Source organism: Anopheles moucheti, chromosome 2, assembly GCF_943734755.1.
Source record: "Anopheles moucheti chromosome 2, idAnoMoucSN_F20_07, whole genome shotgun sequence".
In the NCBI taxonomy this organism is placed as follows: domain Eukaryota; kingdom Metazoa; phylum Arthropoda; class Insecta; order Diptera; family Culicidae; genus Anopheles; species Anopheles moucheti.
Window position 1 is genome coordinate 81795550 of NC_069140.1, and position 144179 is coordinate 81939728.

The 144179-nt window shown below is 43.9% G+C and overlaps 1 protein-coding gene across 3 annotated transcripts; it reads right to left on the reverse strand.

Annotated features, from left to right (window-relative positions):
• Positions 1-846: 846 nt before the first annotated feature.
• On the reverse strand, positions 847-114843 carry LOC128309419 (dystonin). Of its 3 annotated transcripts, XM_053045799.1 has the most exons (26): positions 114761-114843; positions 108660-110041; positions 101747-101808; positions 81759-81848; positions 81520-81690; positions 60311-60590; positions 58498-59206; positions 58226-58430; positions 57781-58149; positions 56205-57120; positions 54704-55334; positions 54493-54628; positions 26417-26563; positions 18851-26349; positions 16182-18361; positions 15920-16106; positions 14995-15039; positions 14126-14203; positions 13546-13835; positions 13248-13477; positions 13052-13169; positions 7964-8121; positions 4633-4787; positions 4253-4546; positions 3851-3910; positions 847-2855 (listed from the first exon to the last, which is right to left on the reverse strand). In XM_053045799.1, the coding sequence occupies exons 2-26, from the start codon at positions 109168-109170 to the stop codon at positions 2702-2704; spliced, it is 15675 nt and encodes a 5224-aa protein (XP_052901759.1). In that variant the 5' UTR covers positions 109171-110041; positions 114761-114843; the 3' UTR covers positions 847-2701. The 3 variants fall into 3 exon arrangements, with proteins under 3 accessions (XP_052901759.1, XP_052901760.1, XP_052901761.1); XM_053045800.1 differs by lacking the exons at positions 7964-8121; positions 81520-81690; positions 81759-81848; ... (1 more) ...; positions 108660-110041; positions 114761-114843 and adding exons at positions 5258-5433; positions 64634-64798; XM_053045801.1 differs by lacking the exons at positions 81520-81690; positions 81759-81848; positions 101747-101808; positions 108660-110041; positions 114761-114843 and adding an exon at positions 64634-64798.
• Between the last annotated feature and the right edge of the window lie 29336 nt (positions 114844-144179).

The window sequence follows — 144179 nt, forward strand, 5'->3', positions numbered from 1 at the left end:
GAAAAAAGCACAGCAAAAGTTTGATTAATAACTGTTGTTTCGTCTTTATTAATTTTTTTAGAACAGTTTGTCTTGCTGCATATACCTCTTCTCTTCTTCGGGTTCGTTTCCTGGCCGATATTTTCCCTCCATTGTGTATTTTGTTTTCCCTTCTTCTGATCGGTAATCGTTCAAGTTCATTCGCAATGCAAGCGTTCCGCACTGTAGCGTGCTTCATTATTGGTTTCTATTGGAAAAGGGGGCAAAAAAAACGACGGTTCTGTTTGTTTGTGTGTGTTTATAATATTTCAGTGCAAGTATCGTAATGAAGCAAACGCAACCACGAATACTATATCCTATATAGCGCTTACAGTCACAAAAACGGAGAAGATTGTACCGGCACAACTAGAATTGAAACCCGTCGAATGAAGCTCGTGTTATTGCTAGCGGCTACCTCTGCTTCACACATTCACATTCTCCTCATTCTCTTACTGTCTCTCTGTCGCCTCTCTTTCGTTCTCTCTCGCTATCGTTGCCTTAAATTCTGTTATTAATTAGTTACAAGTTACAAATAAGCTAGAGTTAATCGTTAATTAATCATCCCACCCAATAATGCGGGCCGCTTATCATCTCCTTCGGTAATTTCCTCCACTATTTTTTTTTGTCTAACTTTTTTTTCGTTCGTTTTATTAAAAAAACCCTACTCATCTAGAAACTGAACAATGTCGCAAACAAAAAAAACTAAGAGATTATCTACGACTTTAGTTTATTAAATGTTTTGCCTTGCTTGTTTACTGCTGCTTTTTTGTTGTTGTTGTTTCATTCGTTTTATCATTGTTTTACGTGTAGCTTTTTTATTTATAATAATTACAATGGGCAAAAACGTGCGGGGCGTTTGTTTCTTCTCCTTTTTCCTCTATATTTCTTTTTTTCTTTTTTATGTTTTCAGCCCCGAATTTTAGTCTAGCAGGAATTATTGTATTAGCGCAAGAGATGACAACAATACACGTGGTATGTTTAGAAATATATATAATAAAAGAACACAAAAAACACATAAACATGTAGAAGAACCAAAAACAAACAAAAAAAACGAACGAATTGCCAATAACGCGGCTTCTCTCTCATTCTTTACTTCTTATCACTTATCGTTGTTCACTTCCAATCCGAAAAAAAGCGACAAAAAAATAATATTCGAACACGACACGACGGGGGAAGCTATTATTAGGTGTGTGTGTGTGTGTTTTAATTGTTAATTCTTGCGCTATTGATCATCTTTTATATCAAACACCCCCGTTTGTTTCGCTTAGACACTAAATGACTTTTGTTTCTCTTCGTTTGTTTTGTTTTTGAAAGCGTTTTTATCCATTATTCAATTGGCAAAAAACAGTATGCATGTACTTGTCTGCACACAGTAACAACAAACTGACGAATAAAACGATACACACGTGTGTTCAAAAACGTAAAAATGTTTTGTTATAATTGTCGAAAATAACGTGTTGCACTTCCGTTGTCGCACTTTTTCTGTGCGCGCGGTAAGGGTGCCCTTTTAAGAGCTATCGAGATATCTGTCCCGCACGGTAGCCCTTTTTCCCTCAACGTGCTAAAAGAAGTATTTCCCAGCTGTGGGGAGGAAAGCAAAACTGGCGATTTTTCCCTTCCTTAACTTCTTGTCGCATTTTGTTTAATTTTTATGAAAAAAAGCTACCGGCGAAAGAGAACATCTTGTGAATACTTTTCCTTTTTTTTTCTTTCTTCGCACACGCATGGTAGTAGGATGCAGGTGGTTGAATGGAAGGATGTAAAAGCTGGCGATCTTTCACTACCACTCCATCTTCCACCTGGAAACAAACTTTAATTCGTTGTGAGTGACGAATTTCTTGTAGTTGTTGTTTTTTTTAAAGAGGACAAAACAACAAAACACAAAACAAAAACATAAATAGCTTAACAGAACAAAAGCTTGCCTGAAGAAGACAGTGACAATAAATAATATGTTAATTTATATGAAAATTGTAGAACTTAAGAGAACAAAGAAGAAAGTTTAATAAAAAGTGAAGATAAGAAAAAAAAACTCCCCTTTGCTTCGAAAATTATTATAATAATCAACAAAAAAAAACACAAAAGAAAACGCAAGAAAGCCGGCAGATGTAGTTGTGCTTTCTTTTCTTTTGTTTTTGGACTTACTTCATGAAAAAGAACCCGTAATGAAAAAGGGATAAAACTGGCGATTTCTATCCCCTTTCTTACAGCTTTTTTTTTCTAGTTCACACAATTGGTTCATCGAATTCACATTTCTATTCGAGAGTTGTCCGTGATGTTATGTATGATTGGCATTTGGGAGTTTGCTTTCCCTTATCAATCCGCTTTAGGGCGGTATCATTGTTCACTGGTGACAATCAATTCAATTATTTCGCATCCATTCTAATTACATGTTAGAACGTTTTAACCTTTTCCTTGCTTTATCTTACAGTTCCTTTGTTATTGTTCATCCAAATACTTAATTCCTCTCTGTCGCTCTTATGTTGTTGTTTCCCGTTTTTCTTGTCGAAAGTGTTTCGGTATCGGTGTTTCGCTTTTCTTTTTTTAAATGATGGTTCGTTTCGTTTCGCTTACAGCAAGCTTCGATTGGATAGCGAAACCTAACACGCGTTTTTGCTCTTTGCTGGAACACTTTCTGGCACTGGTTGCTCGCTCGCTCACGTAATATCACATAGACAACAACTGCCTACAGCCGGAACGGTGCCCGCTTTTCACTCGGCGTAGTGCCACGGGAATTGCGGCTTTCCGGACGTTGCGGGACGGAGCCGGGCGTGCCCGGTTCTACCGAGGTACGGCGCGGAGTCTGCATACCGGATGGTGTGGATGCACCGCTGGTTTTTCTGTTGCTCGAGTGAATAGGAAAAAAACACACACAATTAGTAAAAGTGTCTTGACAAAAGTGAAAGCGAAAATACGCACAAAAACACACACACACACGTAGTGGAAAAAAAAACTGTTGTGGGTGAAAGAGTAGTAAAAAAGTGAAAACAAATGCAAACAAAACAGTGCAAATTTAGCGCAAAAAGAGTTAGTAAATTGAAAAAAGAAGTAAAATCATGCCGAAAATGAAAGTTATACATTTAAAACAGAAATCATAAACACACAGGATCAAATATATTAACAAAAATTATCACATAAATGATTTAAAAAAGTAGGTAAATCCTATTTTAATTAATAAGACAATAAATAGATTTAAAAAAAATGAGCCAATTTCATAATAAAGTGGAAAAAATAGATAATCATTTAAAAAAGAATCCAATTTGTTGTAAGCGACGTTCATCAAGCGACATTAACACAGAAATCTACAAACTATTCTAAACGGGTGCTATTACTAGTCCCAGATGCGGCTTATTGTAGCAAGCAAATCGAACAAATGGAACATAAAGCCAAGCGCCGTAACGGTCACGGCGAACAACAGGAACAAAAATAAAACGGTTTCAGTGTGTTACATTTACCCCGTCGCTGATGAAGAGTTCGATACATTGGAAGCTTGACGGACGGGAATCCGTGAGCGAGGTTGGCTATAATAAGTGGCCCATTCGGTTGTTGTGGGGGGGGCGGGTGTGGCGCGATTATTTGTACATTTGAATTTTCGTTTGTTTGTTTTACATTAGAAGTAGCGCAGTTAGTTAGTTTCGTGACAGTGAGTGTTGTTTGTTGTGAAAAGAAGAAAATTAAATAGAATAGATATATTAATAGAGGTTGTAAAAGAGGAGAGCTTTTCCGAAGGTGGAAAAGCACCAGTTGTCCCACTCCGGGTATGCATTCTTCCCACATCCATTTGCATATGAGTAGTGCAACATTAGCGGAAGCATTCAACACCGTCGATATTTACCTGCTATTTGGTAATCCTATTAGTGTTGGTATACTGGATGATCGACTCATGCCACCGTTTCTGTTCCACAAAAAGCCATCGGTTAGCGGTGGGATTATATTGGTTTGGTTTTGTAAGCGAGATGCAGTTGTTAGGGTGGTTGCAATATATCGCGAGCAGGCGATGCAATATTTTCCGAACCGAATTGGTGGCAACAATATTTCGAGTGAGTTTGTTGTAGTGTTTAATAATTATGATTATTTTTGCAGGCATTTTTCATTGTTGGGTGTGAGAGAAAAAAAGAGAGAATAAATATAAGTATGTATTAATATGTTTCTCTTGCACATTACACTGTTGAAGGTGCACTGTATCCATTAGAGTTAGAGCGTTTAAATGGAAAAGATAAATGAAAGGCTGCTTTACCTCGTCGGAGCAGGTGATGCTGCACCGGAAGCCGTTCGCGATGACACACCGTTGGTGGTGGTGGTGGTGGTTCCCGTACGACCAGAAACGGATCCAACCGACAGCCGGGATGGCCGCGGTGTCGCCGTTTGCGTGAGCCGGCGGGTTGGAATGCGCGATGGTGTTGCATCGTCTGTGCTGTCCAGCGACAGTGTCGATCCGTGCCGGGACGGTGGTTTCGAACCCGCCCGACTAGCCGGCCGTGAACTGGGTCGCGAATTTGCCCTCGAACCGCCCGGTGTCATCTGAGATCGACTGCAAATAGAAACGTGAGAGAATCATGTTAAAATTGATGGCAAAGATTGTAATGCGAAGAAGGTAAACAAAACACCACAACTTACCTGACTGGCACTGAAGTTTTGCGGCTGGGCGTCTGGAAACGTCCGGGCGTTCCAATTCCGCTCTCGTTATCGCTGAGTGAATCCGGTGTCGATGCGGACAGGGACGAGCGCGATGGTCTCGACATCGAAATCGACTTTGCCGAACGTTCGCGTACCTAAATTGTTCGTTTTGTTTGGCATTCGCGCATTGATAACAAATGACAGAAAATATATTAGTATTTAAGTTCGGTAAAATGTACATCCAGGGGGAATGCTTGCACGAGGGTATGATTGATGGTAAATGAAAAAAAGATTTTCCCCATACAGGCTTGACTTCGGGATTCAGGAGAAAACCTTACAAATGTTTTATTGGGGGAAAATAACAAACAGTGGCGCCACCTAGCCGCCAGATTTTTTAATTCAATGCACAAACCACATTTCAATCTAGATCACTTGCATGAATAACTTCACATGTAGATGGCGCTAATTAACCATCGCAAAGTAACAGGCTTTTGAAAGGGCGGAGAGTACAACACACCGGCGGCAGTAATTATTTTGAACGTAATAAAAACAAATAAAAACACACACACACAGAAACAACGATGCACACCGGAAACAGAAGAACTGGAGAAAACGTTTCACTTACCCAATGCGTCGAGGGATGACAGTGAGGGGCATGCGGACTGAGCGGAGTGGAACGGGAACCGCCACGAATAAAGGCAGTCCCGCTGGAGGTGACGTGCAGCGGGTATGTGCAAGGGAGATTACCCTGCGCACGCAACTGCTCAAAGATTGGCATCAGTTCGGCCAAATGTTCGTCGGCTGGAAAATAAGTTTGGGGGGAGGTACGGATAGTGGGCGATTCGTTGATGAAAATTGCAAAGAAATAACGGGGGCAAATTTTGTTTGGTGTTGGTGTTCCCTAAACTTAACTCGTTCCTTTCCGAAGTCTATAACGGCTTGCGCTACTTTAAACGGTTGTTTAAGCTATTCGTTTTGGTACATTCTTTGTCTCTTCTATTTTAGCTGCCTTCAGCGGTCGGTGGTTGGGGCAAAATTTTAAATACTACTTTTTCTGTAATACTGCCAGACAGTACTCTCGTACTGCATTATGCATCGCGCTTTTGGTTTGAGATAGTTCTGTTTATTAACAACCCACACGTTCAACCCTCTTTAAACGCTCTAAACGGGCAGTTATGCAGTGTGAGAATAGAAAGTTCATACAATGAGTGGACAGAATTTTCGTGCTTTCCACAACAATGCAACGGAAATGGTTTTGAGCATGAGAAGTATTAGAGAGGAATACACACACACATTCGTGCTGCGAAATCTGGTGTTCGATAATGAAACAGTGAAAGCGAAACACACAAATGGACACACGTATGCGCGCGCCAGGGATGATTGATGCAGCCTGTATGTTGTCAGTATCACATATCTCAAAAGATGCACAGTGTGTTAGAGAGTTGGACCCAACATGACGGCGAGCCGTTCTCGCCCGCAATGAAGTACCCACATATATACCCGAGCCAAGGAGGAGATGGGATGACACCCCCCCGAGGATGACGAAACAAAACAAAAACCAAAACAAAAAACAAAAGGTAAAATGTTTCAATAATGCTATGAACGATGCATGACAAAACACGTTTAAACTTATTCGAAAATAGATGAAAACACATGCAGAAAAAAACGAAAAATCAAAGTAAAAAAGGAACAATAACAACACGCATAACATGAGAGAGAGAGAAAAATAATTAATAAAAACAAAACACATTCATGACATTTTCCAAAATACTACAAAACAAAGTAAAATACACATTCATTAAAAGGAGAAACAGAACCAAACGGTACATCATGAAACAGGCAAACAACTTAAAACACATTATCTGCAACACACGCACACACATTCGATAGTAGCACACCGTCCACAATAGGACTGGGCTAATATAAAAAAAACAAATCAGAAAAGAAAAGGATAAAACATCACAGCACAACAGCTATCAAGTACACATCGATTCAACAGTCTGTAACGCTACACGAACAAATCATTTTGTGTACACCGAGGATCAATCAAGCACACATACGTACCTCTTGTCGCGAAATGTTTCGGACACTTGGACGGGGAAAACAGGGCTTGAAAGGTTGGGTGAGCAGGAGGATTTTGGACGGAAGGAAATTCACATTGGTACAAAACCGGATGAGATGATGCTTGGGCGGGTGGAAAACCTTAGAAATCATCTAACATATTGTTTGCTTAACGATGGAGTCGCGGAATAAACTCTTCAATTTCTGCCAAATTTTCATTCCAAATCAATTTTTGGAGAAATGTCATGAAGGCACATTCTAAAATCGCCATTTTAGAAAAAAAAACAAAAATAGTAATTTCATTGTTCAAGCTTCAGGGAGAAAACATTTTAAAACTCAATCCAATTATTGAAGATTATGTTGTTGAGATGTAAAAGAAATACAATTGGCAATACAAGATTATTAAAACCACATTGCGAAGAGAAAACCGTTTGCTACAATCAGTTAGGAAAGAAAGGAAACAATATTGATATTTACACTAGCTGGGTCCGGGACAAAACAACCACTGGTACATTAGTGTTGTCGTCCTGGATTGCCTTATGATACAAATGAGAAGAGCCAAGAACAAAAAACAAAAAAAAAACAAAAACCCACACCGAATTGAGATCCAAGTGTTCCTGATGGTGGTGCAGACTCTCTCGCTAAACTCGCCCGTCCATTTGAGAGATACTATACTATTGTGGCACACAAGTGATCGTGATCTAGAGTGGTATACTATATATTGCGCTCTATAATAGTTTTTTTTTTCAACTACGTAAAACACAAAATTTACACACATCATGGGAAGATGTAAACAGAAGTGTCCGAAAAAAGAACTTCCTTTTCATAAAGATGGGAAAGATAAGAATGGAGAAGAGAATATAGTTGAACAGAGCGTTCAGAGAAGAAAGTGGTCACACCATGGACTACTTAAACGTTTGGAGAAAAAAAGGGAAAGAAACAGATGTCCCGTGTGGGTTTTATATGCAAAGTTGGGAAAGAATATGGAAAATTGAAAAGTCAATACTAAAACACTTACATAACGGTCGCATGACACAAATAGGAATAATGGAATTGAAAAGGATTGTGTAAAACTGTAGCATGATAACAGTTTTTATCTCCACGGGATGTTAAAAAAAAAACAGAGTAAAAGTGAAAGTGAAAAAGTAAAACAACTGAAAAGAGTCAGCCTGATAGAAAGGGGAAAACTGTTTGGGGAAACAATAATGGAATGAAAGAGTGTGTGCGAGGATGATAGAGAGAGAGAGAGATAGAGTTGGGAAATATTTACCTTCACAATAGGACCTTGTGTTGGTATCGGCGAGCTGGTTTGATTCGATCCGGAACCGGCCGAGCCAGACATACGCGGCTTAAAGGCGGCCATCGACTGCGACACACCGTCGGCCAGTATGAACTGCTCACGTAGTTCGATGTTTGTGCGTCCCTTGGCTGTGTGTGGTTTGATTTTTCCATCGTTTTTTTTTGTGTTTCGATTGTTTTCATTTTTTTTTTAATGATTGCAATTGTTCATTTTGTTACGAAGGCAGGTGAATTAATGCGTAATGCGTGAATGGTGAAAGGGGACGTAGGGAGAAAGGTTGTAGGTTTTTATAATGGAGTGTGTGTGTGTGGTGTATGTTGATTTTGATAGAATAAAAAAAAACACGTCGTTAAGATGATACACAGCACCAAAAACACACACACACATTGTTCGTGTTCGATAGGGATGTGTCAATAAGGGTCAGTTTTGAGTTGTATGATGTATATAGTAGGTGTTAAGGTGTCCATGTCAAAAACATCGGTCATAGTGAGGAAGAATTGATATAAATTATGTGGAAGAAATTAAAAACAAAACGCACATTTTTTGGTGGTGGTTTGGTAGAAAAGAAAACAAAGGAAGAAGAAGAAAAGAAATGTCGATTTGTGAAAGATTTTGAAAAGAGTTGAGGGGAATTGAAATTATAGATAAATTTGATCAAATTAAAGGTAACAAACCAAAAAACCGACAAGTAAAACAAAAGAGTAACCCATCACCAAAAAAATAAACATAATTCCATTTAAACATTTTAAGTTGTCAAATAAATGCGAACCAAAACCAAAAAAGTTTTTTTTTGGGAAAAGCAATGGGAACAGGGAAATGATACATTTTGGGAGGGTGGTGGGGAAAAATGGAAGTGTTGAGTACAAAAATAAAACATATGAAAGAAAAAAAACAAACAAATATAAAATGTAATACGCAAACTAAATGATACAAAACAAACGAAATCAAACTATCAAACAACACTGAACTTAATGCTAAAATATATAAAAAAATTGATGAAAAGTGATACACAACACTGCTACATTTGTCTACTTCGCTAGCAGTCTTGATACACGTTTCATCAACTATTACACAACCGTAGTTAAAATACCAAAACCAAACTTAAACATAAAGTATAACTAATCAAACCAAATAGTTTAGATGCGCAATAAATTTAAAAATTATGTGCTTTCCCAATCGGTGACGATCCACGAACATGATGGACCAAACATAAAGGTTGAACATAACTTATAAACCAAACACATGTAAAGTGCCGTATGATTGGTGGTTTTGTTTGGCGTTTGTCCATTCGTTTCGTCACTATTTTGTTCACCATCGAATGCGAACGAGGCCGTACTTTTTTGTGTGTGTTAAAATGCCGTAAAATAATGATGCTTTGTGTAAAAGCAGGGATGAAATTTCATGTTTCGCTTTAAACGGTGGAGAGCTTTCGCGTAACATATTTGTTTCTTTTTTCCAATTTTGTGAACGAGCCGAAGCGAAAATAATACGATAAGAAGGCTCACACGTTTCGTTAAAAAGAACATACTAAATTAAATGTATGCAACGTAAGGTAACAACGGAAAACAAAAGCACATAATTTCTAAGTTTCATAAAACGAAATATAACAAAATACAAACTTAACATACTGGTGCTGTACAATCAATTCGTTTTCTAAATAAATAAGCAAACACCTAAAGATAAAAAAAATCTTAACGCTCTACCACAAATTAAAACTAAACAGAAAAAAATAATCAAACACAACAGCTACGTATACAACCAAGATGAACATAGTAAAACATTACACAATTAAAATGAAAACCAGATGCCAACAGCGATAAACGTAGTTCAATATCCAAATATGTATCCAAAAACATAAAAGTAATCTTACGACACATAACACAATAGAGAAAGAATTGTGACAAATTGTTGGACGGACACTTAAGGACACTTCGGCGATCCCATGGTTAGTAGTTAGTAGTAGCTGTATTAGTGAGCTGAGACTGAAGTTGAAGTTGAGCGATTGATTGATGTGCGAGTTGCGAGGTTGTGATGCAGAATAACGTATTACAAATGAACAGTGTACGATAGATGAGCAACATTGGGTTAAAACGTGTGTATGAAAAGGCAGGTGCATATCGCCAAACGTGGTGTGTGAAACATGTGTGCCAGTCATAGTGGTGGAAGTGATCGGAACAAGTTCGGAAGAAGAAGACAGTGCGACTTAAAGTTGTCAAAACAAAAAATCTAAAACAATCAACACACATTCAAGGTACGGATCACTTTTAACCATTACATTTACGTTGTTAAAAAAGATTGATATTGTATTTAATTGGAAAGTTAACTTTAAAAATATAGAAGCAAATGTTTAAAATGCACAATCAGGATACGATTAAATCAACGGGAATACAAACAGGGTACACTAAGCAAAAGGCATACTTTCTCAACTTTATTTGTTTAGAAGAGCTACAATTATTTATCATCGTATTCGCGTACAAAATCAAATATTAATCAACATTCTCAGTACGAAATTCACGAATTGTAAAAAAAATACCAAAATAGGTTTACCAAAAGGTCTATCAACAATTTTGAAACAACGTAACAAAAATATTTAAAACCAAAAACATTCATATTCTCAACAAAAACAAAACAACAACAAATAAAACCATTACACAACAAAGATATACGAAGAAAACATCGGAATTGTGTAAGCCGAAAATTTAAATGATAATACGACAACGTGATAAGGATAGAAAATCGTATTGAAAAAAAAACACGCACACAATAAACACACAGAGATTGGGTTCAAAATCCTTCGGCCCGGCACAACATAACATTGGATTGAAGAAACAAATTGTTCCACAACGTCGCAGGACCACCTCTGCCGTCCCCCCGGTCTCTGTGAGTGGTGGTGGTCTCCCTTTCAGTGGCCCTTTTCGTTGAGGAAAATGTAACGCGGCCCACCACCGTGGTCGGCGAACTGAAATTTCTTCCTCTGCCACAGCAGCAACTGCCGCAGGCTAAGTAGCTCTGGTTGCTTACACAATGGACAGCAAGCTTCGTGCTGGCGCGGATCGTTCGGGTTCGGTAGTGGTAAAACTAAGGCCACTGTTTTACCAGGGTTATAAACACCATCGAGATCCCCACAAACAAACAAAAAAACACCCAGTTGAACAAAACGTTTTTAATTTTAATCAACCGAGCAATAGAACATAACGGATTAACCAAATCATCAAATGGTATTTTGGAGTACCAAGCGTTTGATACAATGTGGTTTGAAATGAAATTGATCGTACAAACAGTTGGATCCCACGTTTCGCACGGTTCGAAAAGATGGTGGTCCTCCCACCCACGATCGGGGTAAAAATCAGATAAACGATATGGGAATGAAATGTCACCCAGCCGATCCAGAGAGATGATCGATGTGTATATATGTGTGTGTATAATGATGATGATGACGACAGTGTTGATGACGATGATGATGAGTTACCATCGATGATTGTATGCAACGACAATGTATGTACCCATGTGAAGATTGATGCACCGGTGTATGTGTGTGTTTGGTTTTAATGTTGGGTTGATATGCGCAACACACGATAGCGAAATTGCGGACAGAACGGAATTTGTTTTTGGGTTTTTTTTTCAGTTTGTTAACGATTATCGTTTATGTTAGCATTTTAAAAAGAAAGAAAGAAGAAGGAAGAAATTGATTGATTAGTTTGTTAGAAATTACAACGGACAGCAGGCGTACGAAAGACAGCATGATGGTACACGCAACGGCACGCAGAGAACAGCACACGCAGTGAACGGACACGCACACTAAATGGTAGGCAGCACGGGGGTATATGGAGGAAAAAGCAGAGCCGGAACACTGACCGGACAGGGGACGATCGGATTGCAACTTCCGCACAGCAAAGCGATTATGCAACAGTGGGGATGGGAGAATGCATTGCGTAAAGAACAAATTGCGCTGACAGTTGGGTGTGTGATGTGCATTATTTTTAAAAAGAACATCAGTTTGTTTTTCTTTTTTGCGGAATTAAAGCGCTTTCCAAATAACATAAAAGCACAGTGAAGCATAGCCGCTTGCATTGAATCCATAAACCCCTCCCAATCATTTAAAACACCAAGCACTTCACTGGAAAGCATTCTAAGAACGATAGCAACTCGTTAGAACTTGTTAGTTTTTTTGTAGGTTCTTAAACCAAAACAAAGAAGTTAAAGTATCTATAAAGCTCTCGCCCTATATTAGGATACCAAGTATTTGTTAGTGTTTAAAAAGGCATTCATCGAAAAGGAATCTTCACACAGTTGCCAGCAGTATAGAGCAGCATACTCGCATTCGAGGACACTTGGTTTTGCGAAATTGTTATTCAGAAAGAAATAGGCATGCATTTTTTGCTAACAAAATCATCGAAAAAGTGGGTGGTATTGTTAATAAACAGAAATTAGCGCTCAGTTTTGGGGGTACGGTAATTGTTTTTTTGCGTGTTGTTTCCTTAGTGGCAATATTAAGGTGGCCCACCGTATTAAAACTTTGCCCATTTGCACCGAAATTAATAGTCTTTGCTGAGTGTGTGGTAGCAACAACATACCGCGCTACACAGTACTATCACTTCTTTGCGTTATAATCATCTGGGGTTATAATAATCTGGTTTTAATAAATTAAAAAAAGGGAAGTGACGCGCGCGCGCGCGAAAGAGTTATAACAGTTCACCATTATCAAATGCTGTGTTTAGATTGGTATTACAAAACTGTTCACCTAGCAGCAGTCGGCAGGATTAAAGTTAGATTTGGGACTATTGAAAACAATAACAAGGTGAGAGCGTAATGGTTTTGATCCTATCATTGGCAATCTTGTGATGGTTGCATCGTTGCTATCCTAGTTCAACGGCTCATGTATCCTATGCTATGCGCAAACGAAGAAAGCGTAAGTTCGTTGAACGGTTCTTGACATTTGTTTTACCATTTATCTTTACTAAGCTTACTATCGCTACACCTTACACTAACCTAACGAACGGTAACGTAACGTATAGTAAATAGAGAGTTGAGACAAATAGTAGGAAAAACAGTACATACCTCTGCAAGGATCGTTCTTGACCAGGAATTCGTCAAGTGCTACCCATCCACCTCCGACACGCACCATGACTGTGCTTCTCAAAATACGCACCAAGCGTAGCTTCTGAGAGTCACCGAACTGTGCATGGGAAAATGGTAAAACATTCATCAGTATCAAATATCAAGGGACAGTCTGTCTGCTGTCAACAATACTTACCCGATATTTTCCTTCGCCGACCTGGAACACGCGGAACTTCTGCCGACACGTACACAGCATCACCAACCGTTTGACCTCGTCGTGTATCTTGTCCGCTTCAGTCTTCGGTTTGCGGTCCTGCCAGTCGGGTCGTAGCGCCGCAATGAACTCCTGCCAATCGATCAACCCCTCACCGTTGCGATCGAACAGATCGGCCACGGCGCTCATTTCCAATTTGGACGTGTCGAACTCTACGGAAACGGAAGGGGAAAAACAGCAATGAAAGAACCATTCAAACCATTCGAGGGTCCGTGTGTACTTGTGCCAATGATTCCATCGATGAAGACTTCGCGCGGTATCAGCCCGTTGTTGTCCTTGTCCATCTTGCGGAACAGATCGGTCAGGCGCGATTTCTTGTGGTTCATGAACTTGAGGAAACGCTTACGCCACTCCTCCCAGCTGAACTGCCGGACGCGCTCCACATCCTGCAGGTAGAGCATGTGGTCGTGCAGACGGCGCTGACGTTCCCACGCCATCATCCACACGTAGCGCCACTTCTCCCACAGCAGTTTGGCACGTGGTGACCGGAGCTCCGTATCCGCTTGATTGCTACGAGAGAAGAAATTTAAAAAACCAGCTTAGTTAGTGGCGCGCTCTTGCAATGAAAGGTTGATCGTGTGTGGGTGCATTATGATACAAAATGGTGGTGATATGGTAGTGGTTGTTTATGATACAAAAACTCGATATGATCGAAGTTTCTACTTTTACTACTACTCGTTGATGCACGATAACTGATGATGATGATGACTGATCGTGTGTCCACATGAGCTGGTGTTAATGGCCGGGTACCGATAACACGGTGGCGTTCTAAAATGTGGTACAAAACCAAACTACAATACCTTGGCGAAAACCGTGGACCATAATGTGGCAACCGATCACGTTCCGGTGTTTGCGTTTCACGTCCAGGACTCACGCGGCTGCTGGTTTGCGGTAGTAGAAGTAGTAGTGGTGCGGAATATCGTACGAATGTGCGCATGAAGCAATGAAGAGGAATAACGTTTCACGCAATGCAGATTTTATGGTTTTTTACGAAATACATCATTTTTATCAATTGGAGAATCCGATTCGCGTATGCATGTAATGGTGGTACGGGCACGATGATCATGATGATGGTAAGGCCAGGATACATAACGCAATATACACGGAAGGAAACATATACATATACACAGAGCCACACACATTGCGAGCATCGTGGTATGCGGAGCGGTGGCAACGAATTGATACAGATGATAGCGCAACGTATGAACATAAATACAACCACACAGCAACAGTGACCACACAGGCACAGCCGACCGGAATACATGAGAAAAGAAAAAAAAAAAACCAAAACAAAGATATATATAACCAGCATGCACAAACGATCACTACAATATGAACATAATATTAACTCAAACAAACCAAACGACTAACTGCCCAAATGAATGTGAACAAAACAGAACAAAAATGGTGCTAATAGCTATACATGTAATGCTACCATTTCCGTAATAAAACCATGTAAATTGTATTGTTTTTTTATAAATGACACATTCGTAGTTGGTTGTTTTCACATTTGTAGTGGGGTGAGAAAACGTTTAATGATTTACAGTTTATAAAATATCAATGAACAAATGTATAGCCTTTTGAAATATAAACCATTATCACAGTTGAGACTTTGGGACATGATATATGAAAAGTTGGGAAATTATAAGAACCGATAACCAATACACACCTTGTGCGACGTGAATTCAGGCCTTGATCACGCGATCCCTTAAAGCTGCACGTATTGCAAACAGTGACACAATAGAAAGCAAGAAAGAAAGATAACAGACACAAACACACATAATGAAGCATGGCACCGGAACACATAAATGTGATGAAATGATGAGAAAAAAGAATATATGTTTATGAGCATAACTGTAAGACACTCTTATTGGTCGGGAGCATTTCGATTGGTTAGTGATGTAATATAACAAAACATATGTAAGTAAGTATCTCTTGCGAATGGGTAATGGAGTTTAAGAGAATTTTTCTTATAATTGTTTTTTTTTTAATTAAAAGAAAATCTCCAAAACAATCATCCATGTTAAATGTAAACAAAATAAACAAACAAATGATATGAAATAATAAAATAAAAATATCACAAACCTCTGCTTGCGTCCTAAAGTGCCGTAGTCGGGTGAGTGCTCACGTAGATCGGCCTGAGATCCTTTACTGTTATTTGAACAATGGGGGTATGATGTGCGCGAGAGATGTTTTTTTAACGACGGCCGACACAAACGTGAAACAAAAAAATGTTGGGTGAACAACAAAAGTATTAAACAGAAGTTAGAAATGTAATCGAAATGAACAAAACACACATTAACTGCACGTGCGTGCTGGGTAAGTTCATTGATGCTTGTTGTGTGTCGTGAATGTATTAATTGAAACTTAAATTAACACGTATTGCAAAAACAGAAATGAAAGAATAATGTTTAAAACAACACACGCGTTCGAAAAGTCCTATTCTATTCTAATGTGTACAGGATTGGTTAAAATTAATCAAACATAACAAACTGTGAAACACACGAACACACAGGACTCGATTCTTTTGGAATATCTGCCTCACAAACAATGCGATTTTTGTTGGGTTTTAAAAAGGTGTTCGCAATACTTACATTGGTGTCTTCAGTACACCGCGGGAAGGTTTACGTGTTTCTTTGAGGCCTGGTGGTGGTTGCCGTGGTTTGCAAGCACGATCAACCTCACCCTGGCGGCGTGCAGTATTTTCCATGAATTCCTTGTGGTCCGCAATCAGCACCTCCAGTGGTGGAATTTCATCCGGCAGTGGTTCCGCTTCGAGATCTACATAAAGAAGAAAGGGAAACATGATGAGATCGAACGAGGCAAGGTAAAATAATTATCGAAAACAATTCTTACTTAGCAGTGTTGCTTCCAATCCAGCCAACCAAGCCAGCAACTCTTCGATCGAATCGTCCAAATCTTGGAGATCCTTCAAATGCTGCTCCAACTTGGTCTGTCGACTGATGGCCCATTGTGAGATTTCGTCCCAGCGTGACTGTATAATGGAAATCCAGTTCTTGATGATGGGTATCGCATCGGGATGAGCCTTTCCTAGGATACTGTTGGCCAACCCAATCGTATCCTCTTTGTCGTATTCTTTCTCGCGAAGTTCCTTCATGAACTTGGCGTGGATATCGAGCAGATCCTTCGCCTGTGACTCATCATCCGGTGCGGCGGCTGCAAAGCGAAGCTTCTGCTCCGCTTCCGACAGCCACTCGAGCAGCATGTGCACAGACTTGTGTAGTCGTTCCGCTTCCTTCAGGGCTACATCCAATCGGCTCTTGCGCCGGCTGCTCAGATCCTGTACGTCATCCCAGAGTCGTTGCATTTCCTTAAGATTCTTGCTCGTTTCTCGTGACTCGTCGGATCGTTCCAGCTCCAACCCAGTCTTCATCACGCTTTGCATCTGCGCCGAACGTTTGTCCAGGTCGGATTCCAGCTGCCGATGGTGCTCAACAAGCGTAGTTACTGTGTCGAGATCTCCGTGCACCGGTCCATCCTCGGCCAGACGCGCCTTCGTCTTGCGCAACCAATCGAGAAGGGCCTGCAGCGCATCGGCAAACTGTCCGGAGAGCAACAGTGCCTCCTCAAACTTACGCTGTCGCTCAACACTCTTCTGGCATACGCGCTTCCACGAATCCTTCAGTTCGCTCATCATCTTCGACAACACGGGTTCGTCTGATTTCGGTGCACGATCCATCAAACCCTTACCGTTGCGCATCGTGCTATCGTAGAAGCTTTCCTTCGACTGCAAATTGCGCTGGATTTCGCGAAGCTTCTCAAGATGCTTCTTGATTTTCACCGCATCGTTACTCGTTTCCTCGGCCAACGTGTCGAGAGTTTTCTCCGTCTCCTTCAACCAACCGGTCAGCTGCACCCAAGCATCGTGGAACTCACGGGCCTCTTTGTAGCCATGATCGAGCGCACGCGTACGTTCGGCGGCCTTAGCAACTACGCGCTCCCAACGATGTTGTACGGAAACGAGCAGATTCTTGATCAGAATGACGTCCTGCTTTTGGCTGAAGTACTTCAAATGAGTGCCCTTCTTGTCCAGCAGCAACATCGATTCCCGGTGGATGGACACATCCTTTTGCAGCACTTTGTGCTCTTCCATCTGCTGTTGAATCATTTCCAAAACGCGCGACACTGCGGAAGCGCTCGAAAGTTGCTTCTCGGCCTGCGTCAACCATTCGACGAACGCTTGCAGAGCGTCGTGGAATTCGGTTGCTTCTTTGAGTGCAATTTCCAGCTTGATCTTCTTGTCCGAAGCACGCGAAACAACTGCATCCCAACGTTGCTTCAATGTACGAAGCGTATGCTGCAGATTGCTGGCAGATACTTGCAGTTGCGTCTGCTTGCGCACGTACTCTTGTCCCTGAGCGATCAGCGTTTCCACCTTGGCACGGTTTTCTTCCAGCTCGTTGTAAACTTCCATGAATCGTTCGAGCTGCTCGGACGCTGTCTCCGGCAAACCACCAACCGGTTTGCTCGCACTAATCACGGCATCAACGTCACCCAGCCATCCCAGCAGATCCTGAATCTCGGCCGTAAACGCCTGCGCATCACGCAACGATTCCTCCAGCTCGTGCTGGCGGTCGGCTGCCTTTTGCAGCAAATCGCGCCATTGCTTGTTCAGCTGCTGAAGTTTATCCTGCGTAGTGGATGCCTCCAGCGAACCACGATCGTTCTCGATCAACTTGCGTCCCGCATCGTTCAGCGTATCAACCGAACTCTGGTGAGCATGAATGTCATTTGCCAACACCTTCAGCTTCGCAAGCTCCACTTCCAAAAGTTGCGGATCGCCTGGAATCGGTTTCAACTCGTCCAAGTTTGCGTCGGTTTTGTTGATCCACACCAGCAGCTCATTCAACGCATGTTGGAACTGGCCGAGATGTAGCAGGGCATGCTCCAGCTGCTTCTGACGCTCGACCATACCGCGAAGGAGATTCTCCCATCGCCGATTGACCGCGTTCAGTGGCTCACGTATGGCACCGGCCTGCTCGGCGGAAGTACGTTCCGTCAGCTCCACCGCTTGTCTGCAAGTGAACGAACAGTGGATTAATTCCATGGGGCAGTAACAATGGGTTAAACACACACAAAGCGATACTCATGCGATCAGCTAGCTACATTTTTGGGAACATTAAATAATTTATCCAGATGATCAATGTTGCCCTCTTAAGGGATTGGCAATAACATATCGAATGAAGAAACATTTTAAACAATACTGAAGGCAACACTTTTCATCCCCGTGTCCGAATCAAATGCCAATATGGTCCCATTCGGTCTTTTTTCTTTTCAAACATTCCGAGTGGAATAAAGCTGTAAGCTACATAGACATTGCTGATAAAATTAGCAATTGTTAATGCGTATTCAATCTTGCCTGTTTAGAGCTCTATACAAAACCCATCCAATATGACAGCATGAAAACGAGAGAAAAACAATGTTATATCATTCTGTTTCACTACCTTACGCTGCGACGGTAAAGTACGTCTTAAAGTAGGTAATGCATACATGCATCTACTTACCGGTTCAGTGCCTCTACTTCCACCATGTGTGGATCGACGTCGTCCTTGAAGTGCTTCAGCTGTTCGATCTGCTTCTTCACAGCTTCAATGTCCGATCCGAGCGGTCCAAGTTTCTGGAACCGATCTTCAGCACGGGCCAAGAAGTTCAGCAGGTTCTGCAGTGTCTCGTGGAACTCCATTGCCTTCTCCATGGCATCGATAAGGTTCTCCTCGCGCTTAGCATACAGCGCCGTAATGTTGTCCCACGCATGGTCCAAATCCTCGATGTGCTTTTTCACCTCCGGCTTGTCCGGTTCACCGCACAGCGACATGAGATTGCTGCCGGTACGACGCACCTGTTCGACCTCCGGTTTGGTTTGATCGATCTCCTGACGTATTTCCTGCAGTGCAACCTGCTGCTTCTGGATGGCCTGCGGTTGTGCCGCTGGTGGTTCCTGCGTTTGCAGTGCATCCTGCAGTTCCTTCAGCGTCTCCATCACAGCTTGCATTTCCTTCCAGAACTTCTCGGCGACAGCGAGCGTGTCGTTCAGGGCAGCACCCCGTTTCGACGTCGTCTTCTGCAGATCACCCCACAGAGCGTTCAACTTGTCCAGTTTCTTCTTGATATCGCGCACTGCTGGATCGGACTGATTGGTAGCCTTCGAGATGACATCACTAGCGGCACGTTGCACGGCAGCAAATGCTTCCCCACGTTTATCGATGTCCTGTACCAGAGCAACATTTTCGTCGATTTGATCGCGAATCTTGGGCGGATGAGCGGAGATCGGATCGGCCTGGTTGCCCTGTTCGGCCGTGTTCTGAAGCGCACGTAACATTCCTTCCAGCTTGTCCGAGAACTGGCTCGATTCCTGCAGCGCTTGATCGAGCGCGTTTTGACGATCGCGCAGCTCGGTACGAAGGGCAGCATATCTGGCGTTATCGGAGTCCAGAATCTCGCCAATCTTGGCCGCATCGTCATCGGCTACCAGTGCCATCAATGCCTCTCCAGTTTTGTTCAGCTTATCCAGCAGTGGCTTGTGTTCAGCGATCGATTGTGTTAACCGTTCGTTCTTGTCCTGCTGAATAGCGATCTGATCCGGGCGCAATGCTGGCATCGATAGCATCGAGATTTGGTGCTCCATGTCGTTCAACCACGTCGCGAGTCCAGTGTGCGAGTCGGCGAAGTGTTCCGACAGAGGCAAGGCTTGCTCGAGCACCGAAAGACGATTCGAGCACAGTGCAGCCACCGTTTCGACCACCTCCTTTAGATCTTCCAGTTTCTCGCGCAACGCAATCGTGTTGTCATTGGGTTGCGATTCGCGCAGAACCTTCTTGGCCGCTGCTGTAACATCACGCACGCGACCCTTCTGGCTGGAGATATCGTCGTTGATCGAACGGTGCTCTTGTAGCTGCGTTCGGACCAGCTTCGGTGTCATTGCCGGAGGATCCGCATCACGCAGCGTGGCATCCATGTCGCGGAACCATTCCAACAGCTCATCGATGTCGGCCGTTACCTCGTTCGAGCGTTGTTTGCTCAGATGCAAGCGCTCAGCTTTACGTTGAATCTGTTCGACGATTGCCTCAAAGCGACGGTTATCTCTAGTCACGATACCTTCAATTGTCGACGCTCCCTCTCCGGGCGAAATCTGGCAAAGCTGAGGTCCGATCGAGTTCACCTGCTCCAAGAGCGGACGAATATCGGTCAGTTCGGCTTCCAGCCGAGCAATGTCATTCTCGTTAGCATCACCCGTAGCGAGAGAGGATTCAGCAGCCTGCATCCAATTGACCAGGCGCATGTGACTGTCGTGGAATTGTTGCACCAGCGGTAGTGCATCCTGAGCGTGCTTCAGCAGATCTCCACCCTTCGTTGTTAGTTCGCCGTAGCGACGCTGGAGCGAATCGAGCTTATCCTTCAACTGTAAGGCTTCGTCTGAGGAAATGTGCTTCATCAACTCCGAGCCAGCTTCTACCGTCGATTCAACGTTCGGTGAACGGCTAGCAATTTCCTCGTTCAGCACCACCAATGCATCCATCTGTTCGAGCAATTTCTCCGTGTGAACCGGAATGATCTTGAAACGTTGCAGCTTGTTCTCGGTCTTCTCCATCCACGAAACTAGATCCTGATAAGTGAGCACCAGGTGGCGCAATCCCTGTCGAGACTCGTTCAGTATGTGGCCAATGTTTTCGCTAGCCACCACCAAATCCGTGTACCGGTCGGTAGTATTTTTCACCTTTTCGCTCAACGTAACCGCTTCATCGTCACCGACCAGCTCCATCAACTGAGCGGCAATATCGGCCAGCTCGGTAAAGTCGGGTTTCTTCGACAGAATTTCATCGTGCAGCTGTTCATGCTCCCGAATGCGCGCCTGAATCTTCTCCTCATCTGTGGGCACCAATTCCATTGCTTTCACTGCACGTTCTGCGCCATCCAACCACTTCGTCAATGGTATCAGCTGATCCTGGAACTGTTTCGCCACATGCATCGCCTGCTCCAGGTCGTGTGTACGACGCTGGGCAGCATCGGTAAGATCGTCCAAACGACGCATCAACTCCTTGAGCTGCCGTTCGATGGCGGCCTTCTCGGATGCATCACATCCAGCAGCGACTTCCTGGCCGAGCTCGAACAACGAAGCCATCGTTTCTTGCCGATCGGACAACATCTTCATGAGGAACGGTTGGTCCGCAAGTTGTGCTTTCACAACCTTATAGTCAGCTGACGGTGGTTTCTGGTTAGCGACCATCTCTTCCGTGACCTTCAACCACTCCGATAGACCATCGAGCGCTTCTTGGAACTTGCCAGACTGCAACAGACCAACGTCGAGGCGTCGTTCGCGTTCGTTTAGCTTCTCCTTTAGTTCGTTCCAGCGATCGTTGATCTTCTCCAAGTCTTTTTCAAGCGCGGTGGTTGGTACGCCACCCTGAGCTGAGCGAATCAAATCCTGTCCCAAGCGGTTCAGTTCCTCAATCTTGCCCGTTAGTGGATCTACCACGCGTTGACGGAATCGGCGTAAGTCTTCCTGCTGATGGCGAATCTGTTCCAGCTCCGAACTGACTGGCTTCATCTTCTTCAACTGATCGCCTACTTCGCCAAGATCTTCCTGAGTGTGCTGATGCAGGTCGTAGAATTTCTCCAAGGCTTTCAGAGCGCGCTGCAGAGCGTCATCATGGTCGCGGGCGCGATTCTCCAAACGGCCGAGCTGTTTGCGCAGCGTTCCGATCTGGTCACGAGTTTGGGCAGTATCGGGAGCAAAGCCACAGTCCACTAGCTGCTCACCGGCACGCTCCACTTCGCTGACGTGCGACGCTACACGATCGATCTTGTTGAGAATACCGGTAACCTCGTCCAATTGATTCAACACAACCTTAATCTCACGTGCGGGTGGATGCAGCGAATCAACCTGTTGCTCCAGGTCATTCAAATCAACACCAAGCAGTTTCACCTTATCGTTGAACTGTGACACTGCCGTAGCTGCCGATTGCAGCTCACCACACCGATCGTCCAACCGTGCATGAAGATCTTCGATTCGATCCGAAATACCGTCCACTTCCGATTTCAGATGATCAGCATCTCCACCAGCGGCACGCGCTTCTCCCGCAATCTCGCCGGCCAATTTGCGCACCGATTGAAGGGGCTTGCGTAGCGTGGTAGCATCATCCTTGATGGCACGTACCCGTTCCAATAGTTTCGGATCTTTGGCGGCACCGCCCAGTGCGTCGTGCGCTGCAAGACGATCCTCACAGCGACCGACAGCGTGATCGAGATCGCGCAACTCTTCGTTGAAGTCACCCAACCGTTTGGCACATGTTTCCAAGGTTTGTGCACGGGCCAGCAGCTCATTGTTCAACCGCTCCCAGCGATCCTTCATATCCTGAAGCTCCGCTTTGATTGCCTCCTTATCGACGTCGCATGCACCAATGAACGTTTCGCCAAGGGTGCGGCAAGTCTCATATTCTCCAGAGCGCTTCCACACGTCGCTGCGGAAAGTCTGCAGGTCGCGTAACTGCTGATCAAGCTGCTGCTTCTTCAACAGACCAGGTTTGAGCATGGACAGCTTATCCTCTGCACCGCGGAGCCACGACAAGAATGCTTCCGAGGCCGCAGCATGCTTCTTGCAGTGTTCCATGCACGTCTGCAGTCGTGAATGACGATCGACTGCTGCCGAACGAAGTCGGTCCCACTGTTGCGCAATCTTTTCCAAGTCGCGTTGCATAGCGCGATCAGTTGTTTGACCCGGCTTATCCTGCAGGTCACGTCCCTTGTTTAACAGCATAATAACTTCATGCTCCCGACCCATCACTTCGCGATACACGGGTTCGTGCGTATCGATCTGATGTTGCAGCGTTGGTCGGTGTGCCGAAACAAGCAAGCGGTCAGTCAAGTTGCCCAACTCTCCCGACAACCAGCCCAACGTTTTAGCGCAAGTCTCAGCAAACTGGCGTCCGTCGCGTAGTGCCGCATCTGTCTCAGCCTTACGCATATCGAGCTTCTTCTGCAGCGTCTGATACTGCTTACCGACCGCGGATACACGTGCATTCACGTCCGCACGTGACACCGGATCACTCAACACACGGCAAAGCGTTTCGGCAGCTGCTTCCGAATCGGCCAAAAGTGGCCGCTGACCCTCCAGCTGACGCTCGAGGTTCTCGATCTTGCGCAACGTCTCTTGATGGTCACGGTCCGTTGGCAATGAATCGAGATTGTCGCTTATCGTCTGCAATGCCTCGCGCAATCGGTTCAACCCGGCATCAAACTCCTTCGAACTATCCGCAGCAGCACCAAGGCTTTGAGCTCGCTCGTCTAGTCGGGCCACGAGGTCGTCCCATTTCTTCTGAACGTTACGCAGCTTCGTTGAGACGGCCTGTCCTTCGGGTGATGTTTCGCGTAATTGCTCCAACACGGCGCTTCCGACCTCTTGCAAGTGGTTAAGCTGAGGCTGTTGTCCACGGAACTCTTCTCGCAGTACCTGCACTTGCTGCACTTGACTCTGCACCATACGTGGATCCGATGAGATCGGTCCAAGCACGGTCAACATACGTTCCTTCGCGGTCAGCCAAGTGTTTAGGTTGTCATTGGTATCGAGGAAGTCACGCAGATGCTCGGAGAAAGTAATACGATCCTTGCACAGATCGTTCAGGTTCTTCCAGCGATCAGCAACCGCATCCAACTCGGAGCGCAGACGTTCAGCTCCCTGCACGTCCGGTTTACGCTTCAACAGATCCTTCACTTGCGCCTTCGTCGAGTCGAGCAGGCTTTGTCTCTCATACATTTCCTCGAGGATTTTACGAGCCTGCTTGTTACAACGATCGGCTTCCTCTTTGTTTCCGATAACATCACGAGGCACCTGCCGATGGATTTTATCGAGGAAGCCAGCCAGTGTCTTCAGGTTATCCTGATGCTTGCGCACCTCATCGCGCACCGAATCCAACTCGTTTTGGCGATCATTCAGTCGAGCTCCAACCAAACTGTAGCGGTTGTTGATTTCCGTAAGCTGCTGCTGAATCGGAGTCAGATCGGTTAGCTGGAAACCGTCTTGCGACGATCGCCGACTACCAAATCCGCTCGATCCGCTCGCGGGCGATAGGGGTGATGGTCCGCCCTTGGTTGGACTTGGCGAGCGTGCATCTCCCGACAGCCGTCGCATCGGGCTAACGTTCGAACGCTTGATGGGACTGTACACCGAGCGCTTGCGCGTTGGACTGTCCGGACGGATCAACGCATCATACTGTGCACCAAGATCGTTCACACGATCAATGGTTGCACCGTATTCACGATGCTCCTTGACGAGTGGGCGAACTTCCTCAATCTGATATTTGATCGCATCCACATCTACAGCGACCGGTGCGAGATTGTTCGTTCTCGTTTCAATGCTCGAAAGCCACACGAGCACTTGATCCTTCAAATTCTCGTAAGCATGCAACTGTTCGGCCTTCTGCTTTGACAACTTCAACTTCTCATCCAGCTTCGTGTCCATTGTCTTCCAGAGGTTCTCCAGTACCTTCACCAGATCGCGTACTACTCCCGTATCGGTTACGTCGCGCTTAGCGATTAGATCCTTGCCGAGCCGCACAGTACCTTCGTACTGCGGACGTAGATCTTCCTTCAGGCGTGATAATTCCACCATACGCTGGGCAAGTACTTCTGCCGGGAGTGATACAAGTTCGCGTCCTTCTAGCGCATCGTTCAGGGCCGTCAATTCTTGCTCCAGGTTGGACGAATCGTTCAAGAATTTCGATAACTGCGATAGAGTGTCCTCAAGGAATTCACCACGCTTCAGTGCCTTATCGAGTAGCTTCTCGAAGCGTCCGGTTACATCGCTAAGGTTGCTCTCGATGCGCTTAGCAAGACGCGTGTTTGATGGCGTAGCCATCAACTCTTGCGCCGAAAGGGTTACACTTTCCAGACTCGTGCGATGCGATTCCAAATCGTTTAACAGTCCGCGATGTTCGCGCACCTGCTCGTTGAGGCGATCCTTTATCAAGGAAGCTGGACGGTTCTGCAACTTGAATTTCTCTTCCGATTGATTAATCCACACCGCAAGACCATCCAATGCGTCCTGTACACCTTGCGATTGCACCAAAGCGGTATCCAGCAGCTTCGAACGATCGCCAAGCGCTTCCAGCAGTTGGCTGTATTTATCCTTCACCTCTTCTACCGGAATCTCCAGTGCAGACACTTCGGATGGGCTCAACCGGCCGGCCAATGACTTCAGCAGCGCATCTAGACAATGCTGTACGTTATCGAGCAAACGTCCTTGCGACAGGAACTCACTCTGCAGTGCCTTTGTCTGATTCATCTGATCCTGCACGGATTGCGGATCGGCGGCAATTGGATCCGAAAGCACACTGCTCACGCGTGGCTGTACATCACGCAACCAACTGCGCACCTTTTCCAGCGACTCCTGATAGTCCCGTTGACGGTTGCCAAGCCCAGCCAGACGATCCAACAGGGCATTGGCACGGTTCAACAAATCGCGATACTGCGCCGTCACGAGTGAAACCTCCTGACGAATCGGGCTATCCGAGCTGGATATTTGCTCAATGTGCGGCAAACGGTCCGGTAGCGTCGTGCGGAAATCATTCAGCACACCCAAATAGTCCTTGCACTCGTCGACAAACTTCTGCGCCGACATCGTGATGAATCGTAGGTCGGCTTGGTGTGCGATCACGTCACTGTGGAACTCCTTCACCGTGTCCGACTGCGACGGTAAGTTGTTCAAATCGGACAGGGTGCTTTCCTTGTCCTCCAGCGTGCGGCGCGACGACTGCAACCAGCTGGAGAAGGTGTCCAATTCGGTGCGTAGTTTACCGAGCTCATCGCGAGCAGCTCCCAGGCGACGCAACAGTTTGCCGGTACGATCCTGCGCTTTGTCGACACGAGCGCGCAGCTCACGGCCAGACGTCTCGAGAGCGGCTACCTCGGGTGCACTTAGCACATCCCCACCGGTCAGTACAAGCTGACGGACTTGATCCAAGCAGGAAGCAACCGGACGGCTCTGTCCATCGATGTCTTCCTTGATTTGCTGTAAGAAAGGATATGTGCGATTAACAAAATGTCCCAAATACAGTTCAGTCGCACCCATTACTCACCTTCAGCGAGTTGATCTGATTGCGCAGATCGTCGACACGTTCTTTGGGTCCTCCCACAGCGGCAATGTCTTGCTCGACACGAGTTATCCATTCCAGGAGCTTGGCCAGGTGGTCCTCACAGAGAGCGAATTTCTCGATCACTGCTTGCTGTAGTCGATTCGTTCGATGTAAAAGGGAAGGAAAGCAAACACAAAACGAACAGTTAATAAAGCTTTTGAAACGAACACTATCAACACCTGTATGGTTTATCATCGTTTACAAACGAGATTACATGTTATGAATGTACACAAATGCAGTTTTTTTTGTTTCATTACTTTAAAATATGATACACAAAATAGGTATATAAAAATCATCAAACACAAGCCGATAAACAGAAATCAGTTGAAATTGCTGAAATATTAATGATGATGATAATTCACACGGTTCTAGAAAATAAGAAACATACAGCGAGAGAAGATGGAAGAGTATAATATATAGGTAGTACATACAAACGAACCAAACAGAAAACAAAACATAACCAAAGTCATAGTACAAAACAAACACACACACAAGTAGCATATATAAATATAAAAGAACGAATGAGAAGAGGAAAAACAAAACAAACACACCGGCGATAACAAATCATATGCTGGAAAGAGGTGTACATTAGAATGCATGATACATATAACAGGATGGGGTTTGCTTATGAACAATAGGAGTGGAAACACCGGAAGTTCAATGCACAGGTGAAAAAATGTATAGGGATAGGTACAAATCACAATCACACGCAAACGAAAGGAAACAATAACAATCAAACAACAGCAAAAACCAGCCAAACACAATAGAGAACAATGAAGCAATCGGTCTCAAGACGTATTCAGCCAAGAGGTAAAATCCAAGCAATTAGGTCAATAGCAAGTGTTCCAATATGTAGCAAAAAGTTTCCGCTTTAGTGCGGAGTTATTCTTTTTTGTTTTCAAATATCTGATACATGAACGATGTGACAGATAACATGGAACATTAATACTAACGACTACTATCGTAATCCCACACCGCGCTAGTGTATTGGTTAGTGCGACTATCTACGGTGTTGTATACAGCTAGACATTTAGTGTGGAGTGTGTTTAGTGGATTTAGTGGATTCAATTCTTTTCTTCGTGCCAAAGGTGAATATACGGTGGTGTGTTAGTACGCTTTGCTATTATTGTTTGCTCCGCAACGATTAAACTACTTTGCTCGCTCTAAGTAACGGAATATTAACTATTTACAATCCTGAAAAAAATAGAATAGATAAGTTTGATTGTATTACACTTAATCTAAAAGCTACTGTAAAGCAATACGACCAGGTCGCATTGCATCGAGTGTGAACGTAAACTATCTTAAACTATACAAAATTGGAAGAAAAAGTATTGAAGATTTTTGTCGCATATTCGGAAGCAGCGTATTTTGTTCATCCCTACTCTATAAATCATAATGCGTTGAAGCTAGTTCTTGTTTCACAAATAATTGCCTTACTAAAACCTGCTCTTGCTCAAAGCTTTTAGCTTTACTACTGTGTATCAATTTGTTTAACGAATTTTTCGCGAGTTTCCTCTGGTTTCCTAACTGAATCTATTATGGCCCTACTGGACTAAAACATCGTACATACAAAAGCACACACACACACACGCACACACACACATATGGTATTGATTTTGCAGTTTTATAGCTTATCCCTCCCAGGGCACAGCGCATTCGCCTTTCCATTCCGCTTTTGTTCCATGCATGCAAATGTTTGTTGTTTTTTTTGTGTTGTAGGTGTCATCACTCAGCGCAAACAATGCATGTGTGGTTCGATTCGATCGTATTTAATGTTATACACCACGATGTATGTAATGCCGATTGTGTCCAATGATAAGAAGAAGATATTCATGATGATTATGATAGGGTTGCTATAAACTTGTTGACAATCTAGAAACCAACAAGCTACACGGGTGGATGAGTTCGTGTATTTTGGGTGTACGGCTAAGGTTTTGTAATATGTGATCGCTAGGTACGCAAATCAACCGCTCGGGCTGATTGAGGTGTTCAGTTTGAATATTCTATGCAACGAATTCCGCATTCTCTATGAGCAATACTAATCCTTCAAACGCGCAACCCACGTCATTTGGCGGGTGCTGGCACAATGGAAAAGACTACTAAATTCTTTCCGATAAAAAAATAGAACCACCAGCATTGAGACAGTTAAGCAAACAAACAATTTCATACGGCAAAGAATAGACTAACGAAGCAAAGAAAAAAAATAGTACAGTACAGGCTTATGACTATGGATTGTGGCCATGTAATAAGTTATTAGACATTACTTGATACAACAAAGAAGATAAAGTTTCTTTAATTTTTCACTTTGAAAGATACAACCAAACAGAAAATTTAATTAAAACAATATCGAGAAAGGAAAAAGCATTATATTCTATATGATAACCGACATTCTATAAGACACGAAACAAGAATTAGGATATAGGGAACAGTTGAAGAGATTAGTTAGAGAAAGAATAGTTGAATTGTTATTCGCATCAACAGAATGGTTGGTATGTTGAATTTGTATGTAGATACCAGAATTCAGAAAGCCAAAGGTTTAATTTTACAAAATATTTAATTCTAGTAGTTTGTAAGATTCTATTTGTCTCCTTAAGGGATTTGTAAAAAGTACATTAAATATGAAATATAAATATAAATAAATATTGATCAAACGAATTTGTATTAAGCTTAATTTAATTTAGATTGTATTTATTTTGTCTATTTTGACTAAAGTTATTAGTTAATGGCAATCTAGTTTGAGAAATTTATTTGCCTTGCTTAACTTGCTGAAAACTGGTTTATCAACATTCCAAGCTGAACTTATTCATTCAAGCCGAAGCATATAAAAACTGAAAAAATACTGTTTCAGTAACTCAATGAAATTCAAAACAAGCGCCATTCCAAATTTTGAAAATTTTGCATGATTCAAACCGTTGCCATAAAGTGCTATAATTCATTCATTTGAACTTATAACACAGTATGAAAGAATTGTTTAAAATTTCCAATACAAATCTGTTAGAGATAAAGCACAATAACACTTAAAAAAAAAAGATTTTAAGTAACGTTAAACAAAAGAAATAAAAGAAAAAAATCAAGCGAAATTTTACTGTTAAACCGTTCTGTTGGAGATTGAAGTAATCCAAAATGGAAAATAAGAAATGAGATAAGAACAAACATGAGATGAAGGATAACATATGAAAATCCCGTCATAAGTTGGTTTTTTTTATCGATGATATAAAAGAAAACAAAACAACTAAAACAGAAACACGAAACGCCCCACAGCAAGAGCCTAAAAGGGTCAGAGGGAGCGCGCGAAACAGTTTAGGAACGGGGAGACAAGTAAGATTGTGTGAGAGCAGGAAAAACAAAACAGAGGAACGTGCAGCACGGTCACTTACCCGTTGCTCCGCTAGCAATAGATATCCCTTCTCACGTGCCTGCACGAGATCGATCGGTTCGCGATCGTCCCCGTTGTAACGGCCGCGGGTGGCATCGACCAGCCCGCTACTGATGGCGGACGTGAGCGGCACTATTGCACTACCTTTACCAACACTGTCGCGCACGACCGTTGTCGACGGATCGACCAGGCCGGCCTCGATCGTTGCCGTAAGTGTACGGGCCGGTGCCGTATGGTGGAACGGATCGCGGAAGTTGCCCTCGGCTGGCAGATACAGCTGATAGTCGAGCGCTTCGAACAGCCCGAACGAGCGGCGAGGTGTCGTGAGCAGCCCGGACTCGACGGCCGCCTGCAGCGGGACCAGCTTCGAGCTGGCCGTATCGAGTACGTTCGATTTTTCCGGCTCAATCAAACCCTTCCGGAAGGCTTCCGGCAGGTGCAGCAACTTGTGCTTTGCACCGTCCTTCAGTAGCACGGACTCGGGATCGATAAGCCCCTGTACGATGGCGTCGCGGAGTGTGATGGCTGGCGGCAGGTTATCTCGGTCGAGCGGGGTGGTGGATGACGGTGGCAGGAACCGACCTGTCGATAGGTCCAGCAGCTGCAACTCGACGGCCCGATCGAAGCTGAGCGGTTCACGCACGTAAACCACACAATCATTGCCGAACGTGAAGAATAGAAGTTTTGGATCGATGGTAGCACGGGCACTTTCCTGCAGGACACCGTCGTGTAGCGCTTGTCGCAACGGCACAAACAACCCGGTACGTGGATCACGTACCACCGACATTTCGAGCGACAGAAGATCGTGGCGCAACGCATCCTGTAAGCTCATCTCCTTAGGACCCTTGCCAATCGGTGACTCCTGGAGTAGGTTATCAATCGATTCCTTGCGCTCCAAGATTTTGCCCGTAATTGGACGATTAATTGTCACCAGCAGACCCTTGCCGAAAGCCACATCAAAGTTGTACGCACGATCGTTCTTGCGGTCGAGTACTTTACCCTTATCCACGTCTATATCGGCGTGATCCATAGCTGCCCTCAAGGGCTTATCCTGTCCAGTCACCGCGTCCTTGTACACGGTCGTCTCAAAGTCGAGCAAACCGGCGTCAAGCGCTTCCTGCAGATTCAACAAATCGTCCGAGCTCGGATCCACAAATCCACCGGCATCGGCTCTGTACAGACCCATCTTGATGGCTTTCTCTAGCGACAGTAGCTTCTGGTTTGTTACTATTAAACCCCTCCGACGAGCTTCCTGCAGGTCGATCTTCCCATCCGAGAGTATATACGTTCCTGCCTGGGCATCTATAACGCCCTGTTCGATCGCTTCGTCCAAACGCACGTATCGGCCCGTTTTCGCGAGCTTCACTATCGACGCTGCTGGACTAACGATATCCTCCGCGCAAGCTTCTTCTAGCGATATCTGCCTACCGGTAATCGGATGAAGAATCTGTCCAGTCTGGGGACGGTAAAAGCCCATGGCAAGCGTTTCGTAAAGGCCAAAGCCGGCACTTTCAATGTCCACGATCAACCCTAGTGCGAGCGCTTCACTCAGCGGGATAAACACCTCACTGCCCGGTTCCCGGAACACACCTTCCCGGCGATCAATTAACTTCGCCCGACACGCTTCGAACAGGTTGAGCATGGTTTCGTCACGCTCGTTAAAGTAGCAGGGAAGCTGCGGGTTGATGATAAACTTACGCGTTGCTTCCTGCAGCGTTATCTTGCGACCGGTGGACGGCTCTATAAACTTGCCCGTCTTGTCGTCGTAGATGCCCTGATGGATCGCGCGTTGCAGGCTTACCGGTGCCTTCCGATCGTACAGCAAACCGATGTCGAATGCGTGCTTTAGCGTTATCCAACCCTCCCCGTGTTGTACTTTCGAGTTTTCCCCATCGATAAACTGTGTTGCGATGGCTTCGTTCAGATCCAAATCCTTATAGTACCCGGTGGTCGAATCACGCACCTGCACCGAGTGCGGATCGATCAGTTTTCCCGCGATCGCTTGGTCTAGTGTGAGCTTTTTACCCGTCTTCGGTTCGACAAATTTCCCATTGCCCTCCCGATAGATACCCTTGAGCACGGCCTCACTGAGTCCGATCGGTTTGCGGACCTCAACCAGCAAACCGCGGTCAAACGCTTCGCGGAAATCGATCCGCACTCCTTCGTCGTCACGTATCGTTCCGCGACGTACGTCCACGGTGCCGTTCTCGATCGCAAGCTCGAACGGTACAATTTTCCCACCGACGGTCACGATCGTCGACTCCGGGTCTAATAAACCACGGCGTATCGCTCGCTCCGTAGACATCCGCTCCGGTGTAGTGGTACTGCTGAATTGGCCTGACTTGGGATCGTATAGACCGCGGTATACCGCGTCCGGTAGACTGCAGCGTCGCTTCGATGCCACGATCAGTCCCCGATCCATTGCTTCTCCCAGACCCATGCTCAAACCGGATGCCGAATCTACTACCGAACCCGCGCCCGGATCTACCAGCTCACTGCGGATTGCCTCAGCGAGACTGATCACAGTGCCACTCTTTGGATCGCGCACGATTAAATCGTTCGTGGATATTTCACCCTTCGCAATCGCTTGCTCGAGTGTAACAGGAGTGGTGGCATCTTCCAACAACAATTTTCCTGTCGCAGCATCGTAAAAGCCACGCAACAGTGCATCTGCTAGAGAGATCGGTTTCTTGTTGCTAAGCACGTAACCCTTCTGGTAGGCACGGTCCAGCGTGAGCTCTGGCCGTGTTAAAACGCCTCTGACATCATCAACCAAACCACTGGCAATAGCATCCCGACATTTCACCACACTTTCACGGGACTCGTCTCGAATAAGCACACTGTCGATCTCCACCAGCTCGGTGTTGATCGCATCCTTCAGGTTGCTTTCGTCCCCGTTTGCCGGGTTGAGAATTTTACCAGTTGCCGGATTGTAGAACTCGCGGCTTAGCACATCAATCAAGCTGTGCGTTACGTGCTTGGTGTCCATCAGGTTCTTTTCCACCGCCACGTCTAGTGGTACAAGCTCATCGGTGGCAGTGTCCTTTAGCTTGCCCGACTCGGCATCGATCAGTTTCTTGTCTAGCGCATCCTGCAACGGCACAAGCGTATTCTCCTTTGTATCCTTAACGTTGGAGATCTTCGGATCAACAATACCCTTGTCCACGGATTGCTGTACATCGACCATCTCCTCTGTGATCGTGTCGAGTATCAGACCGGACTCGGGATTGTACAAACCCTTGAGCACCGCTGCCTCCAAGGATATTGGTTTTCGCTTACCCTCAAGCATGTAACCCTTAACGTACGCTTCGTTCAGATCGATCTCTTCCTGCGTGTCTTTGTTGAACAGTACGCCAAGCTTCAGGTCGATGATGCCCTTTTCAATTGCTACCGCTAGCGGTACGATCTGTCCATCTGTAGGATCTCTCACAGATAACGAGTCGTTGTCAATGAATCCAGCACGCAACGCTTCTGCGATAGGTATACTCTCATTGTTTTGTATGAACTCACCCGTCTGCGGGTTTATCTGACCAGCGTCAATTACCTCCGCCAGCGTTGGGGACAGATCTTCATCGCCCGCTGGTTCACGCTGCACAATCCAACCACGGCGGCAACATTCGACAAACTTCACCTTCTTGCCCGTCTTATTGTCGAGCATGTGACCTGTGTGCTTGTCGATCAGATGCTTCTTCAAGGCCACATCCAACCGCTCAAAGCGATTTCTTCCGAGATCCTTCACAAATATCGTACTCGCATCGATTAACGCGCCCGCATTGTAGATGAAGTCACGGAACGATACAGGCTCTCCGGTGGTCGGGTCGAGGAAGTAACCCTTCTCTACATCATACACACCCAACTCACCAAGACGCTGTTCGGTAAGTGTGGCGTCCAGCACAAGCGTATCGTCACCTTCTTCACCTTCCACGAACGAAATGCGTTCCTTGGAAAGGACATCGACCACATCGTAAATGCGCACGTTCCCTTTATTCAAACCCTCCTCCACGGTGTAAGGCATCAGCTTGTCGTCTACCATGATGCGGCAGTGCTTGGGATCAATCTTACCCTGCGAAATCGCTTCACCTAAAGTCATTCGTTCTGGGCGCTCTGCTGGACGATCAACGAACGTGACATGACGCTCAGAAGCTTCCGCACCAGAAGTAGAAACTTCATCTCCAGTAGCTGGTTGCTTATCGGACTTCAGTGCATCTACCACTGCTTTTCCAGCGAGCAGAGGCGCACCTACGACAGCCATCAGCCCTAGCTTTGCTACATCCATTATTTTACTACCGGCACCACTGGTTGAAGATGCGTCAGTAGTATTAGGAGCTTCATTAATCTGCTGACTGTTGAACGGTACATCCGTCATTGAGCGTGAAACAGCTTCTCCCATCGAAACACCGGTTGGCACATTGGAGGAATTAGCTATCACAGTATTCGCAATTTCTGAACTACTCTTGGGTTGATCCGACGTACTATTTGATCCTCGCACATTCTCTGAAGGACTTGTGCTTGGTGCTTGATGCGGAGAGCTCTGCCGATCGTCTTTTTCCAATGTTTTCGATGCTACTTCATCTACAATCTCACCGTCAGCTCTTACCGGAGCGTCGGTAACTGATGTGAGTATATCCCCTTCGATGTTAGCAACAGGGGCCTCAATCTTTGAACCAATATCCTTCTCCATTGGGGGAACGACAGGTGCCGTTGTAGGTTGCTGCATAGGAATTGTTTCATCTACTATATCAGTGGACTTTTTGGCATCCTCGACATACACCTGCTGTTTCGGTGTTTGTTGCGATTTTGCAAGCGAATCGCCTGGGTGTGTAGCTTGAGCGAGTTTATTCGAAGTTGCTTCTACCAAAACAGTAGCCGAAGCTTCATCTTCCAGCACTTGTGGCATTTGAGCAACTAGAGAGGCGGATTTTTCTGATTCTAAAAATTGGCCTAATTTGTCTTTTTCTGCTTTCAGTTCTTTCTTTTCTCCTAGCAGTTGGTCTTCCGCGCTTGGAGTTACATTGATATGCTCTTCTGATTGAATAGTCTTCGATGGAGCCATATCTACATCCTGAACAACCGATTGTTCGTTGTTCTTATTGAGTGGATCGAAAACGGCTAACGCCTCTGGCGCTTTCTCCGTTACGAGCTCAACGTCAACTTTAAAGGTACTATCTGACTTATGGGGCTGAGTTCTTTGGCTTACGCCAGGCTCTGCAATCGTGTCCGTTGCGAGATTGACAAATGGAACCGTTGGTTCCTCTATATTTCCTACAACTTCAAATCCTGCAGCACTAGCCGGATCATCCTTTCTCTTTTTCTCGAAAGCTTTCTTTACCGCGCCGGCTATGGCCATACCGCCAAGTACCGGGGCACCAACGACCGCCATAAGTCCAAGTTTTGCAGCATCCTTGATATTGTTTCCAATATTGCTTCCACTGCTTGGAGCGTTCGAACTGGTCGCCACGGACGAAGGTGCAATAGGTCCAGTGTCTTTACGTTCTAGCATCTCAGCAACGAAAGGCTGTGGCACTGGTTTCGTTTCACTAAGTGCCTGCTTTTTGGGCGAATCGGAAGGTGTGCTTTCGGACACTTCCAATTTTCCGATGGCTTTGTGTGACATTTCTGGGGATCGATTGAGCGTTTCCTCGCTTGAAGAGTGCGATCCAATGAAACCACGATCGACGGCGACTGAAATTGACATCACTTCACCAGTAGTGGGATGGATAAAGGTACCTTTCGTTACATCTAACAGTCCGCGAAGTAAAGCCTCATTCAGCCCAATTTTTACCTCTTGCTGCATGTGTTCTTCACGCGTTTCTTCGGGCTTTGATATGATACCCTGCTTGTATGCCTCTTCAACAGACATGATTGCTCCGGTTTGCAAATCTTGCACCTCATTAACAGAGATCAACGCATAGCCGGACTGAATTTCAACCGTCTTTGTCGTGATGGTATGGAATGCTGCCACTGTTTCCTGTACGGATGTAACGGCATGGTTCGCTTGCAGATTTTGAATCAACTTTGGCAGAGGTTTAACGATCAGTTTACCCGAATCGATTGCTTCCCGCAGAGGTATATCTACAACATCAGTCGTACCCTTGAGCGGTGCTCTAAACGTGCATTTAGTCGTATCAATTCGGCCTTGATCGATGGCGGCCAAGAGTGGTACTCCATCCACGTCCGGTGTGTAAGGAGTAGCCATGATGAAATCATTTTTCAACGCTACCTCCAATGCCATCGGTACGCGTGATATTGGATGCGTAACTTCTTTCTTCTCGATGTCTAGCAAACCACGTTCAACAACAACCGGCAGCGACATTCCGATCGGAGGTATCTTAGACTCGTAGTTCGTAGTGTGACACAGTCCTTGATCGATAGCATCAGCAATTTTCATGTCACCAGCCAGTGTGCACCGATCCTCATTAATCAAACCGGCACTGATCGCTTGCTCCAGAGGCATCGAACGCTCATTGATTGTTACTTCAGCGAGAGGATCGACAATTTCACACAACAACGCTTCACGAAGCGTTAGCAATTGTCCAGATTCGGGATGGTATATTCTAGAGTCGGACGGATTCAGTAGACCCTGTGTCTCCAGAGCTGGCAAACTGAGACAACGGGCGATAGGAATAAAGATCATGTTTGTTCCGTGCAAATCAAGCATACCTCTCTGTATCGCTTGATTCAAATTCAGCACATGGCCCCTTTGAGGATCGACAATTCGACCACTCTCGCCATCCAGCAGCCCAGTTTTCAAAACATCGGCAAGCGTAGTGGTAGCATTCGCAAAGAGTGTTGGGTCTTCTAACCTCTTTGCCGTTTCTTGATCAATTATGCCCTGCTCGGCGGCATCCTTCGGTCGAAGAACACATTTGCGCATCTTTTGCAATTTTCTCGGCACCTCTTCGTAGTCTTGTGGGCCAGCCTTTGTGACCACCGTCGTGATACCTTCAGAAGACCGTCTGCTCTCAACGCTCAGCTTCTTCTTCAGCAACGCAGCCCGCTCGGGGCTTGGCAACTGGCTGCGTGTAATTAACCCTCTTTCATAGGCTAACTCTATGGGCATTTCCTCACCCGTAATCGGATCGGTAAACAATTTCAGTGAGTCTAGCGCGCCTGCGGCTGCAACTAATGGAGCACCCGCTACCAACAGTATACCGTTCCGGATCGCTTCGATCATACTAATCGGCCCATTGGCAGTGCGTATTTCACCCGTCTGTTCATCGATAAGGCCACGCTGTATTGCATCCGCAATAGATAGTTTCTCTCCATTTGCATTGCTAGGGTCAACTAGCTGTACCAAACTGGGATCGATTTTGCCACTTGCCACCGCACCCACTATGCTATCCGAGCGTCCCGTTTCGGCGAATATTACCAGCGCCGTACTGGGATCGTAAATAATGCCCGGCGCGAGTTGAAGCGGTTCCGGACTCAGCAGTTCCGGAGTGGGAACAATCTTCACCTCGACCATGCTAGCATTTTTCGCCGAAGAGGTGGAAATTTCCACTCGATCCGGTTGCCCCGTTTGCTTCGTGATCTGTATCGTACGGTTATCGGACCCATCGGAAACCGTCGACGAACCAGGTAGGCACTGTTCAAAGATGATGTACTCCTGGTCTATTGCTTGCCGCATCGTTAGCGGCTCGGCGCCCTTACGCATAGAATATCGTCCCACGGGATCGAGTATCTTCTTGTCCAGCGCTCTATCGATGGTAACGCGACGCTCTGGATTTTTCGGATCGGACACAAATGCCGACTGCCGATTAATGATTTGTAACTTTATGCACTCCTCGAAGCTAACCATTCGATCTGTTCCAGGGATAACAAGCAACCCCGTATCCGGATTCAGCAAGTGACGATCAATTGCTTCGTTTAGCGGCCAGCCATTGGCAGGCAGCTCAAACGTTTGCTTCTCAGCATCTGCCCGTTCAAGATATTCGGTCGTAATGTTAAGACTACGACTGTTTGCACCCTTTATTACCCGCGTTTCAAACTGAACCATCGGAATACCACCTGCGGCAGTAGCTTCCGCGTTGTTGGGCACTGCTTCCGTATCCGGTAGCAGCAACCCATGATTCAGTGCTTGCTGAATTGAGTAAAGATTACCCGTTGCTGGATCGCGATAGGTACGCGTCTGCTCGTCAATCAAACCCTGTCGTACGGCTTCCGTAAACGAAAGCAATACCTGCGGTTGGCTTTCCGGTGTCTCCCCTGTGTGCGTTATAGTGACGTATCGCTTGATCGTCTTGGTAACGGTTTCGGTCGTGAGCGTAATATTGAGCAAACTGATCAAGAGCAATGCTCCTTCCGGTGTGATAAACTTCTGCTCGATTGCCGGTTCGAGTGGAAGAACTCGTCGGGCAGCGTCATGCAGATAGCCCGTTTTTGGATCGATATGATCCCGGCACACTAGTTCCAGTAACGTTAGTTCCCTTCCGGGGGTAGCCACATCCTGTACACCTATTGCACGGTTAAACATCTCGTATACCTCGGGCCTTACCAGCCCTTGACCCACCGCTTCGTCTAGCGTTATTAAAACACCCTTACCACTATCTAACATAAACTGCCCATCCCGCTTGCGCAACACATTCTTGGCGAGTGCCAAATTGAACGATACGAACTCGCCGCTGTGTGGATCCTTAAATCCGTGAATGTTGAAAATTGATCGTATCGAAACGGATGATATAAGACCCCGATCAACCGCTTCCGGAATGGTCATCAGTTCACCTGTTTCGTAATGTTTGTAGCGATTCTCGAACGGAAGTATTATCGCCTGATCCATTGCCTCGGCCAGCGTGAGCAGTTCTGCTCCGCTCGATTTAAACACCGACCGTACATGTTCCCCATCGAGTACACCCAAACTGATCGCCCCGGGAATGTTGACGCGATCGCGACGCGTTGGCGACGCGATACGCTCGTTCTGATCGTACAGCTGCAGATCGCACACGTCCTTTAGCGTGAGCGGTTTGCCGATCAGTTGCCGTTGCCGGGCTTCGGCAAACGTTAGCTTCTCCTTCGTCTGCGGGTTCATGTAGCGACCCGTGCGCGCATTAATGATGCCCTGCTCCAGTGCCTGTGCTACCGTTACCTTGGTGTCATGCTTCGTGTCCACTATTTCGCGCACGTGCGGATCGATCAGCTGCCGCTCGATGGCCGAGTCCAGGCGGAACGTATCGCCAGTGTTACGGTCCGTCACCCAGCCACCGGTATCGACCAAACCCTGCGCCAGCGCATCGGCCAGACAGAGTGTGTGTGGTGCTATCTTGATCGCTTCGCTCCTAACCAAATACCCGCACTCGTACGCTTCAGCCAGCGAAAGCTCCCGGCCCGACGGCGTACGGTATAGCCCACCGCCGCCGGCCGTCGCATCCACCAGGCCCTGCTTGATTGCATCGACAATACTTTTTGCTTCCTTAGTGTTATACTTTACAGCGCGCTGCTGCGACGATGAGGAGGAGGACGCCGCCGCCGCAGCACCACCACTACCACCACCGCCACCATCATCGATCGCTGTTCTACTGTAGCTGCTGCCGCTACGGTGCTGCTCGTTGATGCCTTCGGTCGTTACCTTTATGCGCTTCTCCGTACTCTCGTACGATCCACCGTTCTCGGCCTCGAGAATCTCTTTCTGGATCACCTCCAGCAGGCTCATCGGCCGTCCATCCCGATCGACCGCCGCTCCCGGTCGCAATAGCTTTCCCACCAGCTCCGAATCGATCAGTTTCCGCAGTGCGGCTTCCTCCAGGCTGATGCGCTCACCGGTTGTGCTTACATTGAGCAGCCCGCTGCGTACGTCCAGCACACGCATCCGGATCGCCTCACCGACCGTTAACGTCCGACCGGTGGTCGGATCGATTATACCGGGCGTGTTCAGTATGTTATCGCCACCGATTTCGTCCTCGTCGGGACCATTGTTCGTACCGACCGCTTCGCTCGTGCGCTGAATTCGCTTCAGGCTGCGAATCTCCGTGAACTGCACCGAGGAAGCACCGTTGGTCGGGTAGCTGCCATCGGTGGGCTTTGCTTTCAGGGGCGATCCGTTTTCGCGCGGCTGCGACGCAGTCGTCGGCATGCCAACACCATTGTTATCGATGGTATCGTAGATCAGTTTGTTGTTCGTGATCTTCGTTATCCTGGGAAAGACAGAATAATAACATCAGCACAGCTTTCCAATCAAATCAAATATCTGTAACTTGATACTTACTGCGAAGTGCTATATGTTGAGGTGTAAATGTCCTCCTCGACCTCCTGGTGGCCCTCAGTGCCATTGTTTGTCGGGCGACCGAGATTGAACTCGACCCGATAGGTTCGAAGCGGTTTTTGAAGGCTTTCTGCGTAGCGCTGCATCCGTACGAAAGAAAATACATAACAAATTGTTATTAATAATTTATAAAGTTATAATGGGAAAAAACATGTACAGTAAGCAGCAAGTAGTAAGTTTCTTTAAAATCAATAATTGCTTTACCCGAAATTCGTACGAGAAGTCATACTCGTAAATATGTTCATCGATCTCTCGTAAACGTTTCGTCAGGCTTGACGTGGATGATGCGGACGATGTGGTGGTAGTGGTGGCGGACACAACAGATGCATTGCTGAAGATACCGGAATCTTTCCGTTTGGTTCGGGATTTGGATTTTTTCCCCGTTTTATTATGCTGTTGGTGGCTCATTTTCTTTGCATTTATTGCACGCTCAGTATGAAACCTTTTAACTCACTCTCTCTCGCTCTCTCTCTCTATCTATCCCACGGTGGGAAAATTGTATTCCTTGTATTTTACGCAACGACGTGCACGTTTTCATTCATTAAATCAATCACTAAACGCTCTATTGTACAATAAATTAGAATGTAAGTCTCGATTCAACAGGACTGTGGGCATGATGTTCCCCTCTCGTACGGGGAGGTGTGTAATGTTCCGTCAGAAGCTACAAATCCACCGCGCAAGTGGCCACAAATTCATCCATGCATGTGCATAATCGCCACCATATATCGCGCAACCAATCAAACACGCCAACATCTAAATGGCATTTTAGCACGCCAACGTAAATGAAGCATTTCGTTGCGTTGAAATTGAAAATGGCATAACTAATTTAAACTCAGATAGCGCCACACACGCGGAGCGGCAATTGTTTAAAGTGTAGTTTGTGTGGTAAATTAATTAATTTCTTTTAGTTATAAAACCACTGCGACCCTCAGGCGGTCATAAACTAAATGCTAAAACTTAGCCCTTAAAAGCCGCTTGCTAATGCAGCAATCAAATTTTACGAAAACGGTTATACAATAAAAACAAAACCAATATTGAATGAAAACAACATTGCTCGATGCACATAAAAATACGTCAAACGCCATGCAATCCCGCACTCGCAGTCGCATTTTCTTTTTTTGAAAACAAAAAAACGCGAGTTTATTTTAGGGGGAAGCCACGTTGCCAGCGAAAGTGAAAATATACACCAAACGCAAATACACACGCTTTATTCATCGCCTGACAAAAAAGAGGGTGGTGGCAGCCACATCATCCATGTCCCTCTTTTACCCCGTTGGAGTGCGAGGAAAAAAAATACACACACCCAAATGATGAAGTAATGAAACCATTTTCGCAACCATTACATAATCGTGACGAAAATATTAAACGGTGCGAAAGCATGCGGATAAAATAAATGTTCTGCCGGCACCATCATCGAACGCTGCTGCAGACATTTTCCATTACGCACGGTCAACTGTACGTCAACGACTGGGCGCCTCCATTCTTTGTTTTGCCAAGCAAATCTCGCGATTCCATATGCTTCCTTGGATCCGTTTTGATACACGACAGACATCGTTTCGAAAGTGCTCTTCAGTGTTCAGTGCAACCAATGGAATGGGGCCGCCCACTTGCCGATATTATATCGATTCGTTTATTTGCGGACAAATAATCAATGCCTTCCCACAGACACTTTAAGCAATCTTCTCGCGGACGGTTAATGGGGTTGTGCGTAAATCACAAATCTGCACTTGCTTGAACGGCGTCTGGTGCTTTTCCATAGATTTTCACTGCAACCAACAGCTGCAGTCAATGCACTTATTGCACTTTGATACATCCGCAAACCCCTAAGAGGGCGTTCCACTTCAAATCCAATATAGGACCACGGCTAATGCTTTTCTCGCATCCGTGAGCCGTACGCCCGTACGATGACTGGCTCGATTTGCTCCGGTTCCGGTTTACACGTCGGCATGTGACATGTGGCGTTGCCGATGTCACATTCCGCCGGTAAAAACAGACCAGCGCTTTGCGCTTTGACAGTTCAACACACGAACACCAAAGCAAACGGAACAGCAGTTGCGCCCCGCGAGTGCAAAGAAATCTCTCTTTAATAAAATAAGGGCTTTTATTTTTCTTCGCTTGTTGTGACACAATGGAATTAAAACACACTTCGTGCTCGTGAGTTCCGGAAAAGAGAACAGGCGTATCGGGTGACCCAAATTTAGAGCAATATTGCGATAACGCTCATCATGTTCTCATCGCTGATAGTTGAGCGAAGAGGGTATCATCAGCTGTTAAAGTGAGTTCTGAAAGGGTATGAAGCGTTTCTTCAAGCAAAACTACATTCAAAAATGCTGCAATATAGGCAAATGCAAGGAATATAGCATTTTAAAGTGATGTGAGTGATGATGAGACGAAATTTTGAACTTAGAACTCAATATCGACATGAAAAATCGCTTTTTTATATTTGTGCTTTGGACCAGAAGCTTTATAAATTCGCAATCTTCAAGGAATTTCAAGGTATTTTTTTCTTGTTTGAAAAAAAATCAATCATCTTCTATTCATCCGCTCATTTTATGAAGGACAGCTCTCGTACGGAAATACTTTCCCTATGTTCTGACACGAACTTTAATCACAACACTCACAAGTTACTCACTTTCACTACCCCCTGTGGCGTCACCTGGCGGTGAAACCTATTTTTAACGTGAACCTAATTCGATCATCATCCACAACCGGCTAGTGACGATGATTTCGATCGTTGTTGTACACTCTCCGTTCACGATCAACGATCGACGCTGAGTGGGCAAAGGTTGAACCGTAGTACAAGCGCTACATACATGGCGCCGTTATGTTATGTATCATTGTACGAAAGTCGTCCTCTTTGTGGCATTTTTGGCGCGAAAAAAAAGAGTAACACGCCACCCAGCATGACCTGCCGTGCGGATATGAAGTCATAAACACGTTGCAAATGACAGAGTATACCTTGGGGCACGGCCAGCCAGCCAGCACAACAAAAAGTCCCAAAAACCTGTGGCAATCACCGCCAGCCGTAAGACGATCTCGTGAGAATGTGAGAGCATTTTACGGTTAGGCGCGTTGGCTGACCTCGCCGAAGGGCATCCCATAAACAACCGTGACCGATCGCAGACATTGCATGGTTACCGGGACGTGAAGCCGATAGCCGCTTGGCGAATGCGTCATCACTTGCGGAGGGGTCTCCTCGAGAGCAAGGTCTAAAACGATCGCACACGTACAGCGATGGGTCTTCAGGTTCCTCCTTAACGGACGTTGAAATTTACACAACCGAAACCACTCCACAACTCGAAATGTGATACTTCGGACCAAGATGGCTGTGTAACATCCCCTTTCGGAGGTAAGCAACACTCTGCTCGATGCACAGCGCTCCCCCCAAAAGCAACAATAAAACGCACCAAAGTAAAGTAAAAGCAGAGCCATAACAACCAGACGGAACAGTGAGCGGGCCCGGCGTACTCGTTCAAGTCCGGGTGTGTGTTTCCGTGATAATTGAAATAGCACACAAGCCACCATGTTAGGGGGGTCGTCATATACCGGACCGGAATTGTAGCAAAGCGAAAAGGCAACAGCGCAGCGCCATCGGCATGAAGAGGAGAACGCTGTTAATCCAATTTGTTCTTACGCTTCGCTGACAGTCGCGTTACCGTAGAACGCGAAAAAAATAGGCTGCCGAACAATGTCGGTACGATCGGTGTAAACAAGACAAGAGGCTTTTTTGTGTTTATGGCGGCTTTTTTCCTACATTTTGCTGTACACCGTCGTGTGCGTGTGTAGTAGTAGTCGGCAGAATATTTTCGACTCGACTTTAGCATACCAATGAGGGGGTGTTGTGCCAATCTAAGGCTACAAGCATAATTCCAAGCGGATCTCTTCGTGCAGTAATCTCATGACCATAACCTCAATACGACGACGGAAGATCCACGGAACTCCTGGAACGCTTTATGGCCACTAGACAAACAATCGATCATTGTAATACGCCGACAATAGCTGGGGTTACCGGTGTCAAAGAATCACTTTAATCGTTTGTACGCTGTTTGCGTTTATTATGATTATCATTTTGCGAAATGAATAGACCTTGCGGGGCGTTCTCCTGACCCCATTTGCCGAAGAGTCGGCGGTAACACCGTTTTATCGCCTCAGACGACCCTTTCGTCGAAGAAAGATTATCAGATATCAAAAAGAGGGAAACGATACTGTCACCTTTTTGAAGCAGATGGAGTCATTTTTAATTTGCACTGCACGTGCAACGTTACAAATGACAATGAGATCAGCATTTGTGAGTTATCATCATCATCAACAGCTGCTTCTTCCCGTAGAGACAACACTACGATCGGGCTCGTTAGAACGCGCGAAACAGTGTATTTCCCAGTCGTTATCTCATCAGTGACTACACTCATTAATGCTAAACAGAAAAAATCACAAACTCCAAGCTAAAATTAATCACAAAACTGGAACTCCTCTCACACATTTCACGCTGTGCGTCTTTATAGCTACACTTCACCAGAGTTCCATGTGCTATAATGATCAGAATATGCGCGCGGCTACAAATCTGGGGCCCTATTCTTTATCAGCACCCATTCCGAGCTCCCATGAGCTCATCCCCTTCGATAGCGTACGACACATACACGCATGAACGAGAGGAGCCTGCTAATGCAAGCGTAGCGTGCAATAATTGGCATAAATGGTCAACTTGCCCGGGCCACTCCACACGATTTGTTTACATTCCGCGCGATGTCTTGTTGCGGTTGGGCAAGATTGTCGAGCCGCTGTTGTGTCCAATCTTATCAACGAGCGTGACTCCTTCGTTCCCCTTTGCGGTTTATTGGTTTCGAGACTTACTCTGTTGCTTGCTTTATGAGTGATCTTTAATATCACAAAAACATATCGAATCGTAAAGATACAGTTTTGGGGTCTAATTACATAAAGATCTTTATTGTAAACCGAGCTGTGTGTGAAGTTTGTAAGACATCGAATAACGTCAAGCTAGTCTTGGTGGAAGACTCATTTCGTTTGTTTGTTGTAGTGTGTGAGTTATTGCCTCCTAGTCAGTAAAATAAAACACTAAACTTCATAGGAGACGATAACGCCGAGCGTAGCCGTCGTTGAGAAATATTACTTTTTTCACTTTACGACCTTACTGATAGTGTGACACAAAAGACGTAACGAGCTATTTTAAGCAACGGAACATCACTGCTCACAGCTATGGATAAACATTTGCTTTAAACCAACTGTTCAATGTGGTACATGTCCAATAAACGCTATATTTCTTACTTTCAATAAGTGTGGTTTAGTAAGTAACATCCAAACCACGAATCTTTACTCCCAAAAGCTGCTTCCTTGCATTCTTGCTTAACTGATCTAGCGTCATATTATGGTTGCTGCAAAGATTTCTCATACAGCTAGAATTTCATTCTCGGCACATTTTTTCCCATCCCACCTTGCGTGTCCTCCAATCGGCTAAAGCCAAAAAATACCACAACCCCGAACAAACGACAGCACACAGACAGACGAGGAAGGTTGAGTTTAATATGTTGTCGCCTTTCAAAATTGTCTACCATATATACAAATCGGGCTTCTTTGTCGTACTGGTTGCGCTATTCTTTATCATTCTCATGCGATATTAGAGATCCATCCTGTCAAACCGGGTGGGCAGGCACCACCCCACAATGCTGGGAGATCAGAACCGGGGCCGGGCTTATGCAGATGTTTGATGCTTGATTAATTTATGATCATGCCTGTTGACCAACGCAGTGTCCCATTGTGTGCGAAAGGTCACCGCAAAAGGAGACGAAAAAGACTGATTGGATCACAACAGCTAAGCAGGGAAGAATGATGAAAGAATGCAAACAAAAACTAAATAAAAGCGAAATAAAAACGCAAGATTTGCAAGAAACATTGTCCATTCGGTATCGCTCACGGTCAACTTGATCATGTGATCGATAGATCAGCTTAAAATTCGTCAACTATCCTCTACTATGATGCAAAATACAAACAGTTTGCTGATCAATTAGACAACTTAAGCTCAACGAGCGAATAATTTCATCCAAGGTAAAGCATGGATCAATATTGAAAGTGATGAGCCTGACGCCATTCAAACACGTTCTAGAAATAATATTTTCCCACCGGTTACAAAAAACGAATCTTGACACTGACATTAATAAAGTGGCGAAGCATTAAAAAGAGGTGCTAAAACGGAAAAGCACCCCATCAAACGTAACGTCCACATGTGATCATCATGCCGCACATAAGGAGGAAGCTGTGTTTTTTTCTTACACGCGGGTGGATCTGACACCAACGTTGCTTTTCGGTCATGCTTGCGCGCGCGAGCGGGGTGTGGGTTGATTAATTAAGACGTGTAAAATGAAGCAATGCTACATTTCACTGCTACCGATCTATCGTGACCTTGCGCAAGTGTCAAACTTCGCCCTTAGCGGTGTCTCCCTCTCGTTTTTCGCTTGGAGAAGATCCAAAACAGACGGAATAGAAAGCATAAGTTTACCATGCGGATAAGAGCTCCGTCTTCCAAGAATAGCTCATATTTGGGCCATCCAACACAGCGATGCGATGGTGACATAAACAAATACCACCACCCGCCGATCTCAAAGGTCGCTTTAGAACGTGTTTGTGGGGTGCTGTTTGAAATGGTTAAATATGTTCTCCCACTATCATCTCGCGTAACTTCCGTTCCAAATGAGAAAATGGAAATTCATTTCCAACACTCCAATAATCCAGCTGATAACAGCATTAGTTGGGCAGGTTATCGGAAATTTTGAATGCTTGTTGCAAGTTTGACCTTGGTATTAATAATGTGTACGATTGTTTTCGATTTCAATATTCAACCGTGTATGTTGCGATAATGCGCCTGGTGACTTTTGTTGAGTCAAACAAGCACGTACAAGCCCCTCTCTCTTTTCGGGGGGTTTGATTGAAATTGATTGGAGAGTTGGGGGAGCTTTTGACTTTCTTTTCTGTTATTTGCACTGTAATTCATGACCGGAAATATGTAAACGGGGCCATTTATTTGATGGAAAACTAGAATCTCAGGAGATGTTGTCTTTCTAATTTCATGAAAATTTCAGACTCTTTTTAATAAGTAGACTTTCATGAAAGAAAAACATTGACCCTGAATGAGATTTGATGCCGGAGCTGTTTTGTGAAGATCGGCGCCACTATCGTTGGACCATCAAGCAGTTCCAATTTTCCGGTGGAGTACTATAACAAAGACCTTCCATTAATGGGAACATAAAACACATTCTAATACCCAAACTTCCATCTTTGATTATTACAAATTATTATAATGCACATTATTAAATGCTAATATTATAAAATTCATTCTCCCTATTGACTCGAAACGCTATAACGCATCGGCCGTGTTCAACACGATGAAATTTTATTCCAAAACGCACTTTTATTCATCGTTCCCAGGGGGAGGGGTGCCCCCGGAGTTTAGGGGAGTTTTGAACAAAACTTTGTTTACATTCACCCAAAAAGGTTGCAGAAACAGTGTGTGCATTTCTCCCCTTTTCTACCGCTACTGTTGGTACGTGGTGGACGTATACCGCCACAGCTAATACGCTTAATGCACCACACTCTCGTCGGGTGCAACGTACAAAAATACGGCTTACTATCTCTGCTGCACTTCGCCGCACACGTAAGCTGCTTGATGGTGCCGATGGTGCGGGTTGAGAAAAAAAAAACAGCAAAATGAAACTATTTTTGCCCCAATTACTGCTCCTAAGGGGGTAAGTAAGCGGGAGGTTTGATTCTGTTTTTGTACAGAGGCTAGAACTGGTCTGAAAGTATTGATTAGATTTCATGGACACAAACGCGTCCGATATGTAGCCAAATATATTATTTCCGCTGTGTTTTGCTTCTTTACGCAGTCGTACTTCCCCTTATCTTTCGTGGCTGCTGCTAAATGTCTACTTGAGTGGATTATGGCTCAAACAGGGATTAAACTAAAAACAAAACGAACGAATGACTTGTCAAGGGCGATTCTAATCGATTTTGCTAACTCCACACAGGGAGAAATAGGGGTAGGTGTTTGTGTGGCTTCTGACGGGAACATTCCACCTCGATTAAATTTTGATAATGTTGATCGGTTATTGGTATCCACTTTTTTAAAACCACTCCTGTACGACAGTTGATTTTAATCTCCGCTTTTTTTCAAGCTTGTTAAAGCACTTAGCATGGCGAAATTCTCTATCAACGATGCGTTCAATAAACACGTGCCCGTATCGAATCGACTGCATTCGCGCAAACACAAAACAACCGAAACGCATTGCACTCGTTGGAACAAACACTAACACCGCCAGCGTGTGGCGCGGCACACCAAACCGAATTGCGAATATTTGTGCTCGAACACACAGGCCAAACTCGGTCGGCTTGTCGGCGGTCGTCTAGAATCACACTTTTCTTATGCGGCAACGCAACGCTGTAGCACTATTCTCTAGTCGAGGAGATCTAGGTAATTTATTTAAATTCTCTTTTTCTCTTGTGCACAATACGCGAAACAAACCGCCACGCCACCGGTTGGCGACCTTCACCGAAAATATATTCCATTTGGATGAAACGCTACACACCGGGCACACTGGCAGCACACGGAGCGCTACCGGTATCCTCATCACATCACCAAACAACACGCAAGGGGGACAAGCGGGAAGATGACACAACGAGGCCGCTTCTGCTTGTTCGGGTGACTCTAGACATTTGAATAATTTCCTTCGCAAAGGTCTACCACGCCACTCGCTTTATTGATTGCCGAAAAGGATTAAGCCCACGAACAGCATGGCGGCGGCACACCATTATCACAAACTCATCACAGATACGATTTTAGATTTTACCTGTGATCTTCGATCACTGCCCTATGTGTGTGTTATATTCACGATCACGATAATACTTTTTTCTGAACTTTTCTTTACTAACGGAGTAAAAAAAAATCACAAAACACCACTTCTCTCCTAACCGCGCCTTCTAGCTGTTTATGAGCAAAACTGAACCAGAAATAATATTCCGCGAGCGAGAACGCGCGCACGTCCAATCAGTTTCACTATCCCGTCTAAAACTGAATGAACGAAACGGAACGGCGACCACTGAATGATAGTGGTCAGTGTTCGCAACTCGTGAGTGCCCGAGCGGATGTCGATTGGCGAGCACTCGCGAGAGATACACCGATCCGTGCGGATGCGTTCGTACGTGTGCACTAAGCGAAGAGAGTGTGCCACGGCAAACCACCCCTTTTGCTGTACTGTTTCGCTCTCACTATGGGCGTTCGTCATGGTTCGAGTGGACCGACGACTAATGACATCACAGTTACAGTGCCGCCCGGAAAAAAAACCTTGAACAACAAACACAAATCTCCTTGCGAAATTGCCATTTGCAACCATTGAGGGGTGGTTTGAGATGTTTTTTCTTCTCTCTCTCCCTCAAAAACGCCATAAATTCAACGAAAAAAAAGGAGATAAAATTTTATGAATCGCAAATCCACTCAGCAGGAATGTGGCGGGTAAACAAATGGCTTGATGCTTTGCGATTCTTTGCCGATACCGAAGAAGTTCAGAGCGATCGTAGCAGCACCTTCCTTTGGCTGACTGACCGTCCTTCGGCGGCTATATGATGTCATGCCACTATAAATACACTTTATGCTTCGGTGCGCTTTCGAGCAGCTTTTAGAGGGTGTGGGACGATAGCGACACAGTGAGCTTTCGGTACGCACTCTGCAATTATCAAACTTTTGGTTTGATGGTTTTTTCTTCTGCGACTCCCATTCATTCAGGCACATTAGCTGATGGGTGCGCTTTTTTTTCTTCTTCCGATTACTTTACAGATAACGCGTGGAAAGTTATGTTTGCTTCTCATTTTAATTGATTATGTTAAGACTTCCCTAATGTATGATACCTCATTAAATAACTCTTAACAGTGCTTCTACAAATTTGGAACTAACTTTCAGAAATTGAAGTTATACTGTATGGCCTAGCGTCATGCCTGTAGTCAGGTAGCTAGTAACCTTCAAATTAGTATACATGAGCGGACTGAGCAGCTCTAGCAAATTTACGTAACTCCTACACTCAAGGTACGTAGGATTAAACTATAAACTATCGTTACTGACAGTTGGAGGTGAACTCGGGAAGATGTCACACTTTGAAGTCAGTGTCGTCGGAGACTCGTTTCGAGAACTTCCAATAGCGTCATGTTTTATAATAGCCACTACAACCGTCCTTACGAACCCATTTCGTGGTCATGACAGGTGATGACGCAAGGCTCAATAAAATCCAAATTGAAACTCAGCGTAATCGACTTCCGGGCATACATTCTTGCAAAGTCTCCACCTCAATGCACCTGCGTGAACGATCCCACAGTAAGTGTTACCGTGACAATTGCAAAGACAAACATCGAATTTAAGAAGCGAAGACGCCATCAACATACCATTTTAACACTTCACTGACCGCGTATGTCGGGGAAGTGAGCAAAAACAACCGTTCAAAAGCCCGTGATGATGGGGGTTCCATTCAAGAAAAGCGTATCAAAACATTCCTACATCATCCATCTTCTTCTGAGCCTTTGTGTACGGAAGCCACGCGTCGAAAGACAACTGACAGAACGGTAATCGCCTTTCGGAATAGACGATGACGGAATATCGCCCCGACTGGTGCAGTGGTGATCGCTATTTAGGCGTACCAGAATCAAATCGGACAAATGGTGACGCGCGATGATGTCAGCACACCGATGCACAGAAATAAAATCACCCAATCTGGAGCTTTTTTGTTGTTGTTGAAATCATTCAAAACAGGAATTTAGCTTGAAACTCGCACCACGACGATCGACAACAATCACAACAAGGTGGCATACCACACTTGGATTGAATTAGTTCCTTTAGCTGTTTGGTGATCGAATAAAGATTGCTTAACTGAGAAATGGTCAAACACCCTTCAATTATAAAGAATAAGTATCACTAACGATCGTCAACAAACAATTAAATATGACTTTTCGTACGATATTCGGGTATCATGCTGCTACTTTCTGTACATATAGTAAATGCAATACATGAGAACATTATTTTACTTACCAATCCGTCCGCGCCATTCACCTCAATAGCCGTCTTTAGCCGCTGGGTCAGTTGTTCCAGGAGCGTCTCGAAGCGACCGTTGAGCGTGTCGAGCCGCTTCGAGTACACTTCCGTCGCACCGGGATCGGCATTCGCCGGCCGGAGATCCTGCCGAGGAGGCGAAAAGCTGGGCCGCACTTCGCTCAACCAATCGATATAATGGACACATTTACCATCGTAGATCTGCGATACCGTAAGCCCGTATCGTAACAAGGTGTGTGTTTTTTTTTTTGCATAAATGAGATGTTATTTGATTTTGACCGGTTCGTTGATCCGTTGATGAACACCATTGGAAAGTAGTGGACGTACGTTGAAGTGGACGCGCAGTAATCCGAAATGCATTCGGTTTTTTGCCGAACGCAACCAGAATTTTAATTCGATTTGATGTTAGACGATGAGCAGACGTTACCATTTCGCCAACATGTTGCATCGTTGTATCATCGGGGCACAAATGTTACATTTTCGAAGGCGCGCAGGTAAGGTGCGTAAGAAGGTGTGTGTAAATCGTTTATGATGCGTTTTATGTTGTTACGTTGCATAGGTTGTTTAATTGTTTAAAGTGTGTAAAGAGCGTTTTCGTGTTGTTGGAATTGGAGTTATTATAATGATTAGTATTCGCAGTAAGTCGATACGCAATTAAAGATCAGGAATTGGGTGAGGGACGGTGTTCGATTTGTTGATAAGTAGCGAGCACAGTAAATCAAAATAAGTCTAACATTCCCAACGTGTTTGTTCGCCACAAAAATTTGGACGCTCACCACTTATCAACGCGTAACGCTACAGGGGACTCAGAAGGGAAATCGTTCAAAAATGTAAGATAGCACAAGTACAATAGGTGTGGAAGGAATTGGAATCGCAGGTAAGTGGATTTGGTCCCCCCAAACGGTAACGAATCTCACTCTCTGTACCACACGGAAATGGTGCTTCGCTACGGTACCGGTTAGTCAATTCCGAACTTGAAATCATCCGAGTGCGTCAAGTTGTCAATGGGTGCTACTTTTTTGTTTGGATTAATCACAACTACCCGAATTATGTTCCAGTGTGGTCTCAGAGAGCAAAACGAATTGCATTAACAGGATGTAGAACAAGAGCGATCATTTTCAAGAAGTGTTTTTTTCTGGGTTTCTCGCTGTAAAAAGCAAATCTGACTGAGCGGAGCTTTAATAGCAATCGTTTCTCTTCCAGTGCAGCAGGAAGGTAGCGAAACAAAAAAAAAATAAAACGTACCAACACCAGGCGTGGTAGGTAGGTAGAAAGGCGAGGAAGAAGTTGAAGTTGAGTAGATGCAAAATTGTAAAATTTAATAGATTAAGCTTTCCTTAAGCCTAAGGGAAAATGAAGATCGAGTATCACCAATCACCAGCTAGGAGCCTGCATGTGTATCGGAAGCTCGATACAACCCACACACACATTCGTCAGGACACGCACTCGCACATATTCCAAAATACACACACTCACAGCGACGACGCACACAACAAGGAGCTATAGTAACAGCAGCAATGGATTAAGCATATCTCATTTCATACAACCGATTCACACATCGCTTGGAAGGTGAAAAACTTCACGATAAAATGTACAACAACAGGGACACAAACACACAGCGAGACAACTCAACTTCAAAACGAAGAAAAACAAAATTAAATCCTTTTACCCGCAGAAACAGTAAGCTTGGAACGAAACACCGAAATATACCGAGATAGCGACAGGAACAGACGGAGACGTAGAAACATATTCACACATTTTGCTGCCACGGCACCAGCACCAGCGGCAGTTTCTCCACGGGGAAAATATTGCACAGTGCACAGACGACACACAGGAGGAAAGTTTCTTACACTTTTGTAGATTACAACGGGAGTATTGGAGGGAAGTTGTAAAACGATCGAGCGAATGATCTTTCGCTTTGGGAGCAGAGGGACGATGAAAAGGACGAAACCACACAACGCAATGTTTTACGTACCTTAGCTTCACGGATCAAGCGGCCACCGGTGAGATTAACCTGTTCAACCTTCGGAATGCGTTCCACCGTTTCGCCGAGCATCGACTGTTGAACGCATGGCCATCCAAAACCAACCGAAAATCGTTACAACCGGATTGGATACGACACACACGTAAAGGGGCGACGAGAGAGAAGATAGTAATCGTGGCGTGTGGATAGGTGGTGTATTGGTGGTAATTGTTGTTGTTGTTTCGTGGTGATGGTGGTGGTGGTATTGTTGTTGTGGTGGTGGGTTCACGAAGTAGTTTGCGATTGGTTTTTGTTGGTGTGTAAAATTTACGCAGGATTCAAATGGAGGGAAGGAGAAAGATAAATAAATTAATGCATTAGTATGTGGGTTATACACTGGTGGCTAGCAATACGAGCATCGCTAGCCCTTCGTGGGGTGCATCAAGGAAGCTACGGTGAGATATGTCTAGCGTCTACAATATTAACGTATGCTACGTGACAATTACTCTACTGTCTAAGGACTACTACTGTTGTGTTCTATTATACTATGTTGAGCTACGACCGTGTCTTCGGAACATACTGCTCCCCTATACCTCAACCTTTGGATTCTGATAGCAAAAAGATGCATATCGTTATACTGTGTTAAATGCTTATTTCAGATACTAAATCGTATAATGCTTTGTTCCAGCTCATCTGTACGAACAAATGTATACTTTTCCACTGTGACCCTTCTCCATAGGCATGCAATGTGTCGGTTGTTGTTAGTTTTCATTTCTGAGTACTAGTGTTCAATGTTTCCATTGTAAAGAGTACACCCTTCTACTACTGCTAACTATTTCTCATCACTATGGAGTGCAGTTAGTCAATGGTAGTAGTTAAACTTCTTTATACTGCCTGTTCCTTTATGGTAGTTACGTTAACATAGTCTAGCTGGATGTGTATGTTTGTTTGTTGTAAAAGAAACCTGATTATCCTGCTTCTCTCTGTGTTTGACAAAGTGTTTTTTGGTTTGTTTTGTGTGTAAAAGATATACACCACCATTGGCTCTCGATCATTTTGGGTAACGACGATGGATCGCTTCCTTTTTCAGAGGACAGAGTATCTTCCTATCGGAACCGTTTATCACAATTTCGCTTGTATGTATCATTCAATTTGTTGTTTGATTATCATCATCATTACTAAATACCGTATCACGCGATGTCATTTCTGTACAGCTTCCTATACACTCTTGGCCGTTCGATATAATAAACTCTGTGGTTTAGCTATTCAAAGCTACTAAAAACAAAAGGGCACTGCAAAAGGGAATTACTCGTTAGCTGGTACTTACATCGAGCTCTCGCGCGGATGTTGCCGTCGGAAGAGCCTGCAGCTTCTCCGTCTGTTTCTCCACCCAAGTCTCCTCCACGACAATGCTGGTTTGCAGGTTTTTCATCAATCCGATTGCCGTCTCAACGCTGCGCATGCTGTAAAAACGATCGACCGACAATAAAGATATGATTGCTGCATGATTGGTCCTTAATAAAGCAAATTATATTTACCGCTCTGCCAACTGTCCGCAGATGTTGTTCCATCGCGAGTTCAACCGTTCCACGTTGGAGTGTAGGCGTTTCAGATCGCCTAGCACCTTCGTTGGTACGCCCATACGGCCCAGCTGGTCCGCCGAATCATTCATTTTGTCCATTTCAGGCTGCTGGCTTGAAATAGTTTCCTGAATAGCGGTCAACCGTTTGTACACTTCATACAACCCTTCCTGCGTTGATGGAAGCTCTAGCTGGCGTGACAGTTTGCTTTCCAAGTCGGAAATAACCTGCTCGTTGTCTTCCAGACCAGCCAGGGCACCCTCAAGAAGCTTCAATCGATCGCCATGCAGACCCGCTTGCGTGTTCAACTCCTTCCACAGGTCCATCAGATTGTCAAGGCTCTTCTTCAGTGCCGGTGTCTTCAGCGTAATGGTGCGGAACGTTTCCTGCAGATGCTTTAGATCGGGTTCCAGTCCACCAAGGCGACGCTTGTAGTCTTCCAGTATCTGGACTGTATGTTCGAGCGAGTCGAGATCGCGGGGCATCGGTGACAGGATGATATGGTCCAGCTCGCGGGCCATCTCCTCCAGGCGTGTCTTCAGCGAAATGCATTGTTCAGTAAAGATACGGCTTGCCTGTTTACTCTCCTCTGTTGAATACATTGCAAACAACACAACATCACAGCATTAGCAATTTTTCACAGTGACTATTTCTTAAAATACACTAAAATACACTACATAGAGCAAACAAAACATTACCACGAAAAGAACGAAAGCGAAAGACGCCTTTCATTTCCGCAATTTCTATGTAAAAACTCAGCTCTTCAAACAGGAATTGACGAATATAATCACTTTTAAATATCGATAATAAGTTTGTAAAAAGTAATCTATTCACTTCCTCTATCGATCCGCTTCGTACCAGAGCACAACTTCAACTGATCTGCAGCACGCCCGGCAAGCGTCTAAGCTCATAGTGTGCTCACGCGACGAATAGTTATTTGAACCAACATAAAGCAAACGTATCTCAACACCTACTGATGGTGATCGTAATAAATGTCACCTTCTTTGGAAGAACAATTGGAAAATTAATATCTCGCTCGAGTGGAACAATGGGAAAAAATTCCAATGACGAACATAAACCTGCTCAACCACTAACTAAAAGATGTTACCAAAACACCAAAAAATTTAAGCCTTTCGCAGTGTAACTACGTCTTTTGTTTTGGACATTCGATTCCAAATGAATGCTTTAGGCGAGGGCGATAATAGCCCAATCTATTATCGCTGACCTTCACGAACATCCAAAATGGGTATTTCCAGTCGGGAATGAAGCGATCGACCAGTGATCACCCAATTATCCAATTATATTGCTGCACATGGTATTCGTTTGGTGAGACTGTTATTTAATCGTTTTCAATTTATAATGCCAAGACCCAGGTTAAGTGAAAGATTTCGCATTTTCCATAAACGGGATTTTCCGTATAATTCGATGCCATGGTTGGCTATATGATATGTAAACATACCTTCTGCTCTGGCACGTTTCTCGAATTCATCAAACAGCCGGTTCACTTCGTCCATCTCGCGACGCAATCGACGTAGTTGTGGATCAGCTGGATCGCCTTCCGCTAGCAACTTATCCGCATCGTCGTTCAGTGCCCGCCGGATGGCCGTCCGCTGTTCAGCACCCATCGCGAGGAACTGTTCAAAGTCCCAACCCTTCACGACCTTGATTGTGGCAAAGATCATGTTTTGTCGTAGGCGGAGCTGCTTCTTCTGCCATAGGGCCACCGAGCGGTCAAACAATCGCTTCAGCCGTTCGGCTGCTTCAATTGCTTCCTGATCCGGTGGTGGTAACAGTAGGCACACACCATGGACGGAACCTTCCACACCCTTAGATGTTTTCACACGCCATTTCACGCGTCCCGACGTATCGAGCAGGGTGCAGCTTTCGTTTTTGTCCAGGGAAATGTTACCCTGCTTGTACGAGCAGATCGATTGCACGGTGCACTGCCGGTTGACTGGCTGCTTGCGCTGCTTCAATGGCACGATCGCGGTTGCTTGGTGTTGCAGCTGAGCAATCGTTTCACCGAATGCGTTCAGCTCCTCGCGAATGTCCTGCATGCCTCGCAGCAGCGATTCGCCTTGATCGAGCGTAAACTCCGACTGCGAGTACTTGCTGTTCAGAATTTCATCACGCTTCGTCAGCCAGTTCTCGGCTTCGCGTACCTCGTCGAAGAACGAATGGTAATCGGTAGCATGCTTCAGATGCACTTCCAGGCAGAGTGTTAGCTGCAACAGCCACGACCACTGCGACTGTAGCGCCTGCAGATGACCCTCAATACACTTGGACGCAGGATGCGACTGGACGAGTAGCGCTTCCCCGCGGTCCAGGATGGTAGCGAAGTGCATTTCGCGTTTCTCTAGCTCGGACATGAGGTTCTGTGGGAAAAGTATAACGTAAATTAATTCTAATCATTTTTCTTCGATAAAATCCATAACGAAAATCACTAAACACAGACATCAATTATAAATTCAAACCATGGCTACTAAACTTTTCATAAGCGTAACTATTACAAAATCAACTTCCAAGCGACGTAAATACGATAAAAATCGAAAATAAAAACACAAACATAAACAGGACAATAATGGACAAAAGAACAAATCAGGGGAATGGATTATTACAACAAATCGACCAGAAATTAACAGGACACAAAATTAATTATAATTCAATGCACAACAAAACAATAACAGTAGCAAACAGTACCAAACAAAAAGGTTCAATAACAAAATACTTGTTCAACACTGGTTCGAAGGAAGAAATGAATAACGGTTACTTACTTCCTCACCATTTCCATACGTACGCTTGTAAGTAGACTTTTTGATTAGTATTGTGGCACAAGGACAGGTTAGAGTGTATTATAAACACATCAAAAAGTACCGAAACAAATGGAAAAAGAAAACATAAGAATGAGAATCGAAGAATGTAACGTACTTTGTTTCATAAGAATTAAAAAACAGCATGAAACAACTAACTAACATCATGTAACGACGAGTGACGTTTTCCTTTCCGTAATTCATTTCATCACATCATACACTTACCTCATAGTACCGATGGACCGCCGATAGGTCGAGGTTTTTATCTGCCCAATCGCGGCTAACTTCGATCTGTTCGCGATCGTTCAACCAGCTCAGTTCGGCCGTGGCGGTAGCCAGGAAATCCACGAGCGCATCCAGATCGGACAGTCGCTTGGTGGAGGTGCTCAGCAGCTCGGCATACACCTTCTGCAGCTGGCTCAATCGCTGCCGGTACAGCTGTAGCTCCTCGCCCGTGAAGTTTGACGCGTGCCGTTCGCACTGTGCTATTTTAGAGTGGAACTGGTCGATCACTTTGTGCTCGTGCTGATGGCGCTCTAGTTCCACTTTAGCGGACGGAAGGTCAGAACCGTAGTCGGAGGTATGCAGTTGTTTCTACAAGCGCAACAAAAGAGAGATGTTTTTTTTTAAGTTGAAGTCTTCCAACGGAGTACACAAGATCAAATCTTACCAGTTTCGATTGGCACCATTCTGTGTATTCTTGCACATCCCGGAAGTAAGGATTGGTACCGATCTGTCGCGTTTCCGTAACGACGCGCGTTTGCTTCGTTATCGTCGTTTCTTGCACCGGATAGCTCAGACCGGACAGTTTTTGTACTAGGCTAGTATGGAATGTAGTCCTTAGCTGGGACCAACGTTGGTGTAGCTTGGTGACTCTGGAATAAAGAAAACGTCACGTTAAGAAAGTTTCCATTTTGCTTTCAACAAACTTTCAAAACATACTTCTTGTGAAGATCGCTGGCCTGCGGATAGCGACCATCCTTCAGGTTGTGACAATCATCATTCATCTCCTGCAACGGTTGCTCTAAATGCCGAATGTCACCATCGAGCCCCTCGACGATGTTCTTCGCCTCGACCGGATGCAAGCGTTCGATGCGGCGGCTTTCCTCTGAGATTCGCGTTTCGATCTTCGTGATGATCGTCTCCGTATGCTTGTACTCGCGCTGCACCTTTTCGGCAATCTTCTGCAGCCGCTCGAGCCGCTGCACTTCCTGCTGGAGTATCATGTCCCGATCGGCCAGCGCCGACATCAACCGATGCCAGGCCTTTTCGAGCGCTTCTGGACGGAGCTCAGTTTCTACATCCACCTCACCGATCGATTCGAAATACTTCTCGAGCTCCTTGTAGATCGAGAACAGGTGCTGCTTGTCACGCTGCCGCGGTGGTACCTCTTCGGTGCGAAATCGATTCAGGTCGGTGAGCAATCGCTTCAGCTCGATCAGCGTGGTCGGGAAGGCTCGCTCCTGGAGGAGGGAGGTCTTTTCGCGGCACCAGTACAGTAGCTGCTGGGCCTGTTCGCGATACTCCTGCACGCGTCGCTGTGAGTCCATGTCGAACAGTGGATGCATCTGTGGCGGTTCCGGGAACACATCGTACAGTGAGCTCAGGTAGGTTATCATGGACTTCTCATCCGGCTCGTTTGTATCGACATCTGTTGGAAGAGGAAAAAGACAATTCATTATTTTTCCATCGCTGTGGTGTTTCAAAACAGTTGTTTCAAATCATATTATCCTAACGTTTTATATCCAAACTAGATAACTAGAAACGGATTCGTAGAAGAGACCTAAAGAAACCTTATTCAAACAGTCAAACAGTAAACAACTACAAGTTCCCTAATTCAGAATTTATCTAAGAATATTTTGAACACATTTTTGCCATAAAAACAGTTTTATAGCAAACAACAAAATCGCACAGACAAAATCCACTATTATAGTGGACCGCTATAACCCGGGAAAAAACCGAACTCGAAGTAAGTTCTCGAAGCAAGTAACTCGAATTTCCGCGTAAGTCGAATCCTGGTGTAAAATTGTTTATACTTCAAAGTCACAGAGTCGACTTCCTTCTATAGACTTAATTTTTTCACCGAATCAGGCGATTTTTAAAAGGAATACATTAAAATAAGTTTGAAAGAAATGTTTTATGTGACAAAAAAAGGTATTTTTGACCAATTTTCATCTTTTTGCTTAGATTTTGTGCTCTAAACTAGCTCATCTGTCAAATTTCCAGAAACCGCGTATCTCCGAATCCGCGTATAAGAGGAACCGCGTCGGGGACTGCCTGTATATTTAAACGATTCTGTATATCCATGTCTAGATTCCGGGTGAATGAAGCACCGCACCGTTTACGGATAGAGCGTGAAAAATTGCCCCTAAGGGCAACGCAGTAACGATGACATTTGAACGTCACAGAGCGTACCGTCGGAATTCTATCGAACCTTTTCCTTTTTCGGGTTAAACCTACGCAGCGTGTCATCAAGCGTGTAAGTAGCCAAGTTCGTGCGCTGTTTAGCTGAACGCACAGTTTAGCTGCTCTTTGATCCTACCGCCACACTGTTGGATACTCTGTCCAAACAGTTTCACTGCAGATCGGGTCTCCTCATACCTGTTCCGTTTTGCAGGCTCATGTTTAATTGAGCGGAGCGTTAAAAGAGTCACCTGCACGCGCTATGTTTTACGGTGATCTTCTGCAAACTCTTGCTCGTACGACTTAATCAATCACACTACGGCATGACAAGCTCCACGCTGCAAGGTCTTACCTTCGGGATCCAGCAACCGAGTTACGCCGTACTCCTTTTCGACCACGTGGAAAGCAACCTCGAGTCGTTCCCTCGGTCGACGCGATCGTGATTCTCGCCAGTCGATCAGATCGGGTCGATTCCGGTGGATGAGCGCTGAGAATGCTAAACCGTCGCGCCATGATGCGGTGAAGTCGTTTACCCGTACTCCTGGGTATTTGGCTGTCGAACGGCGGGCCCAACGGAGCAGCGCCTCTCGGGCGGTAAGATTGTCCTCTTGTCCAACGACAATGTCGGAAATCTGGAAAATGATAAAGCAAACGTGTAGGGATATAGATTAAATGTGTGGTAAAATGTAAATAATCAATTGTAAAAGTTTTTTTAATAATTGCAACCGGCATGAAGTATATTTTTTGTAATGTTTTATGTACTGCAAAATAGATAAAACCACTGTCCGGTCATATTTAACGTAAATTCCTCTCAAATAACAAATCGTTAAATCGTAAATGATATTAAGTTATCTTTACTTTCATTAAATCACGAAAAAACATGCACTACACAGTGAAAGCTTAACCACGCAAGCGGTTATAAAGACATTTTAGACAACGGAATAAATTTGAAATTCTATTCCCACGCAAAGAGTGGCATTCGAAAAACACAAAAAAATGGAATCTGACAGCGAACCACATGGCCGCGGAACAAGCCGTAGTACGGGCAGCCAGCTGTAACAATGCTGCATAAAAATGGCACATTTTATTCAACAACAAATCGGTGCAAAGATAGAGGTTGCACTGCAACAAAACGGCGGAACCCATTCACAAGCCGGCGGCGCTGGACATTATCCAGCCATCGCACACAATGTCGGGCAACAAATGTGGCTGCGCAAGTATTGTTCCCTGATTTGACTATGGCGTGACATTTTACTTTTCAATGCCATCAGCACACACTCCGCGCATAATGCTTCAACATCGCAGAACGTAGGCAAATCGCAAAATCACGGGGCCGAGACGCATCATCCCGGACGCGCGCTGCTGTGTTGTCGGTGCACAAATCGAGTTCTCAATTAAGTTTTGCCTTCTGGTGTCGTCGCCGCCCCTTTTGATTGGCAAAACGTGTGCCCTTTTTCCCTCCGTGCAACGATCAATCCATTGAAAGAGATATCTAATAGGAACCTCACTGATCTCGCACAGCCGGAAGACTATCACAGCACATTCAATAAGACTTATGTCTAAAAAGGCCGCAATATACGCTCGAAATGGCAGCTTTTAATTGAATTAGGGAAAACTAATTAATTCATTTTACCGTCAATCATAGCTTTCCACCATTTATCAGGCACCGCTGCGGGTGTACGAGGCTTTCGTTAATCATCCCGTAAACGATTTATTTTCCTTCTTCGGGCAAATCACTGTCCGGCTGTCCGTCGTCTAGCTGCTGGGTCTTTCAGTCTTTAAAACCCACATTAAAACCCATTTATAATATGGGTTCGAGAGACAGGCAAGAAAATGTGCCCACATCATGATCGTTTAATGCTTAACTCTGTCGATCCCTGTGCACTGTCATTTGTTGCTAGTAAATAGGGGTTGCAATTCAAGGCAGCAAATCAATTGCTATGATTATTAATGGAGTCTACATTGTAGTCGTTTAAGACTCGATTTTAAACGACTGTAAACAGGTGTATTGTGTATCGATCGATAAGGATCTTTAGGAATATATAGAATTGAATTTTCATTTTCAGATTAATAATGTTTCACTAATAAGAATTCCAACCAGTTGCAATTCAAAGTACAAAATAACCCCCCTCAAACACCTCCTGCTGGGTTCATTAGTGTAACGGATAGCCTTGCAAGACCGACAACCTGCCATCGATTTTCTCGGAGGCTTCGGAGGCTGTCGCACCAAAAAGGGAAAAACACGAACAAACACTAAACAAACAAATGGTCGTGCATGGCGCAGCGATCTACACGATTCCTTAACCTCCCAGACAGTCGGGGTCAAATGTAATGTAATCAGAGGTGCCAGAAACAAAATATGACCCTCCCCCACCGGTTCCCACTGCGGGTTTTAGTTCGCGAGATTGACGAAAGCTGCAATACGAAACCGATACAACGGCTAATAGTTTGCTTTTTTTTTGGGAGCTCGTTTGGTCAAGGATTTACAACCAATAAAACGGAGCCACCGCCAAACGTAACATAACCGAGGAGCGTATATGATTGACAACATAACTCCGTCAAATTATTAACGCCACCACGTTCGGCGTTAATAAATCAATATGCATCACGCGCGGTCTTGGCGTGTGAGAGATGGCGTTAAGTCGATTTCAGGAGTATGCAGGCGCCTTACGGCGAGTCTGACACACACCGATACGTCGTTTAGCGTCCGAGTGCGTTTGTGATGATGGATTAGCCGTCCACGGGGGACGGTTTTTTCCGAAATCACCCCATAAGAAGGTGTCCATAACTCCTGCTCGGTAGGGGAGTGCGCTAAACAAACATCTTTATTTTTGGGATTATCTACGCCAGCTGTCAGAAAGGGTCATAAAAAAGGGTGTCAGTGTTTATTTTATTCGGACCCTTAAGCAATCCTCAAAAAGGGCATGCTAACATTCACACACCGCGCAAAACATCGGACAAAGGTTCTTAAGCAGCTCTTGCAGGCACACGATATGGAAATGTTTATGTTGTCCATTTCCCTAAAAAAAAAAGAATCATAACACCCTTGGAGGTGTTCCTTAAAAAATAAATACGCAGTAAAAAATTCTACTAAAACCAAATAAAACATCATCAACTTCCATCCCACCTGCATGTGCTGCTTCGACTCTCATCGGTATTTAACACTGTTTTATTAAGTCGCTCCAAATTTGGCACACCAAGAGGTGGGCGCCATTGCCATCCGATTCTGGCATTTGTTTGACCGTAGCGATTAATGAAGCTGGGGAATGGGATTCTTTGGAGAACATAAAGAACCTTTTAAACATTCAATTATCACATTCCTTCCGTGGGCCACCCAACTGAACATTCCTTCCCCATCCCAGTGTTATGGAATGTGCTTTGAGAAATTGAAGAAATCCTAGTTTTGGACACTGAATGCAAAGAAATATAATTGATTTTTCATCTCTTTTGTTGATTGGTTACAGACTAGCAAACAAAATTCAACGTTTTCCAGCAGAAAAACGACATTTTCCTCACAGCTGTTTCTGGTCAAACGTCATCCATCGAGACGCTGCTACTGATGGCGATTTTCAATTGAATCACCCCCTAACACACTAACGACCGGGCGCGCGGTGCACGGTGTACAAAACAAGACGCGGAGGGTTTTCAAACGAGAATGGAATGTGTACATGCCATTGTTGCTAAATTATTCACCACTCGAGATCATATCAAAAAACCCTTCGTCAATGCACATTAAACCCGCCTGATCCTCGCTGTACGATGCCAATGATCGGCGTGAGGAAATTACTGGGACGAATGATCACCACAAGCGCCTTGTGTCCCATCATCACAACAACAAAACGACACGAACTCGAAGTGTAGTACATAGGACTCCTCTGCATACACACACACACCCATACCCGTCGCCATTTGATACACAACATATCAAACACACAGCTAATGATATTGCCCCGAGCAATTACGATCTAGGTCCGCAGCGTCATTGGCTGCGCTACGTTTGGTGATCGGTTTCATAAAGCAAATATCCTCCGTTTGCAAGCCCAAAAAGCTACCTACCAACCGGTGGTAGGTGGTGTGCCATGCCAAAACAGCCGACAGCCCGACGACAAAACCGAGAGCCATAGATCATGTAACATGCTTGTAAACATTGAACGGTACAACACCATTACCAATGTGCTAACTACCCCAGCCGTCGATAATGCTACTAGCCACGGACATGCGCACACAAACACATGCTCCCCGCCGGTATCTCTGTTGACACTGGTGTGCGAGAGCGATGTGAGTGAGAGTGTCCGATGAGGTTCGTCGCTTGATGTCGAAACATACGGCGCTGGGGCGTTGAAGTCTTTCGTTTGCTAGGTTGATGTAACGAACATTTTACACCAAATCTTCTTGATGTTTTCACGAAACATCACCAAATTACATTTAGTCAATGATAACTTTAGCTTAACCTTCTAAAGGAAGGTATTCTACCATTTGTTTCCTGCCCAATAAAATAATGATCATCCATCAACAAAACGCCTTCAACAGCAGCAGCAAGTGACATATTAATATGAATTTTTTATGGCACCACTATAAAGACATTATAAAATAAAGCCTTCACAACCCCTTACAGAAGCGTAACGTCCAATCCATTTTCCACTTCGACCACCCTTTCGAAACACGGTGCAACTACCTTCGCCCGCTTGCTATCCATTCGGCCGGTGCGCATGTAACCGATCTCGGTCGTCTTCACGTCCCGGTTCTGCCGGATCATGCTGTCCGCCTGCTCCTGCTCTTCGGCCCGCGTCAGCGTCGTTATCTTCCGGACAATGTGGGTCGTCATCCGCCGATGACCATCCGCTGCCCGCTGGGAGCTTTTCGTCGTTTCGAGCGTGCTGCCGAGCACCTCGGTCGAGAGCCGCTTGTTGCGGGTCACTTCCGACACGACCGCGCCGCCACCGCCCGGATCGCCCCGCGGTGTCGCCGCCACCACCAGCTCGTTGCCGTACGCGAGCGATGACGGCAGGGCCCGCCAGTGGTCCCGGTTTATGTCATCGATCACATCCGGCAGCTCGGTAACGGTCGCTTCGATCACCTTCTCGTTGAGAATTTCGTGCCGAAAGCGTAGATTGCTGTCGTCCAGATTGGTGGTGATGGCTGGACCGCGCCCAACACTGCCACCCGCACTCGAGCGCGAGCTGGACCGGCTAACGACGGCGTACGAGCTTCCGCCCGGATTGTTTTCGCGCTGTGCCTTCATAAACACCCGGCCGCGGGGTCGAAATTCGTCGTCGATTTTGTACATTGCGCACCACACACACTTTCGGTGATGTATTTGTCCGTTCCAACTGACGAAGGGAATGCAAATCTTCAACTATTTTACACTAACACACAACACTCAAGACGTACGCGATCGTTCTGAAGGAATTAAAAGAGGAGTATTGATTTCACTGGAAGGGATTTTACAAACGAAAACTTCCAGAACATTATCCTGTCGAAGCACACAGGCCGACTGGTGTTCTGGAATGCATTTAAACTCAATGTGTGAGGCACGTGTGGCGAAGAATCGAGCATTAAAAATCTATTTTCCAAATCACTGGAACCAGAAGAGAAAGAGAGAAACGACTCGACATAGCAGACGTACCAGCAGTTCTAATCACCCCCTAAAACGGTTTCAATTACGGAAGAACCTCAAACATAAACTCCTAAAATAACAGAAAATTACCGTCTACAGCCGTACTTAAGCGCTGTTGCTGCTGCTGCTCAGTTTTACGCAAAGGCAGCGAAGAAAAGAACCAAGTTCGAAAGGCAACGACCCGCTCGTCACCTTCTGGTAACAAGCAGTAGCTTGTTCATTGCTTCCTCCACAATTGGGCGAGCGTTGAAATGGGACGTTTAGTTGTCGGTGCACAGTTTTCCACCTGTTCGTTGGCGCTTGTTCTAAAAGAAAACCCAAATTCAAGTGATTTGAACGTACACGAAGAGAGAGAAGGAGACGATACAGACATAGAACGCACGTAAGTATGAATCACGGTTTCGGTCGATCTCCGAGCCGGCAGCACATTGCTTCCACAGTCCCGGAAGTAACGGAACCATGACGAGACACCCGTGACGGGAAGTTTCGCCCAAGAACCGGTAATGATACAAGTACCATTCTGACAAAAGGTGTTCAGAGGTCATTTAAGTTGAGGTGGTGCGTGGCTTTGGAAAAAAATGGATAATAATTAAACATTCATTAAATACCTCTTCCTGCACTACGTTACCACTTTAACAAACCATAAATTTTACACTAAACGATACTTTTATTATGAAATAATTTATACCGAAATGGGCATTACATCGTAAACAATTTTTAAACTTAACAAACTAGATCGTTCCTTTTTTTGACTATTGTTTTTACCTTCGTATTATTTAAAATTCACTTAAGATCATAGATAAAATTGCTAAAAGATTATTTATTAAAATACCTTCCCCAAAAGGAAGGACAAAATTTTGCAAATTAAGTACTCCATTTTTACTTTTCGCTAATTAGCGAAGCAACAGTTATCTAGTCTATTATCAAGACTGCGTAGCGATTAATCACAGCCATACGCAGTCACAAGCTGACATCAGCCATCAGCTGCGACAGTAGGCGGAACTTGGTGGAAAATGGATATGCGTGATATATTTTTCCAGTGAAAGGGACCTTGCTTCTTATCGGCCATTACATCGAGGGGCAGCTGTAAAAGTTTACCCAAAAAAACTGACAGGCAACGTCAGCTGATCTGGACACTATCTTGTAAAGGTGAAGCGCATTCCAGGCGTACCATCATTAACTTCATGTACTACACATGTGACATACGACTACGCTGTGACATGTGCATTAGGTGACTACGCAGGTATTATGGCACACAAAATTGATCGGTTGAAATTTTATCTTCGTTTCTATCACAACAAAACCGGGTAAGAAATATATCACGAAGCGCATTCGAACATATTTTAAAATTCAATTAAAAGTTGAATACCTCAACGTACTTAGAGTAAAATAAATGGAGTTAAGTATGATTTCCTTCCCGAAATCCAAAAACTCCAGGGGCAAATGTTATCATCAACATGCAGCAATAAGTGCCCAACGTTGTGCAACCCCTGCTGCTGCTGACATTATTTTTGTTGCCAATCTCATCGATCCACCCAAACGATGTCGATCGCCTAAAATGGATCACCGCACACAACAATTCGAGAAGGGGGGGCGTACAATTTGGCCACCACCAATCATTCATTCGATATTGGTGTGTTTTAGTTTTATTTCTATTACCGGTCTCACTGAAAGTGACCCCCTCTTGTGGGGGTTTGAAAAATAATGAAAAAAAAAACAACCCACACAAGATACACCCAATCGCCCCGTGGCATGTACGAACAACAGCTCGACCGGAACCGAACCACACTGAACCGAACGGACGCCGACGGATGATGGGTTTTGCTTTTTTAGGTAGCGAATCCGCAGGCAAGTTGCAGTTTGTAAGCGATTCGCGTTGAAGCAGTTTTTGTTTGTTTGTTTTGGCGTGGTGGGCGTAAGAGCAGCACCGGATGCGTGGTACCTGTGTGCGCGCGCGGAGGTTCTATCCATAAAGATATTTAAATTGCTATATTTTCGCATTTGGCAATGAAGCACGGGAATGCGCTGGGCGCTGTGCTGTTTTGCCATTAAATCAGTTTCACTGTGCGGTCGGCTCAGTTTGTGTGTTGCGTTTAGAATTGGGTTCGATAGTGACCGACGATAAACACGATGACAATGCCATTAAAGCCCGTGCAGTAGGTGCGGGGACATTCTGAACATGTCGATAAATACAAATATGGTCCCGGGGTTCGTCGCTTGACCATCTACAAGTTCCACATAATCTTAATACTTCCTCTAGCAGGTACAGTAAAATGATTTATTTTTATTCTTTACATAATTTTAATGATTTTTGCCATGTTCGATATTTTATCCAAACGAGTCATTAATCGAACGGGAAATTTAAAAAAATAACATCTCTTTCAAGTATACTATTTTTAGGTATATACATTCAAGAACCAAAAACCATTGTGTGGGTTTCGTCTCTATTTCAACGCATTCTAAAAAGGCCCTCTGACCACTCTGACAACGATGTTCCCTATTTAGAACACATAAGGAAAGCTAGTACCAACCGGTGTCCATTTAAGTGCCAAGCGTTACTCCCGGTTCATTGCTTTAAGGTTCTTTAATTCAATTAGTAACCGATCTGAATGCGGTAACAGTCGCGGCTCTCCCCAAAAAAAAAACGCAACCGACAACAGCAGACGTGACAGCTATGCAAATGACACGAGACAAGTGCATGCCACTAACACAAAGGCAAACCCGGCGGGTGCCTCCTGGAAGCCTGGGGCAATAGACGCTTGCCCGTCTATTTACAACCGACGCCGAAGTAATACAGTGTGGTTATCATGTTTTGACCATGTAAAGAATATTTTGTTTGTGGATTTTAAAATACAAAAACAAATTAAAATGTTTCACTCTTTCTTTTATGAGTATTTCAAAATTATTAAAACAAACTTAAAGCGTCTATTTTTCCCTCTAAGTGTGCATCATTCTATTTATTTATTTAGCACTTCACAAACTGTACGGTGAATCGTGCGCGACACAAACTAATGTCACGCAACCAACACCGACCCCCATCATCATCGTCATCGCCCGCTCACGATCTCGTGGGCGCTTGAATAACTTGAATGTGGATCACCAGCACAACACGTAGGAGGATGTGAGAACCGGGCCGTGTGGGAGAACTCTCTGACCAGGGGAAGCAAGAGTTTGTATTGCTACTACTACCAGCTGCTACTACACCCCTAGGTCCGCGCGTACCGCCCCGTACCGCTTCTCATCCTCAATCACTGCACAACAATGCCTGCCACATTAGCGATGATGAAGGTGTCAATGTTGAGCAAATCACCACCATCAACCATGCGTCCGCCTACCCACACCTCCCACTCGATCGAGTGTCTCTTATCGAAAACAAATCACCGATCGGTGTGCTGCCGATAAGGGATGGCTCGGAAGCCCTTGTGATGATACGGTGAAGGTGGTACGCTTGCACCTGTTTTGCAACATCAACCACAACCAACAACGGTCAATTGGTCCATTGTCATTACAGCCCATTGTGACCAATTTCGACCAGCATACTACTGGCTGAGCAGGTAAAACATTGTGCACTCTGAACCAGCCGATCCAGTTCCCCCGAGGTGAAATTTAATTAACGGTGACATCGGAACACTGTGATACAAAAGTAGGGTTGTGCGTTAATTATGGGGGGTCAATATTTTTAAGACTTCTGTCCAATCTGTCTACGCGCATGTCGTTCTCTCTTGCTCTGCTTTAGTGCCCGCCGAACATTGGTGATTCGCCACCGTATATCTCATTGCCTTAAAGCAACACACATGTTGGCACTAGCCACACACAATGCACTTTAATTTGTTATCTTTCACATATTTGGTTTTGTTTTGCTGGTGTTTTTTTCATTTCATCGACACAAGAAGATGCACCAGAGCTGCAGTAATTACGATGCCGCACGCAAACAAACACACATCCCGAACAATAAAGAGCCAAGGAGATGGCGAGGTTATTGATATCAAATTTCACCGGTGCGCGAGAGCACTTATTCACACAAACAAACTCCAGTGCTAGATGACACCTCGGCACTGGTGATACACTACACGCCGAACTGGCTCTTGGGCGAACCAAAAATACACTCACACTCACAACTTAATCATGAAACACATCGCTATTTTTCCCAAACGGCTACAAAAACAAATAATGCACAATTGGTTGCCGACGAGCGATGGGAAATGTGTACACAATGGGGCCCCTCAACTGGAAGAAAGTTTTGACAAATCACTGTGCCAAAAGTGTGGTGCACGTTCCGAATTTTTCCGCAACAATGTACCGTCTTCGCGAAGGCCCCTTTTTAGATGTTCCATTTTTTGTCAACAAAAGTAATGTTTAAAAGTTGACTAAAATAAAGAACACAATATGCTATCACTAAGCCAATCGCCGCAATACCAGCGACAAAAGAACTGATCTACAACACGCGACAAACCTGCACTACCTTTTTATAGTGTAAATAGTCCGTAAAAATGTAGTTCGAAACACACGCACATAGCAAACTTCGGAAATTTAAAACAATCTCTTCTAACGCAACGACTTTTTACAACACAAATAAATACAGAACCAAAAAGGATAGATAAGAAATAGAGATTGTACAATACGATCGCGCAACCCGATTCGAACCGTTCGTTGCGTTCGCTAGCAATTGACTAAAAGCCAACTGTCAGACGCACACACGGTGGACATTGTTGCTTCCCTTCCGAAGCGTGTCACCTATCTCATCGCTCCATCTCTGTCGTTTGGCTCTCGCCCATGGAAGGTGTATATCGAGTCGAACGCCACCGCACAGCCGATGGGTCCCGCTTAGTACGGCGCGCTGCTGGCGGTAGGTCACAAAGCTCTCTGACACTTTAGGCACTCTCCCGGTCGGTTCCGCACGGCGGTGTGTATAAGGTTAGATGCTCTCTCTCTTTACTAGATTGCATTGCGTACGGAGTTGTTTTCCCGCTGCCCGCAGTGTTTAATTCCATCCAGAAGGGAGCACAAAGAGAAACGACGTCCCAATGTGACACACAGGTTGGCGTTTGAGGTTCTCTATTTTTCCCCGGTGGTGGGTTCCGGTGTTAAGCTTTCTACCCGCGTACCCAGAACGGTAGAACCGTGCATCATATGCTCACCATAATATTCGGGGTCCCCTACCGTCCGAACGACCACAACTGTCGACAAAGGTTTGGTTCGATGCTTGCAACGCACTAACACGACCCTTCCCGGATGTGGAAAAATGGGAAATAGTGGTTGGAAACTCTCTTATGCTTATACAATATTAGCCTTAAATGGTTATTTTAAAGGTATTTAGACATTTGCAAAATGCCATTCTGCAGACAAAAACTCAACAAAACTCCTAAAAGCCCTGCCATCAAGAGCAATTCCTAAGTCGCCGCTTCTGCGCGCACCCATGCAGAACAACCGAAGCCATACGCAACAACAACTAAAAAATGTTTCAAATACAAAGAAGAGGGGAAAAACATTATCAACAACTGATGCCAGCCGTACAGTAACGTACAGCCCCCACACACACGCATCATGTGGCGGCAGCTGCTCTTTTCTTTAGGCTGGTCACCTCCCGCAAACAAAATTAAGCTTCTTCTGAATCGCTCCACCGTTCGTGTAGCTATACTTTGCACAGCTTCGTTGCATGCCCAATTTCGGATGCCGCCAACAGCAAGACGTCATTCCCGCGTGCGGCCCCGTAGGTAAACATTATTTTAAACCTCTGTTGCCAGCGCTTCTTGCCACGTCGCACAGCGGAGGACACACGGAACGGTTGACTCAAAAAGCGTCTCCTAAATCTCTTTCTCATTGACGTTTCGTGTGGAGCGCACCGCAAATGCTTACAGCAGGTCATGGTTTTGCAGTTGGAACAATATTCGTGCACACGTCTCCTTGGGTGATGTACTCTCGCTACCGGCCATTGCTTCACCGGTTGTGTGTACGCTCTCTAAGATTTATGATCGGTGTAAGCGGCGCTGGACGAGACCCTTTTTTGAAAAGGGCTCTCCATCCTTCCTCCGCACACCCGCGATATGTACGGTACACGCGCGTGTACTACAGATCCTCCGGATGTGTAAGGCACCGGGGCAGCTTTACCTCCTCTCCAAACCAAAGCGCGCGCGTCTTGCGAACGTCGCCGCACGATCCTGACCAAAAATGGTACGATCAAGTTCGACGCGCGTCTCAATCAGGGTGGATTGATTACGTCACGAATCGTCCAGATTGTCCATGCCTTTCGTGTGAAAGGAGGGGCTGGGGTTTGCTGCCCACATGCACGCAGCATACAGCAGCAACTCCGCGAAGATTTCGTCTCTCGCTGTCGCCCGCTATTCATTTTTCAACGATACTTATAAAATCAGTTCCATCGTCGCGTAGGAGATTTCCGACACATGATAAGTCTCGGACAACAGCGCAAGCTGCGATCGTTAAGCGTGGGATGCACGGTGGCATATGAAGATCAACCACACCATGCGCTCCAACAGTCCCTACTATGAATTAGGGCAAGGACAAGGTTGCGTTGCGTTGGTGTAGATAGTCGAAGCACACTGGCTCAAGGTTACTTCGCCAACTTGCCGATCCGGGCCCATCAGTAGGACGGGGATTTTGTGTTCCCGCCTAACCACTTGCTTGGGGGCGCACTGTTTAACTCCACCTCTCACCCCGTGTGCAAGATACTTCTCAGCCGCCATGTCGCGCCTTTTATGCCTTCCGCAAGGGCAGGAATGTTTAGGGTAGCCTAAGCTGGAGGTCTATTAGCGACACGTCCTACGCGAAAACGGGGGTGCAGATCGATGATCTTGAGCGGCACATTATTCGTTCAATCATTTTACGATCAATTTTCGAAGGAAGACACTGTCTTTAAGGATCTTTTATAAAAATATCATCATAACTAAAATGAAATCAAAACATTTCTTTAGCACATTATACTCGTATACTCACTCATACCGGTTGCATAATATACTTAACTATCATCATATTGCGGTATTTTGTACAACTTTGCTTACCTGAAATGAAACGAATTAAAAAAGAAACGTGTTAATTGAATCTTATTCACGTCATACGTATATCTTCCCTAAATAAACATCCAAAAAACATCAATTGAACATTGCAGAGGCTTAAATAGCTGCTATGGAATAGCATTTATGGCTTGTTGGTAGCTAACGTCAAAAGAGCGTACAGTTCCAAATTTGAATTCAATTTCGATTAGCACTAAATTAGCAGCATGAACAATTTGGTACTTTCCTGCCTCAAAACATGCATGCAAAATCATTCCATAAAACGTATTATAAGCTTGCCTTAAAAAGAAAGATCGCTTAATAAAACCCTTTTCATCACCGCCCAGGTGCTGCTAGACGGGCAAAGTGATTAAATTATTTCTTCCTGCATTTAACAAAACACCCTTGGAGAAACCGTTGCACCACATCCGGTGCTGCGGGTAAAGGTTCAGTTGCGCTCTCCATTCCTTAAGGTTTGCCTACCACCCCCATTGCTGCACACCAAAGTATACTTCATATAAGTCGCTTGGTTTATTTCTTCTTGATAGCTTGGAAGCATTCGCCCACTACAGCACAATTTGCATCCATTTTTCATACCGTACCCAACGCCGCGACACAGCCTTTCAACCTTACCGTTGAACTTTACGCTTGGATGAGTTGGACTCGGAGACCAAGACCTCACCGTGGAAAGGGGGGGTGAGACAGAGGAAGTAAAAGAAACAGCATTCGATGAAAGCAACCGAAACACCGACCGAGACCGAGAGCCTTTTGTTTCATGGGTCGTGTATTTCTTTAATTTTGATGCCATTTAATTTCATTCAACACTCTCACACATAACAGGTGAGGTGTGTGGTGAGTCGATCGGGTTCCGGTCGAAAGGATCAGCTCACGTAAAATCAGCTGGTACAAGATGGCGAATGCACATCACAGCACAAGTCATGCATATAGTCACAAGTCAGTCATATTTACATACATTCGAATGAAACAGTGCTGAGTAGAGGCGAAAACGAATCCATTGTTTGTTGGTTCCGTACAGCTGGCGCGATTGAGATAAAATTTAGGTGAAATTATCGTTCCTAAAAATGGATAGGAATTTATGACATAAGGCAACATATTTTATCTAACACACCAAAGTTGCTTACAGTTTATCATTATCTGCACTCCGTTTTGTCAGTCTCATGTACACGCTATCGCACGTCGAAACGATATAAACATTATTTGCTAGACAAAACGTCACATAAGCTTTTGAGCTTCTTTATCAAAGTTTAGGATTTGTCTTATCATTCAAGTTCACAAAAGCAGTGCCTGAGCAAGCCTTGACTTGATATTTGGATTGAAAAATCAAATTAAAACAACATCGTGAGAAGCATACCATCACATTTGGACGAGATGTAGCAAACATTCTACGGCACACGATCCAGCCCAATCAACAATCAACCCAGTGACCTCTATGTTCTGCCTCCGAAAGCAGCACTTTGATGAGCGACTAGATTTTGAGAAAATTTGTTGCTTCTCCACCTAAATCAACACCCTTTCATTCATCCCAAAACACAGCTTATCACAAGCGGTACGCCACCGAGAAAACAAAAGACTACAACGCTCGCACACGCCAAAACAAGAGACGAACCCCAACCAATAGTCAGCGACACGACGATCTTTTTCTCCTATCTTCATCGTTACTAAACATAATTTCCTTTTCTTTAAATTGTTCCGCTTTTGGGCAATTCCAAATGGTGGGCATTGTCATGCGGTCTTGGGGTTTTGTTCCTGCACCGAATTCGTGTCACGTGAGTCTGTGGGAGCCACAGTTTTGTTGGTGGTAACAACGGAAATGAGTTTTCCCCACCAAAAAAAAACAAAAACACACACAAAACTGGCGGAATTGAAACATCTCAATCGGAAAGATGCCAACGCGCAGGAATTGGTGCAAACGAAAGTTTATACCGCCGGCGGAACGCTCAAACGCTTCGCGCAAAGACGGCGCGCAAAAACGTGAAAGCCCTGCCAAAAAGCAGTCCAATTAGTGACGATGCGAATTGGTTAGGCGATAGCCGGTGGTGCTGCATCGTTAGAGCATATCGCGACAAACGTAAATATGAGATGAGCGTGTTTTTTTTTTTTTAAAGGAATGACCCTATGCGGTGAATGAATGTTTCAAATTGACGTTAATTTCTGTTGGTTTGGTTTGATCGAAAAGCTAGCAAAAGCAGTCAGCTGGAAATTTTGACTCTTCTTTGTTTGTAGATTTGAATATTAGGAACATATTTAGCAACGTGAGCAACACTTAAGGTTATACACGCTTTACTATTAACATGCAGCAACTTCGAACGATCGATATTTACACCTAGCTTTTCGAGGTGCCTCAGTAATCAAACACTTTTTTAACCAGAAATTTCTTTAGCAGAAGCATTTGCAAAGTATTGAAAAAGCGTTTGGGATAATGTGTGTAATTTGCATCAACTTGACATATCGTGAACAGCGCCTCAATTGCCCGATTACCTTATTTTCTTCATCAACTTTAATTGGATTCGTGTAAATCCTTACCCTTATGCGGGCCTTAAACGTCCACCAGCACATACCACCCTACCAAGCAACAGCTAATGGTTATATCAAACATCAGGCTCACTGCATTTAAATGTCGGTTGCGGTAAAGTACAAAAGAGACCACACTCGGTGACCACAAAAAGAGCATAGGGACGGTAGCGCAAAGCATTAGGAGCCTGTTAGCAGATAGAAGCAGCTGCTGCAATCAAGTATATGTATAACGATTTTATGCAAAATCAAAGCGTCTAATACCTTTTTTTTCCACATTTCAGCTCGATCGTAACACCATGAAGGATGATTTTTCAAACAACTTTTCACCTTCGGCTGTTGCATTCACTCCACGCGCGCAAAGGAGTCACAATACAACATTACACAATCGATTAATTAAAAGTCGTGTGTCGGATATGCTTTGAATGTACTTTTCAGTATAAATTGAGCGAAAAAAGAATTACTCGTGTATGGTCACGCGTTTAAAGTTCATGAAATATTCATTTTCGTTTTACCAAACGATCGAATAACATAAGATTTGTCACACTAAGGACAAATTGTCTGTTGATTCCGTTTTTAAAAGAACACCAGCAGTCAACGGCACGGTTTGTTTGCATAATTTAAAACCTTTTGAATAAAACTCCATTTGAATAAAACTCCATAAACTCCTCTCATGACCATACCATATTCATGAGTATCTCTCTGATCGAAGCAAAAATGAATGATTGCATTAGCAATTTAATTCAAATTAGCACGATATCATCATCTATATGCTGGCTCATCGACGGAAAGCAAGAAATGCTCAGCATAAATCAATCTTTAGAAGCTTTAATTATCAGTACAATTTCCTAACTTATTTTAACAAAAATGGTCACATCCTTTCAACAAATCCATACATCGACTAAGTACAAACAAACCACAAACAAACTCATGCACTATTTTCTCACAATTGCTTTCTTACGCGTTTAATGGGAAGACAAATGTTTGCCAAGCCATCAGTTCGTTAATCAATAATATCATTTAAGGACATTGGCATTGTTCGTGAAGCCCAACAATATTTAAAGAGCGTAATAAGCATAATAATGAAACTCAATGCATTCTCAAATATATTTAATCGAAGGTGACGACGATTGCGCACATTATTCTTTACCAAATGTGAGCGAGAGAACGAAATCCGCCTAAAAGTATGCAACCGCGAGACACGCTTCAACTTCGCAGCACAATGGTTGACGGCGATACACACTTTAGGACAAACACATTTAAGTTGGCGGTTCATCTATCGTCTGGTTTCTCGAAAGATGATTTTAAAGTTATAAACTTTATTCCAATTTTATCTGCAAATTCAAAATGATGACATTGGGCCAAAATTTTCTTATTGCGCCATTTTCAGGCCTTCAACATCATACAGGCCGAAGAGGGTGAGCAGGTTTTTGCATTTCTAATGCAACTCACTCACAGCTACATTCACTAATGATATTCATCGTCACGAACTAAAACTGCACGTGATCATTACGCATCTCGGAAGCAATGCTAAACAACGCTGGAAAAGATTTGCTGTAATGGTAATTTTGATTAAAACTTTTATCGGACCTGTCGGGGGATTGTGCGGGCGCGTGTTAGGAGAAATTGTCTTAAAACCCTTCGGCAGCTGGCACCCGAACAGTGACACAACCCGTCTGGCGAACCAGCGTGCGTAGGATGAGCGGTCGCTGGTGAACAACCCTGCGCAAAGTAGGTAACACCGAATGGCGAAGGATTTTGTTTTATCCCTCCGATACAACCCATGCAACCCATTAGCGACACACATCGAACCGGACCGCTCTGAGTGGGACGAGATGCACCCGCATATGGCCAATAATCCTTTCTCGATCGTATGTACCAGGCACGGATCCATAACCGTGACGCCTGCATACAAATTAATATGTGTACGAGCACCCGACCACAGTCCACAAAGCAAGGAGCGTGGTGCGGACACTGTCGATTTTATGACATATCTAGCTCAATGACAACCGCATCATCATCAGCTGGCAGCCCATACGCGTTGACAGATTTTGTGAATAATAATAAAGTTTATGCGTGCCGCCATGTGCAATCGTGGCAGATTGTGCGAAACTAAACGGTCTTAAATATACAAAATACACAAAAAAGGCAGCTCCCACGGTGGGAATGGACGATCAACATAATAATAAGGGCTTAAGCATATTGACTCATATTGAATCATAAAAAGCACATCATTGGGATGAAATGGAATTGATCAACGTTCACGATCAGAGTCATGTTGTTGAAAGGGAACTGTTTACGTGTGGGAAGTAACTATTGGCTTCACAAGAAGCCCTTCATCTAGATAGTCCTTCAAACGTACTGTCTAGTAGCTGCGGGATGGTAATTGTAGTCATTCATTACGCAATACTTCAATAGCTCTAAAAGCAAATTATAGTTACACAACAAAGGCGTTAGATGTAGATTCAAATTTAATGTTGGAATTTATTATTTCGTGGAGAAAAAAGAAATCGTTTAAATATGTGCTTCACTTACACCTCAACAATGAGTCGAATTCGAGTTAAATAAGAAGCGACGTTTGTCAGTGGATCATATGATCCATTTTCGACCTAACCTATCCTAAAAATGATAACTTATCGGTCGCTTTAACAGGTTCAAATGCGATTGTACATTGCTCACCCATTCGCTACTCATAAAAACCCTTCAGCCGGCCTACATCCTCCTCGAAACAAGGTCGAGAAACTATTGAGGAAATGAGTCACCTTATCAGGCACCACAACAGCACACCCCGCACGAAATCGAACACATTATATGGTCTACTCCCCCCCCGGAAAGATTGCCATTCGGCAAATATAAAGCGGAGTTATGTTCGATGTTGCGTGACTGTGGATTGATTTGTCAAGCACTAGCCCGAATCGATCCGATCTGTCGCTTCCACCCGGACACAATGAAAAGCAAAACAAAAAAAAAACACCCTAACCGGGAGGTTGGGCCGATGCGGCAATTAGTTACCCATCCTGGGAATCGTCATAAATTAACCTAAGCACATTTGCCGCAGATAAAACACTACCGATAAAAGGGGGCAATTGATTTGCTTTTCAGGTTGGTAGGGTCGCCGCGCGTACGGTAAAATACAATTTAATTATTTAATCACAGGGCTGTTGACTAATTATGGGCGGGTGGGTACGTTCGCTCATACAGACGGGTACTACACACCTTGGGGAAGATCAGTTACGGGAAAGAACAAAGAGACTCTTACCCGGTGGGTGGCACAATATCACATAATTGATTTTTAGATCGCTTTGAAGCTAATTATATGAGGTAGAGCAGACGAGGTCTCTCTGTTAGCACACATCCGAACGAACATGTGTAGTGGGTGGTAACAACTTGCCCACTAGCTTCCAAAACATTCGAAACAACAACAACTCTCTTGTGGGCACCAGAATGTTGTGTAAAAATTGATTCTTGCACACACAGTTGTCATAAATTATTCGTGCCTTCGCAAAACTAGCTATTTCTACAGTTCATAAATTCAACGCCTCTGCACGCCGATCATACCACCAACCGATCCATTCTCCATTTACGAACCCACTTGGTTTACGATCAATAAAAATATCGCACCCATGCGCGCGTTGCAGAAGAGGAAGAAAAAAACTCCCCTCCCGCAGCATGTCTTTTCAATGAACGTAACATAGAAAATTCATTCATAAAACTAAAGGTGAACAAGTTTCGCGGGCACTATTTTACCTCGAAAACAATCTATACACACACGCAGGGGTGGGTAAGAGAGAGAGAGACGTGGCGTGGTTAAAAACATGCACACTGTAGCAGCCAAACGAACAGCTGTGCGTGATTTTTTTTTACTTTTCACACCGTGCTGCTTTAGTAACTCCCTTGGCAATCAAGTTCAACCGAACGATCGTGTGGGAGTGAGTGTTCTTGGAGTTGTAGATTCTTGCTTATTTTGAGGAAAAAAACAACATTCAAAGCTACTAAAAGTAAACTACGGAGAAATCACCGCCAACGCGTGGTTCGCCCTCGCAACCGGATGTTCCGGCGACATTTTTAATCGACTGCGTCAGCCTGCTCCGATTTGTGTGTGTGGGGGGGGAGGTGATGTATTAATCGATACTAATTCAATGCGACACGAACAACAACCCCATCTCGCGTGCTGTTTTAAAGAGCCCCCACTTTGAAGACAAAAGATTTGAATTCATTTTGCGGGGAGCTAAGCGACGAACCTTCCGAAAATGCACTCAAATTGCCGCTTCCGTCTCTAATGATCATGATCATAGCGGATTAATTAGCGACATACTGCGTAGCAACAGTCTACTTAAACAATCGTTGCATATGATCACTTAGCGAGACACACTGTAGAGCTTTAATAGGCACCCGGTTTGGTTTCATAAAAGCACTTCATTACTTCATTTGCAAAACGACCATTGTCATTAGAGTGGTTTGATTCGCGTGCCGGGTCGATTGACTGCTTGGCGCTGCTAATGGTGCAACGCGGCCGTTAAAGGGTAGCATATGATTGATATGATAATAAATAGACAGAAAATTGAACGGATCCGCTGAACACCACTATTCCCAAACCGGTCGTGTTTAGATTAGCTTCTGATTGAGCTCGTTTTGTACCATAGCTTTGTGAAAGCTAAATGATACAATACTTTTTGCAAAAAAAACACACAACCTGATTGGCAACAATGACAACAATATAAATATTTATCAAACCAGCAATAAATAAATGTTGAATTTATTTTGTCTTGACAAACAAATATACTTAAGTTGATTTATAAGTGATTGCTTTTCTTGCTAGTGACAAACAAAAAAAACAAAACAACTTTAAGTTCGTGTTATTAATTTGTAGCTTGCAACTAAAACCAGCAACTAAACCTCACTAGTCGCGTCTAATCTGTGCGACTGTACAATAAACCAAACTCGTATGCGAACATTAATCGTTTGCAATTTAAAATCACCAGAACCGTTTCTTGCAACTCATGCTCAATAATATGGCACCGCCTTTACAGACACCTACAGCGCAGCAAACCGACGACCAGCATGCACATAAATCTCTTCATTAGTGATTTTCCGCCGTCCCGAATGTGTCGGTGTCGGGTTGCGTGGTAGCACACGTCAAGGTAATGTGACTATGGCTGCCGTTGCTGCCTGCTAACCGATCAGCCTTAATCCGGTCTGATTGGATAGTCGGCGAATGCAAAATGCAGTGAAATAATTCGTCAACTTCAATACGGATCGTGTAGGAAGTAAATATCCTGCCCACTAATGGCACACGCCCGTCTATAAACCCAACGTATGGCAACTGGACACTACTGTAGCTGAGCAGCAATTTTTTAATCTGTTCTAATCTAGTTGAGTCGTATAGTACGTAAAAATATACAATTTTTTATAATACTCAGGCTTGTGCTAATGATTTTTATTTGTTGATTATAAATACAATGATGGACATGATAGCATGATGAGCATGAATAAAAGCGAATCAATCAGTACCATCGAGAAACAAGAACAACACAAGCTAAATGCGCCTGAATGATGCCGCAAAGATACGTGGAAGTTTGACCACTAGCGAAATCCTAGATGCTAAACTTACCCGCCGTGTCCACTACATAGATCAATGGCGCAGATATTCGGTGGGGTACGATTAAATTTGTATCGAAAGTTACGCACGCGGGTTTGTGCGTCCCCCGCGTTTTGTATGCGTAATGAATTTTAAGAGGACCACCAATCACACAAACACGTGTCGATTAAACATGCCGATTAGACGACGAACACCAATACGAAGATGCCATGACGGTATTGGATGGTAAGTAAGGGACATTTAAATTTTGGTTTGATTTCGTTTAGTAAACACATGCGCGATTGTGATGTAGTTGGTGGGTGGTTGTGTTGCGTCATTTGGGTTTGTGTGTTGTGACAAAGTGGAAAAAAGAGGTGATCAGTACGAATGCAAAACATTCTCAAAACTATTGACTAATACAATTGTGTACTCTATTCTGGACGAGTGTTTACATCTTCATTCCAATTCAATAAATTCAATACTTTTTAATAGCATAGTTTGAAAAATCTTTCAATATTTTGCTTTGATTCTGTTATGCTTTAAATTTAGCATTCCTTTACTAACAATAAAATGCTTACGAGTAAAGAGCAAAAATTTAATGACATAACTCTACCTCAATAGCATTTCGTATGTTGCGAAATTCATTCGTGTAAGCTACTACTTTCAAAAATAAACAAAACGTGTAAAACGGTTCCAATGTCGAATGTTTGTTAAATCTACATGTAACAAAACATTATAGCCTCCTGTCCCTGCATGCTTATTAAACAATCCAGTATTGTAATGAATGTGTATATTCCATTCAATATTTCACTCCTCTCATCACCTACCTGGAAGTGCAGAATGATGGTCCAGATAAGACCGAGTGTGAGTTTCGGGTTGCCATCTACGATGTCCTCCGCACGAATGTTGACTAATTTGATCTTTTTGTACCGCAGAAAATCCAGCGCCATCTGAGCGTTCTGCAGCATGTGGAAGCGCATTTTTCCTTTCTCCCTTGGCTGAAAAGAAGCAAGAGATATGTTAATAAATGCTTGCTGTTCCTTCATTGCTGCTCAATCATACTTACAAGATGTTCGCCAGATAATACTTCCAAGAGAGAAAGAAGATTGTGTCCATCGCGCAGATCTTCGAACAGGTCATCGACACGACGGGAGGCCTGAAGGGTGTCAGAAACGAAGGCAGTAATGGAGATTAGTTTTATGGTAATAATAATAGTACTATGTCGTATTGTATACCATTAAACAACTTGTCTGTATGTATATGCGCAACGCATGCAACAGTAAGATAACATATGCAATCAACGATAAGCGAAAAGATCGAATTGAAAACATCTTTTGTAGAATCATTGCTTCAATTAAAATCAACTTATATGCTTCATGTGGATTAAGGCCTTACTATGCAATACTAAAAATAAAATTTATTGAATCAAAAGGATTTTACGACTGCTTTAGATAACTTAAGCTCAGCACCGAAAGATAAAGTCGACTACGCAGCTTAATTTTCGATTTAGAATTTAATTTCTACGAAAGACACATTTATGTTAGCGTCAGTTTGATAAGCGCACATATTAAAGTAGTAAAATCAATTGTGTGAGGAAAAAGTGTGATGTTTAGCAACAATAAAAAATAAAAATCGATTTAACTTGAAAATTAATTGAATAACTGTAGAGGAAAACGATGAATAAAGACAAACTTGTTAAAAAAATATCGAAACGTATACAGAAAAGCTCCAACGATAAGAAAAGAAAAGTACCAATCAAAACATGACACCAGCACTCGAAGAGAAACAGATGAATCAAAAACATAAAGAAAAACCATTCACACGACAACAACAACGAAAGTGTAACACATTGAAGAAAAAAAAAACGCCCCAAAAACGATCGCCGAAGTCAAACAACATTCAAACGACACATTTGGGTTATTTTCACCGTGCAAAACAAAAACCGAAATCCTTTCGACTTACAGCTGGCGGACAACAGGGTAATCCGTTGATGATTACGCAAACATGTAAATGGGTGTACGTCTGTAATAGAGGGCGGAAGAAAGATAGAAAATACGAAAATAACTCGTTTGAGTAATTGAGCACAACTGGGCAGCGCAGCAGGTGGCAATAGCAAACTTTTTTTAATTAATAATATAAGCACACATTTTTAAGATAATTTAAAAACGAACTTTAACTACTACAACCATAATATAGTTGGAATTAAAAAATAAGATAATAACAGAAAACAACAACCAATTGGCAGGAATGGCGAAATAATAAAACCATAACCTTTTGGCACACTTAATCAAACTACAACAACGTCAAAAAGGACATCAATCAAGCATACCTTTAAGTATTTCCAATGCTTTTTTTTATTTGCAACAATGTAGGGATGGCATAAGAGGGGTAAAATAGATTAACATAGAATTTTGATAAATTATCGAATGAATGAATCGAACGCGATAATGAAAATGACACAAGCACACACACCAAGCCTGTGTTACGGGAGGCAAGATCAAAAAAGGGAGTTTAGGTAGTAAAACATCTAAAGGCAAACATTGAGCAACGATCTGGAGAGTGAAGGAATTACGAGAAAGGAAGTAAGAAAAATTACCCGATGTCGCAGGAGTTACCTTAAAAAAACACCCTTTTACAAAACTTGGAAAGAATTGCAATAATGTAATAAGTCAGTACCAACTTTCATTATGACAATTCTGGACGATGAAGAGTTACCAAACAACAGGAACAAATATAAGAGCCTCAATATCTTCAGCTTCGAGAGAAAAAGAGCAAGCCCACGAAACTGTGCCCACGACGATTATTTCCTACCACATTTTGATAAGATACGCAGCAAAGATACCGCTTTACAAAGAACCGCTTCATGCCGTGCTGATAGCGAACCGCCCCCTCGCGGATGACAATCCACGGGGACAAGGCCGTTGAAGGTAACTACCCAGGCATGAGCGCACACAACACAGTAAGGATTCCACCAAACTTATCTAGACCTGTTCCCACACGGTATGGAGGAACACGGCTACATTTATCAAATTGCTCTCTTGCTGCTTTTATCTTCACTTTTTCTACGAAAATGTGTGCGACACGAAAACTGTCCGCGGCTGGTGTTGATTGCAGGCCGTGAGTTCCGTGACTTCTACAATGATGGACAGCTGGAAGGGGGTTGATGAGCGTGGAAGAAATGGGACCGCAATGGACATACTCATTTTCCATCCAAAAATGAAATATCAAAATATCATTAAACGCATACTTCACTTAGGACTATATTCATCAGAGTTGATTGACCTCAGTAACTCCTAAAGGTCTCTCATTTCCTCGCAATACTCCCATAGGAGGATCGTTAGCATGAAGGTAGCATGAACGCGCACCAAACAAGCATCTTCCCAATTTCGCATACTTAATTGGTTGAGCTTTCACCGAAACCGTCGGCTTCCGCCCCTGCTGGTACGACAGAGCATGGTGGCTCTGGGGGCCCTGTCCGGTAAAGGGTTCATATTTGAGGCAAAGAAAATGGTTGCTCCCATCGCTGTACACTGTCAAAGGTTAACATGCTTACGGCTAAACGTGCGCATAGGGGGATGGATGCATACTAGTGGGTCAATTGCCACTGTGGATTAGAAATCGGAGAAACGGCACTAACTACATCAAATTGCATACCTCCAGGCGTATTTGGGATAGACGAAAGGCTCCCACACTAAGGGAGATACGAAAAACTGATCGATGAAAAATAAAAACTATTTTCGTTACTTTTTTACAAATGTTACGAAGAATCTCTAACGCAATTAATGCTAAATCACAACAATCAACTAATGTATTATTGTTTCTTAATTAACATGTTTATAATGTTTTCCCCTAAATTTAATAAACACATTAAACGCCAAACATCCTCCCATGCCATCTTCAAAATGCTGCAAAATAAAAGCCCAACCTGTTTGCACCACCTGAAACCTTCGTCACGGTGATTAGCACATACTTTTCTCCCCCAAACACCTAAAATCAAGTTTAACCTCCCGACACGTTGGAGGCGATCATTGATATTGATGTGTGGTAGCGAAAGAAGGAAACGAAATAGCAACAAAACCACCTCCCGAAAATGAGCAAACCCCGTATTGGCCCGTAAAACGTTCATTAATTTCGTTTACGCAAACGGAACGGGCCCGATTGATTTCTGATAGGATTAACTCCCGTGGTTTGATGAAAGCGCAAGACGGAACCGGCATCATCGGCGGCGGATTAGCTCGGGCGGTCAGTCAGTCAAACCAAGCTGTTTGGTTTGGCTTTTCATCGGCAGCCGGGGTGAAGTAGGGCGGAAACAGCAACGATTGGATGACGCTTTGAAAATCAAAGTAAAATTGCGAGATATTGCGAATGCGCAGAAGGATGGATTGGAGAGATCTCATGTTCAATTAAATTGATCGATTGTTGAGTTCTCTATCAAGCTGAACTATCAGTTGGGCATTAATTAAATTTAAATAATTTGTCCTTCATTTCGGAATTGTTGTTCAAAATTTAACTTTTTCCTTTAAAATTCATATAACTTAATTTATATTCATTCAATCTTCCACAATAGATATGAAACTGAAGCAAACAATTCTACTGACTTTAAAAAAGTTTAATATCGATTCGCATGCATAATTTAGTGACTGATGTTTATAAACGAATTCAAGAGTTGAATTGTGTATACATCGGTGGGTTCAAGAGTCGAGATAGAAAATCAAATAGTTTACGGAGCTTTAAACAAATGAAATTCTATACAGGAATTAAAAATATGTCTTCCAATTGTCATCCGACATCCGACAAATTTAGATTCAAGAATCAACAACTCAACAACAGTTCAACGAATAACATTAAATAAGAAAAAATCGATTAACATTCCTAATGCGAAACTGTGTTCAAAAAACAGTATTTCTACTACTACTCTTGTCATTTTCGTTACTCTTCCATTTCGTTACGATATTTTACAGAACCAGTAAAACTCCTCCCTGTCGCCCGAATTAAGAAATAGCTCGTAAGTAAAAGAGATACTCTTTCATGGTGTGTATTAAATTATTTTAGGCGACGCGTGCATGAACCATCATGACAACCCGAATCGTATCAGATTACGGAAACATCGGCAAGGATTAGGATGCTGACAAACCATCCTAGGGAGAGACACTTTCACTGCACAATGAGATTCCACTAGAATCCATCAAATCTCACCCCAAGCTGTTTATGGCATCGTTTATTTCGAAATGGTTTTAAGACGATGGTTCGCACGCGGATGTTTATTGCACATCCCGCGATCGTACGCTGTTAACTGTTTCCGGTGGATACCATTCATGATGCATGTGTCCCTCATTACTGAGTTTTTAAAAATATTTGTTACATAAAGTCACATCATTTGTAACACTTTCGCATTAAGACTTACTCGCGTTGATCTTCACATATTTCAGTCGGCACGATCGGCAACGACTTGCGGCCCATTCCTCTAAACACATTAAGGCCATAAGAGCAAAACAAACGGCTTTTGCATATCGGCGGTGCACATACGGTGCACACAGTGTGCAACCTTTTCGACCGTAAAAGACGGACGATGCCGAGATTCTCACCCCTTCGCAACACACTACGGGCCAGCTAAAACTACAATAATGAATGCCATACGTTTGCGCGGTTGCATTCATCTCTTCGAACGCAAATAATGAAGGCGAAAAATAGATTTCATTTCCTGCAAAAGACACCCATTTGCAGGAAAGCGATGGTACGTCGCAGCGTCGCGACTTGGGTGCAAATTGCACGGCCCCCAGACGCGCTGCCCGAAAAATGCATAAAGCAAAACAACCACACGGTAGGCGCGCGGCGGGAAGCTGTGTATCCATCATCGTCAGCGCGCACAGTTAGACGCGCTAAACAGTGGGAACCCATCCACAAACGCGGCGGCTGCTCTGTGGACCTCAGACATATGGTGCACGTTCCGGCATGTACAGCCGCGTGTCACGTGCAGGTCATTGTACCACGAGAGATGAAACTGCCACTCTACGTCTAATGTGTGTCTGCCTGCATCTCCACAGCATTCAAGCTGTGATTTCCCTACCGAAGCAGAGCTTCAAGTGCAACAAAGTGAGCCAAAATGTGTCAAACACACGAGGAACCGTAAGTTTGGACCTTGGGAGTTCGAGAGGCCGCGATCCATACGGTTCGCTTGATACGAAAAGGTTCATGGGTTGCGATTTTGTGTGACGAATTGATGGTTATATTTTATAATTCGCCTTCATTTACTTTACACGCTTCTTACTGCTTTCCATCGCATACGTGAATGAGAGATGGGAGATATAAATCGCACAGACAGAAGCCGCCCATCTAATGGCACAGATGTGATGGATTACTTCTCTCACACAATGACCAAAAGGCAACCACCAAAACATCCACCAAACCGAAAAACATGTTTGTTTTCCAGCTTTTCCACATCACGTTCGTTGATTCGTGGTAAAACATAACAAACATTTTCAAGTTATTTTGTGTGCTGTTGATATTTGTTTTTTCGGTGTCAACAGACAAAAATAAATTCGCTTTTTTGAGGAACAAAAAACAAGTCTTGTTGCTAAATAAATTAGCGTCAACACAAAACGAAAAACACTTTTCATTCAAATAAACTTCCCCCTGCATATGTCCCGGGCACGTGAAATACAGCAGTATTATTTTGAATTTAAGTTAATAAATAACATCACTTCATGGAGGTGGAGCGATGGTATTGAGGTTTGGCTATCGGTCTAGTACACCGAAGGTCCGTGGTTCGAATTAGTGATGGGTCATACGATTCATTTTGCGACCCGACCCGGAGTCGGGTGCGAACCCATCGGAATCGATTCCGACCCGTGGGTGCAACGGGTTCGGGTCGGAATCGGATCCAACCCAGGGGTACGAAATGCACCAAGTTCGACCAAAAGTTCGACTCCAGTTCGACTACCGAACCGCGGTCGAACTTTGGGTCGAACCTCAGAACAGTTCGACCCACAACTCGCCGAATGCACGCCGAATGCAGTGGCCGAATCCGACCGAAGTGCAGTTCGAAAAAAAATAATGGCCGCGATCGCGTTGGTGTGGGTAAAAAGGCGACCGCCGTTCTCTCGCTTCGCTTCCCTATTCTCATTCTCCCGGGTGTACGTGTACTGTTGTAGTCCTGCCTGTGGGGCGGAGTAGCCGCGTGTGTTCGTCTCGTCCGTTTCTAGTTGGATTTTCTGTCGCTGTCGAAGTGTATAGGATTGCTTGAGTATTTCGCAAGGGGGGTGGAGCTGGTGTGAAACTGCGCAAGGTCGGGTGTGTATTTTCTTTTTCTGTAAGTAAAGTAGAGAGAAGAACGACGGTTTCGAACCGGAGAGTTTTAATACTAGCTTACCAGGGAGTTTACGGTGTCCGCTGTTCGATCCACTAGGGGAAAGTGTGCAAACAGCTAGATTTTGTTGTACGCGCAGCGCGTCGATCGAGACACCGGTCGGTGATAAAGTACCGTGTGTGTGTGACGTGGTGGCGAGGGCGTGTATGCTTAGGCGTACAAAATAGCCATAATCAAACCATGTCGGTAAGTAAGCAAAGTAAAGTGCGTCGATTAAGGACACAATGTACTACATAACTGCGGTTCTCCTCCACAGTACCTGGACTCTCTATCGTACCGGAGGATTGCGCATCATAAAAGCCAGTGTTCAGCGGCAACCGTGTTATGGTCAGGATGGACAGGACATATCGCTGACCGAGTTGCCGCTGAACAGTTCTGGTGATGCCGATGTATGATCGGAAACATTTGTGTAATACCCTTCTTCTGCTAGAGGGAAGACTCTCCTTATCCCTTTTTTGAGAGCCGAGCATCGAACGAGGCAAAAAATTTGATGCGTACTAACGCGAAACACCAATTCACCCGTTGACCCGTTCACCAATCTAATAAGATTTCTTCTACTCTCTCAGCTCCTACTCCACCACCCCCATCACCATCAGCTCCATCAGCTTTTATTTTATTCCACCAGCATTAGGATGTGTCACCATCAGCTGTTCTGTTGTCTTGTAATACAAACAAGTAACCACATACGGCTACACGAAGAAAAAAACAAATGTCTTGTACTTCTATTATTGTTGTGTAACATATCACAATCTGAGCAATAATTTGATATCATTACTTATCTCACATTCTGGTCAGTAATGGGTGAATCCGTGCTTTTACTGGCATGCAAATATTACATAGTTGTACGAATACGCTGATGCTCGATACATATTTGAGCGGTAAACGCAGGTTGCTATTACAGAGAAACCCGACTTGTGATCATTGCTAACCGTATTCACCAATTCGTCCAACATTTCAGCCGCAAGTGGCCACTTTGCTAAGTGCGCGTTGGTGACAGAAATGCCATGGCACAAGGAACTGTAGAAGGCTAATTCCGAATCCTTCTACACTTCACTGAACTGGGTGATCTGTGTCAGACCCGATGAAACCTGGTCGCACTGGGGCTTTGTTCACCTTGTCATGATGCCCAGTTTGCCGTCGCGTTATCCCATCAGCATGGGATTTGTGCTACGGTGCCCAGATCCTGGCTGTGCAGCCGATTACCGACAGGAACACCTTTCACGATATCGAACTTATCGAGGTATCGCGGCGTATCATTGCTGCGGTGTCCTGGTGGATCACTGTTTCGGTGGTCTGGCTCAGTAAAGAAACGGGAAAGTAACTGAACAACGTCTTTTTCAATCCGTTGTGTCAGTAGTGCTCATGGTCAAGCGCAGTATTTTCCCTCCCATGTTTGGTTGGCAGCAAGGAGTTTTCAGTGTCGGGCAACTGCGAAATCATGTTGATGGATCGCCCAGTAGCGGATGCCATCGCCAATAGACATATTGCCAAAAGACCGGTCAGTGTCCCCTTCGATGCCGCTGTCGTCTGAAAAGCTATCGTATTCATCCAGATATGACTATATGATAATCGATTAACATCTTCCAGTCCTTCCGGCAGCGGTTGTACCAATTCAAGTACCGCCTCCGATTTGAGGAACTGTATTTCAAACCGACAAACACAGCACTAGAATTCAATAACTCTGCTAGGGCCAACTTGCCGATCATCTTCTACGGCCACGTACACCTTGTGGAACTTACTCTACCGGTGATAAAATCGGACAACAGTCAAAGTAAAAAAGTGGCAAATAAAACAAGCTATGGTACATATCCGTGTGTATTATCGTTAGCATTTGACAATTTCAGCGCATCATAATAACATGCGTAATACACAAAATAATTATAAAGTGGAAATATACATAAATTGTACATCGAATCCCTATCAGATTTGGTTGAACGCCGAGCGCTTTCGGCGTCGCCAAACGCTCAGCTGATCGGTGCGGTGGTGAGACGGAGGAAGAAGGGACGAGGGGGGAAGCCAAACTCAACAAACTCTCCCATACATAGAAAGCTCTCTGATAATTTTCAGCCACAACAACCTATACATACACACCAAATGCAGTCGTGCTCAAAATGTGTGGGAGAAGAGCGGTGGGGAGGCCTGTGGAATGAGACGAAGGGGCAGTACATTTTCGAACATGCGCGAGTACGAGCAAGAGGGGAATAGCTGTTAGAGCGAGTACTCTCAAATTTTGTATGGCGGTTGGTCGAACTGTTTTCCTTGGGTATGGAGCGCTCCGACCCGGTAGGTTCGGGTCGACCCGCACATCACTAGTTCGAATCTCATCTGGTCTGTTTAGGTCTCAATTTGGTGATAAAAAGAAAAATTCTTACACCACTGTAGGAAATAACTTCTTTTGAGCATCCATGATTAATTAACACTAAAAAGATCAGTCCTCTTCAATACTAATAGAAACAACCAAGTTGACATCTCACATAACCAGGATATATTAACCCAGCCCCCTTGCACACACCCAATCAAATGTCAATGAGCAGCTGTCACAGGCAATTATAAATCAAGCATTGTGTTGTGCATTCTGCATCAACTGCACCAGTAAGAGAAAAAACACCCAGATGTGTAGAGTGATGATCGTTACCAATCGTTACGAATGAATTAATCAACTATCAATTCTCAACCCTTAATGGGTCTTATACCATATCTCCCAATCATCCTTTCCGTCAAGTTCTCCTGACTGAGTGCTCAGTGCACTTACATGGGGGGATTGAAGTTATTGAAACGAATTAAATGATGTGCACTTCCACCATCGATTATGATGAGACAATTTCGTTTGAAAACGCCCTGGACAACTACTACTTCACACTTGGCTTGGTTTGGGCATGGAAACAAGACTTATTCTACTCCAACGCCCTTGACAACTCGATCGGGAGTCGCGACAGTTCGCGCATCGCTTCCGGCGCATCTTCAACTCAACGCCAAATGCTTCGGAACGTATTTTTAATCAACGATCCTGCACCTCCCAAATGGATATTAATTGTTCGCTTCACGCGCTCGCACAGCTTGATGGATTTGAGTGTGTACGTCGTTGGGACTTTGCTTGGCTGTTTCTGCTCCCGAATCAAACCACCATCTTGACCATACGCTATTTTTCCTTCTTTACTCCCGTTTTGCAATCTTTCCATACGAAATTTATGCATCACTTTGGATGCACATGCGAGTGGACACAAAATTGCTAAAACGACCCTTTACACCCGGCGGTCCATAATTCATGCAATCAACCATCACCATATCACACACATATTGAGCAAAAAACAGCACGGACGCGCGCATTCGACAAAAAAAACCGGTCCACCAGTTTTGCCGATTGCAGATCTCACAAGGGGAAAAGATTTATGTGCACTCCAATTACATACGTTTCGGGGTGAGACCACACGGTCGTTACGCTATTGGCGCCCTCGCTGTTTAAGAGCCATCTGACGCACAACACACGGAAGGCGAGTCCCATAGACACAGATTTCACTGCTGAAGTGATGAAATTTATGCGAAACAAACAAACAAGGGTGCACCGGGGAAGGATCTTACTCAGCAGCTATCGAGGTAGAATAAAGGCCGGCAGGATTGTCAATCATGTTTTACGATTAACTATTGTGGTTAGCCTGTCTCGCGCCACGACCAGGCGGCGACAATGGTGCGAATATACGCGTCAACCGATGGGTGTATCGATTTCCATCCTGCCATCTACGGGTGGAGATGATTCTGCTGCATCTAATAAACACCCAAGTAAACGTACCCGGGGCCCTGAATACAGGCTCCAATACAGCCGAACCGATTCTGTTCCAGTGTAAAGCGTGGTGTGAAACACATGATCGTTTAAATGGTTTTGGTACAACGGTCGGCCACCTAGAATTCGAATAGCGGTTGGATACCGTGCACATCCAAATGCAATCAATAATAACACGTGTTTGTCGTGGGTAGCCCGTAGCAGCAGACGGCAGTGTAGGCACTTGGTTATGCGCTGATTTAATTAAATCCTTTCGTGCTGAGGGCTGTTGTATTTGGTGCGCGACATCGATCCACACACCGGTGTGCGCAAAGGGCGTAAACGAGAACCTTCCACGATGTTGTTTTTGGCACGGCATATACATGTGGTTGACGCCTGCCCTGCAGCTAATTGGGTTGTTAGCGTGGAACGCAAAACTTCCCCTTCTCGGAAGCTCTTCGCATTACATTCTCGACCACATCCTTTTAAGGTAAGTGTTGTGTGTCGAACGAGCAGCTGTTGATAGCCATCTTCGTGTCTGACCTATTTGTATTGCTGTGCGCTGGAATTTAACTAGAAGCCCATGTAGAACATACAACGGGTGGCCATTCTGTACCCCGCTGTACCCCCCATATCCATGCTCAACCTTCAGCTGAATGAAACGATAATGAAAGTGATTTTTAGTTAACTTGTTCTACTACTGTTGCTCGTCTTGACATCACATTTGACATTTGATTCAGACTCTTGGTGAATAAAGCTGAATCTCTATTTTAAAAATTAATAAATCCTGTAGAATTCATATATTATCCAAGATTTATGGCCTCCCCCTATGACTCTTCTCGATGTGTGTAAACCTTTCTCTTTGAAATTCAAAAAACAAAATTTCATATTCAACCTTATTCAGCCAACATAACTTAAACGCCAATCAACTGCTATTTAGACACTTTCCTCTCCACGTCGATGACCTTTAATTTCTTGCATGAACGTGAAAAATCTTTAAATTCCACAATCATCCACCGCATTATTGCATCTTGCTCGCCACGATCTCGATGAAACAACATTCCTAGCGAAAAAAAAAGAAATCATGAAACATATAAGCGCGCAGTCGCGCATCTCGAGTCGCGTACCCTCCCCCCTTTCTTTTACAATCAATTAATCCTGCCCGCTGCGCTTGATCCAAATGCTCCCCCCCCGGCGACTGGCGACCTCTCCGGCGACGTCGTTCGTGGACGGGTCGTGAGAGGTACCCCAGACGCCGACCGGTTGGATTTATCTGTGGCGCAGGCACTAACAGCCCCCTCCGTGTACCAGTTTTGCTCTGGTTTTGCCCTTTTCGAACGTGAGCGAGTTGCGCTCCGATCACAAATCTGTGCGCGCTGCGACTGTTACACCACCAATCCCTAGCATCATCGAGCGACTTTAGGAGACGTCTAGGTCGGGAAATTGTTAGGCATGGACAACGTGTACCCTTCCTGCACCAACGGAATGCCGCACCAACTTCCGAGTGAAAAGTGGTGCACAGAATGCACACGAGACGATCCACTAATTGGCCCGAAAGCCGGTACGCAAAGGCACGTGTCTACAAAGTGGTCTCTTAGGAGTGTGCATGCAATACGCACAGGTAAAACGAGCCGCGATCATTAGCGAGCGAACAAAACCCGAGATTGTGCCACAAATTCTCACGACCACTTCACGCACCAAACAATGCAACTAAAACAACGATAACTCAACTGCTGGCCTTCAAACGTATAATTCGTTAACAGCAGGAAAGAGTGTTAAGTGTAAGATCAGTACCATACTATTTAGTACATTGTGTACTAAAAACGCATCATAATTTAAAATTTAGTACAGTCATTTTATTTACTCGCTTAGCTGTCAAACCTGAATATTATTCTTACCTCGATTGGGTTTATGAAGTGATAAATCAACGTGTTAAAATTTAGCAACCGCTTTTTGCCACTCTCATCAACCTTGTCCCCCTTGTCCGACGCATGTAGCTCCACTTGTGGACAGCATTGCAGCATCTGAATGATCGCGCGCAGAGAGCACCGTACCGAATGATTGCTGCCAAAGGTCAGTGATCATAAAACAACACAATTTACGACCAATAACTCAATTTAATAATCAATAATTGCACTGAAACCGTGCTGCTACTATACTGCCGGTAGTCTCACTCCCTCTCCAGGGTGCTGGTTGATAAACATGACAACAAGAATAGTCGACAGGGGGTATTTTTTTTCCAGGGCCTACACAGATGCTACTGGCAATCAATAGACGTGCACGCGCGATTCAGTGGTTGGGGTTTGATAGGGAGAGAGCATCAATTTGCTGGCACTATAAAGCCTGTTTTGTAACGTTGCGCTACATCCACCCATCGCGGACGCATTCTTGCGGTTTACTTTTCTAATTGATTTTGAGGTTATGGGTTGGAAATGAATGGATGCATTCATGTAGCCTTGCTGCTATAAAGCGTTTCATTTATTAGTTTATTATTTCATATATTTCTGAGAACAAAAGCGTAATATTGCGTTCCAAATCGTTTGTACTAAAAGAAAATAATTAGAACACAGCATCATCCCATCACCTTTCAATTGACCTAAATCCTCCTCTTAATCCGGCTCGTCTAGCGGTACGAGCTCACCCTAAACGTGCGCGCTACTCGAAACCATCGTTTTCCCACATTCCAAGGGCATCCTAACGGCTTCCCAAGTGATCGTCAGCCGTCAAACTGAAACCTGCCAAGCATCGGGCGCAGATAACAGCACCGTTTCACCGTGCCATCGTTTTTTCTTTCTGTTTTCACCTCCGCGAGCGTGAAACACCGCATATCCGTGACAGAACCATTACCGGCGCGCGCGAATGGGTGAAACAAGGCCCAAAACCCTAAAGTGATCGATCGGCCGATGATAAATAAGTGTCTAAAGCTGTCGTTGCGTCGCTGCATGATATTCTTCCCACCGCACCCGGGTGTTTGCCCTGCATCGAGTGGCCAACAACACCGTTATGGCTCGAACACTCTTGAAAGTGGAGTTTCAAAACCAAAACCAAAAAAACACATAGAAGGCACGGAGGTAAAAGTGTCAGACACCCGTCATTTGTGGCTTCTCATCGATTCCACAAGGGTTTTACGATCGGAAACCTCTCCCTATCCATAGATTCATATTGCACGTTTTTCGCGAACATTTCCAACACCCGACTACTAATGAATAGTTAACAACCGGATCATCGGATCGTTGTGGCGGCGGTGCGCGCGGTAATCCAATCCTCACAGCAGAAACTACACCCCTATTTGTCCGGACGAAACTACTTCAGGTGGTAATAACCGTACACTGAAGGAGGTTTCGATGGTTTGTCTGTTCATGGTGGAACCAGCCATTGTTTTGACACCCGCTGTTTACACGGTTGTCAGTCAAGGCAGTGATGTGTGCAAAAGGGAAGTTAATCTTGGAGCCGATTTTGATAGATTTCTCTCGATAATTGATCTTCGCAGATTCGGCCAATATTTCTCGAAATCACCGTGATTAGCGAGCGCCTGGGATGATGATTGAGCAAAAGTGTTACATCTCCTGTACTAAACTTAATTGGAAATCAAAAAACGAGATAACAATTAATTGACGTTTAGCTAAGATTTTGAGGAATAATTTAAAAGAGGGAAGAATATTTATTGAACAGCAAGATAATGTTTTAGTATGGAATGTAATACGGTAGAATGAATTGTTTGGTCAACTTATTAAATTTTACAATTAATGGAGAACATCAATTTTCATTAATAAAATTCAAATGTTTGTTTTTAGTACAAAAACATCCTTTTAGAACACAAATTTTAAAACCTCTACCTAGGCAAAGGGCCTCATTCGAAGAGACAAATAACGCTGGGTTGCACTGGGTCTCACAATTAATGGAGAACATCAATTTCCCATAATAAAATTCAAAATTCTTTTTTTAGTACAACAACTTCTTTTTAGAACAAGAATCATAAAACCCCTACCTAGGCAAAGGACCTCATTCAAAAAGACAAATAACGCTGATTGAAAGATTCGTTCTAGTACACCATCGATCGTGGCTCGAATCTCATTTCGACTAATAATCCATTTGAAGAATAGACTATAGAAATACAAAGCAAAGACAAATCTTGGAAGATTTGTAAAAGAAAAATACTCCTCGCGGCTTCTTTTTAATTATTTATTGCAATTACGGTTCAGTGTAATCCAACGTAAATCATGTAAAACGAACCGGATCTCGGTACAGAAGGCACAGTGAGCACCTCCCAACAACAACGGAGGGGCCGCCCATATGACCATCGTTCGTGAGAAAATAAACATAAACCCAATCCTACCTTCGGGTTTTTTGGCCGAATCTCAGGGACACCTTTTTATTCGCACACACTCACTTAAACTCACTCCTCGGGTACGTCCCATTGTATGCAAATGGGTTTGAATTGTATAAAATGAAAACCAAAACCTCCGAAAAGCTCGGATGATAAAGTATCGAGGGCCACCACCGGGAATTTAAATTGATTCCCAACCCCCGGCCATATATACCCATCGAGTGGCAAAAACTGAGCCAGACAAACGAACAGAGAGACAGTAAGGCGGCTTCCTCTGGCCGTATGATGGGGTCTTGGCTACTTGTAGCGTCTGTTGCGCGCACGCCTTGTAAGGAAGAAATGACCAAAAACCTTTACTGGCGCGCGCACGCATACACACATCACAACAACACACCTTATCGAATGCGCAGCCAAGGATCGGTAAACGCAACGGAGAACCCTTGACAGGCCGTGGCCACTGGCTTGCATTGTGTTTTGCGTTCGCGTCATGTAACGGGGGTTGGAAACGAAAGTAAATAAAAGTGAAACCATAGCAGTGACTCAGTGGAGCGACTGGATAAAGCTAAAGTGATGAAATAAATCCTTGCTTTCTACTTGATAAACGAACGTTTCGTTTTAGTACTGAGAACCCACTGCGTGAGGTAATATGGGTGATGCGTGAGCTGATTTCTTCTTCTCTATATTTGATGTATATACTGTCTGAAGTTACTGATCGTACTTTATTCAAGGCTTTTTAGAATTCATCTCTTACACAAGCTCAGTATCAGACTTATCAATGGTCTGGTATATTATTAACAGGAGCTTCAAACTCTCTTCAATCTCAGTACAGGCAGTTCCTGAGATACACTATTATAGGGGACCGCTATAACCCGGGAAAAATCAGCGTAACTCGAATTTCCGCGTCGAAGTCGAATCCTGGTGCTATTTCGTTTATACTTCTAAGTCCCAAAGTCGACTTCCTGCTCTGGATTTAATTTTTTCACAGAATCAGGCGATTTTAAGAAAGAATGTATTAAAATAAGTTAGAAAGAAATGTTTTATGTGACAAAAACAGGTATTTTCGACCAAATTTTAACCTTTTTCCTGAGAGTTTGTGCTACAAACTAGCTCAGCAGTCAAATTTCAAAAGCTCATCTGTCAAAAACCGCGTATCTCCGAATCGGCGTATAAGAGAAACCGCGTATCTCGGGGACTGCCTGTACTTGAACGATGAAGACGCAACTACGACGATTCTCCGCTTGCTTACGATTACTAGCACTCAAACGTCTGACCTATGCGCCACCACTAAAGTACCGAAGTGTTGCAAATATATCGATTCATCACTTCCCGAGCACCAAACCAAGTGCTGCGCTACACCCCTTTTCAGGGCATAACAAACTGCATTCATTAACAGCGCACCATCCCGCCGTTCGAGAGGTTCGGAGGAAATCACCGTGGAACTGAGCAGGGTGAATTGCAAAGAATCAGTGTGACTTGGTGCATCCGCCACGGGTTCGCGAAATCGCGGAATGTCGTCTCGAACCGGTCGGCCGATCATCATCACTCCACAAGTACCATCTCATCGCCCACAAAACGGGGGGCGAGCGATCGAAATGAGAAGAGTTGTTTTGTGTGTGCAGTGACTTCTTGGCCTGGTATGCGCCTGGGTTTATTACGCGCGATCGGCGACGCTTCTCGTTTCTTTACTTTTTTATAGTGACCTTCTTCTGTACACTTTCCACCTCTCGCGTTGTACATCCGCACCCTCTGAACTCTTTTTTATTAAATCTCGTTTTCTTACGAAGAGTCATTGCATTACGTACGCGCGCCCAAAGGCACGGTAATGTATGTCAGCAGGGCTCAGTAGCTTCCGGCGCACGGGTGTACTTCTGAAGTGCGGTGTGGTCGAAGGCAGGTTTATGCGACCGGGCAGTGTACATGTGTGCCGGACAAGTTTAAAGAGGCGAGGGGCCAGTCGTCTTCATGATCGTTTCAAAGAATCTGACCCAATCTGACCCGGCGACGAACAGGCGCCATTCGGCGCACGCGATCCTCCCATCATAGCTACTCGAAACTGCTCGAATAACACGTTTTTCTACATCTCGCAGGGCGCAGGTTCATGATGGAGCGCTCTCTAGTGCCAAATATTCACAAGCAACTCGCAGAACTCATCCTGTCCAGCGGACGATGGCAAAAAAGCCTCTTCGTGCTGTCTTATCCATCATCTGCTAATGAGTTCCCACATTAATATACACTTATTTTACATTAGCGCTCGAGTTATTTACCATTTCCATCCCCCGCTACGCAGTACGTCAAAATATCAAATTCTTTTCATCTTCATTTTTCTGCGCTAAAGTTTGCAACACCATCGAGGGGATAATGCAAGAAGATGATGGTGTTCCAAGGTCGGTATGCCAAAAAAAAAACAAAGCAACTACATAAACATTCAAGATTCGTTTAATTAGCATACAAATTGATAATTTGACTCCACAATGATGATTACCTTCAGCAGCCACTGCCTACAGGCGTGATTGCACCCCTAATGAATGTGTTATTTTCCAGTTACCTGGAGGACTGTTGTACGACAATGAGCGTTTATGAGCTTGCTAACCATTGTCAAATAAATCACGCCTCTCGGGACAACCGTTTAAATAAAACATGTTTTCATTTTTCAGCCACACCAACTAAAACACACACCCGCCTGGTGCTGGTTGACATAAAAGTTATTGTTTGACACGTTCCGCAGCTGTCGTGGTAGGGATAGGCATGCCCTTAAAAACTATCTACCAGTTTTGGGTGTTCTTAAACGCAACATGTTTTATTTTTATATCTTAAAACAACAAATAACTTAAGAAATTGTAAATCTTCTCTATTCAGCGATTAAACAGCTTTGTAGAACTGTCAATTTGTAAATCAGTTACCGTCACAGTGGTAGTCACCTTCGAGCGACTAAATTTGTCGCCTTTCACCACAAAAGCCCACCTCTCATGGGAAACCCCTCCGTACCCCCCCATTTGGGGAAATCAGAGCACGCATTCGCGCCGACAGAGAGATCATACGCATATCGGACGTGCGTAACGTAACTCGAGCCCCGTTCGTTCCACCGAACCGAAGGGACAAACAGGCTTTCTAGAGCAGATATAAGCGTCCGCAAAAAACGGCTCCCCACGGCAAGTAACACCGCAAGTAGGCGAAGAGTAAATCATTCACATGAGTCACAGAGGATGCATGGCTTGCATACTTAACAAGTCGCGAAACAGCCTACCAGACCTAATTCCTGCGAACCCTCCTTCTCTTTTTGCAGTATCGGATTTTTCCATACAGCCACCAACGTTTTTTTTTTTTTATTTTTCTTGTGGGCAGTCTCGTTCGGCTACGTTCCGCTAAAGATTTATTGCCTCGGGCCGATAGTGACCGGGGTACGGCGGGTGTTGTCGTGGCCGTATGTACCACATGCTACCGGACTTCAACACACTGGTTTTTTTTTGCGGGCGGTTTCTTTAATCGAAGCTGCTGGGAGGGAAAATTGTTGCGATATCATGATCGCTCCATGATCGGTAAGGCTAAACACTGCTGTGAGTAAACTGTGTGCCACAAGCGTAGTAACCAGCACGACACTAAATTCGATCAAACGAAGCAGAAACGGCGAAGGCGAAACTGTACAGTAAAAGTACTGGAGAAAGCTGTTGCTTTTCTTCTAAAATTATAAACTTCAATAAAATCACTCAATTTGAAAAATCTTATTCAATCCGATGTAGTAATGCATTCAAAATGCACTTCTCACTGAGATTACTCATGAATGCATCTCACTGCGAACAAATCTTAAAACAAAGACTTTTGTCTGACCTTCCCGCATGAGTGCCCTCTCTCGATTTACCGGCAAAAGAATAAATCTCTATTAAAGCATTGATTGAATGACACTCCCAATTAAGCAGCTTAACCGTCGTGTCCGCATTCACCAGCCGTCGCGGATGTCTCAGCTCCACAGACAGGAAGATCCACATGCTTTTAGTAGGAGTGGTTGTGATTTGTACCCAGTTGCTTCCTGCTTTACAATAAACGCTCGACCTACATTCTGCCCAGCCAAGACGTTAGACACTTTGGTAACACTTTGGTAAGTCGTACAGACGCGCGAGAACTTCAAAGACAAAACACTGCACACAGCCGAGAGAGCATCGATTAATCATGAGCCTCGTTTCGGGGTTCGTTTAATTGCTCCAATGGGCTGGGTTGTTCCAAATACGGCATAAACAAGCCTTCTTTTCTGGCAGAGCCGCAGGAATGTCGGTCAATGTCCCATGAAAAATGGAGCCAAAATGAACAAATAGCTTCTCTAATCCAAACTTCACAAAACTGCGACAGTTAAGATTAAAACATAGCAATACGGGGTCAGACAATCAAGTTATTCTTGCGGTCAGGGGTTATTTTAAGATTTTTATGGCCGATTTATCGTATCACAACGATCTGTGATACAGAAAAAATATAATTATCGGCACTAATGCGCTATATAATTACTGTAAAACCCACAAACATGTTGTTGTATGATTTGCTGTTTAATTGCAAATAATTCTAACATATGTTTTTAGAAAGAGACAATAAAATATTTGCTAATTCGATCAAAAGACTTCACCGTGTAAACAAGAAACGAACATTTGGGTAGATCATACCGTAAGTTAGAAAGCTTAAGCTTTCAGTCTGTATCTGTCAAATAATTCAGGTAACGGGCTGCATCATTCTGTACAAACTCGTAAAGGACATAGCATTTTGACATAAGAGATCATTTTTGAAGAACTAAAATTAGAGAAAAAAATATTAAATTGTAGACAGCTAACTTCAAATTCAATCCATTTAAGACAATAAATGTGGTAAATAAACTAATCCTGTTCTTGTTGTTTACATTTTTAGCACACGGTAAACATGGCTCACAGGATTCATCACCAGCACATTGTTTTGACATTTGTCGAGCAGCAGACTGAAGCTATCATTAGGAAAACAATCTGATCCTTTTTTCTAGGCTTAACTTGGCTTGTCATTTCTATGGGGAGCTCAAAGCGTATAAACATGGAAACGTCAAAACGCATACAAAAAAACTAGCTAAGAGTATAATTTCGGCCATTGTCATTAAATGAGGTAATAACCGGTCTACTTGTTTTAGCTCTCTTATGTTAAGATTAAACAATACAAAACGACCACCAAAGTCAAAGCTAGAAAGAGGTCTCTTTATCTTAAATAACACGATTTATAGCGATTCAAAAAATGCTATAAAAGCCCAAACTTGTCAAGCGAAAAGCAAAATCTCTAACAACGAAACACAATCATAACACTGCGACATCGAGTTCAACATCCATCGGCGGGGAGGAAAAACACGTAAACCAATGTTGCGAATTCAAAAAGAAATGAGAGTGAAAGGCGAACTGTTCATGCGCAACGGGTCGCGGGTGCCCCCTTGTTTGTGTGTGTATGTACTCGTGTGTAGGTGGAACGTGTGTGTAACAACGGTCATGAGCGTATAGAAATGATCACCGTCTCATTCGACAGCATCATTATGATGCTGATCATCATCATCATCATCGTCGTCTTTCGATCGTTACGAAAACAACGAAATTGGCCATGTCCGTGTCTTACCTTTTTCAGATGTTTGTTGACCCACTTTGTGAAAGTTTTCTTCTGTATGGCATCTCGCTCATCTGTGCGCGCACAGGCCCGGAGTTCGTTGACGTTGCGATGCGATGCGGCAGCAGCAGCACCGTCCGGAGACAGTTGGAGTTGATCCACGGTTCGTAGGCGCCACCCAGGAGAAGATCCGCGATCACAGATCAACCGTTTCGTTTCCATTAGATTCACATTATTATCATTTTTTTTTTTCGTTCGGGTTCGAAAATCCATCAAACGGTGACGCATGGGTGGGCAAAACGTTGAGATGCAGGAGAAAGGAAGAAGAGAAAGAAACATTAGTACATTTATCTAATTATGATAGATTGCAATTTTAATCAACGAGCGCATGCTGAACGAACAACAAGAAAAACAGTTTATTAGGCAGATTTATGTTGATAAAACGATCGCAAAACCGCAAAACGCACGCATTTCGCTTTTCATGGGGCGGCGGTAGCTTGTTAGGTGTTTTTCGTTAGAGATCTTGTAATAACACCGGTAGGCGGGCGCAAAGAAAATACTTCGAATTCGCGTTTTGCTTTCTGCTTTCCTGTCCCAGCGCCAATCGTAATGGAACATCTTAATCACCGCTTTTAGCCAGTGTTTTATTTGATTGAACAAAAGGAAATTATAATTGACTGCGATTGGAAACATTTGCTTCTCGTTGACCGTTTTATTATGCATCGACGTAAGATATACTACTGTACAATTTCGTCCGGAAATAGGTAGTTTGCTGCTGGGCAGGATGCGGTTTGCACCGGTTGTTGCGGTCACATTTCCGGTCACAGAAATTGGGGTAAAGAAAATTATGAAACTCCACAAAATTCCAATAAACTGTGAACTAAGCTTAGTATTTCTTTAGCTAAACTGATCTTTAGTTTTAATCAGAAATGTAAAATTTATTAAAAATTATTTCAATCAGATTAAAATAATGAAAATAAAGTGGAGCGCCGATTATCCGGGTGTCTGATTATCCGTGCAGCTCGGAAATGACAGTTTCAAAGGAAATTTTACATATTCCGGGCAATACCATTGACAGAAAAATTGAAAGACCCTATCTTATATGATAAAAAGAGCTCAAATTCTCAGAGCAAACAACTTCAATTTCTTTTGCAACAATAGAACATACAGGAAAAAATAAATTATACTCTAAAAGAGCCCTACACATTATACGCTAATTTTAACAAAAATAGTGCCTATTATCCGTGTTATCCGATTATCCGGCAACCGTCGAGTATCGATGAGCACGGATAATCGGCGCTAAGTGCAAAAATCGTAACGCTTAACGTCAAACTTGACAGCTGTCAAATGAATCAAATGATGTTTATTATTTTTGCGCCGAAATTATCTATATCATCAAATTATCTTCAAAAATACAGAATTCTTTGTATCTACTGTACAAATTACTCACGTTCACGTTTAATGACACTTCGTTTACTTCATGGAGTTACATAATAATAATGCTTCATTCAAATACTATTCACATAACGCCCTTGAATTACCACTCGATCGTCGCCTATCGTCATACGACGTCAAGGTACAACAGAGCATGTTTTGACAGTTAAATTAATGCAATTATTATTATAACACGACGCTCCCTCACACAGAGACGGTACAAATTTGCTTATTAAACTCAATACAACTGCTGTTGGCTATTTATTTTCTGTATTTTTCTTGACACACACTCACATCTTCTAACGCCCTTAAGAAAGGGCTATTAATGGTGAGTGGCTGTAATGGAATTCACCAGCATATCAGGCATTGAAACCGTACCTTTATGGTGCTTTACAATGAACTACGATTGCGCTTCACGGTGTAACGCGGCAACGAGATAGTAATGACGTGAGGTATCACAAACGAACGCCAAAGAGTCCACACAAAAGGTATCGCAACCACTTTTTCAAGGTCTAGAAAAAGTGACAAAAAAAAAGCCACGGCAAGGTGTTGCCCACCGCGTTCGTCGGGCGTTTTCCATCGTGCCGGCTTCAATCGTCTGCCCCTTCCCCTACTTTTCTCGCCAGCTGTGCCGCTACACGATGATAAAGCGGACAAATTTGTTTACTTCCTCCATTGTCACTTAAGCATAAGGTTTTAAGACAAGAAGGATCAGGGAATGCGCGAGCACCGCAAAGTTTTGGGTATCACCATCTAAGAGAGTTTCCCCCCACTGCGTGTCGTCACATGTACGCGACATGTGTTTGACACTCATTAGCATAAGTTTCCTGCAGTTCCTCACCCGAATGCTTTCGATCCGTTCATACAAAAGACGTTATCACTGACAGAATGTGTTATGTTTTGTTTTTTTTTTTGCTTCAACGCGCGCCCAACATAGACACACAGGGGTCCACCAAAAGGTAATTTAGCTAGTAACCTAAAAACGGAACGCGGCCCCCTAGTAGGCACCGAGCATCTCTCGACGCTGGGTCCAACATACGCGGACCCTTTTTAACATGCCGGTTGCCTTGAGGGTGATTGTCAACGACTGGATGAAAGGCAAACCGCCTCACGACACCTTACGAAACGGAAACAATATAAACATTCGACACGAGCCCTTTTCATGTTAGGCTTGGGGGAAAAAAAAACAAGAAGAAAACGTCTCTGTCATCTCGTCAACTTGCTATCAACTTGTTTACACTCTATTACTGATTATGATGAAGGTTGATATGGAATGATATGCAAAGAGGTTATCAATGGGGTTAATGCAAGGGTTTTATGTGATAATGTAGATTTAAAGAACCGAATGTGCTATTTAAAATACTAAAACTAATAGCTAGAGGTAGAACTAACAGCATATGATCGAGGTTTTATTGAGATATCTTCAAAACTTCTAGCTTATTCCAAACATTTAGAATTTCAATTGATTTAAAAGATAAAAAAAAATCACCAGTCATCTTAAGTTTTCATTTTCACTCAAAACCCTTAAATATTCACAAGAAATTATGAATGATAACCAATGATCTTCGCCCAATCAAACATGTTGCCTAGTGAAAGTTTCTACGCCATCCTCAACAATTTTTCTCCATTATCGGTACGATGCTATCTACTCCTAAAAATAAAACATTCACCTAGATTGCACGATAACGAAGTCCCAGATCGTTGTCGATGAAGTCGAAAAAGAGAAAGAACCCCTCAAAGGGAGCCTGTTCCATGCGCCATAGCAAAACATGGAATCCGTATTCGCATGTGATCATGTACTCCTCCAAAGCGAAAACCCTGGAACTCGCACCACGTCTCTCTAGGGCTAATAATCAAATCCTACCCCGATGTCAGCACTATCTCGGACACAACCACACATCACAGGAAAGATAAATCAACGGACGGAACAATCCGAGAAGTGAGTTGCTGATTTCTTCCTTTCTTTCACACAAATTCAATTACCACCACGTCGTCCGCGAGAGGGCTTCACCGCAGGAAGATGGAAACCGGTTCCGGAATCCATCAAAAGCCGACCCATCAATCTGTGGGTGGCTGTGCGAAAAGGGTGATGGAGATACTGTACTGCTCCTTCCTACCAGCAACACACGGCCACAGACATCGGGCATCGATCGTAGTGGAAGAAGATGAATGGCCAGCCAAACGTACCACAGCAACACAGCATGCGAATTGCCGAAACAGCAAACAGCCGTTGAGACAGATGATCCCACAGTCCACAGTCATCGTCATCATGGTCGAAAGGGCACAGGGAGTTGTTGCTTAGCGGACACGTTTCGTGGTTCATTCATACATCGTAAAGCATTTTTTTTTTGTGATGGACTGCTTCTATGCCCTCCTAATTCTTTACAGTAATCAAATAGCAAAAAATAATCACCTAATGAATTCAACCAATAATTTCAATGCGAAGATGTGACCAGAATTAACATTCCTCCTTGCCGTCAGGGAAAAACCCAAAAACTACCCAAAATAAAACCAACCTTTGGGCGCCATCAGCAACTATTTTTAGCAAATAAACAACAACCTTGCTTAACAATTCTGCCGGCGATACCGATGACAGTCACGAATACAACGCGACAACGGGAATAAATCGACCAACTGACAAGTGACAATATTTTTAAGCAAAAAGCTGCTACAAAACGCTCCTCCCCGGGGACAAAAGAGAGAAGAGTTCCAGGAAAAAAAAATCATCAACCAAAATAACATGCCTTGATTGTCAAAAATGCGATCGATCGATCAAAGGGCAAACGTGCGTGAGTCGAATGGGCAACGAACGGGACAAGTGTGTCTGCGATGATAAAAGGGTGTGATATAGACGAGCTAGAACAGTTTGACGGTGTTTACTGTCCCAATTTCTTACTCACTTCCCTTGGGGAGTCTTCGATCTCTAACAACGGACAGCGATTATTTCCCGCGATAATATCTCTGTCCAGTAATTTATTTACAAGTTTTGGTTGGTTTTTGATGATGGCTGATTGGCGAACGATTGATCGGTTCTTAGCGCAACCGGAACATGTATTAATAGTAATGTTTCCTATCTTAACCTAATCAATCATGTTGCGCTGGCTGGTGGACGAAGTGCGAGAAGGTGATGTTTCTAAAACAACCAACTCACTTATCACACAGCAAGAAAATAGTCCAATCCACAAGCCTTCTTCAAGTGAAGTACGTAATATCAACACTCCCCAAAAAATGATTTTTTAGCCAAGGGTTGTTTTTAACTATTGAGGAATTGTACCACCCGGCGAACACACTTCAGCACTTCTAGCCGAAATCGTGCCCAGGCTTATGTCAGTTGAAACGGAAATACCAATATTTGAATTGCTGTCAATGTCATCCGGGGTCTGTCCATTAGCGTATGTGCCACAATACACGCATATGTGCAAGCGAATTACTCATTGATGACACTGGCGGGAATTTGGAACTGCTTCGTGACGTTACCTCCTCGCTCGCCACGCAAAACCGAACCGGTCGCTACTGGAGAGAAATTGTTAATTCAATTATATCTCATTACCATCGTTACCAAGTCACGGCAAGCCGTACGCGTTTGGTTGCGAGCAGTTAACGAAGACATACAACGAGAGTAGCAGAGCGCATGAAAATCTAATCAATCACGTACCGGCACGATAAGGGTATACCATACCAGTTTTGCAACTAGCTTTCGAGTACGATTACCGAACATCAAACAATACCGGCACACTCACTGTCCCCAGCAAGCACAGCAAGCATAGATACTGTTTCCATTCTTCTGCGCAACAGACGAAACCCCCCAAAATCTGATCAGGGTGTTCCGCGCCACCGGACAATGACGGGCTTAACTTGGCGATTGATAAACAAACGCGCTTTGGTGACGTCAACGCCGAACACAATTGCACTGACGCATGTGATTTGTCGATAAATTGCCCCGCGGCCAGTGCGCACGAATAAGGATGGCAAAATGCAATTAGGCTGGGGGATGGCCATCGGAAGATTTTGAGAAACCTTTTAGCAGATTCCGTGAGTAATCGTTTCGTTCGGTGGTGGTGACCAATCCTTTCTTTGCTTCATTACCTACAAAAGAATGTACCAAACACAGGGATTGTACACAGCATTATCAGGGGAACGTGACTCACGGTTGCATCACAATTCGCATCGAATAGCACGAATCGTAATTTAAGACACCGCTCTTCACACATCCATACGAAGAGTAGCTTGTTCGTAGACGACACAAAGAAGCGAAAATAACAAACAAAAATATCGTACCCTCGCTGAATGCACTGGAGAAGGGCGATAAATCAGACACTGTTCCATTATCGAAATGAACAACTCTTGTTCATAGCGAGATAACAAACACACCTTGGTTACGGTAGCAAGTTGACCGTATTTAAATTTGGGCCAAATAACTTGGGTCTAAGCAGAAAGTAATTAGAAAACTTGAGAAAACACCAGAAAAACACATCAAATTTATTTAAAACTAATTTGTAACGCAATCTTAAAGTATAGTAAGTTAGTATATAATGCTTGAGACCACAATTTAACACAAATAAAAGAGAATAATAATAAACACGACAAAAAAAGATCAACAATCAAACGGGATAAAACAAAACATAAGTAGAACAACAAATAAAATAAAAAGAATAGAACATAAAACAATAAAACTAAACATCATTTTAAACAGTAACTTTAAAACAAAAAAAGGAAATAGATCAATAATGAATAACAAATGAAACATGATTCGACAGTAGAACTAAGATCATAATAAAATAGTAAGCTTTTACAACATATGAAAAAACATACGAAAATGCAAAACTGTTTCCCAAATATCATTGAAAAAGGAAAAATATATAAAAATTAAAGCTATAAAACTGTGATACATTCAATCTTTGAGGATAAAGAAGAATAAAGAATTAGGGTAAAGAGCTCTCTTCTCCTATATTTAATGCCTTAACAAACAGGATGTCAAGGTTTCTATTGATTCTGCGTGACCGTCAACTTCCTTTGTGTTGTTTGCCAATCTACGAAGGAATTCCCTTTTTTATCTCACAGGTTTTCTAAATGTTTACCAAAAAGCATCACGCTAGTATTAGTGTTTGTTTCGGGATTGAGGACATAAAGCAAATGGAGAAAATAAACAAAACACAATTTAAAAAAAAGGATCCAAGATGCAGAAACACAACGAAAAAGTTAGCAATGTTGAGGAATATCCGGCGGACATGTCTGTTAATTCCGAGCAGGAAGTTCTCGTATTTCCATTCCATTCTCGGAGCAGCTGAAGCGACACTAAAAGAGGACAGCATTTCGGTCACTGCCAGCCAGGAAATCGCATGCTTAGATCGATCCTTCGCAACACTGACACACACGGCACACGGGCACACACAGTGAGACAGGCTTACCGACTTTTGGTACGACCCCCAACGCCAAGACATACCTATAGTATCCCAAACAAAATGTTCCCATATCGTCATCAATTCAGTACCTTTAAACTGGGTCAGTGCATCCTCGTAGCCGCCCTGGCTGGTAACGTTCAGGGACGATCCGGTCGCCGGTGACGTCGCCGTAAACGATTGCCGGTGACGTTTGGCCGGTGTCGTGTGATAGTACTCGCCATTGTTGTGATGGTGATGATGGCTACCGTTGTGCGGGCTGCTGCTCGTACCACCGACCGCTACGTTACCATTGCCCGGCCCTGGGCTACCACCACCGCCACCGTTGTTGTAGTAGTGGTGATGTTTGCCCACTATTGTTCCACCGCTCGCACCACCACCACCACCACCACCACTACCACCGATGCTGTGCCGGTGCGTTGTGGTGGTCGTGATCGTTTGATGGTACTGCTGCTGTTGCTGCTGGTGGTGATGGTGATTGTTGTTGATGCTGGTCGAGCTGGTGGTGTGGTGTTGCTGCGACACCTCCCCATTGTTGTTGTCGTACAGGGCCTCTCGCGGATCGAACCCGAGCCGGTCCTTATAATATGATTGCGTCGACATGATGGGCAATACGGTTTTTATCAGACACGGTGGTTTGACGCAAGAGCGCTACCCAAACTTTCGTTCAGTGTTTTGTGTTGGCTTTTCTTTTTCGTTAATTTTTGCTGCTTTTCGTTTCGTTTTTCCTTCGCTTTACTTCTACTTCGTTGCTGTTATGGGTTGCGATTATTTTTCTCCCGCTTTACACATCGATCGAAGCAGTTGGTTGATTACTATTTCTTTGTTTTACTATATTTTTTTTTGCTTTACGCTGCGTTTGCTGGTAGTAGTGTTAAACGATGTAAACAAGCGGACGTTTATATACTGTAGTTGATTACCGTAAACAAGCTTCGCTTTCTTCGCGTGTGAGTTAAACAAAATGTTGCAAACGGTTTGCGGTTTGTTGTTAATGGCACTTTAGTTGAATCATTAATGGTATAAAAAATAAAAACACACAATATATTAAAACACGTTTCACTCGCGACTCGCCGTTATCGTTGGCGCACATTCGCGCACACGTTTCGCGTTCGGTCGTTCGAAAGGTCGCTTCCGGAAAAGCACACCCAGCAGGACTGTGGATCTGGATCTAAAGTTGGGCAATTCTTTTCCGTCACTCGTCGTCTGCACTGCTCCTTCAAAAGCGCACTGAGAATACGGGGGTGTGAATGAATTTCTTTTATTTCGGTGTCGAATTCATCCTTTTTCTCACTACACACTTTTACATGCGCGTACTTTAGATAGCTTTTCTCACACACTTGCATGCAACATACTGCTCGCTAATTTTCTTCACGAGAAAATTGGGGTTTTTTTCTCCTTCACTCACAATTGTATGCTGCCGTGCCGTGGTGCTTTTTTCGATCGATATATGCTTTCGTTTTTACTGGGGGGCCTGCTGCACAGGAAGAAGTGAAACACACTTGCTTTATTAATTCACAAACACCTTTTAACATTCATTTAAACTTTACATTCGGAATACTTTTCATAAAATACATCTTTTATCACAATTCAATATTCATTTTACGTTCTTGTATCTTTTACACATAGTTCTAGAGAGTCTTAAAATATTCATACTTCATTGCTTGCTGAAAAGCGACTTCAAATACGAATAATCTCTCCCATTATACAGTAAATATTATTTAATAAAACATCTTTACATTCGTGCCAGTTATGTTAGCAGCAACCTTCCGCTTCAAAATGTCGTTTCCTAACACACCTTCGGCTTAGGTGTTTGTAACACCATTCGCCATTCTCGCATACCATTCCGGCGGACCCAGGAAACCCTAACTCTGCAGCCTAACACATTCGCGACACCCGAAGACCGGTTTTTCCGAAACGAAAGAAACGGACAACGGATAGAAACAGCGCAGAAATACCTCCGCGACCATCCAGGTCACCACTTTCGCTGCGATCGCCGGCGAAACAGCGCCTTGGCAGGAAGAACGCACCCCAAATGCAAAACTCCTTCCCGCAGCGGGCATGAGGGCTGAGATTCGCTCGCAAGTTCAAAATCACCTCCCAGAGATGGGGGACCAAAAGACGGTGTCTTCCCGCAGGAAATCGCACGCAAAGGCAGCAATCTCGAGTCCCACTCTAGGCAACCTTCAACACAAACAATAAAACCGGTGCTGTCCAAACGAAGAGGTAGAAAGAAATATGAAAGAATTCCTTTCGCGGCCTCACAGCATTTCGCGAAGTGCCACTTTTTGTTGTTGTTGTGGTATGAAACGCTCGACACACGCATACACACAAGGCACACAGAGGCAGAGAGAATTCTGGAACGCAAACACACGAAATTATATTTATGGAAAGTCCCGCGATCTGCAGGGCCACCTAACACACAACAGGTACACTGCAGCAGCAAGGCTTAATGTAACTCAGGCGGAGGTTTCTTAGATACCTAAGATGGCGAGAGGCAAAGCAATTCCAGCAATTTTTGGAACCTAGACGACCGGTTGAAATGTGCTCTTTTAGTCTGACGAGCTTCTAATTTATGCTTTCGGTTGATATCTTTAAATATGCTATTCTCCATGGTGGAATAGTGAATGATCTCTATTGAAAGAATATAAGCAAGATCTCACAAATGAGCTAAACATTTTAATTATTCCATCTGTGAGGTACTCCGGTTGTGAAGAAATACCGATAGGTATAGCATTCCAGCTTCTTGGGAACTCCCATACTGATCTTCAGTATTGGACCCAAGAATTAAGACCTCAAGGTATTCGAGACCCGTTACTTGAAGATATAATTCTTGTAATATTTTTGTTTATTTCCCCCATTTCTTCAACCAACTGATGTCTTTTTAAACTTTTTCAAAAAGGCTAAGCTACCTGTATCTTTCCAGGTCATATTTCCCGAAGGGAATATTCGGGTTTCTGCCATTGCTTCTTTAATGAGTTAGAAATTGTTCATTCTTCAAAGATCTCATTAGTTAATGCCGACACACTGGCGCACTTTACCCATTACAGCAGGACGATACGGTGACGTGTCCCCCGGGTGCGGTAATTCAATCATACAGCAATACATTCGCCAAGCGCCAGCAAATGGTTCGCTTTGGTTTGGCAGTACACATAAAACCAAATTATCACGATTCAACCAATTTTCTTCTGTTTAAGCCGTGCTTGACTTCTCTTTCGTGATCGTTTGCTTGAATCGTTTTACATTCGATTTGCATAATCGGGCTCCGCGTTCTGAGCCGTTATCATGGTGCGGATTTAATAGAACCGGATTCTTCAATCGAACTCAACCGTTCCCATAAAGCTGTAGACGCAGCGCCCGGGGAAAAAAAACAATGGCACACAGAGCAAACCGATAAGAAAACATCGATAAATATTGTCACTTTTTGTGGTTATGCGGCTTTATTTTTTGTTGCTCTCCGTCAGTTTGTTGCTCAAATTGGCATACGAATAAGTTTCCAGGAATGCAACAAACAAATGTTTCTTATTTTGTGTTATTCTTTCCAAATTTCAAAACCACAACCTGGGGATCGTCTGATCGTGCCCCACCGGGCTCACAGCAAATTCAGGCGCTGATCGTAATTAAATGCCAATAAATGTGGCAACGGCTGTCGATTAGATTTACATTTTTATCACATTTAAATTTCAGTGGTGCCCACAGTCGCTGAACGCTTGAAACACGATCCAAAACAAGAGCATATAAAGCGATGTTCGACTCCTCGCCAACAGCAAATCCAACACACCTGGTCAGACGATTTCGCGTCCCAAAAGACAGATAAACGTACAATAAAGATGACCACCAGTGCAACATCATAATCACCGATCGTGGACCAACCGAGCGCTGCTGAAAGCTTCATCGAACGGAACAGACAAACTTTACCTCATTACATTTCGCAATACTACTGGCTCACTTATTTCGGCAACTCTCTTTCTAATCGAAAGCACTGCGGCACAGTATTTTCCAACCAAAAAAACTCCTATTTTTCACGTTCCACGTTTTGTACCTTGCCGCCTCACAATAAAAAGCTTCAAATTACTTTTTCCTTCCAAACCAAACGACCGGAACGCAATTATACCTTCACCGCCACACCGTTTCGGGTGAGAAAATGGATAAGATAGGATCCCCCACACACACACACACAAAATCATCCATAATTCATCATCCAACCTTGCAGTGGGGGCCCCCGTGTAGAAGTCATCCTTTTCTCATTTCCCGCAAAATGAAAGGGAGTTTGTGTAAATGGTTTTTCACGCAAAACTACCACCCCCATATCTTCAATGAAGTGGAAAGGTAAAAAGAAGAAGAAAACACGGTTACATAACAATTTCCACCAAACAATAAAAACGATCACTTTGGGTCACTTTGGGACCACAGTTTGGAGAAAGATTGGTGATCGGTAAAAAAAAAGGTTATCCAACGTGGAAAGTGAATCTGGGTCCGGCCAAAGAGCCAGATAAGTGCAATACGATGGTTGCCTCTATTTCATTGAGCGCAATTGCAGAGCACAGAACAAGCTAGTGCTGTTTTATTGGAGCTTTGAACGATGGTTGTAAATGATTTTTTATTTGTTTTTTTTTTTTCGTTTTCGGGGGTACACACCGTCTGATTGCTTGCGTAATCGGTTCAATAAAGTCGAACGTTAAGTGGGTGATTGTTTTGTTATAATTTCCCACTTTTTTGTTTGCACTTCTGGATTTGTGCTTTACTTTTTTTTTTTGGTGTGATACATTTGACTGTTGGTTTTTTTATTCCCTTGCTAATTTTTTAATTATTGCGGTTTTTTATTCCAGTTTTTCTTACTTTTTGACATTAATAGCTATTACTTGTACTATTTTCATGTTTGCAACCGTTTGTTACAGGATTATTAACATTTTATGTAAACTTCTCTCCGTCTCTTGTAGCAACAAACAAATTAAACAAACGAAACTTCATAAAACTTAGTAATAAGTTGTAAAACACAAACGAATATCTGACAATTTTCCAAAACAAAAAAAGAACAATATAACAATAAACGTCAAAAGCAAAGAATGCAAAGGCATTTGTGACAAGACGTAAATTAATCAATGCAACAGAACACAGTTTCTTTTGCCTTTTCTCATCTCTCTCGTTCGCTTCTATACACTCCTTCTCGTCCAGCGTCTCTCAACGTCTTTCCCAAACTTCCATCTTCCCGCAACTCCCGTTAAAGGGACCTATAGCGGGTTGAGAAAAACCAGAATTTAAAGCCCCTTTTTCGGGCCTTCTCATGTGAATATTCCGAAAACACTACCGTGGTCAAAGAGACCGAAGAAAATAAAAACGGAAAGCACTTGAAGCGGCGAGCACCCGTCTCGCTCGGATATCTCTCGCTCGCTTTTCTTTTATATGCGCTCCATTACGCTGCGTTATTTAGGCAACATATATATATGAAAAAAAACGTCGCTATCGCATGAAACCGTACGTGAATCGTGCACCAGGATGGTGGACGCAAAAGAGGCAGCCACCACCACAACGGTGTACCAACAACATCCCGCTATCACACTCTTGCCCGTGAACGATCGCGTTTTTCTTGGTCTGCTGTGTCCGCGGACCGATTTTCTTCCGGTCAAACATTTCTTTTGCTTTTTTCTACCCCCTTGGGCCAAGCAATCGAACCGGACCACGTAGAGGTAAAACAAAATAAAGCCCCACTCTGATATAGAATTACGCCTTCCTTTGACTAATTCATGTCCACCAAGCACTCCACAAAACTGTTTATTGCATTGCACAGGTGAGTACGTTCGGGCACCTTTCGTACACCTTTTGCCCGTTTCACCACACACAAAAGCATTCCATTTCCTTTTCATTGATAGATTTATCTTTCGGTTTGGTGTGGCCTCGCAAGAGATGGCCTGTGATGGCAGTAATTCCGTTTCATGTTGGGAAAGCTTTCCTGAACGCATCTTGCCATGATCTTCGACAGATCTTCAACACTGGGCGCACAACACGACAGCACTCACATTCTCGCTCAAATAAACATTAACCACGCACACACATGCACGCACCGCTGTGCTATGCAGCTACGGAGGAAAACACACCAAAAGATGACACACAGGGAAATTAGACACAAGAAAACCTTCGACTAACTTGAAAAAAAACGGATGCACAGACAACGATCATGAGAAGAAAAAAAACGTACACACAACACAGCACATAACACTGGCTATTTGCAAGGAGGAAATGCTTCTTTACATTCGCCTTCGCGCAGCGGCAAGGCAACCGTACGCAACGAATTTCAGCTAAGTACTGAGAAATTCCAACCGTCGCGAAGTGAACGTCATGTTAAGCGGCGAAACCACTCTCGCACCGCTGGATAGAGTTTCTCTATTTTCGCTCTCTCTTTATCTCTGTCTCTCTTTTCCGAGAATTCGCCCCCGCGCATAAAAGCCTCACACACACACACACATCCTCGCGCACGCACACAAGCGCGAACATCGCGATGCGGCGGGGCGAAAAGATATCTTTTCCATTCCATTTCTCACATACGTCCGCGCTGCGCGGGGTTGCAGGTTCTTTGCTGTATTTTCTTCGCGTTCTTGTGATCTCTCCCCCTATTCAACCAGCGCGCACCTGACGTGTAAACATATTGTTGTTTTATGTTGTTGCACGTTTCGTGCGTATGTGTGTGTGTGTGTGGAAGTGCGCGGGCGACTTTATCCTGCTGATTCCACAAATTTTGCTCACGGCGGTGCATTTCTGTCCGAAATCTCACTCTCTTACAGGCAGAGGAGAGTCTTCATTGCTCCGACGATGCTCTTTTCGTACATTGGTAAGAAACAAAACAGCAAGGGCTTTCTTGGAACAGGTTTTCTTCCTTCCGTTTTATGTGCAGAAGATGAAGAAAAGTGAAGTCACTATTGGTGGTATCCAAAAGAGCTAAAGAATTAGAGTATTACACAACAATTCTTAATAAATTTCGAAATTTTTGAAAAAGTAAATCTTCAAAGTTACAAAGTACTAACAATAAATGACTGTCAATACGTCAAAATTATAAAAAATGTTAAAATACAAACGTAGAAATATATGAAATCATAAATACTAACCCAAATAAACACATTCGTTCGCATTAATTCGAAAAAGTAAAACAAAAAAGGAGCTCAAAGACATAACAAAAAAATAACAGATAGTTTTTAACTCTGAATTATGAAAATGAAACACGAAATAGAGATAAATTTAGTAAGCAGATGTCTTTGCAAGACATCGGCGAACATTTAACCGATCGGTGATCTCATCGGTAACATGATGAAAGAATTTTATCTTCACACCAACACTGAAGATTCCCTCTGGAATGTGCGGTTTGGAGCAGAAACAGGAATGAGCCTACATGCAACATGAGCGCTTCCTCTATCCAGAGTTCCCTACGCCAATCCAAACATAATATCCCCCCCCCCCCCGAAGGAAGCAGCGGGTTCGGTCTTCATCATGCACAAACCGTGGCGGCGCCGCTGACCCTAATGATTTGTCAGCCTGAACAACATACCGAACCGTGCCAATTTATTGGCGAACCGGTCCGGAGTGTTTCGACGCACTGCCGGATGAAGTCACCGTCGTGGTACGACGCTGCCGTCTCATATGACCGTCGATTCGTAACGGAAGCTTTGCAACAAACGCAAATCCGGTTCCGGAAGGGGTTGAAAAACCTGATGCAACCCCCGGAATACACACGCTATCGATAAAGCGATGAGTCGACGTCATTTGAGACGGTTGGTTAAGGATTTCGTTGGGTGACGTGTAAACTTCGCACTATGTACACTTTTTTTGTTAGTTAAGTACGGAGGTGACACACTAATTTGAAATCTTTGTGCCACTCTCTGCGCAAGACATTGCCTTAAATGGAAACCATTACGGTTGATCGGAACGACCTAAACCCGCTTCTGTGGACGATTGGAAAATATTAAGCATTAAAAGTAACACCTACATTTATTCTATCGTAAATTTATTGCAAGCAACTAACGGAGAGCAGTCTGTGTTCCAGCAGATTTCACTGCTACGCCTGCAAAAGATGAAAACGTGACGTCATCGACACACATACAAATGTGGAAAGACATTCTGATATAAGAGATTATTTAAACTAAATAGGGGTATTATTCAGAATTATTTTTTAAAAAACGAAAGCATAATTCTATGATTAAATTAAGGCAAGATTTTATTCCTATTCCCACCAACCATTCTTACGATATAAATTTTGTAACACTGAATGTCTAACTCAACAGCTTAACCGTAGAGTTAGACATTGAATATATTAAAGATATGAAGGTGAAGCTTATCAGCAGAATTATAATTCATAAACTTTCACCGATCGGATCACCGAACTTCATTGCAAAACAAGTCAACCCATGCTCCAAAGATATTTATCGTTAAACCAAAGAATCAACTAGCAGCAAACTGCTGGCGGAAAGAAAAAAGCAGCAAACAGTTTTCTCTGTTTTCCTTTGTTTTCACGCCTGCAATATCGTGTGCAGTATTTGGTTCGAAAACCGAACCGCCCAAAAAGCGAAGGCGGCCGCGAATTTTGTGCTACATAACACGCCACGCTCCGAAGTTCGCCACGGATCTATCTCGCGGATTGCGTAATCGGTGTCCGCGCAGTAGCCCATCGTCGATCGCGTCTCTCCCGCACCCCACCCCCTGCCGAGGATCACCACCCCGCGTTCGCATTTAAATGGGATATTTGTTTTAACACTCCGTTTTCCTTCTCGGATGGTGCCGCAATTGAAATAGATTAAACACCACCGCTGCACGCGATGTACTTTACACTTCTCGTCTGTAAGCAGTGTCCGCACACCGAAGACGCACCAAATTCCGACCGAAGATAGAGAAGAAAAAACAAATGTTTACGAGGTACGTGTGCCAAGGTAGTGCCCGCCTGATGCTCGATACCCGTGGGTTGCACTTCCACAGCGTCGTCTCCGCGGGGACTTTCCGAAAGCATCTTGATAAACGAAGGCAACACGTATATAGGGGCAGAGGCTCTACTCCGCGGAATGTCTTTCACGGTGGCTAAACAATGAAAATCGAGCTACTTTCACCCGGCAGGTACGTGCAATTGAATGTGCCAACACCTACGCCACTTGGAAGCTCTTTACGATCGGTGAAGTTTCCTCGTTGCGGGTTGCAAGACGCACCGATAAGAGGCGATGCATCTCGTCGAGAAGCCATTGTGATGGGGTCTCTTCACGATCCCTCCGCTTAAGCCGCCGCCCATCAATGTCTAAAGTTCCCACCGCGCGGCAGATATTCCACTCGAATGCCTGCAAGAATGACCTCTCCGGCGCAACAAAAGCGACATCGGTTCGCCGCGCTGTCAATCGGATGATGGATCATGCATCGGTCGGATTGCATTTGTTTGTGCATTTTCTTCGATTCCACGCCGCTAACAAGAAGCTACAGCCATCCGTTGTTGTCTGGGCCGAGCTAGAGTCAAGCCTCCTTTCGGAAGCATTCGGCCACAGTATTAAATCACCTCACAGCGCACTTCTTACCGATCGGTCACTTTTGGTGCAGGATAAATCTCCACGACGAAAGTGTCCTTCGGGAACAAAGCGAGAGATGGTAAGAAAAACAACCCATCTGTATCCAGGTCGAGGCTAATTCGGTGACTTGCGCACAATGCAACTTTCAACTCGAAACGATGCGCGTAGGAGTTTTTCTCCTCATGGAAGCTTCGCTACTACTCGGCCCCCTTTCCCCGGGGGAAACTGATCGTTTCCGGACAATCGCGGTACGTGTGTGCCTGGCGCCTCTCAATTCACAGCGCCAATTGGGAATCGCGGGGTTTTGTTTCGATTTCATTTGGTCCTTCGCTTCTAGTCTCCATAACTGTAAGTGATTTAGCTGTGTACGGGGTGGGAGCGAGATCTACACCAACGATCACTTGTGCGCGTAGGTGGGCAGCTACAGCAAACACGCTCGCTGCCGTACGTCCTCCGCGAATATTGATGCTGTGTGCAATAGTTTATACACGTTTTATTTGTGCTGCGAATGCAACAAACAAACAAAAAACCGATCGCCCCAAAACCACCACAATCGGAGCGAAAGTTTGTAACCAGTTATTATTTCACAACGACGACCAATCCAAATCGGGATGCCGCTGCAATTGTAAATAATTCAACATTACAACGTACACCACAACAGCGCAGATGAAATATTGTTGCACTTGTTGGCATAAATTATTAGGTTTTGGGTAGCATCAGAATATCGCACCGTTGGAAGAAATACAATAAGGAAGCGCTACACGTCTAAATAGCTCCCAGTTTCTCCATTTTCGGTGAAGAATTTTTACGACAGCTATTAACATCCAGTCTTGTTCGGTAAGTTTGTGCTTCATCAACGCGTCTTTTTGCTCTCTCTCTCTCTCTATTTATATCTTACTCTTTCATGTACAATGTGTATCGCGAAACGACTCAACAGTAGATCTTCAGCACATGCAAATGAACGACAGAAAAACCTCCGCATACACATGGTAAAAACCAGATTCGGCTTTAATCCGGACAGTAGTAGTTTAACACCAGTCGAAAGGTTAATATATGCACACACGCACAAAATTTCCAACAGCTGGTGCAGCGTTCTAAGCGAACCACTTTATCTCCTCCCGGTTGGAACGGTCAACAACATCAAAAAAACTTGTTTCAGAACGCGACTATTGAGGGTAGAGCTGATAAAAAATGGAGGAAAAAACTGCTCTGATACGAAGGCGACGATTTTGCCATATTTCTATTCCGTTCTCCAATTTTGTGGACGACCACTCCCATTGATGTGTTTATCGAAATTTATTCAAATCAGTTCAATGGTTGCGGTTTTATATAGTTCTACCACTCCGCACGGGGATTGATATTTTTATTACGCAAATGGGTAAACTGTAAGCAGATGAAACAGATGGATGGATGGATGGATGGAGAGCAGATCCTAATACAATGTGTGATAAAATGGTGGAAGAAAAAAAATCAACAAGCGACGAACCCCTTTTGTAACGAAGGAAGGGTTCGTCGCTTAAGTCTTTTGATTGATTTATTTTTTCGTTTCAACTAAAATCGCTCGGGAAATAAAAAGATAGCGTATTAGTAGGATTACAACAAAAGGTCAATTTCACAACTAATCCTTTGTTGCCGTTTGTGGTGTGTATGTGTGAAAAAAAATTCGCAATGGTGTTGTTTATTTTTATTCCTTTATTATTGCGAACCGTAGGCCGAAATGTCAATGAAAAAAATCAAATGAAATTGCTCCTTCTTTGTCATGTGGATACTTTTAACCAAATTTTGTGTCTACAAAGTGCCACAGTATCAAAAAACCGGTGGGTGCAAAGCACAGTTTTCACCTTCAAAACGTTCCATCAAGCTCGTACCACACTTGTTTGGCCATTCTCGATCTAAACGTTGCTCGCAGCATTGGTGGAACCAGGTGGAATGTAGGTGACATAATTTTACACCCACACCGTACGATTGTTAGCCTTCACAACCATCGTGCTAAAAACGTATAAAAGGACATATATGCCACCATTTCCTTCACTTCCGGACGGCTTCATCCTCCCCGTTGGCGCGCTCGTGTAATTGCCAAACCGTGCGTGAAAGCACCCACGATAACCCACACAACGCTTCCGCCCGCTTTCAGCTCGATCTGTCTCGACAGTCAAAATTTAGACGCCGCAAGCAAAAGCATTTTAAAAAGGAGATGCAAATTAAAGGAATGTGATGGATCACGACAGCAAGCAGACGACCACACGACCCCACACGACATGTTGGCGGCGGTAAACCATCGTTAGCGTTACCAGTCACGGTCACCGCCAGAAAAACCTTGACCGACGACGATACCAACGCACACCCCACATCGGTGGATGACGATGTTTGACTTAGGCGGAAAGGAACCGGTTGCACTAACTTTGCCGAAAAAGAAAACAAAAAAAAACATTAAAAAAACTCACACCGAAACGCAAAATGTTTCCTTCCTAAAGCAAATGGTTGAAAAAAGCTCGCGAAAAATGCCATCGAAAACCAAGCCCATTGCAAAAACCTTTTGCGAACTTGGAACCATGTGTGTTCGCCAAACAGCCCGAAAGAGCTCGTCCCCAGGCGTGGAGAGAAAGTTAAGGTTAAGGTGGTGGTCTCCGTTTGACCTTCTGGTCCAGAGTGATGCCGCCCAGTGCGCGGGACACGGATACCGCGCTGAGTGGGATTGGAGTGTGTGTTTGCAATTTTGCGCGTTGGCCGGTGGTGAGTAGTGCTTTTAGTTTCTCGGTGTTTAATGTTTTTTTTTGTCGCAGATTGTTTCCGATCACCTTCGATTAATTAGACACCTCGATGTGAGACCGATTCCGTACACCTACGGGCTGCTAGGTGGCAGCACTTGCAGCAAACCGTCCCCTTGTCTTGGACATCGTTGCCGCTGTGAGCACTGTGACTAATTGCACAAACAGGCATTACACCAGGCAGACCAAGGCCCGGTGATACATAAAGGAGACGGAAGCAGAACTCACGCCACAAACACCGCTTAAAACTGGTAGCGTACAGCGATTAATCCATCTTATTTCACATACCTTTAAAGCCGTAAACAAATTTTACGACCCTAAAGCAAAGATTAGCTGATTAGAATTTCGCGAATAAGGGGGCACCCATGATGGGTAAGTGACCTTTCTTTGTCTGGCACGGTTCACCACAATGACATTGACATTACGAAACATTTCTGTTTGTGACATTAATTAATCGGTGGGGGCAAAAGGGGGTGAACTCAGATAAAAGGAAACTATTTCCACTTTAGAACACACACACACACGCAAAAACCCAAAAATGGTCGACGGCTATTAAACTGTGTGATCGATTAGGAACGATTAAAACGACTTCCGTGACCGCAAGCGGAAGAACCCTGCAGCACACACGGGTGCAGCTCATGTGTGCAGTTAACGCAAATAATTAATTACATTTTCTTATGTGATTCATTGGTGCTTACAGAGAAAAAACCCGCTACAGAAATTGATTTCGGGACGCTTGTTTGTTTGTTTTTATTTGTTTTCGAATTTATATCCTTACGTCGATAATTCGTTATCCCAAAATGGAGTGTTGCCATTCATCACCGCACACGATGCCCAATAAATCTGACCCCGCAAAGGACATTGCAACCTATTCTCGCTTGAAGAACCCAATTTTAACAGTTCCTTTAGGGCCGCTTGAGTTTCGTCCACTCACAACCAGTAGATGTGGGGGTTCATTTTTAACGTCAGAAGTGGTTTTAGTTGAGAATTACCTTACGGAAGAGTATCATAAGTGTCGCACAGTGCTTGACATGTGCCACGAGGTGCCATACTCTCGTAAAACTCCAAAAACTTCGCAACGATGGCTATACAGAGATCAGTCGAACCGTTACTTCTCTACAGCACACACTTGACACCGTCTGCTCACAACAGGAAACAGAGTGACGGCAATCTGGTGGTTTCCGACCATCTTTGTTTGCTCTTCCTTGTGGACACACACACACACAGCCACACATAAAACTGCTTCTTTATTTTCGTCTTCTTTTCCCACTTTTCCCGCGATTCATACCCTGCCGTTGGATCTAAAATTAGCCACCATAGTCATAGTCATGCCCGTTAAGCTTGGCTCTTCACAAACAACAGGAACGCCCCAACCGTCGTTCGCAGGCGCGCGCAGGTGTCGCATACAACATATGCGCCCCCTAAAAACCTCAGCACAACAATTGTGCGTGAGTGGCGTTTTATGAATAGTGCTTTAATTTTGTCGGTTTGCCTGTATTGGCTCGGGTTCCATTTCTGCACAAAATCCGAACGGACTTCCGATCCGGTGCGCGGAGGTTGTACGCATAGAATCCATTGGGGGGTGGGGTGTTGTGGCCCGCGCACACGGTTACAAATATGGTCAACCGTAAGTAAAGCGAATAATGTGCCACAGAAAGCAGCGTGGGTTTAACTGGTGTCCTTTAGTAGCGTACTGTGCGCGTATGCGGCAACGCGCAGCACAAATATTCACAAGTCACCCAAACAAATATGACCGAGTTGGGCAAATTTTGTCTCGCGATATCTCAATTAACTACCGTTTATTCCTTTTTATATTATGAAATACAATAATCACTATTGTATGGGTAATGTATCAAGAGCGCCTGAATATAGTCCATTAGAATTGTATTATGAAACAAAGGATAAAAGGACAAACAAAATAAAATTTCAAATAAAAAAAAAACCCTCAAGTTCCTACATGTAAAAGAGATCACTGTGGAAATCTGTTCGTTAAACATCCTCAATGTTGTGATTTACTCGCCAAAATTTAAACAAACCGAAAACGAATGATGACAATTGACAGATTGTTCTCCAGAGCATTTTTCGCAAAATTCCAGTGTATATTATGAACATTTCCATTTTATGATTGCAAAATTTCGCTACATCGACTGCAACTAATCCAATGAATTCCAAAGTACCCCCAAACGATTGACATGTTTCTTTAAATATAATGTAAAAATCGGTCCTTCTTACTGCTTCATCGACATATAATTCAATGCATTTAATTTATGTAAACGATTATCCAGATATAGAAGGCAACATAACAATAATCATCGTTCATAATCAAAATCATAATCAAATTACAAATATTTACGCAGAGAATAACATCAAGGAACGGAATCGAAAAACCTATCTAGGGAATAAAAAACCTATGCAAAAAGGATGCTAAGCTGATCCTAAGATTGTTCAAAGTTAAACAGAAATCGACATTATTTCCTACCATCGCTCGTGAGAACCAAAATTTGTCCATCTGGAATCTGTGTTAAGGAGTGGAGTTAACGAGAGACCTAATCAAATCTAGAATAGACGGGGCATATGAATAGAGCCACAAATAAGATTAAATAAAAAAAACACTGTGCCGTCGTTCCCCTGCGTTGAAGGGGTTCCAGTCCAAATAAAAGACACCTAACACTGATGAATCACTCTGGATTTTAGATTTTTTTTATTTAATGCTCATTTAAAAACCTTCTGGGCTGTTCATCTACTAAATCCTATTTAAACGTGTTTAGATTTTGATAAATGAGATAAAATGCTCTCCCCTATATACCATGCAGCTATTAGAAGCGCCACGGGAGCTTTCGTTACTAGCCCTGTAAAGTCACTGCTTTGTGAAAGTGGTATGCTTCCATTTTCACATATCATCACGCTTCGCTTGATAGGTACAACTCTACACAGCTTATAAAAAGATATGGAGTGTACTTCTGTTGTCCTAAGAGCTAAAATCACCCCCTCCATTCTGTCAATTTTACGGTACCCAAATCACGATCCGGCATCTTCTTACTGAATGCTACAGGTACGAAATGCAGAGAGATCATTGCGATCTGGATTTTAACCTAGACACAGTTCTGTCGCCTCACCCTACAGAACAGAGGAAACTTCAAAGGTTCCTGAAAAAAACTAAACTGTATAAACAAATATAACACCACATTAACAGTTCTAATCTAATAATAATTTGTATTTAATTTCCGAGAGGAATTTAAACAAAAACATTGGACGAATTCGACTATACCACTAGTCTGTCGGCTCTTACATGGCAAAAGGTTTAGGTTACCTTAATAAGGTTACCTACTATTTTGCCACATCCTGGGTATTAAGGTTCAAGATTCCCCAAAATCTTAAACACCCCTCCCTCTCACATCCCTTTCTTTTTCCTTTTTAAACTATTTTTCCCCTATAACCAGAGGAGAAACAGACCCAGGAGGTCCAAAACCTCTTTAAAAATTTCCAACAACAACAACCTAGTACGATAAGATAGCCAAACAGATGAACGGGACCATGGAAGACGATAAAACAAAACACGAGTAAGCCTACGCTGAACTGATTTGAGCCTATCTATAATAAATTGTTGAGTTGGAGTTCACAAAAAGTTAGCAAATTCCAACGTAGGAAGGACAATAGCCCAGTAGCATACACGTAGCATAAAGCCTAGAATATATGGACTAAAACCCAATAGACATAGACCTATGGCTACTTTCAACCACGATTCCTCTCTTCTTTTCGCCTAATATTGCAATACTTTTCATTCCCGCTACCAACTTATTTTCACACTGCCGCCCCAAACTTTCACACTTTCGTTGGCAAAAAAAGTTCGCTTAACCCATCTCAACCGTAGATGCAACTACGTAAACGTAATGCGCACAGTAGCCCCTCAGCACATTCACCTCTCACGTAATCTCACGCCACCCTGTGCCTTCCGAATGGCGCTGGGATGAAGGAAAAGTGTTTGGGTGATGATGCAGGTTGCCTTTTATTTTCTCACACGAGTAACTTCTCGCACCATACTGTCCGAGGATGTTTCATCCGGCAGCCACAATGCGACCGCAGTCGAGTGGAAATAAAAAATGCACATCCCAAAAACACTTACACTTCCATCCGCTCCTGTCGGCGGCGCTCGGTTTTGGCATGTGCAAAACACACACGAAACATGAGTTTCTGGGCGAATCAACACACAGAGCTTTGCAGATAGCTGCAACCATCCATAACACACAAATAAATCATACCGACCGCAAGCTCCAGAGAGCTGACGCGTGTTTGGTGGTCGCAGCGCGGACATTAAGCGCTGCCATTTTAAGCATAAACTCGATCGTTAAAAAAACCATTAATTTGCACGAGAATTAGGAAGTTGGCTTGAAAATAAACTCCCAGGCTTCACCTTCTTAAAAGCTAACAGTATCGCAAAGTCATCAGTGGATTATCTACTGAAATGTGGCCATCAAAGATTCTATCCTTCTCAAAAGCATCCACAGCTCCCATCCCATGAGTGGGTACGACACTTATCAGGCGAAATCAGGTTTCCAGCGACCTTACACACCAATTTCCCGCTAGAAACCATAAACCATCTTGAACGGGTCATCCATAAATTTAAATCTTTTCGAACACTGACGTCATAGACGTCCGTCCAGTATCTCTGACATCATCGTCCAAGTCCAATGGGCCAGGAGACTCTAAAAAGCTCAACTCAAGATGCAAATTCTTCGTCGTTAGCACAATGGAATGCATTGAGGGATTTTTATTCCCTGACAGTTTCACACATTCAACTACCGTCATCAGGCATGTAATACGCATTTACCTACATCTCCTGCCCCGGTAGCTCTGTAACGCTTTGATAGATGAAACATTTGCAATCTTTGCATGCACTCGAATAAACTCCGAGTGCACTCAACCTTCGCACCGACACATTCAGGGTCAGTTTCTGCAACAGGTGCTCAAGACGCCGCCGCAGACGAACGTCAGCTTGCAGTCAACAGATATCCACCCCCTCTCGCTAGCCGGATCGATGACGCCATCGGAACCGACCGATCAGCACTCCGTCGTTAATCATCCTCGACCTACGCCACACACGCGCCGCACCTTCGGAACGTGACAAATTCTGAGAGTGCGAGAGCAAACGTGCATTGAAGTCTTCGGTTTGGCAGCCCCCAGGGTTGCAAATGATCTACTCAACGTTCACGTAGGCGCGCTAGACATATTCAGGTTTGTCGAACCAGGCGACAACAGAGCAATAAACTATAAAATTGTACACACACTATCAGCTCCAGCGGATCATCTCCGCCAACTGACACGAGGCACTACTACTCCGGAACCCTCTTTAAGTGCGGGCTAATGTGGACTAATTAGCATCCAAGCTGCTAGAACCCTACTAGCATTGGAATCGCACTCATTTGTCCCGACTGTTGGGCGGACTCCTTCCTTCACAGTCCATAAACAAACATGGAAACATTCTTTAGCACATCCAAACCAGCCCCAGGGAAGGAGGCGCCCACCTGATTCGGAAGTGAGCAGCAGAAGGCAGAACTTGAGCACCGAATTGGCAATTCAACAGGGACAACTTGCGTGGCGATGGGGTTTGCCGAAATTGGCTCACCGAGATACGACTCCCACACGGAAGCGCAGGAAAGATCCGCCCGCATATGGGCAACGAGCCTATACGCAACTTCTTCACTGCTGCAGTTAAATCATACTGCCGAAGAAAGAAGTGATGTCACTGTGTCTTTGAATCTCCAGAAAAGATCCATTAGAGTTTCACATGAATTTGAAGTAATGCCTGCAGATGCGTCCAAATGTGCTCGTAGTTCTAACAAAAATGACAATCTCTACTAAGTAAACATTCCCAACCTTATGGCAAAGGTGTAACAAAATTTACCAACCAGTTTTATAAACCTGCGCTTCTTTCCCTCCCAGACGAACACTCCAAACGATGAGGTAATCTCTACGTCTCCGTACTTTACGAGATGCGATAAGCAGCAGTTTCGAAAAAAAACAAACCGACCATCCGTGCTCGGTACTGCTATCAAGAAACGAAATCGCCTTTTAAACTTTTACGATCACGTCGTCCAATCATTACACTGCATACGATCAATAGCAGCAATTCCAACTGCAGGTTGAACAAATCACTCGCCACTTCACCAAACAATCGTGTCACCACCACCGTCATCGTTCGCGACCCATAAAAATGGGTGAAATATATACCGATGTCAAGATGTCAAACGCATTTTTAGATGCGGGACGAATCAAAACACTTCTGGCCAGCTCGTTCAATCGGGTGTGAGAAATTACAACTCCACCCACGTCACTGGGTTTTGTGTTCGCGAGGGGCGAGTCTCTATAGACTTCCGGACATAGTCCGATGAACAAAAAGCCCACTTTACCTAACCAAACACACAGTTTTATTGACATCGTATTAAGCACATCTTGGTTTCGCTTCAGGTATATCTCGTTTTCCAATAAAAACCTCATTGGGTTTCCATCGGTGTTGTGGCGCTTAAGATGTAACGGCATGATTAGCTCCATAAAGTCGAGGGACGGGTGTGTCTGAGTGACCTCTCGGATTCAATCGATCGATGCCGATGTAAAGCTCAACTCCTTACTCCATGATGTAATGCAAGAGGAGGGCGTGGAGATGCCTACATCGAGGCTGATGTACGTAGATAACCAGCGACAGTTGACGATGCAACTGATAAAACTTTCTCCCACGAAAACACGATTAGCATAAATCAATCGAACTTGCCGTTTGGAGTTTGTTTTGGATAAATAAAAATTAGGATAACAAAGAACATCTTTTACAACTTTGAAAAAAATGGAAACTGAGGATCAATCCCAATAAGTCTGAAGCTATATTTTTCACTATCTGCAAGTCAATAGAACAAAAATATACCGTGGTGTACCAAGGTCAAAAGTACTTGGACATGATTCCAGATAAATCACTTACATTCAAACCACACATCGATAACCTTACCGTCAAATGTGAAAAAAATATTCCGAATTAGTAGAATTAGTTAACTTCACAAATAATGTAATGTGGAATCTATTGATATCTGAACTTTAATTGAATATCAAGAACTTCTTCAAACCCAAACACCACACTACTGGAATCCCTCTTCGGCACATAGTTATACTTATATTACTAACCCCAAATCCTTTATCATACATGTCCTCCTACCTTGCCCTTACCCATGCCCCATCCTTTAAATTTCTCTTCTCTTGTAAGCCGTCGTTCTTCTTACAAACAATTTGTTTATGTCCTTTGGTGGGTTTAGCATATTTTACCACTTGAATTCCAATCTCCGATAAAACTAATTAGTAAATAAGAATCCAAACAGCAAAGCTAAGCAGAAAGCTTAAGCGTAATGAGGAAATCCTCAAGGCGAACCCATTGTAAACATTAAGAATTGTACATGTATATAATTTATCGCTTTATCGCGAATGTACTTTGTAACGTTGAGTGCAGAAAAAAAAACAAACTGAAGCAATACTTTTAATTTATGCCACGTAAAAAAACCTTATTGCATGTCTAATGTCCGGAATGACTCCGGAATCTGGAAATTCCATCATCATCCTAACACAAATCGAATTCGACGAATCGAAATCCACCTTTCGCTTTCGGGGTAGTTGCACAGTAGAAAACGATCACCAGACATAAGCCCCGATTTAGTGCTTGCAGTGTCTACTCCACCTACACACGATCGGTCTAGCAGACGGCTTCGTTCCTATGACACCATCGATCATCTCACGTCGACCTGACGCCAAGTGACTAAGGCTGGTAAAACTGCAGCTATACCGAGGGCGCCTGTTGACTCCGTCTGTCTCATATTACACGTCAAGCAGCAAAGATCTCGCTCGGTGTATGTGTCAGTACCATATATTTGCACACCGGCTGTTAGACATGCCCCGGACACATACCTGACATGGGCCGCGTGCGCGCAAAAAGCATACTACACACACAAACACACGCTTTTGGGGCCAGAAATGTAAATATCGCTGCCACGGTGGAGTTGCCGTAACCAAATGATACCGTTCAACTTCCCTATCCTTTCCCATCAAAAGAACTGCCCTAACCTAAGCGAACCTCCGCCGCAGCAGCGCTTGGGGTTGATCATCGCATTAATCAATCTCCGCACCTTTCGAAAGAAATAACCACCTTTCTCGGTGGACCAACTCAACGGGTTTTTGGTGTGGCGAGATGTAACGGCGGTATAAACACACACTTCAGTGAGCTGAGGGGTGTCCCTATAATTATACCACCTATGAGAGCGCGGGCACCGTTTCACCCGGACCCGGTCGCGCACATAACACCCACCGCCTCGGTGTGGCCTGGGGGTCCAACACACACACTGCAGAGCGTTCCGCGATCGTTCCTATAAATAATCCCCTCGTTTCTCACCGTGTTTTGCACCCAACAGGCGCAATAACTCTCCGGGGCCCTTTTGCAGTTTCCTGAGGGCTAGAAATAAAATTCCCGCACAAACGAGCTTCCTCGTGCAGCAACAACATCATCATCATCATCATCATCGGCAGCGAATGTCCATGTAATAACCATTGGGTTACTGTTACAGTGCAGTCCTGCAAAACTCCCGCCTGTCATCATCATTCCGTAACAGCCCTCAGAGCGTCGACGAATGGGGGCCTTTAAGGTCTCGTCATCGATCTTTGCCGATACAAATACAATAATTACATCTCACAAAACCGAAAGACAAGCTGATAATGGTGCCCTCCTCCTTACAGGGGAACAAACATTACACTACGACCACCCATACCCCCCAGGTTATGTGTGTGTGTGAAGGCATTTCTCTTTACCACCGCGCGCACTGACCTTCTGCACATTAATTGAATTAAGCCGAAATATCCAATCGTCTCCATTCGCAACCCCGGCAGCTGATTGATTGGTTTCCAGCGAAAAAAAGAAAAGCGAACGCAATATACACCGGAGTAATCGATAAAGTGATCCAGTCAAGCAGGAATGGGACGGTTTAATCGTATTTTGCCCTTAAATCGATTACTGGGTCGCAAAAGATAAGACCACACAGCGGTGGTCAAGAATTGATGCTCCTCCGGTGCCGCTTGGGCGAAAAACTCCCGGGGCGGAACTTGAAAGTAATGGCCAACCACCACCTTGGGGCATCCCACCACTTACCTTGATAAACATGCAAGGTATGGAGCGGTGTGACCCAGTCCCGCTCATTATTACAATGAGATCAGCACCCGCGAGTAGGTGGTGCGCATATATGAGCTCATGAGGGGCGATGTGGCGAGACAAATCTCAAGGTACTGTGTATTCTTGGCGACTCCCCATGTACTAAAAGCCGAGACAGAGGCCAACCGGCTCCTAGAAACCTACGCAGGATTTTGGATCGTTTCAAACCGAACTGGGTGCGATGGCGGCGTGATTTTGCTAGAGCATTCTCAAATCTACGCTGCTTCGTAGGTTCATGACTCCACGCGTAGGAGACAGTTGCCGTGGCGCAGGCAAGTGGGCAGAGAGCAGGCAGTTAGAAATCGATCAACGATTCTAGCCTTCCCGTCTGCTGTAACAAACATATACCCGTGCTGCGATTGAACACGTGTCGAAGATAACGCCTCTTCAACACGTAACCACTCCAGCATGATAGAACCGCTTTGGGTTGAGCCGCCATGGCGAACATTCCAGTACGCGGGGGTGCTAGAAATCATCAGAGTTCTCCAAAGACCTCGACAGATCATCCGCTATTTCTGGCTGTGATCGAAATGGGGCGCCATCTATGGTCGCAAAACTTCCGAACGCAGAGGCATTCCTTTGCTTTGTTCTGGAATGTGTGGGCGTCGACGTTGTGGAATGGTAAATATTTTGATGTACACTAGAGTCAACAGAGACAGATCTCGCAGGAGGTGCGTCGACGAGACGCAACCGGGACTGCATTATCTAAAGCAATGTCTATACGCACTTGGTACGCCACCGTGGAATTGGAATTATTCAAACTTACAGATACGAGCTACAGAGAGCACTGTAAGTCTCCAACTCTCATCAAAAGCACTACTACTACTACTGCTGATGCTGGTGGAGTCGAGGAAATGCAAAGAGTGTTTGAGATATGTGTTAATTGTTTGCATAAGATCGATCACTACACCTCGACAAGGTTCGTGGAAGAGAGTTCCAGCTCCGATCGGGTGTTACCGTCGGGTCAGCAAAGGTGATCAGATCCAAAAAAGGACAACACGTCATCGCTGCTACACCGAGATTTTGCGATGTCTGTAAGGCCTTCCAAGATCGCTGACATGTTCTCATGATCGCCAGAAAATAAGCTTCAAGTGAGCCACCACTCACCTCGAAGCGCTCGCGTATCGGAACCTGCGATTCGAAACGGTTGCCACCGGTGTTCAAACAGCTTCCCCATTCTGTGCTAACGAGCAGTGGTGGTGCACGCGAACAGATTTTTGCCATGGCGATTGATCTTCGTAACGCGTCAACAGGGTCAGCACCTAAAGTCGCGCTGATGTCACTGTTTGCTTTAACACTACACGAGCGAACGAAGCGGAATGAAGTGTGCCCCGATGCTGTGGGATCCCGATCGAGATACAGACACAAACATTCATTGACAGGCGCGTCTCAATCGTCTCTAAAATAATCGATGAGCAGATGAGCGCTACTGCTCTAATGTCTAATAGGACATAGCACCTCAGTAGGATATCTCTGAGCCTGATCAGACAACTCGATGAAGTGATTCACAAATCATAACGCTTAATGATCGCTCCACGTCATATCACGATTGATAAAACAGCACCTTCCCCCCCTCGAAGGCATCGGAAATCCACTCCAAAGGTCACCATAAAACAAGTCCCTTCTAATTAACATTACAAGACCGCCGAGATTTCACTTACACACGTCAACATGTACCCCGGACAATGGGGCCGCCTAATGGTCATCATCATCACCAGAGTGCCCTGCAGCAACGCTGGACAAACAACAACTCTATCATGTACAATTAAACCATAGCGCTAAACGTGTAATTGCCCAATAAGATAAGATAAAGAAAGTTGCCAACAGAACAGCGTACTTGACCACATCTTTTCTAATGCTGTCTCGACGGGATGTTTCAAAGGTTGACAAATTGTTCTATTGATAGTTCAAAAAGTAACGCTTAGAATTGATTAAGAATTAATATTTCAAACTGCTCAATACTCTATAATTTTTCTCTTGGTGTCTTCTGAGGACTTCTGAGGTTATTTCTTGAAGAATTCTTGAAGAAATTCTTAAGACATTTTTGTCAATTCGTTTTTCTTTTCAAAATAGTGTGTTGTTCTACACTCTCATGATAAGAATGAATTCTTCAAAATGACGCACGACATTTCTGTGACACTGTGGCGTGGACATTATCTCGATCTAATCATTTACACCATTTTTTGTCGTCTGTGTAGGAGAACTCGAATGACAGAAGACATTTCTTGCAAACTATATTATTTTATTAATGTATATATTAATTTTAACAGAATAATATATTTTATATTAACAAATAAACAATAAAATGTGGGGTTAATAAAAACCTACCAAGAAGTTTATGCCTCTTCGAGCCTCAGTTTGCATATTTATGCGATCGAAAAATGGATGCCCGTACTCGCAATTGATCTAAACAGCCAATTTCATTCAGACTAGCCAATAATTCCTTCAGCCACCGAGAGGGAGTAATATTACGTTTAGTCACGCAAACACAACGAAAGAGTATAAAGAATTGAAAACGAAAAAAAAACAACAAGAACACTTTGCGTCTCGCTTTCTGGAGGGCAAAATGAGTTAAAAAAAAAACTCTTACAAAAAAACGAGCTAAAAACGGAGTCATTCGAGTCCAGAACATAAATAATGCACCAACCGTCGATGCGGCGGTTCGACAACAAAGAAGCAAAGAACCGGAGACTAACCGTGAGTTAAACATAACCACAAAACGCAAATGCACTGTGCACCGGCGCGCACCGGGTGTGGAAGAAGCACCGGGTATATGCGTGTCTGCCAGCATAATGTTTCGTTCCTGGAATACGACAAAACAGGAATGCAACCGAACCGGGGGCCGTGGAAGCCGTCGCTCGGATGGAACGGCAAGCAAAACACTGTGCGTCTGTTCTGTTGCGAGTGTACGTTGCTGTGTGAGTGTGGCATTCGATATCGCTAAACGGAAGGTAAAGGTAGTAAAATTAGATGCATCGAGAACATGCAACACTCAATGGTGCAAGTGCAACTGGTTTTCTTAGGCGCCGTATGTCGCCGCGCAAGAGAGCTGTTTTACGTGCGCAATATCGCGGAGCCAAACCCCCGAATAGTCCCCAACGTCCGGACGGACACGTTCTAATCCTTGTTAAGCTTGCGCCCAACCGTTTGCGACACACACTCTCGCACATCGTGCCGCCGGTGACAATTTCAACGGTGACGCAATGGAACTGCACGCAATCACCCGGGCGCGCCACGGTACAATCTTCGTTCTCAACCCCCGGTGGAAATAAACAAAACGCACACAACTTCGGACACAAAACGGACGTGCGCGATAATAAAACTCTTGGGAGGTTGGCACGTACACATGTACCGGACGCCGTCGCTGTGTATCAAAAGGGAGTTTTTTTTTGCTTGCCTATCTTCTCTCTTTCTCTCTGAACGCACAAACTATCACTTTTCGTTACAAAATTATGCAAATTTATCTCTGCCAAGAATACGCCCTCCTACCAAACACAACACCACCACCACCGCGTGGTGTTCGGTGTTGTAAGAGACAAGAAATTCTTCATTAAGTTTACAAACTGGCAAGAAGAAAGTACAACAGGAGTACAACAACGGAATGGGAAAAAGATCATCAACACTAGGCACAGCGTAACGATCGGTTGACAGACGGGAAACATGGGAAAACAAAACCCCAAAACACTACCAACACTAAACCGACCAACATAGTAAATAAAACAATGCTCCAGAAACGTCACTGACCCGTCGTCACACACAAACACTTCGCCCGCCCCACCAACCAACCTAATGGGCAGATTATTTTTGGAAACGCAATGTTCCCAAATCCCGTGCCGGCTAGCGAGAACGTTCGATCGGAAACCAGGCGAGAACCTAAGGCGAGAGGCTAATAAGATCACGGCAGACGGTAATAGACGTAGATATCGATGAAGACGACACAACACGCGAACGGTGATAATGCACTTGTCGGTCGATCGACCGCCGTTTTCCATTGCAACGTGACACATTCCACAACCATGTGACAGCTAGGTGGAATGATATGCGTGAGAGCCAGTAGGGGTGGTCGAGTAAAGGGAAGATGTAAGAGAATTGGTAATTATCCCAGTGCATCTCAAACTCCCCTTCCAAAAAACTACACCACGAGAAGGCCCCTATGGGATATTTGTGTTCATTTGTTTACTTGTTTGTTTTTCTTCTTCTGTCATTTTGACGTTTCGTAGTTTTATCCTTTGTTTACGTATATTATAACATGACAGTAACGAGTTGAGCTTAAACTCAGCTTAAACTCAATTTCACCATTAATTCTGTGTGTAATATTATTTGTAAAGCAACTTTTAAACATTTTCTAAATTCTACTTAATAAGTTTTCGTTTTATGTTAAATCTAATTTCACCAACAGCACGAACTACGTTTTTTTTTTGTTTCTTCAAATAAACATAAGCGTTGTCATTCCGTGACCGAAAATTGACCATCACTCGCTACCTCCACACACGCTGCGCTGAGTCAACTATTATTAAAGCCGTATAATTATTAATCAATAATGAACGCGCGCGCGCTCGCGGGTTCGCGAATATCGTACGTGTACAACACAACGTCCAAAACGGCACCAAACGAACGAAACAACACGTGTTGCGGCGGTTGGGAAAACCGGGTGCCGGGAGGATGGAAAACACTGTTACAATTTTACTTTGTTTTACTATTTCTTGCCCTCTTCCCCGTTTTTCTATTTTCCTCCTTCGCTCACGCTCACGTAGTAGCGAGGAGGTATGGGCACAAATAATAATACAACAATAACAAAACCACAAATATCAACACACACGAAAAATCAACGCACAGCCAGCGACGGTATGGAATGCTCCCACGTTAAAACGCAAACTGAAAGTCGTGAATGTAAGCGCGACGGACTAAACCTTCCCAACCTTAGGGAACCGCCGCGCGGCGTACCCTGACGGGGAAATCTTGCCACACAAACACAACGGCAACAGCAAACCGCGTGAGTTACTCTCTAACTCTCCTCAAATACGTATGCGTACGCATGGCGCGAATGGATAAGAGCAACGAAGCCACGATACGCGAAATGTGCTCGCGACAATCGGTTCAAGCGCGGGGGGGACCTTCTTCTCGACAAGCGCACACATACGAAGGCGTCACAGCGCGTATCAGTTGGGGAGCTGATATCAGTAAAGTGTACGACCGAAAACTGTTGTGTCAGACACAGTTTATTTCAATCCCTTACCAGCATAAAGGTTTAAAAGTACAAATGTTTAACATTACTTATATAAATACACATAAAAGTAAATAAATTTTAATTAAGCAAATCATGTTCAAAAAATATAAATCATTCTGATTTTGTTTTTATGTAATATAGTAAAATGTTGATTATCTATTCTTAATTCATTTATTAATGACTTTACAACTGTGCTGTCAAAGTGCGCTTTGATAAAATAAACAAACAACATCCGGCCTGTCACTACTACTACTGACACCATTTTTACCAACCCCATTACGCACAACGCGGCCGCTCACTTACACCTGCCAACTGGGCTTAGCTTAGACGTTGGGGGGGACAACGCGTTATGCGATTGCGTACCTTCAAAACCCGGACACAACCCTGTCTTTGCTCGTGCAATGCAACGCGAATGGTTGACCAGTTGTGCCAATCTTAGCGCGGTGTGAAAACCCATCAAGTGCAAATCATTTCGTTCGATAAAATTTTCCTTCCAAATGGAAAATTTTCATTCGGTCGTCTAAGTGTGTGATTCAAGAGGGAAAAGAAGCTCTTGCGCCCAACGTACGTGTTAGTGTGCGGGAACTCTAACAAATGAGCGAATTGCATGCCGGAAGAACGAAACGCCCCAGTTTGCAGCAGCGTAGTTTCTTAACGCTGAGCGCTCATTTTGTGGTGAAAAATGGACCTCAAAAATCGGGAACTCCTTCGACAAACGTTGTAAAGAGGGTGCTGCTTTCGTTCTGTGGTACATAATTACACACAAAACTATCCCTCCCTATGCGTTAATTACCGGTGTGAATCTTTTTTGCACATCATTTCCCACTCATCAGTTATATCTAACTTACAGGGAGAGCTACATTGGGTGTGTGTTTATATCGGAATTATTCATACATAAAAAACCCCCGCGCAACACTCATGCCAGCAAGAAACGTCGGCTAGGGTTCGGAAACATGTGCTAATTAATTTCTGATAACACACATGCCCCCTCAACGGCATGTCACCCTGGTAAGAAATGTCACAAAGAAAGCAGCAAATAGACATGAAGTCATCCGGGTGCGGTGTTACAGTCCCCACCACCAACAGACATGACTAATAGCTGTATTATTAGCAAACTGGTGCAGTAACAACGTTGACACTTTTTGAGGCGCAAGGAAAGAAGCAAAAAGTACAATCTACTGACATGTTTTGAGCTATAAATCCGCTCTATCGCCAATTAGTGAGCACGTACGTAAGTTATGATAACACTGGCAGAGGAACTCTGCGAGTGATTGATGACAGCATTAATTTATAGAATATTTTAAAATAAAAATAAAAGCGATCAATAATAAGATCGTGTTGATCTCAAGATCTTCAGTTCTAATTTTGCATGGTGACTTTCGCTATTATTAATTGATAAGGAATATTGCTTGGGATGAATTTATTAGCTTTCCCCTTATCAAAACCCCTTTGGAGCAGCTTTAGCAGCTCCTAATCAGCTTCAAATATTAAACAATAAATTCTTTAATAAAAAAAAAGTGAATTGGATGCTGTCATCCAATGACTAATAGTGCGCTGATAGCGCATAAATACGGATGAGGTCAACAGCACACCCACGAAAAATGCACCATAAGATCCGTCCTTCAATTGCGTTCCCACCTCACAGAGTTGAATGGAAGCAACAACAATAAAAAACAGCAAGCGGAAAGAATTTCCACTCAGTACATACACACACCTTCCCCTTGTGACCCGATGCCTGTAAGCACTCCTTCCTCCTATCTCTCTCCATCTCCCGTGTATGTGATCCCGAGACGAATATTGATCACGAACTTTCACTGAACCATTTCACTTTCAATCGGTTCGGGTCGGGATCTACACCGCGCAACTTAGTCGACAAGATACGAGATACAACAGCTCGTAACACAGCACGAAAGCATAAAAAATGAACCTCCAGTTGAAAGAAAAGCCATACTTCATCATACCAGTTTTTAACTGTTGCTCCTCCTTCCCAAGCGCGATAATGATCGTGGAAAGTAAGTGTTTCGCTAAATGCCATATCGAACGGAAGCATCACTAACGTTATCGATCGTGCACCGCCTTCAACGCTTCGTCCATCCGCGTTTGACACATCGTCGCGACGGTTGTGCCTCAATGAAAACTGTCCACCATTTCACCCTTGGTCGGACCCGCTTCTCCCACATCATCCTCAACTACCGGTGGCGTTGGGATAAAATTGGAAAGCAACACTAACCACCCAACGTTCATTCACAATGCAAGTCTCAACGACGTTTAACGCGACCCACCAACGGATGTACTCCGCCTAATTGCACCGGACCCGGTCTGTGTGGGGTGCAATACCCGGCTCGATCGTCGTGCGATCGTCGAAACGAAAAACAAACCCCAGCTTCCACGTTCCATTTTGGTGCCGGTGGTAGAAGATGCATTCCTTTCCTAAAGCGAAAGGAACTATGTGTCATGAGAGGAGAGAGGTTCAGTGCAAACCGGACCATTCACGGGGTGATCGGGTCTGTTGGTGTGGGTCTCCCCTGGTTGATTGATGCCCAAAGTGAGACATGGATGTGACTTTTATGGGTATTCGTTTCAGGGAACGAGGTGTGATGCACAAGGAAAGCATAATATTAATCGATTGCCTAATGAAAGATAATTAATATGCAAGCATTATGCTGTTGCCTTCCGCAGGTATCTTATTTAACGGTGATGACGTTTCGTAATATCTAGAATAATCATTTTAAAACATGAAAGACTCAGCACCTATGAAATTACTTTAAATTTAATCCAATCTATTTTTAATGTTCTGACAAATGATCAAGTCCCTTATGAAAATAATCAACTTTGAAGGTTTGAAGGTTTGAAGGTCCTATACTTGGATGTATCGTCTAAAAATCAAAGATAACTTAAATTCTTCAGGTTTGGGAATACCAGTCATCTACATAACAATATTCATTTTAATCACCATAAGAAAGGGTTGTGACATATAGTAGCGCTAATATCTGCCGGTCCCGCGCATATAGCAAAGGGAACGGAAATAAAACGGAACTCGCGCTAACATTTAAGTAGGCCGCACCTACAGCACCTACGGCTACGTCTTACTATTAATAGGCGAATATTCAACGAAAGTGAACGCAACTAACCTCATCCCAAAGGAGACGAGTTGCCGTAACAATGCAATCGCGATGCATTTTCGGTCCTCCCTCAGTATGTCTTCCCTCAATGTCCGGAAAAAGAATGACCGCATGAAAGTGAGCGCGATGCAGCAGTTTGATATGTTGTGAAAATAGCATCGCATCGAAACATAAACAGAATTTAGAAATCGTGGGATCATACACCCAGCATCTCGAGATCGTGTATGCTTTGTAAAGCGATTCAAATAACATTGATTGCATCAAAGTGATAATCACATATCGTGTCAATAAATTTGAGGATCACTTGCTGTTGACTTGCGATGTTACCCAACATGTCAGCAATTGGGTCAAACGTGACACATTCTGAGGGTTTTAGAATATTTTCAGAAGATCACACTGTTATTTTTATTTTGAGGAGGAAGCTTTAAAATCGGAAATTAAAACAATATCCCAATGTCAACTCATTTGCACAACATTGCCTAATTCAAGGTCTTTAGCAAATTTCTGCGCCATCCCCGCGAAAAAAAAACCGCCCACAAGCCACCGCAACAGTACAAATATTTCACCAGCAAAACACAAAACAAAACCAAAAACAACCTCCACGAAAACCCTCCTCATCTCGCGATCAGACCACTCTGCGCTGCCATAATGCAAACAAAAGGTTCCGATTTGACCATAAATGGCGCCGTCTGATGAGACAGACAGCAGCGCCCCACTTGGGCGAATGATACCAAAAACCCGGCCTTTTTTTTCGCCCCGATCAAAACAAAGTCACGTCCGCGGCCTCGGAGAAGACGATGGCAATTAAAGCATCATAAACCCATCACAACCAGCAAAAAAAAAAAAAAAAACACGATCCTCCCAGCGTTCGGTGGATCGTCGCTCGAACAGTGGGCCCACGATTTGCGCGCGGCAAGATCAGCTATATTCCAAGCCAGCGGGGTGTCCTTTCGGCGTTGGAATTGGATGTTAGACGTGCGCTATCCAGACTTCTTAGAAATTTTGAAGCGATCAGTTATGAGAACCCGGGAACCCCTTTGGAGGAGAGAACTTAATGCTTTATGAAATTGAAATTCATGGCAATAAACACAGCATTGGAATGATCTTCTGCAAAAAAAACATCAACAAACGTTGGATTTCTTGGAGTTGGTGGTAGACATGGATCATCTCATGCCAGCTGCTAAAGGGAAATGTTTAATTATTGTAAAGTAAAGCAACAACCACAACTGGAACGAATTTTCTTCCACTCAGCGCTAAACGGAAAGCTGATCTACCCCAAAGAGGCACAATAACTTTCGAGCACGAATTCAGTGGTCAGTGGTCCACGATATTAAACTGCCCTCCTCTTCGCGATGGAGACACCGGAAGGCTTCCACCAATCCAATCATCATTAACCGTCGTCTGTAAGCGCTGTTGGTGTGCATTTCTCCACACCTCATAAATTTCAACGAGTTGATCAGGGGCAGCTGATAAGCGTGATCTCGGTGCAAATAAGCCTGCTGAATAAGGCAACCATGTACAAACAGTGCGGTGTACAGAGGATTTCCAAGGAATTTATAATTTAAAAAAAACTAAATACTCATATTAACTATTCGTTGTTTATTTTAGACCAAATTCATTCCATTCTGCCGTAGATGATCGAGGTGATAGCCCTAGCCACAACCCCTTAATATCTATTTCAACATATTGAATTATTAAAAAAATTGCACAAATTATACACCCCATCACCGCACGAGAGATTTAATTCAATCACAACAATCTGCCTATAGATAAATCTTCGCTCAAAAACGCAACTGTCGCGCCAAGTGCCACGCATGAAAGCATGAATGACGGGAAGCAGTGGGACGAATTGACGGTGCACGACGGTGTGTAGTTGCTCTTCGCAGTATAAATTCACACGCATGGCATAAAAATAGCGCATTGCGTACCCCAAACACCCATAGGGGCGTCTGGGGGGCATTAAGCGCACTCGCCAGTACAAGTACGCAACGAGCGCGAACTGAACTGTATGCTCATAACTTTTCACTAAAGAGTTTCGCTATATGAACCGGGATGATCATTATCGTACGGAAGATTTGCAAGGATTTCCATGGAAGATTGCTTTCGTGTCTTTTTTGTATTTAACGAAGATACGCTTTGAAGAATAAGTCACGGGTCTTAACTCCAGCAACAGCTTCAATCATAAATTTGCGTTAACTTACCTTTTTCCTTTTTTTTTCAAATAAATTATTTGACTTTTGACAGTTTGTATAATTATTACATGCGCCCGTTGATTGTGTTGAGTTTGGTAAAGAAAATGGTACGTACCTGTAAATAAGAAAATGAAAGAAAGACATATATTAGTACTGACATACGAAGGAATAATTGAACAAAAAATCAAGAATAAATTAAAATTTAGATGATAAGGAGCACATTAAAATAGACACTTCTCGAGATGACAACAGAAAATCAAGTCACTGCACTCGGTGCACTATTACCGATAATCGTTGTGGTTATTGATGATGTGATTGAACGCATTACGATAAATCGATTGATGACTAAGTCTTCATTAAGAGTGATTAATCAATCGTTCAATTCTCGTAGTACATTAGATGCAATTTAAAATTGCAGTTTCTGATAAAAAGTTGTATCAATCAAATTCTTCTTAACTAACGAATTAACCATGATCAGAATAATTGTTTAAAAGGCTACATTATTTTATATTATTTTCTTCAGTAAAATATTTGTTTTATTATTAAAATGATTATTGGACTCAATTTAAATGTCTATCTCAGATAAAATAGCCTTAAAAAGAAGTTGTTTCCTTACTTAGCTACGCTCCATCTCCATCTAACTCCATTCATAACAAACAAGTTACAAATATTATCACACCAATCCCATCGAATGGCACCTTTAGAACGTGCGTAAGGGAGTTGTAAAGTCACACGCATTGGATCAATAGCATTCCCGTCCACGTCGCACCGCTTCTCGCGACACTGCAACTGCAGCACTTTCGATTGCACGAGCCACGAAGGCGCAATAAATAATGCATTATCAACGCACCATAAAGAAAAATGCTTCACGCAAGGGTCGGGTTTGTATTCGCGTTGCATCCACCCATTACGTAATGCATGGATCGATGACCAGCAGCAAGAACGGCACTCTATTTTATCACCTTCATCACCAAACACCAACGACCTCAAATGGAACCCATCAACCGCAAAGGGACAAGGGCAATAGGTGGAGCACTGTTAAGGAGCAATTGAAAAGAAGTAAACAACCGATAAGCAAGTGGCGGTATATGTCAGTGAAGATTAACCCCCCCTCCAGATCGAACATGTTTGCGCAAATTATATTAAACTCGGCTAATGCGTGTAAAACATGAACCACTTCAGCCCGCTGTTGACTCTGTGAGGAAAATGATTTATTTGCTTTTGTTGAGCTCTTGCGAGCACCGGGATACTTCCCCAAACCAGTTACATTTTAAAAATCAATAACCTTCTGCATAATGGCTCATTTGCAGCAGATTTGAATAAATGATTATTTAATTGAACTATTGAATACAAAAAAATCAATATTCAAAACAATCCTTGAACACATCAGCTTAAAACGATCATTTCGTTTCGATAACTAATTCAAACTGGGCGACTTCAACCGGGCAGTGCGCTATCACCGTCAAAAGTATTCAACCCATTTAGCCGCACAAAGCGGTGTTAATTTCATAAATAATTTATCAATCCTGAGCCCGATTAAGAAATCATCACCTCGACTATCGCCGGCAGCCCTACACTCGTGAAAGCCTTCGCATTTCCCTAGTTGGTCAAAATTGTGCATGGGCTTTAATTAAAATTCAACATCAACCGTTTCGTTCTCTCTCTCTCTCTCATTCTCGTCGGTGTGATGAGGAGATGTCCATCATCAGGTACCCCGAACCCTGAAGGTCCTGAGGTCTTACATCACAACCGCGTGCAAAGTAGCTGTGGTCGATGGTGAGAAATCCTGCAGGCGAAAACCTCAACTTCCCATTTGTCCGTCATCTCGCAAATGGTCAATTACCGAATTAAACGACTGCACGTTTTCACTGTCGGATAGGTTTCATCGCAACGCGGATCGATGACAAGCGAAATCTGGTTAAAGTCACGCACAATCTCCTTTTTTTAAATTCTTTTCCTTTTTCCACCGCAAGAATTGTCGCAAGGGGAAGCATTTCAAAAGGCACCTCCGTGCAGCTTGTTATGTAGAAAACCTACGAAAAAGGGCACCCAAGTGTGGCAGTCCAAATTTAGTGTTTAAGATATTGTTTTTAACTTCAACAGGGCTCACAAAATAAAAAGAAAAGAAATCAATAAAATCGTGATAAAACTCGCTGAAAGCAACAAGCATATTGCCACCTTAACGCCATCTAGCGGAAACCACGACAGTTGCTCGAGCGAAGACATAAACCCGCGGAATCGCTATATGCTTGTGTGCGTGATCCGCCGCAAGCTGTTTTCCTGCAGTCACACAGTACAGTGTGTCACTAATGTACTGCACTGAAATAAAATGATTATAAAATAAAAGAACAAAAATCTTTTGATTCATAACTCGTCTTGGCTATGCTTCTTTAGTTTTCAACGATTACATAAAATCATCAAAATTTTTACTAATCAAATAGTTTACTCCAGCACTTAAATATTAACTCGACAAAAAGCGAAATAATTAACTTCTTAAATTATTTTAATTTTTAATTAAATGATTTAGTTTATATGAAAATTTTGATATTCTCTGCAAAACTGTTTTCCTTTTTTTTTTGAATTGATGCTTAAGCAAGCCTAAGCTTATCTCATTATTTATTAATTATTCGTTTGTTTATTTTACCACATATTTTGAACTTAATATTAAATTTCTTTTCTACTTTTACTTATTTTTCATTTACTATTTAAAAATATTATTTGTGCATTCTCTGATGTATATTATCTATAAAAAATTAATTAAACTTAAAGATGTTTACCGATTTCATTACCTTGCCTTAGAAGAAAACTAAATTTTCTGTGCCAATAAAATTAGTTATTATTGCATTAAATTAGCCAACTGTCATATATTTCACGCAAATAATAATACGAATTATGCATACTAAGCAGACTCTGTACGATTTTTGCGAAATACTCCATCATACAGCACATGTAACCGCCATGTGTGCCATATGGCGTACGTACACGTCATTCAAATGCACCGTTAGGGCGAATTACTCATCCCTTGCAGCAACGCCAAGACGATCATCATCATCATCGTACAATCAACGACCGGCGAGAGAAAGAAAGCGAAGGGAAATAAAATAAAAAGAACTCGACAGAACGCAAAACCGGCCCAGCAATCTCCTCACAATCAAATTCAACCCACGTAAAAAAGCAGTTCAGCGGAACTTAAACGATCGACGAGAGTGCACGTATCGATCGCATGCAAGCATGTCAAACATCTTTATTGGTTATTTACGCTCGAAACCTCGATTACTTGTTTGTGGTACCGCTTCCACTTCGCCATTGCTTTAGGAAGGAAGTACTCTTTAAGCCGAGCGAAAAGTACCACAATTTGCACTCCTGCCAAACCCTTGGGGCTGCTTTGCATAATTAGCGCCATCGGATGATGGTGCAGAATCATCGAGTACCCCCCCCCCCCCCCCCCCCCCCCCCCCGTCCCGCTCTTGGGCAACAGATTCGGCATTGTAAAGGGGTGTATGTAAGTAGCATGGCACAGATTTCTCACACAACCATCAAAAACTGC

Excerpts from the sequence above, each read along its gene's own strand:
- LOC128309419 (XM_053045799.1), bottom strand. The coding sequence starts at position 109,170 with ATGTCGACGCAATCATATTATAAGGACCGGCTCGGGTTCGATCCGCGA. Across the intron at positions 18,362-18,850 it reads GAAGTAGAGGCACTGAACCG|ACAAGCGGTGGAGCTGACGG; the intron begins GTAAGTAGATGC and ends GTTCACTTGCAG. Across the intron at positions 4,547-4,632 it reads AAAACTTCAGTGCCAGTCAG|TCGATCTCAGATGACACCGG; the intron begins GTAAGTTGTGGT and ends TTCTATTTGCAG.